This window comes from Gymnogyps californianus, chromosome 1 (genome assembly GCF_018139145.2).
Source record: "Gymnogyps californianus isolate 813 chromosome 1, ASM1813914v2, whole genome shotgun sequence".
Classification (NCBI taxonomy): domain Eukaryota; kingdom Metazoa; phylum Chordata; class Aves; order Accipitriformes; family Cathartidae; genus Gymnogyps; species Gymnogyps californianus.
The window spans coordinates 30,093,524-30,237,702 of NC_059471.1; the positions used below are offsets into that span (position 1 = coordinate 30,093,524).

Consider the following 144,179-nt stretch of genomic DNA (forward strand, 5'->3'; position numbering starts at 1 on the left):
ATATTTAAATCTTTCACAAGCGTTAAAAATGTGAAGCAAGACCAGCATTTCAGCCACCAAATGAGTAATACCTCTGAAGCAGACTCAACAAGAAGCTTGTGGGAATTTTTGTCTAGCATTATTTACTACTACAAATTACTTACCAGACCTAGCCTGTTCAGACTGCTGCGCTTGTTACACTAACAGAAAAAAAGCTAAATTCTGGGAGTCTTTTTTTGTTGTGGTGTACTGTCACTCACTTTCACTAACACAATACGAAAATGATGCCTGGGATTACAATAGCATGATGGAAACTTTCTACTATACTTCAGCGAACCTTAAGGGAAAACATGTACATATGCGCTACAGATATTATGTGCATTTCCAGGAACCTTGTCAAAATTGATCACATGAAAAAAACCAAGACAATTAGGAAGAAAAGTGCTTCATCAACTTCTTCCATTACTCATACCATAGGGCAGATGTAAGATCAAAACCAAACGGGTAATTTTCAAAAGCCTTTTGAAAATTTGGCTGGATTTCCTACCTTGTCACCTTCGTGAGCCACAGGGAGAATGAGCAGTCCACGATCTTTTGAGAAGAAAAACACCATCTAAAGTAGCGATGTGGTTCAGGATTAGGTCCAAACACTGAATCGTTTAATTCAAGAACAAACCACATTGTACTTTGCTTATGCATCTGCAAACAGAATAGGATATGATGAAACAGAAAACTCTCCTTGTGGTTTTGTGTATATCATCCTTGCCACTTTCACAATTAGAGGACATAGGCTACCATTAAAGTCAATTGCAAAGTTCCCATTGACTTCAGTAGATGTAAACCAGGCATTAATATTATGCTTTTCAGTTTTCTTGAGGTTTAAACACCTCATAAAATAAATTTACAGATGAACTAGTAAATGTACACTTACAAAGAAACCTCCTAAGGAGTCCCTGAAGCCATATTTTTAAATGCTGCTATTCATTCAGTTTATATCGGACAGATTAAGGGACTGACAAACAAGGATGCACAGAATAGCAATAAGAAATGCAGAAAATATATTCCAGAAATATAATTCCAAAAATATCATTTGACATATTTGACAAAACAGACTTAGAAGAGGGTTTTATATTATGCGACATATTTAACAAGCTCAGAAAACCCTATCTATTTATTTATCTGCCTATCCATTTCAGTGATCTGTAAATGAAACATGTACAGTATATGCAGCAAGTTTTTTTCCCAGGAACTCTTTCAAAACCACTCACATAAAAATGCAAGAAAAGCTAATTGAGAAAGAGAGAAAAAGTGAGGCAGGGGGAGACAGTCTAACCGATGAGAAGTCAGAAATACTACCATCCGGAACTGACATTTTCTTCTGCAGAGCTATGTGCCCATTGGGCATAATTTTTGATCTCACAGACTTTCCACATGTAAAACTCCAATTGACTTCAGTGCAAATGAATGAACTGCAGGATCTAATTAAGCCTGCTGAGGTTTGAAAAACAATCTCATATGCTGCCTGAACATTTCAATGAATTTCAGAGATTTTTGAGATAGTTTGCCTAATTCATTGCCAAATAATCATTTATAAATAATTATAAGTATAATGTGTAAATATAAATAGCAGGTAAACATTAGATGATAAACAGATATAAGGAACTAACAATTACCTAACCTGACTTGATGAAGGTTTTATTAAATGGAACGTCATACATGACATTACCAAAGAAAGAGTTGAGATTGATGGATGACATTTGCACAATCACCTTGTTCCGGATACTACTGGCACAAGCAGAAAGGCTCTTTTGGCAATTAATAACCACTTGGGAAACATCTGCCCATTAACACACAGGAGCACGGTAGAAGAGGCAAGGATACTGTCCAGCTCTCCAAAGCAGAATTCAACTACCTTAACCTGGAGACCTTGTTTTCTTTTTCTACCATGCCACGCTTCATTCAGAAAATACCTTGCACCTTCTCAACAAGTGAGCTAGAGTTCTGCAGTTACCATCTACCAATTCTCCTCAGTGCTGCTTCATCTCCAGAGCAGATCCGTGCTAGATATAGGGATGAAGCCATATGAGAAAAAACACAGTGCAATCACAAAACTAGAGTCAGTGTTTCAAAGCAAACATATGTTGGAAGCATACTGAGGCTGCAGAGATCATTCTGTTATTCTTAGTTTTAGGATACTTGTCCATGTAGCTTGAATATTATCTTAATTAGGTGTTTTGCATATACTTGTTTTTAAAAACAAACTAATAAAGACTGTTTCCACTATGTGCATCATACCCACAGAGACCCATCAACTCGGATGGTGCCTTCAGGCCCACACAGACTAACAGAGAAACGGACAGCAAAGAATCACAGAACTGTGGACTAACTTAGGTTGGGAAGGACCTCAGGAGGTCATGTCGTCCCACCCCCCCTGCTCAAAGCAGGACTAATTTCAACATTAGATGTGGTTGCTCAGGGCCCTGTTGAGGTTGACCGACTCTCTACGTGCATTCAGGCTAGTGGCAAAGAGAAACTATGCTGGAGGCTTGCCAACAGCACATGAACAATAAAATTTGGGAGCCCTGAGTTGCATTCCAGCTCAGGAGGGACAGGCTCCCTACTCTCAGTTCCACTGCGTAGCATCACTGCAACTCAAAGTAACGCCCAGGGACAATAATACTACAGGGGTTGCCTCTGGTTTGGCCTCTGGTGCACCCAGCTAGTGACTGCTCAGTCATTCTGTGAGGACGGTGTATGGAAAGTCTGATCACGGGAAGGAGCTGTGTGAGGCGGAGAAGATGAAATCTCTGGAAATATTTGCTGTTAGGCTTTAGTAAATCTCTGTGGAATATTTGGTAACTGTGTTTTTTTCCACGTCTTGAAACAGTCGACCAAATTTGAAAGGCTTTGTGAGGATGGCAAAAGGCACATACCTGATTCAAAGGCAGAGAAAGGTCTGTCTTTGCTCTAAAACCTTTTAAAATACAGATGTCATTTTTTTTTACATAAGCAGAAAAACATACTTTTTACTAGCCTTCCTCTTATAAAAGTTCAATCACTTTTCAATTCAAAAATTAAAAAAAAAACCACCAAAAAACCAACCTAGAGACTGACATTGGATAAAAATAAATTTAGCCTAAATACATTGTTTGGCAAAGCTCTGAAAAAAATGAAAACAGAATCTTATAACAGGAAGCACTAGGAAACCTTCATCATGGGCAGAGCTGCCTGTTCTGCCTGTAATATTGTTTGTTAAGTGCTTTGGAATCCTTAGAAGTGAACAGAACCACATAACTGAAGCTGCTGGACTGCATTTCTCTGCTCCCCATTTCTGCTGCAGTATCTTACTGTTAATTATTGTTATAAACCGCAGCTGGCTGGTGGGAGCACCAGTCAAGTATGTTTTCCTCTGGAACTAAACTCCAGGAAAAGAAAAAATTCTGAATATGCATTGCATCAGGATTAAAGACAAATTTTGAAGTTTGCTTCCAGAGAAAATGCTGGTGCATTCAAACCCTATTAACGTACAGGGGAGGGAGTGCCAAAGGACGAGAGCACTCCACAAATACAGCTGCCATTCCATGAAGTCAGAGCAAGCAGCTCCTTGCCCACAAGATGAGGTAAGTAAGGGATGTAGTGTAACAGCCCACATAACACAAACGGATCTTGCAGCTCTAACTATCTGGGCTGTGAGGCCCCAAAACTAACAATATTAAACATATCATATGTATAGCTTTTGTATTCAGCTTGGATTTTATTTGTGGATTTCATTTGACAGTTCTAAATCCTGATTTTTCAAAAGTTCTTTCTACCGTCGTTATTATTAAGGAGTTGTTTTTTTCTGAGCTTCCAGTACGCAACGTCACTAGCTGGTAAGGGATCACTGATGAACTCTCCATCCTGTCGCACTCAGCAGAAAGTTTGCTACTGATTTCAGAGGAGCAAGATTTTCACCCCACAGGAAATCAAGGTAAGTGGGAAATAATACTCATTTCATCCAATTAAATAGTAAAGCTCACACGTTTTCAGGATCTCAGTCCACAGACATTTCCTTTTTCTGTCAGAAAAATACAGTTGGGAGGATATGTAACATAAAGTACAAAAAAGGTGCTGTAACACAGAGGAGACAAGGGGGCCAAAGCTGTAAATTCCTTCCATCGACATGGTAATCTGTATTTGTAAAAGGCCAATATTGAGCAGGCAGTGAAAACAGAAACGCATAACCACATCACATCATTCCACTGCCAGAAACATTCATACTAATTTCCACCATCAAACACACAGTATGATTACTTAAAGGTTTTTTTAACCAATCCTACTTATAAAAACAAAATCCTCAAGATGGTATAACTTCACTTTTTCATATTCTGTAACATGAATATACATCAAATTGGCAACAATCTGTACCTTGTGTACAAGCCTCCTTCAGGGTCATTAACACGGAATCAACTCCTTGCAGTAAGTAAACACTTCTTTTTCTTGGTTTTTATGTTAAAAATGGAAAATTAATCTTGCAAGTCATTTTGAACCAGCAAAACAGGGTTGACAAAGCAAGCACTGTAGTCTGATATCTTTTATTAGGCCAACTTAGAGTTCAAAAATATGCAAGGCTCCTTGACCACACACAAGTTCATGTATGCAGAACTCCAGGCTGGACCCGTAAAATGTATTAAACTACTTGCTTTGTCACTACATATATAGAGAGAGTATATATGTATATAATGCATATGCATACACATTTGAAAGGCTTCAGAATAAACTGTTCATTGATACAGGTTTAAAATAACAACTCTGAAGGACTTCTGTGGGTTGGCATGTAATCTTGCTATATATCACTGGGTTTAATAAAGAAAATTTAGCAGCACACAAAACAAATCCTGCTTCTGATTTCTAATGAGGTCTAATTCCTATGAAAAAACTCATGACTCTTAGTAATAGTGTTAGCAACCATAGGTTCTTTGCTGCTAATAATAATAACAATGAGAATACCTGGCAAAGATATAGCACTTAGTTTCACATCAAGTGTTTTACAAGGAACAATACAGAGGGTCACTAACCTTGTAATAGCTATGACACTTCAGGATGCTTTATGCAGGTAAAACCCACTCTAAATGGATATGTCTCTTCTGCATAAGAATTCAAATGTTTCTAATGTTGCTATGTGTCCACAACAAGGTCTGTGCATAACCTGCACACCTCTGCTTTTCATCCCACAAGCATGTAAACAGATCACCACCCAGTTCTTCAGCGGCTCTCAGCCCACATGACAAGCCTTCCACCCGGGGAACAGAAGGGCTGGTTGTGGGAGCTACATACAAAGAACATATCGAAGAATTACAGTGGTGAAGGCAACCACTCTTCTTTCTTCTAGTTCTGGCACCTGTGAAACTCTTTCTGGGTGTTTCATTAGGAGCACAGTCACACCAGTAAATGTGAGCTATTCATTGGAACAAAGACCAAAGAATCAGTGTCCTTCAAGCCGTTGTGCTACCAGCACAACTACTGCTTCGTAAATGTGAGTATCAGTGATCGCATGGTGTCTCTACAGCCCTCAGCTACTGGAACTCTGCCAGCACATGCTGTGGTGGTACCTTGTGCTCTAGTTGTATATGCCTTGAGATGGGTTGGTGGATCTAATCTGATAACATCAAATGTGGCTCTGATAAAGTCTGCTAACTCATTTCGAATGAGTTTGAAATGGATGCTACGTCTTTTTAGATTTGATCCTGAACAACAAAGGCTGTTTGAGACCAAAGAGCATCACAGATTTGCAGAGAGCTTTGTCTGGCTAAGGCAGTACGTTCAAGAAGGATCAACATTTTGAACCTTCTATCGGTGAACTGGGTCATGGGAAAAAATATTGGAAAGTGGATATACTGATTAGTAAGAAATGTGAAACCACCTTTAGAATAAATTTAAGATGGGGCCTCAGTATTACCCTATGCACCTGAAAATAATGTGGAGCATTAGACATAAAAGCTAGAACTTTATTTATCCCTGAGCTGAGGTAATGGCTACTAAAAATGTGGATTTCATTGACAGATGATTTAGTGAACATGATGACAGACGCTCAAACATGGCTTGATTAAAGATAAAAGCAACATGTTTAAATCTCATGAGGAGGGATTTTTTCTTATTGATAGAGAATGTATGTCAAGACCTTTAGAAACCTGGGAACCACATAATGAGAAAATAACAAAGAATCAGCACTCATAAGTGTCTGGCTGAAGTTCCTACTAAATGGGCTTCGATAGATCATTTTTTCCTGACAACAAAGACACCAGAAGGACTGGCTGGATTGTAGCTCCTCACTGCAACCTACAATGAAAAATACTTCCTTTAGCCAAATGGAAAGCCAAGGAGAGGACTTTCTCCCTAGAAATATGATTTTTTGCACTTCTAGAGTGAATCTAGTCCAGAGATATCATCTGAGAACATCAATACATCAGGGGCAGAAGGAGGAGATGTAGATACAGCATCAGACAAAAATATTGGGACATTATGTTCCTTGAAGATGACAGTTTTATCAGTGACTGGGAAGATACTGAAGATCTAAAAACTAAAATTAGTTATGCTTTTGCTTCTGAGAGTTCAACCTCCACTGCCTGTTGCAGTGCCAGCTGCAATGCACTGGCTCAGTCAGCCTCAGTGTTTCGTGTCCTTTTCTTGTTTGGTATCAATGAGGGTAACTGAAAGGCTAGCTAAGAGCTGCCCTCCCTTTCTCTGTGGCAGTGACTGCTGCTACAGTACCGGACTTCTGGAAAGACTGGTCTTGGGTGCAGCTGATGACAGTGGGTGGCCTCAGCCCTCTCATTAACAGGACACTAGAGGAGAGAAACAGACACTTCTAACGTGGTTCTTCTCATCATAAAGGAAATGTCAAAAACAGGTCAGATGAATAATTCCCCAGAATTACCTACTCCTCTCCATTAACCATACACGTTACCTAAGGTGACATGCTTAGATACAAACATCCATATTGCAGACATCTACATTTAGATAAGAAGAATCCCACCCTAGACATCTGCATTTCAGAAGAGGAAAACATTTGTGCCTCATGGCACAGATGCACCTAGGAGGTGATATTATCATCACAGTCTTCCATATTACAAAGACTATCAATTTTGACTCCCAAGTCTTCTCTGGGCATTCACAATGAATGCCAAACTGCACATTTGGAAGGAATGTGGCCTATTTCTCAAGAGCAGAACATTGATTATGGCCACCATGTCATATTTCTTTCATATATGGCTTAATGCCTGGGAATGTCATAAAGCTGATCATTAAAAGAAATTGCACATATATTAACTACTATTTTATTTATTTGCCAACAAACACAGAGAAACACCTACCATAACAAAAAATATAGCAACTTTGAAGTACAGTAGTAACAAACTATCCCTAACTAATATGTCCAAGCAAACACTAGGGCTGATCTACTTCTCTGCCAAGGAACCAAAAGGTAGAGATTTGCGGAGTCTGGGGCTGCATTTCACCCTTGGACGGAGTCCTGTGCAGAGAAAGTATATGTTCTGTGATTTAACAGACTCAGAGAAAAATAAGCTTTTTATCTTGCTTTGTAACAAGATTCCTCCATAATATTTTCATAATTAAAAACTAGGAGTAGGCAGGTGAGAGGCAGAGCTGTTCCATGTGAACAAAGAGATGAGAAAGAAAGGCGTAATTGGGGCTCCTACTTCCAGTTCCTACTGCACAAGCTATAAAATTGCTGTAATGTCTTTCTCAGAGAGCTTTATTATGTTATTTCATACTGTCTTGCAAGCTAGAGTAGGCCTACAGACCTCCTTTGATATGTTTACACTGAATTAACATTAATTAATGATGAAGGGTACAATGAATGATCTGTTCAGCTGACCAAATGTAGATGTCTACATAAGAGTGAGCTGAATTGTCTCTAAGCTCCATTGATTGTATTGACTAGGTTGACTACAAAGGGCATTTAGACACCTAACTCACATGGGACACCTACATTTACCCCAAAGGTAAGCATCTAAAATCCGTCCCAGGCCTCACAACTCTCACTGGCAGATAGGTGAATATTCCAGACTAGCTCAGTAATGAACTAAACGATCTTAACAAAATGGAGAAATGGTCTGAAAACAATAGGAGGCAATTCTACTGAGACAAGAATAAAGCTCCATACTTAGGCAGCACATGAAGGATGGGGGATGATAGGCTAAGGAGCAGTTCTGAGAAAAAAACTGAATAAACTGAAGATTAATCAACAGTGTCATTTGGTTATGAAAAAAAGCAGTCATAATATGATGGGATGTACACCTGACAAGGCATATGAAGGAATCCTTCCATTCTGTTCAGCACGGGCTACATTGCATCCAGTTTTGGGCACTGCACATCAGGAAAGATGGAAAATAAAAGTAAACCTGCAACAATGGCTGGAGGTCAAGAAAAATAATTTATTCTCAAGCCATTTCAATTCAAGATCCAGAAGAGGTAGCAATGGGCTTAACTTGCAGCAAAAGAGACTCAGGTTACAGATCAGGCTTGTATATGTCAAAAAGGACAGTTTTCTAAAAATGATTAAACACTGCAGTGAACCACCTTGAGAGGTTCTGAAATCTCCATTCTTGGAGGTCTTGGAAAGCAGGTTAGTCAAATATCTGTTAAGGAGAACATCGGTATATTTAATTCTGCCTTGATCAGAGGGAAAGAGTAGATGACCTCAGACCTGCTCTAGCACTGCTTTCTATAATTCTGTGATAACAATCCATTTTAGAGATACAGAAGCAAAAGTATTACTTGCCTTTGACTACAACAGTGTGGCATATCCAGAATTAGGACACCCTGACTTATCTCATTCTTTTAAATAACACCAGCCAGTAATATTGATCTATTCTTAAGACAAAAAAATTCTCTTTTAAATAGCCACATTTTTTAAATAGATTATAGAATCATAGAAGAGTTTGGGTCAGAAGGGACCTTTAAAGACCATCTAGTCCAGCCCCCCTGCCATGGGCAGGGACTTCTTTTACTAGATCAGGTTGCTCAAAGCCCCATCCAACCTGACCTTGACCACTTCCAATGATGGGGCATCCACAACTTCTCTGGGCAACTTGTGCCAGTGTCTCACCACCCTCATTGTAAAAATTTTCTTCCTTATGTCCAATCTAAACCTACCCTCTTTCAGTTTAAAACCATTGCCCCTTCTCTTTGTCACTACAGTCTCTCTCCATCTGTCTCACAAGCCCCCTTTGTATATTGAACGGCCACAATAAGGTCTTCCCAGAGCCTTCTCTTCTTCGGGCTGAACAACCCCAACTCTCTCAGCCTTTCCTCATAGGAGAGGTGTTCCAGCCCCCGATCATTTTCATGGCCCTCCTCTGGACCCACTCCAACAGGTCTATGTCTGTCTTGTACTGGGGACCCCAGAACTGAAGGCATTACTCCAGGTGAGGTCTCACCAGAGTGGAGTAGAGGGGCAGAATCACCTCCCTCAACCTGCTGGCCACACTTCTTCTTATACAGCCCAGGATATGACTGGATTTCTGGGCTGCAAGCACACATTGCAAGCTCATGTCCAATTTTTCATCAACGAGTATCCCAAAGTCCTTCTCCACAGGGCTGCTCTTAATCCATTCATCCCCCAGTCTGTATTGATATTGGGGATTGCCCCGACCCAGGTGCAGGACCTGGCACTTGGCCTTGTTGAACTTCATGAGGTTTGCACGGGCCCACTCTTCAAGCCTGTCAAGGTCCCTATGGATGGCATCCCTTCCCTCTAGCGAATGAACTGCACCACTTAGCTTGGTGTCATCTGCAAACTTTCTGAGGGTGCGCTCGATCCCACTATGTCATTGATGAAGATATTAAATAGTATTGGTCCCAGTACGGACCCTTGAGGGACACCACTCATTACTCATTTCCACTTGGACATTGAGCATTGACTGTAACTCTTTGGACATGGCCCTCCAGCCAATTCCCTATCCATCTAACAGTCCATCCATCAAACCCTTATCTCTCCAATTTAAAGGTATGAATGTTGCAGGGGATTGTATCAAAGGACTTACAAAAGTCCAGGTAGATGACATCCGTAGCTCTTCCCTTGTCCACTGATGCAGTCACTCCATTGTACAAGGACATTAAATTAGTTAGGCACGATTTGCCCTTGGTGAAGCTATGTTGGCTATCTCTAATCACCTCCCCGTCTTCCATGTGTTTTGACATATCTTCCAGGAGGATCCGCTCCATGATCTTACAGGGCTGGAGGTGAAGCTGACTGGTTGATAGTTCCCAATATCCTCCTTTTTACCCTTTTTAAGAATGGGTGTGGTGTTTCCCTTTTCCAGTCACCAGGGACTTCACCTGACCGTCATGACTTTTCAAATATCATGGAGAGTGACTTGTCAACTACATCAGCCAGTTCCCTCAGGACTCTGGGATGCATCTTGTCAGGTCCCATAGACTTACGTATGTTCAGGTTCCTCAGGCGGTCTCGAACGTGATCTTCTCTTACAGTGGGAGGGATTTTGCTCCCCAAGTCCCTGCCTTGAAGTTCAGGGGCTTGAGAGATGTGGGAAGGGAGATTACCATTGAAAACTGAGCCAAAAAAATTGATGAGTACCTCAGCCATCTCCATGTCGTTTGTCACTAGTCTTCCTGTCTTATTTATCGGGGGGGGGGGGGGGGGGGGGCAGGGTACCACTTGCAAATTAAAAGAAGTGCATAACTACATTGTTGTTAACTCCACAAATACAAACTGGGAAATTTCATCATTTTAATGTATAAAAAGCAAACTCGCATTTACAGCCACATCAATTACTTAGCATAGTAAATATATTACATAGCAAATAGTGATACAAAACTGTGCATGCAATTTCATGCAGTATTTTTGTATCTTTTTAAGTTGCCTGTAAACTCCCTGAAACAAAGATACCAAAGAAAACTTGAAAGAATATAGCAGTATTATCTCTGTCATATGTAAAGATCACTTTCATTTTCTTCAGTGACTTCCCTGCAGAATAATGTTAACACAGACCCAGAAGTATGATCTCATTCTTTGACCTTTTCAAAACAGATGGGTTGGGGGATCACCATGAAAACTACAACTTCATAATCTTCTAACGTAACTGTTAAAACCATGTACCTTCTCAGAAACCATGCCAATCATTTGCACTGAATTAAGGCAATTTTCTGGCATTATATTTCAATGACCTTGTGCCCAGGGTCGAAAAAATACTTGTTCTACATGGCCCAAGCATATACTCACCACTTCTGTGGGGTCCTATGGCAATGCTACAGAGCCTTCCAGCAAAGCAATGTTCGGGAGGAGGAGAAGTATAAACATGGCAATCAACATTTTAAAGCCAAGTGTTCTTTTACATCTGTGTGGGCTTCACCTGCCTATGCTTCTTCCTTTCTGCAATGAATTATCATGTTACTGTTATCTGTTTCTTAAGAGTTTTTACCAAGTTTTAGAATTCATTTGAATTTCCCAATTCAGTTTCAGGACAGACATTCTTATCTGCATCACAGAACTCTGGGGGAAAAGTCTAGCATAAATGGTGTGTCTCATGCTCTGCATACTGCTGTAGTTGGATACATATGATGGCTCTTCTCTGTGCCTTGGGAAAACCCCCTTCAAAATTGTTGTTCAGCATGTTGGGCTTTTATATGCCAAGCCTAAAAGAGTAGTCACACATGCTACCAGACTTTAATATTTGTGACCTTATAAATTAACAAGGTCACCAGATCTGTCAGATTACAATAAAATTCCCATGCCATTTTTGGCTTCTATAATCCCTCAAGTAGCAATGTAGAAGCCAGTGGCTCTGGGACAGGCACTGTCTTCCGGAACTCCATCAGTGACACTCGCCATCCAGATCCACAGATACTGTAGTACAGACGGTTTAGCTCTGTTATCAGGTCAAAGACATGCTCAGGATTTGTCTAGACAAGGCACTTTGAGAAAATTAATCTGGATCAACCAAGTGAAGTGAACTACATGATACTGGATTTACACTCTGAATTAGTATCTGCAGAGATGTTTAATACTCTTTAGTAAATCTGTATTAGAAATCTATTGAGATTAACTTCCATGTCTCACAGATAAGAGCTTTTTGTGCTCTGTGACAGTGGCAGTTTCTTAATAGGAACTCCCTAATGCGAGTCATAAAGCCTTCCTCTTTCTTAAGATTTTTTCAGGGCTAGGAGAGTCTTCATCTAAATCTGCAGTTCTTAACCAGGCAACAAGAGGAATGATGGCAGTTACGAGAGAAGTGATATATCCAGCAGATTAGAAGCTTATGCTTATATTTTGGGTTATAATTGGTGGCATTTAGATATTGTACATTTAAATAGCGCCCTGCTGATATCAAGCTTTCCTAAAATTCAAATTAACAGTGCATTCCCGATGTGGAGATATTGCCCCTCTTCCCATAAGAATTAAGAGACCAGAAGTGATTTGTTATGCACCTGACACAAAAAGCAAGAAATGCATAACTTAACATTAGACATATAAAATACAAATGTCTACATCTGACCTGTCAGATCATGCTCTACACAAATGGGTATTTATGAGTGCAGCTCCTCTCTAAAACAGACTAGATGAATTATATACTCAAAGTACCTACTTCTCTCTTCTGAGACAGAAGTGTGATGTGACATGGTGTATGCTGTACACCTCTAAAGATAAATTATATTAATGTGTATCAAGTTTTCCCTAATATTTGTTTCATCTTGGCGTGCCCTGCTAAGGATGGTCAAGCTAATGACTGTAGGTTTCAGATCTCTGGCTGCATGTTGTATTTCCCCTGTCCCTCTGAAGGACATCTTCTGTGCATTTTCATTACATATCTGAATGAAAGTCATATTTTAATGGTTTATTTTTCTTTTGGTGTGTTCCAGAGATCCAACTGTTTTCGTTTTCTTTTGCTACAAATAGCATCTGAATGTCACTTGGCTCAAACACTAGTGTCTCAAGACACCATACTCACCTGTAGAAAAGACAGATGGAAAAAGGCTCTAGGGCGGTGCCTCACACCGGATTGCTCTAGCAGCCCCCCTGCCCAGCCTGTGACACCTCATTAACCCTGACAGATGTACTTCAGCTTGTGAACCCCACTCCTCCGGTTTGATTTCAGTCAGGTTGGTGCCTCCCCTCACAGGCAGTGCCTTCACTTGAGGCCACAGTTTGCAAACTGCTGCTCCAGGCCTCATAAAGGCTTGAATTCAGTGTATATAGTCTTTTCTGGATAAGACTAGGTGGTGACATACTAATCTAGTTTCCTTCTGCAACAGGGTAACAGATGGAAGAAGCAGGAGGTGTCACATCTTGACTGTTTTTGACACTGACATGTATTATTCTTCTACCTAAGACAGAGAAACACAGTTTAGAGGAAACTAGTATAGGATAAGTACAAACTGGCTGGGAAGTCATTCACTACAAGCATTTATCAATGGTTAGTTATTGAAATAGAAGGATGTATAGAGTGGGATTCCCCAGGAATCTGTGCTAAATTTGGGGCTTCTCAATATTTCCATTAACAACCTGAATGAGGGAAGATAAAATATGCTTATTCATTACTGCAGATAATCCCATGCTAATAGAGGCTGCCAGCTCACTGGAAGACAGGACTGAAATTCAGATTATCTTGACAAATTGGAGAAACAGTCTTAAAAATAGGTGGCAAATCAATAAGGACATATGCAAAGTCCTGCACTTTCACACTGCACAAATACAGGCTAGGCAAGAATTGGCAAGACAGCAGCCCCATAGAAAGGAGCTAGGGGAGCACAGCCAGGGTATAATCAACTGCGCTGCTGCAACAAAAATAAAAAAAAACCCAAACCCCATAGTGGGTGTCGTGGTTTAACCCCAGCTGGCAACTAAGCACCACACAGCCGCTCACTTAGTCCCCCCACCCAGTGGGATGGGGGAGAGAATCAAAAAAAAAAAAAAAAACTCATGGGCTGAGATAAAGACAGTTTAATAGGACAGAAAGGAAGAAAAATAATAATAATGAAAATAATAATAATAATAATAATTTTAAAATTACAATAATAATACTAAAAGAATTAGAATATACAAAACAAGTGATGCACAATGCAATTGCTCACCACCCGCCAACCGATGCCCAGTTAGTTCCTGAGCAGCAATCCGCCCCTCCCAGCCAACTCCCCCCAGTTTATATACTGGGCATGACATCATATGGTACGGAATAGCTCTTTGGCCAGTTTGGGTCAGCTGTCCTGGCTGTGTCCCCTCCCAGCTTCTTGTGCCCCTCCAGCCTTCTTGCTGGCTGGGCATGAGAAGCTGAAAAATCCTTGACTTAGTATAAACACTACTTAGCAACAACTAAAACCATCAGTGTGTTATCAACATTATTCTCCTACTAAATCCAAAACACTGCACTATACCAGCTACTAGGAAGAAAATTAACTCTATCCCAGCCGAAACCAGGACAGTGGGATACATAAAGAGCCTGTAGGAGACTTGAGTTGTTTGCTTCCTCATCAGCAGCAAGCTCTTAGCTGGAATACTGAGTCTAGTTTGAGATATGGCAAAAGAGAAACTAGACAGAGTTCAGAAAAGAGAGATAAGAATTTTCAGAGGTCAAAAAAAAATATGACACCTATGAAGAAAAAGCAAAAGGACTGGCATGGTTTAGTCTACAGACGACTACAGAAAACACGCCAAGAAAAGACTTCCAACATGAAGGATGCTTAAACACTGGCATAGATTGCATGAGGAGTGTGTGAAATCTCCATCCCTGGATGTCTTTAGGAACAGGCTAGACAAATGGAAAAGACAGAGGGATAGCAGGTCATCAGGACATAGGGAGAGGTTCAATGATCTCTGAGGTCCCTTCTAACACTATTTTCTAGCATACGGTCATTCTGCATCTTCTAAACTTTGTGTTGTGAATAGTTGTGTTTACAATAATTGTGCAAAGACCAGCATTTCTCATTCAGCATCCTTGGAGCTGAATGAACCTGAACTTTTTACTTGTTATAAATTCAGTAAGTCCGCTAGTTCTCAGAGTTCACTGCACTAAAGCTAAGGCAGTTAGACAGCCTGCTTTTATAATGCTTTCATTGAATAAATTTGCAAAGCTGCTACCTAGAGTCTACATTATTGCTCAGCACCACTTTGTTAATTTGGAATCCAGATCTGGTGACTGATTTAGGAAAACAGTTCAGCTAATCCCTAGTGAATAGAAATCCTCAGCCTAAGATTGTATGGCTCACCAGATTCCCACACGTGCAAATGCAGCAGCTGCCTTGCAAAGGGAAGTTAAAATATCAAGTACAAACTTTAGGGGGTTTTCACATGACATGCTTATTTTCCTTCCTCGGAGATGTAGGGCTCCAAAAGGAAGGAGTGGAGACAATCACAAACTTTCCCAGTAGATGACTTTTGTAGTAAGGTGGCAAGTGCACGTATGTTTTCTAGAAAGCTCTTTGAGGGCAGCAATTCTGGCAGGAGAACGTTCAGAGCTACTGTTAAAAAACCTAATTCTGCTAATTAGCCTTGTCTCGTTTCTTCAATCAGCCGATACAATTAGCATGCATACCCATGTAATATCAATAACCTGTGTATTTTAAACTATTTCCACATAATTGCCTTCTGCATGATAAAACACATTCAGGCAGAGTACTATGAATCATAATTCCTCATTGAGAGCTTCTGGGAAGGCATTCTTTGTTATGGGAAGGCCCCTGTGCAGATTGCTTCCTGCCTGATAGGAAGCCCTTGATTGACCCACAATCTGTTGAGCTTTGGGAGACCACACAAGGTCCATTTCTTCACTCAAACTTGGCATGAGGTGGGCAAGCAGCTGATCTTCCTGGGATGTTGAGATAGGCCAGTCGGTCAGACGTATATTATATACTGTACCTGCTCCTGCAGTAGTCATCTAAACTTAGAAATAAATGAATAAATGTAATGAAAATAACTACTTTAATTATGACAACAATGAAAAGTCATTTCTTCCTCAAAATGATTAAAAGACTTAATAACTGCTCTGAGATAAGTCCTTCTGAGCAGCACTGCATTAGTGAATGGTTCTAGTGCAGCTGAACCTAGTTTCTACCAAAGACTAGCACAAAACTTCCACCTACTCATACTTGTGAGAATATCCCTCAACTATGATTCTTTCTATTGTCGTCTTATCTACAGTATGAGTTTTGAGAGCGTTATGTAAGTTGCCCAGTTATATATTGATTTATGTATGACCCTGGATATCTCAGACGCATGCCTCCCTCTTCTCATTCTTGCTGTGCCCTCCCACCCCACTTTTTTTTACTTTCCCTCTCCCATAATTTCTTCCACTGTTTCTGGGATTTCTTCTTTTTCCTTCCAAATGAAGTTGTATGAGATTAACCTTGGAGGCTCTAAGTACATTTTCAACAGACTGATGCTTCTCCCCTGTTCTCAGGAACTAAGAGATTCACTTCTAAAATACTCTCACCTCCTGCCAATTATAAAATGGAGCTCAGATCTCTAACAGTGCAGTGCAGGACACCAGACCAGAACAGCTGAAATCCCTTCATTAGAAGCAGGATATTCTTGTCCAGGGTTACTTTCTAGTAAATGTACGTTTGCAGATGCAATGAGAGATCTTTGATATAAGAAAAAAATGAGGCTCAAAATCTAAAGCTACTCGGATACTTACCTCCTACTACCCACAAGAAATATTTAAACAGGAGTCAGATGCCCAAGGATCCCAGATGACATTTGGGGATCCAGGCCTATGGTCCCATCTGAGCTACCCAAGCACCAAATAATTCAAGATGCTCTCAGGTGGATGAGAGTCTCCTGTGGAAAACTTTGCCAAAGTTTCTGAACCAAATAAACTTCTGGGCAGTGAACTGGGTGTTGCTGGTCTGTTTCCTGAAATCTGTATCAGAGATAGCCAATGTGTACTAGAAACGGTTGTGTGTTACCTGTGGAAAGCAAGGGTCTATACAAAGATGTGTTGATTGTGTTAACTTAATTACAGTTTTTGTAGTGTCACATATAGTTGAGCCACTCACTTGAGCTGTAATAAAAGGCAAGCTGCATTTACTAAAATAAGGTAACTATTTTGTGATGAGTGAATACTTTCTGAATATCATTTTACACTGGCATGCTTTTAATAACTAACAAGACTTCCTTTTCATATAACATTTTATAATTTTTATCTGTCTTGCTTACATCCTTAGGCCATTGTGGCTATGACATGACTATCACATTTTATAAGCATGATACAACTCTCCATAATAACTGTAAGTCAGTATACAGAATTGCTATAATGAGTTAGATGGTTTCTGGACTCCCCAAAAATGATCTTACCCAAGTAAGCTTATAAACCAAGCAGGCAACATACAAATAAGAACAGGGTGTAACAGCTGATTAAAAAAATTTTTAAAAATACCTATTAAAGTGAAGAAATGCTAATCCTGAGGACACATTCTTCTGCTTTGGATGTTTTCCACAATACTCTTTTGTTTCTTTGTGGGGAAGAATGACTGCAATATAAGGAAAAAGAGACATAACTGGTACAGTACCTATAAGCTAGATGCTACGTATCCAGACTTCAGGGACCTAGCCTCTAAGGTAGGATATAAAGTCCCAAATCAAGTGCTTCAATTGCTATGATATAAGTGAGAAAATACGGACTCTCAGAAGAGTGACAAATACATAGTTGCCCATTAAGTCACGTAGAGTCAGGTGATACAACAGGCCAGGCATGTGAAGCTTCTGAAATCTCATTTCTCCCTAGAGTTTGCATACCTTGAAGCAACAACTCAAAACCAGTTTGAATTCTAGGCTGGAACCTAGGATTGTCCTTAAGCACTGAGCATTGCCAGTATGAGTGAGCACTTCAGCAGGAGCAGTACTATTACGTTTGCACATTGCAAATCTCTCCAGCCACAAACACATACATTTCATTACCCAAACTACTTTCATTTCTATCTATGCAGATGTACATTACAGATATTGAACAAAGTTTCTCCATACATTAGCCCTTTAGTACACTAATCATTTTGGTCACTCTTCCCTGAATTCCCTCTAGAGCACTTATTAATTTATGACTGAGAAGTGATATTAATTAATCTATTAAAATGAGGAAATATACATGCAGATGTATGCAGAGAAACTTTTTTTTCTCTGTTTACTCTTAATTTACATCTTGATGAGTCAAATCCCTGCTGTTACATTGCCAAGTCAAATAAAATTTCACCAGTGACTAAAGTTGTCCTGTGGGATTGTACAAAACACACATCTTTAATGAATTTGGTCCGCTAAATGCACATGGCCAAGAAAGAACTGCATTTTATATCTCTAAGCAAAAGTAATGAAGAAAACTTTTTTGAAAAGCCTGAAAAAAGGCTTTTCAGAGGAACTGGCATTTCAGAGTGCAAATAATTTTCAATTCTAATAGATGAGTATTGATATCTTTGATATAACTCCATATAACTGTATATAATAAGTCTAAATTACTCTCCTGGAACTGTTGTCCCACACTCACGGACACATAAGGTACTCCAGCAGCTTTCAGTTTGCTTGGGAGCTCTAAAAGGCCACGGCTGAGATGCAGCCATAACTCTACTTCTAAAAAATATTTTTTTTTAAAAGTTTATGGCAGTTTTTTGTCTTTTGCCCTTTAGTTTCCAGCTAAGGGGCCCGATTCTGGCACCACAAAAGAACGGGCAGAACGAGGTCTGTTAGTGGGAGCATTTCGGGTCGCCACCGAGCTGGAGGGGGAACCGCCGGCGGTGCCGCTCCGGGCGACCCGCATGGGCGGACCGGAGCCGGTGGCGCGGGGGGCGGCGGCCCGGCGTCTCCAGGAGGGGGAAAAAACAAAACAAAACACACCAAAAAACGAGGGAGGAAACCACAAGGTGTATTGGGTGCAGCTGTAGAGAAACCAGAAGGGGTTGATGTTACCAGCCGTCTTTTCGAGCTCTGGGCTAGATACTGATTTTCACATGGAAGAGATGCGGGATGCGCACACTCCTTGAACGCCGCAGGACGACAGCACGGCAGCCCCGTGTTACCGGAGAGCACGGAAAGAGGCGGCGGCTGGCTGTAAGGAGCCCGGGGCCAGCTCCCGCAGGCCAGCCCTTCCCCGCACGGACCTTCCGCAGCGGCCGCCCAGAGGGCGAGGCGGGCCGGGGCCGGGGCCGGGGCCGGGGCCGCGGCCGCGGGTGTCCCCGGTGCGCTCTCCGCTAGGAGCGGGGGAAACCGAGGCCAAGGCTCAGCCCCACCGCGGCCCGGCCCCAGGTGCGGCGGCGGTGCCGCAGGCAGCTCCCCCCTCCCTGCCTGCCCTCCCCTGCCCCGCCTGCCCCCGACCCGGCTCGGCTCCTCGCTCCTCCTGGCGCTGCCCTCTCCCAGCCTGCCCAGCACTGCCCCAGCTGTCCCAGCACCGCCCCGGCACAGTCCCAGCAGTCCCAGGATGTCCCAGTACTGTCCCAGACTGTGCCACGGTAGTCCCAGCCTGCCCCAGCTTTGTCCCAGCACAGTCCCAGCACCGTCCCAGGATGTCTCAGCACTATCTTAACTGTTTTCAGGACAGTCCCAGGCTGTCCCAGCACTGTCCCAGCATTGTCCTAGCACCGCCCCAACTGTCCCAGCACTGCCCGAGCACAGTCACAGACTGTCCCAGCGCCGTCCCAGACTTTCCCAGCAGAGTCGTAGACTGTCCCAGCATAGTACCAGCAGTGTCCCAGCACTGCCACTGCTCCTCCGCGGGTACCCATCTTCCTCCCACGCGTCCCCCGGGTCGCCTGAGGGCGAGGGTCGCCTCTCGTGTACCAGCCAGGCGGCACGAAACGGAGGGACTCGACGAATGCACCCCTCGGTGACAGTCCCAGGGCTACGGGAAGGGTTAATCGTGCCCCGGGACAGCTCATGGCCACTGCCACAGAGACGGGAAAAGGCGCCGGGGGCTCTGCCGATGGGACCCACAAGTTGCTTTGCAGCCCAGCTGTAGTGTGTGCAGAGTTACCGTGCGCAGGGAAACGCCAGCAACGCTTCAGCTCCCCCAGGAAAGTCCGAGCACGGACAAATCCGCAGCTCGGGGTGTCAAGTTTGCAGAAAATGGCCGAACAGAAATTTCTTTTGCATTTTCCTCCCGGAAAAAAAAAAAAAAATAAGCTGAACCCAGGAGATAAATGACTGTCTGGTGGTAAATACTGACCAGCAGCAGCAGCTGGAGACGAATCACCACACTGCCAGCATTTTAACTGCAGCGTTTAGAGGAGAGGAGGAGAAAAGCGAGATCTCCGGGCTGCCGCAACTGCCTGCACGCCCACTGGTTCCACCGGCTCGAGTGTCTGCGAGAAAAAGATAAGAGGCTGGTGCAGAGAAACAATTTAAAAAAAAACCAAACCACACACAACAAAACCAACAACTAAGAAGCACTAATGACTTGAAAGTAGTTGCAACCCTGCAGAACTGCTCGTCCCGGCTGGGGAGCGCAGCGCAGGTGGCAGCGGGTGGCGGTGGCGGTGCAGCGCCCGGCGGTGCCCGGTCCCTCTGCCCTGCACAGGGCGGCCAAGGGGGCACGGGGGGAGCGGGGAAAAACGAATACCGGCCGCGGGGGGACCCCCCTGCCGGGAGGCTCGCCCGCTGCCCCGCGGGGAAACCTGCGGGCAATGGAGACGGCGCCTCGGCGGGACCATGCACCACGGGACAGGCGGTGGTTACAGGAGGGCTCCCCCGCTCTCCAAGGGTGATGGAAAAGGAAAGTCAGAAATTCCCCCAAACACACAACGTTTTGGTTTCAGCGGAGCGGGATGGAAATGACTGTCATTAACTACCGGGTCCTGACAGTTTTTCTTGCTTTTCAGGGAGTCAGAAGTTACTTTTCGAGGTTGGTCTCATGATCGTTTCTGTCTTTACGTATTTCCAATACACCGGAAAGTTTCCATCTGAGCAGTTCGAACATTTTGCAGTAACTACTCATTTTCCCGGAAGCCAAAACTAGCCTGGGAAAGCAGATCTGCAGCGGGCTGCCAGCGGCTTTCCACCCCGCTTCGCCCGACCAAGAGCTGAGTGTAGACATGGCTTCAGTGCCAGGTCCCCCCTCCGGCACCCGGCCCCGCCACTGGTAACTGCCCTGGGAGCAGAATCGGGCCCCTCGGGAGCTCGTTATCTTCCTCGGACGAGTAAAGAACCGAGAAGCAGCAGCTACCTCAAGTCCAAAAGGCGGTTACATTTGAAAAAAACCACAGTTGTTGCTGCTTTTTTACAGCGATATTCCAGCTTTTCCCGACTCTCTGAACTTTTTTGCTTAATTGCACCGTTTGACCTGCTGCTAAAAGGAGGTGATTCTTCGCTTCTTTCTATATGTTAAATAACTCCTTATGTGCCGGGAGAAATAAAAGTACCAGCAGACACCCAAGGTGCCGAGTATTTGCATGTGGTATCTTCAACGACGAGATTTAAAATTGCTTTATTTAATTATGCCAAATAGGAAGATAACACAGCCGTCTCTAGCGCTCAAACTACCTGAATTTACACCCAGATCTACGCAAAGTTTGACAAGAGACGAAACCGGTAGCCCCGGTGCCACTGGGGCGGGAGAGGGACAGGGGGGGACACATAAAAATATGGGCTTGGGGACATCTCCGAGAAAAAGGGTGTCCGAAAACGGGACGCCGAGAAACCTGACATCGAGGGGATGAGCTAGATGTTGAGCCTGGCAAGAAAGCGAGCCGTCACACAGAGCTTTAGTTATTATCAGCCAAATCTTTGGACTGGGGAACGAAAAGGGGAGAGAAACTTAATATTTGCGGCTGGAGAGAAGTGAGCTCCCCGTGCCCCCGGCCCCGGTGCCCGGCAGCCCCTCTCCGGCCAGGGGCGGCTCGGGGGCCACGGGGAGCATTTCTGAAATGACACCCCCTGCTCCCGGCCACAGCTCTGAAATAATTAAAGTTAAAAAAAAATTAAGAAAAGATAAAAAGAAAAAGAAGAAGAAAAAAAAAACCGGAAAAGACACGTCGTCGCTGGGACACCGCTATCCAAACCCAGGTTACTGTATTTCCTTCGCGAAGGGTTGTCATTATTTGCTGTATATATCCTCCCGCCAGTCAATCGTGACGAGCACGTTTTAAAGCCTCCACTAATTTACACCGAACAAATTCCAGCTACGCTAGGAAAGAAAAAGAAAAGAAAAAAAAAAACCAAAACAAAACCAAAACCTCGACTCAATTAAAAATAACGATTTTGTTCTTGGACAGCTACCAGTTTTTTGCCCTTACCGTTCCGGGACTTTCATTTAACCTCGGTAACATCCTGAAAGGCTACAATCATTTTGCATACATTGCATCGTACCTTTTGAGTCCTGCAATACAGAGCAGTACCGAGCTGACCGCAGGCTGCCCAGATAGCTAGTTTGTTCGGTAAAAGAAACGTGATGAGGCGTACGGGGTTAATTAAATCTTGCAGAGATCCAGCTGGTACGAGCAAAAATCATCCAGTCTTTAACAACCTGGTCGCACACGCTGGATATAGACAACGGTGTCTGAAAAAATAATTACGAAATTACGCTGCTCTAGACACACCCAAAACAAGTTTCCAGACCGAAAAAAAAAAGCCCCAAAATCTCGGTAAAAGTGACTGGTGTTAACTGCGGCTGCTGATCCTTCAGCTTCGCTTTGACGCGCAGATCACGTCCATTCCCTCCACAGGTTTCCCAAAATCTCGCTTTTCGAGCCCATTCTGTGGGCTTGACCTCACGGAGAGCGATTTGGGGGAACGGAGGGGGCTCCGCCGCCCGCCCTCGACCCCCTGCGGGGCTGTCCAAGCCCTCCGGAGGCATTTGAGCGAGGGGCAGGGGGAGGTCGGCAGGTCCCGGGGCTGCCCCGCAGAGCCCGGGGGGGCTGCAGCACGGGGGAAGCCGCGGGGCTCCCGGAGAACTCCCAAGCAAATCGCCGAGGAAGAGAGCGGGATGCCGGAGTCGCTCCCGCTTCGCTGGAAGTGGAGACGCACCGTGTCAGCCCCGGCACAGCCAAAACCCTTCTCACCCCCTCCTCCCTCACGCCCCTCTCCTCCCCAGCTAGATCTGATTTTTCTTTTTTTTTTTCCCTTCCCTAAGCACAAATGCTTTATCCCCTGCCTTTGACGTTTGGGGCTTGTGGGCAAGGAGAGCTCTGAAGTGGCGGTTACCACCGCTCTCTTTCCGTGACACCACGGGGGAATTTTGGGGGTTCTTTGAAAAAAAATCAGGCAGGCGAAGGCGTTGACTTTATTCGGTGATGGCTGGCAGCACCCGCCTAGCGCGGAGCCGGAGGTGGCTGCGCGACCGTGGCTCATCCCCACGGTGAGGCAGCGGGGACGCCCCCCCCGTGTCCAGCTGCAAACCCATCTGGTAGGGGAACCGGGGCTTGGAGAGGTGCCATCTCCCCACCGAGAAACAACCTTTCCCCGACCCCTAAAACCAGAGCCGGCGTTTTCCTGCCCCCCTCCCTGCTTAGGGGCAACGGGGAGCTGCTTTCGATCGCTATCTCCAAATTTCGCTAGTTTCTTAAGAAGGGAGACTGAAATATCACTATTGCAGGAAACGCACAGCTGCTGAAAGTTGTTAGTAAAGAGCATCAAATCAACTCCCCACCACTGCCGTGAAAGTTTCTTTTTTTAAAAATAAAGGAGAGGAAATTGGATTTGATTTCTCCGTCCCATTTTGAAGTGCGGTGAGTTGCCGTACTTGGCCCATAAAATCCTAAAAGTTTGCAAAAAACTATCAGTGATAATAATACCAAAAGCAGCGCCCGGAGCGGTGTGCAAACCCGGTAAACGCCTGACCGGGAAATCCAGGCGTTTGGAGCTGACTTTTGTCGTTTCAGTTTGCCTGCTGATGTCAACGGCGTGTCGATAAATAAGAAGTGAGAATTGAGGGGGAGCGGCGGGGGGCAAGGGAGAGGCAGCAAGCGCTTCTTTCCAAAAGGCGGAGTTTTTTGAGGTCATTTCATCTCGACTCCTTCGTCATTTTGAATATAAAAGAAAGCTGACTGGCTGATTTTCCCAGTCCCTCGCCCGGCTGGGGTGATGCGGTAACTTCGCGCACAGATTACTTTAATCAAGATGTTAAAACATTCTTGGTTCTTCCCCTGATGCCGACCGTGCGTTTAATAAAAGGTCGGTGTAACTGTCCGAGCTCGCTGCAAACTGGATTAAACTATGAGTCTGGAGAATGTGGACATTTGGAGCTTAATCGTTGCTACTTTTATGTTACATTACAGAAGGAATATGGAAAGCTGTTTGGTAAGCTTTTGATAGGAACTTCAGAGTTTCCTTGTCTATCTTAAGAGCAAAGCAGTGTGCAACACGTAGTAACTTTTCCCTATAAGGCATCTATTGCCCGGTGCAGGGAACAATCGGTATCCCTTCGGAAAACAAAGTACAGCTCTTAAAAACTTGGAAAAAAACCCTTGTCCTCCGCTTAAATTATCTTTCCTCCTCACAAACCAGCCGGTAAACCACCACCGAAGCAGGCACACTGCTCTGTCCGCAAACATGCAAAAAAAAGAAAAAACCAACCCAAAACGCGGAGGCATTCCTGACGGCAGAAGTGAAACCGTCTCGATCTAGGCGAGTTTATTTGTAAACCCGGGAAGCAGCGAGCCCGGGGGGGAGGCGGGAAGGCGGGGGGGGGGGGGGGGGCGGCGGCTCCGCCCGCGGGGTGCGGGGTGGCGGCGGGAGCGCGGAGGGACCCGCCGGGGCTGGGGCTGCAGCTGCTGGCTGCTGACTCAGAAACGCAATGTAGGTCATAACGAGTTTCCTTAAGTTACCTAAGTTCGAACAATTCAGCTTTTCTTTAGAGACTTCCAAAGTGCTGTTGCAACATTTCTGAACGCCGTGGCTTTCGCCGAAGTTCAGCCCCCGGCTCTGAGCCATCGGGCTGCGGCGAAGCGGGCAGCGCTCGGGGCAGGCATGCCCGCTCTTTGGTACTCGCACGTTGCACCTCTCGCTTTTATCTTCCCTCGCCCATCTCCATCACAACGCTACTTCTTTTTTTTTTTTTTTTTAATCTTTTGTCTCAGAGGCGTGTTTCAAGGGGGGAGAAAAAACAAAAAATTGTGCCAGCGCGTCACACTCCCATTTTCTGCTAAATTTTCAGAGAAGAAGCAAGCGAATTGCCTACCTACTCTCTATTCAGTTCAGTTCTTTCCAGGAAGGCTTATTCACGGTTCACAGTTTGGATCTATTCTTTATTACCACTATTTAGTACTTTCCACCACCAGTCAATTTTTACACCATCAGTTAAAGTGCTATTAAAAGAGTTCACTTTTGCCACGGGTTTTGTACGCAAAAGACGATCCGTCTTTTGAGTGACACTGAACACTGTCCGTCTTCGAACTACGCAATATTCGTTATTTTCTTTTTTTTTTCCTTCTTTATTCTTTTTTTTCTTTCTTTTTTTTTTTTAACCATAGCAGAGCAGGAAAAGAGTAGCCGCAGTCCCCACGGAGAGCTCACGGAGGATGAGCAAGCGTCGTGTTCTGTCGCAAGAGCAGCGAAGTGGGACGGAGACCTCGCTGCGAAGCACAAAGTTGTAGAGGCGAGGAAAGCCCGGGATCAGGGGACGCTTCAAGAAAGGAACCACACTAACGGATTTTATTTTATTCACTCGGAGCTCTCCCCAACCATTACCTGCGCTCCCCGCTCCCCAGCGTCCCGCCGCAGCAAGCAGGGGCCGTGCGTGGGCTGGGGCGGGGCGGGAGGGGGAGATTTCCGAGGGACTCGCACTCTCCCCCAGAAAATCATCATCGGGAAGGCATCCGTTGTCACGAAGCGTAACTAAGAGGGGAAATCATCCGCCCATAGCTTTCACGAAAGCAAGGAGCGGGGAAAAAAATCCAAACCTCGCCCGGTCCGACGGCTGTATTTCTGCTGGGCGCACGCATCGCCCGCGTGTCCATCACGGGTGTTTTTAGGGCGATCACACAACCGGTGTCACGGTCACGCACGCCTCCAGCCTTCCTCCTTCCCTCCAGCTCCTAACCCCGCAGTGACACCCCGCCGGCCTTGGTGCTAGCAAGCGAGGATTTCCCGTCTAAACATAGAAGGTTTTGCCAACGGAGCAGGAGTCCCGTGAATGTTTCCCCGAGCAGCAGCACCAGCAGCTCCACGGAGCCCCGAGGCCGGAGCCGGGAGCGCCCGGCAGGCTCGGGCAAGCCCGGTCCCGGCCTCCGCCCGCCCGGGGCACGGCGGCTCTGCCTCCCGGGGCGGGAGGGGCGAGCCCTCGCTCTCGGGAAAAAAAAAAACAAAACAACCAAAACACAAACCAAAAAACAAACCCAAAAAAACCCGAGTTGAAAGCAAGAAAAAAAAAAAAAGACGCTTTTGTGTTTTTCTTTTGGAGGCTTGCTACCCTGCGCCGTCCCCGCCGGTGGAAAGCTCCCCCCGTCCCGCAGCACCCGAGGGCGGTGGCCGGGGTGACCGTGGGCGCTCAGGACGGAGAGGGAAACGGGGGGTGGGCAAAGCTCGGCACCCGTTTGGGAACACGTTCCCCAGCCTTGGCGGCGGTGGAAGGCCCTCCTCTGGTGTTTGCAGTTTTCTTTGTTTACATTCAGTTTAGAAACATTGGCCTTCGGCCAGAAAAGCGCCGGTTCCTCCCCCCCACCCCCCATTCCTTCTCGGGTGGTGGAGGAGAAGAGACTTCTAACTTCCACGACCCCCGGGTTTTAAAATGTTTTCCCTTCGGCTTCCCGAATTAACCCTTCGGCCACTTCGGAAAGAAAAGGGGGTTGGACGGTGCGTGCACCTGCCCTCGGAACTCCCAACCGAGGGGTCGCAACAGGTTCTACCGGGGGATGGAGGTGGAGGATACCGGCGAGGCGAGGAGCGACGAACCGAGCGGCGGGGGGCCCCCCGCCGCTCGGTTCGTCGCTCCTCGCCTCGCCGCCCGCGGGGCGGTGCTGTGCGGCGGCAGCCGGGCGGGGAAGCAGCGCGGTTCGCCGCCGCCGCCGCCGCACCGCCCGGTTCCCCCTCCCCGTGTGCTCGGGGCGGCTGCGGCGGCGGGTGGGGAGAGCGCTGAGGTCGCTTGTATGCGCCGGGCTTGTATGTGTCCCCCCTCCCGCCCCGCCCCTCCACCCCGATATCTTCCACCACCACCCCTCGGCGAGGAGTAAGTGCCACCGCTCCGCCTTCTCCTTTTCGCAATGTTGACGCAATCTATAAATAGTGGAACAAAAGGACCAACTTCCTCGCAGCTTTGCTGAAACTGCACAAAAAAGGCAACCGGGGGGGGGGGACACACACGGTTATTCTTTATTTTTCTCCGGTTAAAAGGCGAATCCTCCCTCCTCCCCCCTCCCCCCTCCCCCGCTACTGGAAGATTATTTATATTTTTTTTTCCTCGCTGTCTCCTATGCCGGCAACGTCCTGCGAGTGGCTATTTTGCATTTGCACCGAGAGAAGGGCTTCCCCCCCCCCCTCCTCTTCTGACAGTAAGTGCCATTTAGCTACTGCCTTTTCTACGGGCGGGGGGGGGGGGGTGGTGCCTGCTCGCCTACCTGCCTGCTGCCCCAGAGAGCGGGCAGGGGGGACCAGGCGCTCCGGGGACAGGGGGGGTTTGAAGGCGCTTAGTGCAGTGGGGGGGGGGGGGGCAGCGCCACGGAGCGAGCGGGGATGCGCGCACGGGGGACGGGGCGTGGGGGACCCGCGGACTTGGGCGGGGGGTGGAACCGGTGAAATAAGGTGATCGGGAGAGGGGACGGTTGCCGCTGCCCGCCGAACAAAAGCTGACGCTGATATTAAACGGGCTTTTGTTAGGGGGAAGTGTGTGTGTGTGTGCCTGTGTGTGTACGCGGCGGGGGGGGGGACACGACACCCCGCCCGCAGCAAGTTGCCGTGCGGCGGAGGGCACCTTAGGCTTGTTTACCGCTCGGCGCGGCGCTCACCGGCGTGTTTACCCTGCACACACGACGCGGGGCTCCCCCACCCCCCTCCCCAACCTCTTCCCTCCTCCGCGCCCCGGTGCGGGGGGGGAGGGGGGGAGGGAATGATGAGCGGAGCGGGGTTTAAAGGGGGGGGTGCACGGTCAGGAGATGCGGATACGATCACGCGTAAAACACCAACACACACACACACACACACACCCCCCCCTTTGCCAGTCGGATCGGTGCAAGCGCAGGCAGTTACTGGCCGGAGGGAGAATTACATCATCCCCTGCTCCAGTGATGCTACCTTTCGTGCCGCTACCATGCGCGCAGGGAAACAAGCGGGGGCGCGCCTCCCCCCCCCCCCCCCCGGCTCGGGCGCAAGCCCGAGCCGGGGGGGGGGGGGGAGGCGCGCCCCCGCGTCACTCACACACACACACACGCCCGCCCGAGTGTTTACAGCACTCACACAGGCGTATTGTGACGTCGCCTGAGTGACAGCCCGCCGCGCCAACGGGGGGGGGGCGCGGCCCCCGACGCCAAGGCAGAACACGGGCGCCCCGCCCGCCTTTCCCCCCAGCCCTCACCCCCCCGTGCGCTGGGGGGGGGGGGGGGGAGGGGAGCCGAACCCAAGACTAAATACTTCAAAAGTTCAATCAAACTTATACGCTCCAGTACTAGGGTGGTTTACATGATGCCGATTAATTTGCGTTTATGACGTGTTATGACGTTTTAAGCGCCCACTAAACGCTCGAGGAGCGATTTCTTGTGAGAGGCGAGGTGTATTTGTAAGCGTGGGATGCCTGTGAAGTGAAACCGCTGCCTCAAGTCTTGCGCACCCCCCCGGGAGGCAAGGTGGGACGCGAGGGGCCGGTCTCCTGCCCGAGAACATGCTCCTGACAGGGTTCGGCACAGGGAAGGCGTGAGCGTAGAAGCTGTCATATCGATGGCCTCGAACACTTAATTGTCCAGAGTGGACAACAAAAAGCTGGGTTTTTTGGTTTTGGTTTTTGATATTTTTTTTTTAAATGGGAAATAGATTTAAGCACCGAGGACAAAATCTAAATTTCACACATTGTATGCTTTCCTCCGTGTTACGAGTGTAATGTCATAGGGTTAGAAACTTGTTGCAATATGCTGCTGGGGGGGAAAAAGTGGGTGGTTTTTACTCAGTCTGTGAAAATATTGGAGTAGTACTTACCCACTGCAAAGTCAATAAATCCGTATCACACTAAAAACAACAAAAAGTGTTTTACAAACTGATACTTGTCGAGAATTGTTTGCCAGAATGCAGCAGTGTAAAATTATTACTAAACCATCAGCATTTACTCACTGCAAAATTCAAGTAACCGTGAACCCCTCTTTAGTAGTACACACAGTTTTTAATGTGTTAATGGTTTGGGTTTCTTCAAAGTGTATTACTTTTTGAAGTCTGGGTGTTTCTATTTGTGCAGAAAATAGACTGAGAAGCTTTGAGCTCCTACTGTTACAAAAGTTAAAAGGAAACAAAGTTGAGCTGCTAAGTCGGCAGTCTGGAATGAGTCAATAGTATCTCCTTTGTCCTGCTAGCCTTCTCTGCTGTGGTGTATCTTTGCTCTATTTCCTCTGCACAAGCAAATGAGCATTTCTACCCTCAGTATATTTAATAGTTAGACTTTATAGATCTCCTGGCTTCTAAATATTCTGACCTACCAGTAAAATTTCAAATGCATCTGCCTTTCCAGGCTGTATACAACAATCATGATACTGTCAATGACAGTACGCTCACTTCTTTAACCACATAGATACTTACACATTTTCCATTATCTATAATTAATGGGGCAAATTATTCTTGCTTCGTTGTAGTAAGCCTTCATAAGGGAACAAATATGCCTTTTTAAGGTATTCCATCATCTCTTGTTTTTAAAAAAAAAAACAAAAAAAAAACCCAAAAAGATTGGGACGGAGACACGAAGGAGATGTAAATAACTCCCCTCCCCTTTACTTGGGGATTCCCTGGGAGTCTCAGAGGGCAAGGAGGTAACATAGCTGGCTTTTACAACAGGATCACAGGTCCTGACACAGGGTCACAGAGAATCTATGCTTGGCTAGCCCTGTGCTCCAGTTTTCTTTAGCTGGTAGCTAGTCCCTTGAGGGATCAATGTCAACTTAAGCATGCTAACTTCTACAAGCAATGGGTTGGCCAGTGACCGAGAGCTGTAACTGGCTCCTGGAGGGCTCCCTAGTTCTGCTGCACTTGGAGCTCGAGTGCTGCTGCCAGGCTGCTTCTACGGCTCTGGAGCTTGTCACAGAAAGAAATCAAAGTGGCAACAGTATAAAGCGAACCCCAACACTGTCAGTTTTCTGAAAACAAAAGGTGGGTAGAAATACTAGGTGGATTGGAAAAGTAGCCTGGGTAGGGACGTGGCTTATAGACTGAGGCACAGAAACTGGAGCCCACTCCCATCACAGTGAGCTAAGTTCCTGTGTACCTCAAACCCACTTTGCTCGCAAATTCTGGCCTTGGGATTGGTATTAATCGTTCTGCAGATGTGTCACACTCCCAGAGATGATAAGCAAATGTCAATTCAATATCCCACATGTAAAGGTATTACTGTTCAGCAAATAAGATATGAGCATACTTTCTCTGTATTACATATACATCTTAAATTAATCCATTAAGGAATACATATATGAATATGCATACACACATACGTATCTCCTCACATTAATAGCCCCTTCTAGTTTAACTATCAAAAAGCATTGGAGAGTAGAGTTGGGTTACTAGAGTACAAAGAAAAGTGAAACTGTATTAACTCACTGGGAGGTTGAAACCTGTATTTCAATTTATGCAGGATGTAGTTTTTACTTAATTTTATGTTACAATACAAAGGCTTTTTAGGTCTGCAAGATCAAGATAATATTTTTTTTGTTTTATAAAAATAAGGCTTATTTATTATTATCTAAGTCTGCTTTTCTTTTGATTACCTCAATTACATAAATGAGTAACTTAGCATATGATTATCTGAATGACCATTCCTTTCCCTTTTCACACTTGAAAAAGATTATCAGTCAACTTCTGCTGTAGTATTGTATCTGTGACCACTCTGATTGTACCATTTGGTGTCTGATAGTTTTTAATTTTTTTTAATGTAATTCTGTACTTCACCCCCCAGTTCTTTTAAAAAACGCAGCCTCATAATTCCTAATGATAACAAGCAGTTTTCTCTGGTGACCATAAAGGCCTATGCTATGAATTTCTACACCTTTCGTTTAAAACTAAACACATTTCTATCTTTTCAGTTGTAAAGGGTGTTACTAACTTACATTTGGAAATTTGACTAGATACAGACAGCATAGTCTTCCTGGTTCTGCAAGCAGGCAGTTCCAGTGTTTCAGCTTTTGCACAGTAGCACTTTAACAAGCAGCAGCCATGCATAACTAACAAGACTGCAAGTCCAGTTACTGCTTTTTAGAAGCCTGTACCCAGCTCTTAAGTTATCCGAAATGTCCATTTTATATTGTTGCAGCCATATGACAAAACTATTAACAGCAGGAAAGTGCAGTAGTTATTCACAGTGGGTAAGATACAGGGGGAGAAAAAAAGTTTTAAAAAATGGAGCCTGAGGCACAGGAAGAAAGCAGCACAGTTCCAGCTATCCTTTTATAGTAACTGGTGTTTTATGGAAAGTGGCAAAGAAAAGAAAACTCTCTCTTCCTTCCAGCAGCTAGCCAGTGATGGCATGACCCTTCTAACTGAAGACTGATAGCATTCTTGGAGAAATCTTTATGCAGGTTTCATTTCTAGTATCTGGAAATGAGAAGAATTGTTTTCCTCAGTTCCTTCTCTTGAATCTACTTCTGGATTCTGAGTCTTATCCTCTGCTATATTGATGGATGTCTAATAGAACAGTTTTCAAGTTTGGCATTAATGCTTCATAAAAAGTAATATATTTTCCAGAATATTTTAAAGTACTGTAGTAGTTTTCATGAATATTTTCTACATGTACAGTTAACATTCTGAATACTACATATGTATAGAAGATATTAGCTAATCAGGGCATTACTTTAAAATGTGTACATAATGTGTACACAAGATACACCTAGCACAGACTAAAAAAGTGCTCTCAGCATGGATTACAGCTGCAAATAAATCTTTTGGAAAAGATGAATGGAAATTAGGAAATCAGTAATAGTTCATCAGATGAGAAATATGCCCTTTAGACTGCACGAAGAAGTAAAAAATAAATATACCAAAAAATAGGCAACACTAGCTGGCAAAACGATATCAAAACCACTGTACTTTTTCAGGACTCTTAGTATCCTTGTTTCTGGCTGAATGTGTATGTGCATGAACATCCTTTCTTATAAAATAATAAATTTCACAAAGATTCCACTGTATGACAGTGTACTGATTGGCTGTCATAACTACTGACCAAATATTAATTTTGGTAGTCTTTCCAAGTTAATCTATGAACTACTATATCTGGATAACTTTTAAATCCCTACCCACAAGTGAAACTCCAACAAACTGATTTCCTGACTTGCACATTGTCTATCCTTGTTTGTAAAGATTTGTTTAGTAATTTACTTTAGTTCATCAATTTTACTTTTATTAGTTGGTTAGAGAAATCTCAGTCTCTTTCAATTTGGAGTTTATTTCATTTTAGTTTTACAACACTAAACAGTGCAATAAACACTACAGACTAACTAGAAGGAGCTCCACATTAGTGCAATCACTTCAGTTTCGTAACTCCTACAGATTTTTATCCCTTACAAGCAATGATTTACATACCAGTGAGGGAAAATGAAAATGAGGGGGAAGCTCATTATAAGCCTGTAAGTATACTTAGTTTCTCCTAACACGAACTAGATTAAACCTGGCCTATGTCACAAGAACTGTGAAGGGTGAGAGCAAAGGATCCTTTCTCATAACGGTCATGCACAATTAATGCTCTCTTCAATCAACAGAGAAAACCAGACCCAAAATGGGAAGGAGGATCTGGGCTACTATTCTTTCACCTTCGCTCCCCACCCCCACCCTTTGAGCTGTAAAGAAAGGATCAGGTTGCACTATTTTAAAAGCTGGTGCAGTACGCACACTTCCTCAGTATATTGGAGAGCACTGGGAGAAAATCTCAGAGCTCCCTGCAGGAGTGCATACTGCTTCACAACATCCTTTACTCAGGACTGTGACTTATCAACAGAGCTGAGCCTTCAATTAAGTGATGAAAACTTCCCCTGTAAACGTACGGTATTTTTAGGGACGTATACAAATAAGAATATTATTGAACTAACTCACCTTTGACACATGGTTTTGAAAGCTTCATGCTTGACGCAAGTCATAAAAAACAAACTATCACAATAGCTCAGCACTACAGGTAAAGTAGACCTGCAAACAAATGAAAAAAGAAATTAAGCGACTTAGCATAATTTCTTGAACACACTTAAATAAACTGGATTAACACATTAAAGAATATAATTGCTCTCTCTTTCATCCCACCATCTGACCGCAGATCGCTAGTTACCGTTCCTACAGACATTTAGAGTTAAATCATACAGCTGATGTTAAATCTATATCGAGGAGGAAGATGAATGGTGTTCTGGCCAAGGTTTGGAATGGGAGTTCAAATGAGGGCCTCAATCCTATCCCCGACTCGGAATTTCACCAATGGCTTTTTGATTCTAAGATAGGGACAAGTAAAACTGTCCTACCTCTCTCTGAATCTAAGAGACAAAATAATGCTTACAGGATGTCCCAAGGCTACATATACTAAGGTTATAAAAAGTCTAAAATAACCTAAGATCTGAAATAAGTGTTTAGCAACATTTTGTTTACCTGTGTATTTGTCTTTTCAAAATATAAAAGTCATAGTTCCAGAGCCAAGGTGTCTAGTTAGCAGTGCCTACTGAATGTCAAAAAGCTAATCCAGCTAGGAAGATCTCCCTCAAAAGAGTTCTCATGCTGTATCATATCTCCACATAAAAGAACCAAAAATTACGGTGATTGAAATCCTCACCAGTCTTCCACATTCTTCGCATTAGATATGAAGACCTGACTGGGAAAGGGCACTAAAAGCCTCATATCTCACCCAGGGAAGGATCCTTCTGCAGGAATTGTGGAAGGAAGCCGTAAGCCTCCTCCTGTTGGAACAGGGGAAGTTTTGGGTGCAGTGCGAGAGTCTGCACAAAGCACTGCATAGATGCTGGGCTGTGAGTCAGTGGCACTCAGAGGCTAGAAGAGCTGTATCATTATAGTATCATCTGTCAAGCGGCCCAACAGTGAGAAGGTATAAATGCTGTTTAATCTTGCCTCAGCCACTTCTACCTCAGCTCTGTGAGTTTTAAAAGGAACAAAATCTCATTCCAGGCTTAAAAAAAGGTTGAGGTCTATAGATAAAAAGCTGTATATTAGATCTAGGTATTACTATTGTAGTTGTTAATAATACATTATTTCAACATACAGACTGGCAGACATTTCATTTGAAAGCAAGAATTAAAATAATGACAGGTTGTGTTGTATGACAACAAATTTACAAGTAGTAGCAAAACTGTCCTTTTCTCATGCATAAGATTCATCACTCTAGAGGGAGAGCCTGTTGGAAATATGCAAGAGGCTCATGAAAATGGAGGGAAAGATAAGAAAAGGAGTTTAATGGAAGATGCTGAGTTGGATGACTGAAATCTTCATCAAATAAGAAAGCAGTATCCTATTTACTTTCTGATGCTGTGTAAATGAATGAATCAAAGCCCACACATTCTCTTGCAAATCATGTCACAAGGATTCTACCTCTCTATGCCCCTGAGGTCATGAGCGACCATGTACTGACCCCTGACAGAATCCTGCCACCTTTTCTTCAATACAGCAAGCATACACCTCTCTAACCACTTGAGCCCATATGAATGCTATACATTGCATGCTGCCTCCCCTTCCTTTTTTGTAATTTTAGCAATCCATACCCCTCAAAAAAATTTCCTATCATCTTCTATGTCTCTCTACAGCCTTTCTTGCACTGAGAAGTCTCTCGATACTTAAGCAGATGTGTTAAGGTATAAGGAAAAACATAAAAACATAAGATTATTTCAGAGAGAAACTCGGTAGCTTTCCAGAAAAAGGAATACTTTATTTCAGAGAAAATAAAATCTTTTTCAACTGAATGAGGCTCATGTTTATATTATCACTAAAACTTTTGCCGAAAGGGGAGGAAACAGTAACTGTAGACAGTAGTTCAAAAGGACGTTCTGTTACAGTACAGACCAGAAAATTCATGTTCTGACAGTGTATAAAATATATAATCAATGCTGAACTTCTGCATATGCCTTAAATACCAAGCTGTGAGTGTGGACTACTCTTTAATGTGTCCAACAGCCTTAATGCTGAAACCTATACAAGGAGATAATTAATACAATAGCATTCATCAAGCACAAAACTGAGATATTCTTTCATTGAAACTTCTCCAGCTCTAACAAAGACACCATTCAAAAAAAAAAGGCATTTCAAAGACCACTGTAGATGCGGGACATAGACTGATTCTTGAGTTAAAGACAGACATCCGCTAGCCAAAAGGAATAACTCGAACAAAGGAGAGACTTTCAAGTTTCAGACTTTCAAGTTTGAGACCTCTAGTTTGAACTTATCTACGTTTTCACACATCAGTAAGTTCAGTGGAGTTAGAAATATCCAGTGTGTGTAATGAAAACAATCTCTATCAGTGGATACAGCACGAACATGATAACATATGTTTTCCAAGCCTAAAGCAATTGTCAAGTAATTACTATTTGTCAAGGCAACACACTTGATAGTCAGGGTCATCTAACCCTAGGTCATCTCCTTCTACCTTATTCTGAGGCAGGTCTCAGTAACGCAGCTGCCCAGCTTTCTTTAATTTGCTCTGAATGTAAGTTGCAGACGCAGGTTTCTCTTGCTACACGCAGCGAGAAAGCCGAGGGAGGCAGAGGCGGTGGCGAGGGGTGCAGTTACTGCACCATGATGGCTCATGTAAGCAACAGCTGCTGGGGTTTTGTTCCAAGACGAAGGAGGGCCCGCGCAGGTCAGAGGGGACTCCTGGACAACTGATTATTAACCAGGGCTTTCTAAAGCACTTGCAAGGCCCATATTGTGTTTGTTTAGGACCCAGAACTACAAGTGCATGTTATCAGCAGATTGGGTGGATTGGTTTGTGTCTCCGAGTTAAACTACCAATTGTAGCTACCTTTTAAAACAGAAAAGAGAAAGGCCTTGTCTTACGCAGTCTATTTTGGTCCAGTTTTACATTTGCATTTACATTTACATTTTTTTTTTCCATTTTAAAGGCCCTTATTCAACTAAATACACCCTCTTTACAAAATATGATTCTTTTTGCTATCCAGATTGTTATTTCATGCCTGTACAATTTTTATTTAATCATCTATATAACTAACCTCTGATTCTTAATTTTTACATTTTATGATAGAAAATTTAATGGCTTTTCTTTACCACATGATTCTATCTTCCAATTATAATTTGTAAACTGTGTGTAGATGGAAAATGGAATTCAATTAAAATGTAGCAAAAGAGCGCTCCATTTTTTATCAGTTTAATTAAATAACCATAGATGTACATAACATGTAAGAAAAAAAATTATCAGAACATACTGCACTGAAAACTGATTTATTCAACAAGGACTAATCACTGCTAGTTGGTGAACTTAAGTGTTTGTTTCTGGTCAGCACGACCTTCAAGACTTTAGAACTAGTACATCTCATCCTCTTACGGTTTTCATTCATGGACCTGATGAGAAAAAATGAAATTGCCTGCTTTTTCATCTCCCAGTGGATTTTTCAATTTTGAACATACTAGTCATTAATATAAAGTGGATGAGTACATTAAAAGAGGAAAAAAAAAAGCTATCAGAAGCAGGTTCAGCATTCTGTAGGTTATAGTTCCAACTGCTCTGCCAGTGACTTCCACCCCTTCAGTGGTTTGACTTTCTCTAAACTTTGGCATCAAAAACCGTGTAGCATAGTATTTTTATTGTGTTATTTTAAAATACTATAGTAAATTTAACTTTAATACCGGCTGCCCTACTTCCATACTTAAATTTTAAGTGGTCTTGTTAAAAAAGAAATATTTAATTTAAATAAAGCATACATGTAGAGCTCATTAAACATATTAATCATTCCAGGAGGCCACACAAGTAATAGAAAATGTGGATTCCTTCCTTTCTGATTTATCAGCCATTTATGCGATAGTATGTTCAAAACAGAATGGGTTCCTACTGTGCCTGCTGGTGTACATACAAAGTTAAAGAGACAGAGCCCTGGCACAGAGGTTTGCCTTCATTTGCTCAACACCTGAGGTGTTAAAAGTAAAAAGCCAAACAGGAGAGGCTTTTTTTTTTTTTTTTAACTGGCTGTTCTGGTGCAGATTTACCAGCAGCAGGAGGCAGGGGGTGAAAGGATGCTATGAAGGGCTGTAGATCCTCCCCTGTTCCTCCATCCCTTCCTATTCCCCTCCTCTTGAGCTCTAGCTGCGTTCACCTATGCCTATCTACTGAAAATTGGAAGGACTTTAAGCTAACCAGGGAACTGAACATAAGCATTGACCACCTTAATCTCTGCTAAATATAGAGACTTCCCATTGAATTTCCTTGTCCTTCCTAAGTGACTTAGGAGGATAAACCTGCTATCAGGACAACTCCCCGAGTTGAAAGGAAGAGAAGGAAAGTTACTTCTGAGAATGTCTAAAGGTTGTGATCCTGACTTGCTGAATTTTGGAACATGACTTATAGACTTTGCACTAAAGATCTGTGGATTTGATTTATTCACTTAACAAGGATCAGAATGAAATTCCTCCTCCCAAATTACTGTGATGGAAACAACCCTATCCCATGGATTTTCTATTAATTTTCTTGCTCTCTTCTTTGGCGGGCTCAAAGATTTCCTCTCTGTAGTAGAAAGAATCTGAAGGCCAGCATAAGGAACAAGAAAAGTCACTACTCAAAATTACAATGGTAGCAACAAGTTTCTAAAGAGATAAAGATGAATAAAGTTTGGTTTAGGTAAGGGCATGATTAAGCGAGGAAAAAGAGGTGAGGTAGAGGCATTTCATTAACATATGTCATAAAATCTTTGAAATACCACAGACTATGTAGTTAGCAAAGCTGACAGTGCCGTAAAAGCAACGAGAATGACTGACTAAGGTTGGCTCTAGTTGGTTGAATTTAAAGAGGGGAAGGTCCTGAAAGTATTTGTTTCATTTTTGCAAAGACTGTGAGCACGCCAAGATTCATAAAACCTTATTTTAAGAATACAAGAGAGGTCAGACTGGTTCAGGCCAGGCACACACTTGGCCCATGTACCTATCTCCAACAGCACGCATAAGCCAATTCTTACCCAAGTACTCTCTCAGAGAACAGCAGGACCAGGACAAGCACATTTAATAACGTCCATGGGTTCCAGCATCCAACCTTGTTTTAGCTCAGGGGGTTTCCTGAGCCTGATGTGGTTTGTCTAGTCAGTGACCTTCACTAGATCTCTCTTCCAAGGTCTTGTGCAGTCTCTCCTTAGATCCATGTGAACTTCTTTCATCCGTACTGTCTTTAGGCAAAGAATGTCATGAATATATTACCCATGAACATATAAACCAATAAAATTTATTGTATTATTTGCTTTGAACCTGCCTACTGCCAGCTTCATCTGATACACCCTCATTTTTTTTATTGATAGAGAAGGTGAAAAGTTGATCCCTGTCCATCCTTTTTATGTGTGATTTTAAAACATTTATTGCTGTTTTGAAGTGTTAGAAGGGTGCTGTAATTAAAGGCTCTGAAGAAGAGTCCATTGCCCCTGTGCTGGAAATCTATTTCTTCTTAGCTCTGCCAATCAACCACCAGTTTGCCTGCTATCTGTGGCAGATGCTGAAGCTGCTATTGCACAGAAGTCCTTCCAAGATCCTGGGGAACTGGAAGCTTAGATGAGCACATTCTGAGAGAGCCATTCTTTCCCACTGTTAGGGAAGATGCATTAGAGGAAAAGATGCAGTCATGCATATTGTGCTCTTAAAACCCTGCTGGTCTTTCTGCAAGCAGAATCTAAAAGAATAGTAGGGAGTGGAAATGAAGAGAAGAAAATTTGCCAATCCACAGAAATCAGCCCCATTCTAAGAAAATTACTTGCTAAGAACTAAAGCTCAAGGAATCCATGTAAACTACTAAAAACTGAAGTAGAAAACTGAGGATAAAGTAGTTCAAGCTTCCCCTAAAGGAGGAGGGCATTGTTTCTAGAGTTTGGCAGTAGACCTTAAGTGGGCACAGTTAACATCATAATTAAAACAGCAGAAGCTTGTGAGAGTTTCCTATTATTTCAGTAGGAGATTCATAACTCATGCAGTATACTCCCCTGTTCCCTGCTATGTGTTTTACAAGGCACAGGAATATTTCTCAAGCAGACAGGAAAGCCCAGTTTCTATTAGTAAAAAATTATACGGATAGGTAAGACAGGTCTCCATTCTTAGGTAAAAATATAAACAAAGGCCTTTCAGAAATCTTACTACAAGGTAAGGTATATTGTATCCATGTATCTACTATTGAAGTAGAAGAGGTTAAGGGAGACTGACGATGCTAGGATACTCAAACAGAAAGTCTTTTCATTTAGGTTTGTGAGTAACTCTAGTTAAAGTGACTCTATTAGACACAAAATGATCTGCACTGTTGCAAAATAGTTTCTGTCAGCAGATTTCCCTAGGCAATGCCCAGTCTATCAGCTATAATCATACTGGGTTTGGCTGCAGGATCTGATTATCATTTCGGAAGAGTATGTTCGGCTAAGCAGGTAAAGAGACTGTACTGAAAGCTTCGCAAGACAAAAAGACAGGTGAAAAAAAAAAGGCATACAAAACCCATGTTACTAAACAGGTAAACAAAACATTTTTTCAGGAGCTCTCAGCATCCCTCTAGTTAGAACAGGACATCTATTCGTGTCTGTTATGAACAAGCGCACGTTTAGGAGTCCCCGTTTGAAAAAAGGTAACTCTGGAAGACAGGTCATTGCTGTTGACTCCCTGCTGCAATGGTTAGATATGCTGAAGGTTAGAAAGGCTCAGAGCCTCTAACGTTACCAACTCTACCACCAAATGTTGCCTGGTTCTGACTGGCTTAATTCAGAGCCATGTGTCACATAAAAGTTCCTGAAGATGGTCCTGCCCCTCACTGGCTTGTTGACAAAATGTATAATTAATTATCACATTGACTATCGGCACTTGTTTGGTAAGTCCCTGAAAAACAAAACCAAATGTACTTTTTGTTCAAGGCAGAGGGTCCTGACTCTGAGATATTTATATGGAGACAAAGCATCCCCCGAGCATTGCAGAGATTCTGAATGTGAGCAAATCCCTATCTCTGAATAGACCTGACTGTCACCCAGACCCTTGGTACACTAAGGTATGAAGACGACACTGTACTGAGTATTGTTTGTTCAAAATTTAATGAGGAGAGGACTTCTTTGTGTACCATAGACATTTGATGTGGCATGTACCAGGTAGTTGCAAGGCTGTGGTTTCAGTCAACTTTGTGCACAATGTAGATAAAGTACAGAATGTTTTGTGAGAGGCTATAAATGCTGAGATGTTTTCACTGATCGTAAAAGACGACCTAGAAGCTGATTTAATTGACCTGTTACTGTCTAGGATCTCTCCTCTGGGAAGTAAAAAGCTCTTGATAATATGATATATAACAGCAAAACCATAACCAAGTGTTTCAAATCAATGTTGCTGTTTTTCTAAGTCTGAGAACTATTGATCATATAGTTTTAGACCTGTGTGAACTGAATCAATCATCTGTTGTGGTACTACACTTCAGTCCTTTATCTTCTGAGACAGGCTGTGATGACGGCTGCTTTTTCTGTGAGGAGGCAGGGGGAACACAAAACCAACAGAAAATTCCTGCTTGGTTCACAAGAAAGACTGAAGGGTAGCACTCTGTAATGTAGTCCAGTGTTCCTATGAGGAATCTAATGTCTTTTCTCTGCTGCATGGACCCCTATGTAAAAAGAGACATCTTGCAAGCTGGCAGTTCAAAATCCCTGAGGATTAGTGATTGGTTAGGAGATTACAGATACTACTCCAGTCTGAATTTGAAATAGCAAATGAAAGTGCTGAGGCACTGATGGTTGACACTGACCTGCTAGCCCCCTCACCCTTTCTGTAAAGTTGTAGATACAGAAGGCTCTGTCACTGATTTGTAATGGTACATTTGCTTCTGCAGTCAGTCGTAGAAGGGAATCTATTTCTGGTGTTTATTGTTTCTAATAAGCCGGATAGCTTGTTAGAGAATAAGAGAGAGAAAAGCCACAATACCAACAAGTCACTCAGCACTATGTACAACATGGTACTGAAAACACAAAGACAATCACTACTCTTGGGGCTATAAATAAGCCCCGATAAGGCACTCAACACAAAGCCAGTCACTATCAAGGTCCCTGTAGGCAGCATGCAAGTAATAAAATAGGTCTTTTCAGGCCCTGGACTTTAAAATACATGAACCAAAGACACACCATATTGCTGATGAATCTTTTACCCCTTGCTATAAGTGCTACAAGTGCATGGGCAGCAACTTGTGCTGGGAATCACGCTCCTCTTGCCTCCGTCAGATTTCCCGGTCAATACAAGTGGACCCTGGTAATGGCTATGTCCCAGAAGCTCAGAATCACAGCTTTTAGGACACTGAATAAAAGACACTGTCTTAAATCATAACTATAGCTTTACTTGTGGAATTTAGAAATAAAATGATTTCTGTTCAAGGGAAGTCTTCTCCCTCCCTCCCCTGCTGTCTGTTTCCTTTTGGAAAAAGGAAATGTTACTATGGGACATGTTGCTCTCTGAAGAATCACACTAGGGAAAATCTTAAACCCCAGTAAATTATGGCTCCTTTATCTATATATAAAGAGATATATCTAGTATGTGAATTCAAACTGTATTTTGCTAATGGTCATAAAGAAACTTAATTTACTGCATGAAATTAATTATACTATTACATATAAATTTAAATGAATCACACAGTACATCTGCTGCATTATTTCCATCTTTGTGGTATGATGGAAACAATGAAATCATGAATGTTTGTACTCACGTTGCTATTTAATGCCCTGAGGATAGTGGACACGAGGGTGCTTCAAGTAGTAGTCTGCTGATACCATCTAATGGACTCATCTAATTGTCCAAATAATCTGTCCCTGCACTCATGGGGCACATACACACCAACAATGAAATCCATCTACACAACCACTCAAAGAAGCAGCCAAAAGCATCCCAGATGAGTTAACTCTCTGTGCTTTGGCCAACTTAGATGGAAAACTGGGCTATACAAATTAACACACACACAAACTGCATTAGGAAGCAACCAGCTCTTTATACTGTTACTGTACTTCACGATATTAGTCTGGAGAGCCCAAAACTACATATAAATACACTTTCTAGTACTCCAGAGAAAATATTTTCTTAATTCTGACATTTTCTTATTTATTTCTCAAAATTGGCCAAAAAACTTCCACACTCTTAAATGCTAACACTCTTACTTTCCAACCTATATCCAGCCATAGGATTGTCTTTCTGAAGTATAGTTTCTACTACTTTGTCCAGTCTAGTTGCAGTTAAGTAAGGGGATTACCAGCACTTTAAAACATTATTAAATCTGCTAAAATAGAGCAACTCAGAATAACTGCACACCATGTTTTCCCAATTCTATCTCCAATTTTACATTCTCCTGCCAACTTAAATAAATATTATATCATTCCAGTTTCCTTGTATACGGTTGTTTACCTCACTTAATCAAACTGCATATATTCTTTTTCTTTCTAACCACCCTTTAATTATTCTTACTGTTTCTGAATGTCCTTATTTAATCTGTAAGTAATATTTTCAAAATTATTACATGACAAATTCATTGGTACCTTTGAAAACGGGGGTTAGATCCTTCTATATTGTTAGCTCTATATTTTTCTGAGTATCATACTATCCAAAATAGACACAGGCACCTTGCTGGGGGTTGATTTCTGTAGTAGCTGCATTGGGTCTCTGAAGATATGCAGGAAAACTAAATTTCTCATCATAATAAATCCCCTCTTGTTAAGTAAATATTTTCTTTAGTCAGCAAAAATTATTTTTAAACTATTCCATAAAATACTAAATGGGAAAGCTGAAAATATAGTTTGCATTTTGTAACTTCAAACTGTAAATATAAATGTGAATGTTCAATTACAAAAATTATTAATGTACACATTGAAAAGCAAGTTCTATGAAGTAAAACCAGACAACCTTATATTCCAACTGTAAGTAAAAGAAGCCTTAGTAGTTTTTTCATTTTTCTCAATTTGTTCAACTCATTAAGGCATCTCACAATTTAGAACCATTATTCTCTCTTCACAAAACATCTTGGATCATAAGCTACTTTGACTTTCATGAGAAGTCAAGTCACTCAACTTTCAGAGGCCTTTTTAAAGCAGTATTTCCCTTCTATCCAGGAATTATATTTTCCCATCCTTGTAAAAAAGTGTGAGTTAAACATCCTAAAGTTATTTGCTAGACATGTTCCTTCAAAAGCTTCTCTGACCTATACTGTTTTTCTTCTATATAAACTGTATTAACATAAAGGTGCACTGGTATGTGATTCATGTTCTTGAATAATTCTATTCAAGTTGACAACAATCTTTCTCCAGATTGGCTTGTATTATAAAGATTTTAAGGCTTTGGTGGTCTCTTTCTAAGTTAATTCTCAAATAGCATAAGTAGATGTCTCCTACTTAAAAAAAAAAAAAAACCATAAACCAAAGCCAGGTAAATCTAGATGATTCAAGTGCAGTATTAAACAGAAAAGTTATACTGGAACGCCTTGGCTCTATATCAAGATAATAAGACAGAGTGGGCTACAAAAGTGAAGGGGTGCTACTTCTCTTACTTAGATCTTCCTCTCTGGGAGGTTAACTGAGTGAAAGCCACTTGATTCTCTGTACACTATTCACATTTTTAATACGGCTGCTTCTAATAATTGAAACATTTCTAACACAATTTGAGGGAAGAAGGTGCAATAAAATGTCCATTTGCAAATGTTCACAGCCTTTCCTGTCGCAGACCCAATACAAGAAAAACCACTGGAAGATAAACACTTTAATTTGAAGACTTTAATTATTGTTTGATATGAACACGTAAGTCCTTAAGCAGCTGACAGATTAGCACAGTAATAAATATAAACGGTTTCCTCATCATCCTTCGAAGTGAATTTCTTAGAAAGAACAGACATGCTAGCCAGTATTCTGAATAGACTGAATTCTGTCAGTATTCCGAATAGGCAAATAATCTTCATTCCTTCAATATCCTTGCTCTCTTATGTTACATACTTTATGCTCTAACAAAAGCATATACACGAATGATTCACATTATAATCAAGGTCATGAATGTTGGTAACATGAACCATACATATTCTTTAATGTTGTTTTTGAGTACAGGAAAATAAAATATCTTGAGGTTTGGAGCAGAAATACAAGTGATACTTTCTAATATCACTAATTTCACTTTAGGGTTCCATTATCACAGCATAGATACTAGGTTGCATTTTTATTACTAACAGGCTTTACTTATCACAGTAAAAATAGGCTGTTAACCACAGAAAGTAAAATTCATCATCAAAGTTCTGGTTTTGTTTAGGAATCAGACTTTTTCAGACATTCTGTCAAATAATATACTCTACTTATCTATATGTGACTTAAAAGATACTACATGTCTTTTGAATGCCAAATATTTCCCTGTAATATCTACAAAGCTATACATACCTGAAGAGCATGTGCTAGATAGAATTAGAAGCCAAGGAAAAAGGGTATTGACAATGCTGAAACCAGCTTCCTGCCCGGAGGATCAAGTAGTGTAAGCAGAGTAATAGTACTGCTTGCATGAACAGGTAAAATGCTTTATCCTTATCGACGATCTGTAAATAGAAATTATATGTATATGAACTTTAAAATAAATGAAAATTAAAATATAGAAAGGCATACAAAATACAAGAATACACCTATTGACAAAAAAATGATACCTGCATTTTTGATGCTTTATCATGTGTTCAGACTATCCAATTTCATCTCTACGTTCCAAATTTATTTTTCAAATTACTTCTTAATATTCCAGGTTATTTATTGAGTGGAGCCAACAATTATGAAAGAAGATAGATGTAAGAGCATTGTGATGACAGAAACTTTTTGTCTAATCTGTTCTAAATTGCCAGTGAGGAAGATGCTCCAGCATCGCCAGATAGCCTGGTTCCAGTCTTTAACTGTCCTTGTACTTAGAAGGATTTTCCAAATATGTAGCCTGTTCTTCTTCACTGTAAATTAAGATAATTTTTTCTTGTCCTTCCACAGCTGGGTACAAAAGACAATTGATGACCGTCTTCTTCACAATAATCTTCAGATGTCAGATTATTTTCCCCAGTCTTCTCTTCTCTAGACTAAACAAATACAACTCTTTTGAAATGTGCCTTATAAATCTTGCTTTCCAAAAACTTTTTCACTCATCTGCTCTCCTATGAATTCACCTTTACCTGGAAATCGAAATAATTTTCCTTTTCCAGACTTTATTTTAACACAGAGATGATACAAAAATTTTATTCACTGACTTTTATTCTGGCCATTTTGCATGAGTGTTCTTTGATTTTGCTTCATCTGTAAAACTAGGTAGTATCAATGTTATTTAGAATTTTGTGGTACTCTAGAGCAGTAGGCCCCACAGACCCTTGAAACAAAATACATCTGTCCATCTCTTCAGTAACTTTTTTGGAAATCAGTAATGACACTTAATTTTCTTTGAATGTAGAATAAGTCACTTGTCCTTATTTTTTTTCTTTTCTTCAAACTGGATAAAACAGGGACTTTGTATACCTTCTACTTAGTAATACTGTAACTTTTATTTTTACATTTAACAGCTAAAACAAGAATTATAATATTCTTAATAAATAAGCAGACAGATAGATGGATGGACAGGCAGGCATAAATCTAGTTGTCTTTGAGAATCAAGCATAACAGAAGGAAGATTTGACTCAAAGCCTGTATCTCTATTGTCTCAAGATAGATATAGTTGAAGTACACTATGGAGTCTCTTTTTGATGATTACACGATTATTAGTTCGTGGTAAAAGTATGTCAGGTTCTGCATTGTTTTCAATGAGTTTTGTCTGAATAAAGCAGAAATATTCTGGACCAAGAAAAGTAAAACAAAGGATGTAAGATAATAACAGATCAAAGAAGTGCTCTAAATGCTGCAGTGGCTGGTTGTCTTCATGCTTATTTCCAGATGCCTGCCTTTAGAGAATCTAGTCTCTTTACGTTTTTTAACCAGAGATAGTTTATCCCAGGAATCTCCAAATTATTTCCTTGGAAAGAAGAAAAAAAAAAAGAAGTGAAAAACTGGGCAGCGGTTTACAACATCTAGCCCAGATTTTCTGCTTCTTTGCTCTACTTCACTTGCACAGACTATGCAACTATACCACAGTCACATATGAAAGTTCTTCTAAGAAGTGGTTTCTATGGTTTGGTTTTGCTTTTTAATATTCATATAGTTTATTCATAGGGTACTTTCATAATGAATTCCTGAAATTCAGTAGTTGTTCTTTGTAATCTAGTTAATCTATCCATCTGCAAATCATCCAAATCTCATGATACCAAGGTGTGCTCTCAATATACTAAATGAGTAAATAGGCTTAAGGGCTCCCAGCAGCATTACACTCCTGCCCAGAGCCACCCATTCCCCATCTCTGGAAAAGCCTTTTTACAATTCCTCTACCCATCAGCCAAAATTCTGATGTAGTCATCTCCTCCTTGCCGTACTCCAACTTAGCTTCCAGCAGCTGCTAAAAACTATGTCCCCCCACTTCCTCGGGAAACATAGAGAGGCAAACCCGCAACAAGGCGTTATTTAAGCAGGAGTGATGCACACAGAATGTATTAGCAATGAAGAGAGAAGCCGTTTATGAACACTTCTCTAGCAGACTGTCGTAAATGCACTATCTGCCATAACATTTTTCAGAATCTCTTTTCATAGAAGTCTTAAAATGACTTTTTTCCTCAAAACAGGAACTACCAGTTCCAGCAGTTCAGACATTAGGTTTAGAATATGTAATGTATTCAGAGAGAAGTGGACAACTTCAAATATTTTGTTTGGTTGGTTCATGCCACTTTCTAAAACTATGCTCAAGGGGATCATAGTATGATAATTTTATATAAGGCATTTGCATTTCAAAATTACAAGGTTATTATAAGAAAGAACACTTTCTTTTCAGCTATGTATGTAATATATGTGACAGATTTGCTTTATGTTTTTCTCCATCTATGTGTATATAATTCTACTTTCTTATATTTTTCATTGATATTCTCCTGCTTTTTGTATTGTAGTTTCTATTATTTGCAAGAATGTATTTCTATTATTTGCAAGAACATAACTCTACTGAAACCAAAGCAAGCCAAAGGTACAGAATCGTACATTCATACTACAGAAGCAATTTTTCCCAACGTAGTTCCCCACTGTGTTGCACACATGGTTGATGGCAATACAGTAAAGCCAGAATAGCCAGTTAGTTCCTCCAGAAAGGCTGCCTGCATTTCTGCAGGACTGCTTCTCCAAATACTTAATCTACAAGCAAATTTATTGCTTAATAGTTGTTATGATGGTCTATTTGCTTCCCAGTGTTCCATTAAGAATCATTTCCTATTAAGAATTGTTTCCAAACACCTACTCCCAACCTTCTTTCTCAACTTCTGGCCATTTTCCTTTGATCTATAAGATCCTAAAATTTTGCCCAATTTATTTATTTCATTTATATCCTTTATGTCCTCAGTACTCACCAGAGGAGGTGACCCCCTTTCAGAATCTGCATACAGTTTTTATTTGAGCAGTTTATTTCCTCTCTTTACCTCTGAGTAACCTGAAAGACACTATTCAACTGAATGCTAACGCATCATGTTCCAACATTGTCTGACTTGCCACATTTTCCCTTCCCTTTTTACTTTCTGTCTTCAGACCTAAGCAGTTAATCCCCGGTCACAAAGTAGTCTATGAATGTAATTTTGTTTCCCCTTTTTGTGCATCCTGCACATCATTTTCTACAACCTGTAAAATTAGAAATGATCATGAAAATAACTGGTGACTTCACTAGGTCAAAATATGACCTGGAACCTAATAGTAATTACATCACATACTGGAAAAATGTCCAAGTAATACAGAGATTATGTTAATCCCAAGATATTATTGCATATCCCTTTTTGACATCTGTATAAATATTCAGTAAAGCACTTATCCCATCATGTGCATGATGAGGTCACTATTTTATATTGAAGTGTGCCCACTTCAGCATCAGGTCCTTCTCAAAAGTCTCAGAATAAAACACCATAAGCAAATGCATTATATTTCAGGCTTTTGTCCTACAAGGAGGTCCACATAGGTAGGATCTAAACTGTATTTTAATAATGAACTAAATCTGTTTACCCAAATGGTCATATACTGACTTCTTTATTGTAAACTTGCTTATTTTGAAAAGAATATTCACTCATCTAACTAGCTTTCCAGTTTCCATTTGAAAATACTTCCACATCAGATAAGTACTGTTTTGTGTTTTATTGTCCTCCTCTGACTTTCTTAATTTACCGATTTTTCAGATTTTCTACGCTTTCTTTCCTTTTAATTAAGTCACACACTACGTCCAAATTTATACATTCATTGATATTTCTGTTCAAGAAACAGTAGTCTGAAAGATACCTATAGATTATTGGTTTTCATGCCATTGCGATTTTAATTTAGAGCAGGCTAGTCCAGTCGTAATTATTGCCGACTGGATGTAGTTCATAAGGTTACATCTGTGTTACTGAGCTAAACAGGGCCCAGGCACATGCTTGAGCTCTACCATGTGATAATCCATGCCACTTAACTGTTAGCATGCTCTTTGGTATGCTTTTGGCCCAGGCCAACAAGCACTCAGGTAAGACACAGCAAGATTTGGGGAACAGCATGGCTTAGGGACTGTCCTTAGTAGGCAGTATGAACGAGGCCACCCTGCTTCAGGAGAGCAGATGGGTTAGTCATGCGAATGTGAGCTGTAACTTACTACCAACTCTTGACAGGGCTGTGGTCCATTTTGTTTTCTAGTACAGACGTCATCTAAGAAATTAAATGCAGCTGAAAATTGGTAGAGAGTAGGTGTACCTTCTTATGCTCCCATTACCAAACCTGTGCAAAGGATGAGAGCTGTTGGGCATGGAAGATGGATAGACCAGCGTTAGGCTAACTGTGACTTCCCCTCAGCAGGCGTATTCTCAGCCTGTGAGTAGGAATGGATCTTGGCTACCTTGTGCTACCTCCAGTGGGCAGAACAGGGGTACAGAATCTGGACCCCTTCACATTTTCAGATGCTTTTCTATATTTTCAACTATCATTTTTGCTTGCTGTCTCTTCAACTATATTTTCAAATAAATGATCTGATTTGTAGACAGTGGTCTCAGATTTCCTTTTATTCAGTATTACTCTATTGGAAAAGGAAAATTAAAAGTTGAAGAAATTTGGAAAAAATCTGCTTTCTAGTGTTTCTTTAAAAGTTTCACATATTTTCAGATTATATTAGCAAAACTCTACTACCTAAGCGGATAATTAGGCTTTCTCAGACAGCATCACACGATCCGAGCTTTCTTTCCGTGTTATTTTATCTTTGCATGATGGCAAGCTTAAAGTTCCCATTTCCAGTTCCGTTTTCTTTTCTCCTACTTTATACTTCACTAAACATTTACTTACAGCGGAATCTTGCTCTTATTCTATTGCAATGTTATTGCTGAACCAGCTTTCTGCTATTATTTTTCAAACTCTTTACATTTCTGTCAGTGATTTTCACAATATGTTTACCCTTTTTCTGGTCTCTTTATTAAACCAGAAGTATTGTACATTCACAAGGTCTTCATTTTAGATCTAGTATCTTTTTTTTTTCCTGACCACTATTAGATCCAAGACTGAATTAACTCTCATTACTTCTTCCAGTTGTTTTAAGTACTATACAAAAATATCGTCCTGTAGCCTATTTTGAAACATTTCTTGCATGTAACTCAAATTCCTCTTTTACAGCTTTTCACACACTTATTTTCATATACATAGCAATATGTGTGTATAATATACATATAATATGTGTGTATATATATATCATAATTGCAGAGATCCTCATAATCCTAGCGAAAGTCAAATGAAACAAACCTTCAACACAATCTTCATGGATTTTGCATCTTCCATTTTCATTTGTGAAATTATTTCTGTCTGCCAGCCACGTGAATTGCAGGATCTGCAAGCAGGGTGGTTGTTTTATAAATTATGCTTCCCTCACCTTATCTTCCTTATATAGCAACAGATAGTTATATTCTATTTATGTCTTAGCCAGACTTGTTTGTAATGCCATCAAAGAACATTTCATGGAATTCGTGGTGGTACTGCACCTCTCAAGACCACATGTACCTAAGCTGTGTTTATGAACAGAAAGACCTAATTCTTCATGATTATTCCCTGCAGGACTTTATAGATGAAGTATGTTTTCACATCTCAATGTAGCAATATTCACTCAACTTTATTCTCCTCTTGCAAGTGTTTCCCTCTGGTTACACTTATTCTTTTGCTGAAAAATCTTTCCTGTTTTGTATTTCTAGCTATGCTTTCCTCACTGTTCTTCATATATTACAAAGATAGACATTTTAACTTGGTTGTTTTAACTGAGACCTTATCACTCCAAAATGGCAAATCAAAATACATACATAAACTTGAGTGTAAAAATAATTTTATCTTCAAACTACAACTCTAATTTTTAGATCAGTAGTAGTATTAAACAAGCAATAGTTTTGTAACTTAACAAGCAATATCAACACAGTATTCTCAAAACCAAAGTAATTTTCTAAAACTGCTAATTCAAGTCAGTTTGATGTACTTCCTTCTAACAATAATATGCCATTGTTAGAATTGTATTATTTCTCATGATGAGTAAGACCTTATTCCATAACTACTCTACTGTAAAATGAATACAAATATTAAGTAAGGGACTATTTCAGGATTTGCATTGTATTATATAGTTAATAGAACAGACAAATCTTCAGTAAGCAGTGGTGACTTAACTTTATGCATGCCAATTTATATCATTTGAGGATATACCCCAGAAAATCCTAACAGGTTTTACATAGTTTTTAACATTCTTTCTTTCTTTTTCTATGAATAATTTTCATATGGTTCATTTTTACAAAATTAGTTACAGTTGATTCATTCTAACAAAAAACTTACTGCTACTACTGTACAACACAAAAACTCACTGCTACTACTGCACAACACAAAAACTCATCATCAGTGTAACTGTTTTAGAGATTCCAAATCTCCTCTGCTTTCTAATCCTTGTCTGTAACGTCATCCTCATGCTCAGTAAATAAATCTGGTAAAGAAGGTGCTTTTTTAATGGGCTCAAAATTATGCAAAGTCCTGCTTATAACTACACTAGCTAAAAACTTTTAGGCACCATAAATTACATTCTCAGCCACACCTCCAAGCATTTTCTAGTCAGTTGCTATTATTACTGTTATTGCAAATTACTGTAAGTATCAGAAGAGGTTTCAGAATCATATTTTACACATCTAAACCAAAAAGTTCTGAACTTCACTATTTCTGTTTTATCATGTACTTGGCATTCCTTTTATTGCAATCCAAAGAATTCAGATTATCTAAAGAACATTTAGTATAGATAATGAAATATGTAGGTATCTATCCCTCAGAAAACATTGATTTTTATTTATTATTTCTGCTATAACAAAGCATGATTTGCAAAAATTCTCCTGATTTTATGGATGTACATCTTTTAGTTGTCTTTTTTTTTTTTAAACTTTAACTGCTTATATTACTATCAATACAAAGCACTCTTTCCATTAGCATTTCTCTTTATCTGCAAATAAAATCTGAAAACTTTTGCCACACCATTTATGAATGCAGCATGTTTGCTTTCATTCAGATGCTCTTTTTAAGTTAGCATTCCTATACTGAAGAAGTACCATAAGTCTATATTTTTACAGGAATGTTTATCACTGTCCATAATTATTATTCCATTGATGTAGGAGGCAAGGTACTTTGATCCTATGAAGGCACATGTGTCATAAAAAACTTAAAATGCTGTCACTGAATTTTTATGTTTCTCATCTGGTTTACTGAAAGTCCTAAAATAGCAGATCCATCCAGTGTTTAGAAGTAAATATATTCTTGAATATATATGATCATGCTTAAGGCAGTATTTTAGGCAAATGGATGCATACATGAGAGAAAAATGGATCAGTATTGAACCAAAAGAGTTAGGAGAGTCCAGTGCAGAAAGGAACAGGAAACTTAGTTTAACAGAAGGAACAAAAAAAGGGAGAAGACAGAGAACTCAAGAGAAGGAGAGATCTTTAATAGGTATAAATTGAGAAAATGTTACCATAGGGAGGAAGAAAATAATTTCACCTTTGAGTAAGTCAGACTTTACCAGTACCCAACATTTTAAATCTCTCCCACTTTTTGCAAGTGAGCCATGTAGGACTCAGTTTTTAAAATAAAGACTAATGCTATATTTTGTTAAATTTAAATGTCTTTAATATGGATTTTATATTCTTCACATTTGATTTTACATTTCTACAAACATCTTTAAATTACAAGTACACTAGGAAACCAGCACATTTTATATGAAGGCAGAAGAACAATACTTCTTGACTATTCAAAACCACAAAAAAATTCACGAGTGCCATATTCTTCTTTTTCTATGTCTTCACTACAGTACTATCTCTCACAGAAAATACTGGTATCAGCATCAAAGGAAAGGGTCAGCAATCTTCCACATCAGAAGTTAGGACAATACTCTCAACATGGAAGGCAGGATGGTCAGAGAGGTAGCAAGTGAAAAGCTTCAGAAGAAACAGTAGCTAAAAAGAGTCAGGAAAAAGAAAAAAAAAAAAGGGAACTATAAGATAACAAGATCGAAAAGGACAGGAAAAAACAAAATACACAGGAAATAGCAACAGTAACAATTCTGCTTATTCATTTTAGAAACAGTACAAGAAGAACACTGACAGAAAAGGTGAGGAATAAGGCAGCCATTCTTAAAAAGAAAGAGGTCTACAGAAAAGACCTAGTATGGTATGAAATGCTCAGTTATTCCTCTCTTAAGGTGACAGGCCACTCAACTTTTAGTTTGAGCTAGTCAGTTCAAAGCAGGATTCCTGTGAAGTCAGTAGACTGAAACGGGCACCTCCAGAGGGCGATTCATCCCATCCTAAGGTCTGAATCTTAGACTCTGAATCACATACTTGAAATGTAATCGATTTTGTGAAGTTCACTAGGTATTTGTGAACCTAGCAGCATATCTTTAAGCTGATTACTTATGGATAACAACATTTGGATTAAAAAAATATGAGAAACAGCATATTTTCAACTTCCTTTGCTCTGAACAAAGAAAATTTACAGTGACTTTCACTGCACAGAACATGTAATAGGTTTGCGCTGCATAATATTTTTTTATTACTGAACATCACTCATGTTGACTATACTGAGCACAAAAATGAAGTCTGACCCAAAGAAAAGAAAGTTTGCTTTTCTATTAGGACTAGTTATGTACTATTGGGGCTTTAAGTTTATCTCCTGTAAGTAAAAATCAAAGCTTGACATCCCTGGGATTCTATATTCCCAACATTAAGACCTGATTCAGGAAATATCACATTTAACTTATACTTAAAATGACACTGCTGATATTTCAGTAATTTGTTACTAAATACAGTAAATACTGTTGTGAAAAAATGCTGAAATCCTATGTCATGGTCATGGACACTTACATTATAATGGTTATTTTAAAGGAACTGTAATTAAATACAGCACTGTACCAGCTGCTAAGAAGAGAGTTAACTCTGTCCCAGCCGAAACCAGGACGCACCTTCACTAGCTTGCCAGCCCAGATGCAAAACCAAGACTCTGCTCTTACAGAACTGCAGTACCAAAGCATAAATAACCAGAGAAGAGGATGGCAAAGGGAACTTTCCTCCTGAGCACTGATCTGGGGGCTGGAATACACACCAAAGGGATGGTTCACAGTCTGCACTTTCTTATTAGTACGGAAAGTCCGAGAGACATAATCCTGGGACTGTTCAATTCATACCTCATTGGAGACCTATCCATACCATGGTCTTCCATTAATGACTATTTCAGAACACAGTCATCCTGATACTGCCTACTACATGAGGACAACACAGAGTTGTCACTTACAATGCAATCAAAAAGACATCTTTAAAATCTGAATATTGGTCCACTAGAAATGTGATTTTGCACTGAAGAATTTATATGATCTAAACAATTCTAGAGTCCTGTAACATAAAATAGTGTAACACTAATGCAAAACAATGTAACAGTAAGGGCTACTTATAAAATACAGCATGAAGTCTCTTATTTAGAACTTCTGAAAGTTGTATCTGCATTTAATTTCATTTTCCTTTTAGAATGAACATAAAGAGTACAGCTATGTCAGTTTTTCAGTATTCGTATCTTCACTGGGTGCCCTCAAAAACTGCTACCCAGTGATGCAAACACTGCACAGGAAAGGGAACCCTATCACACAGCAATTTATAGCACAATTCTTATGCAGACCTATCTCTCTATCAGCAGAAATTAATACACTACCTTCCAAAAAGTAGATGTTATCACTCCAAAATTATTTGTGAACTGGCACCATAAGGCCACTGTGCCACCCATTGTCACTCTTCCTGTCCCTAGTCAGCAATGGGGCAGTTTTAGAGGGGATGCTACTCTGCTGTACATCAGCTCAGGGCTCAGTTACACTAAAGTATTGCTCAGGTGGACATTTTATGCATACCACCAACTGAATATAAGAAAACGGAGGCTCCCTATCTCTGTATTTAAAAATAAACAAGTTTTTAGCATGGTAATTCATGAAGACCAGGCATAGTCACTATGCAAATATTAGTTAATTGCTCAGTTTAAAAAGTGCATAATTTCCCTCAACATTTACTCTGCTATAATACCACATATACTCCTGGGAATCGTGCTGTAACTGAGCACATATATGAACAAATTACTGAATTAAACTTTTTTTGCCAATTTCCTAATTTATTTTATTTTATTGCAGCTTATGGATGAAATCCACACACTGATGTCTAACCTGTAATGAAAGCCAATGTAAGTAATCCATTGTTCTACAGCTACATTTGGTTATGAATTAATTGACTTTGCCTAGTCCTGTTGGATAACAATTAATTAGCAGTTTCAATTTTCAAATTCAGCATTATTACAATTAGGTTTTGCACACAAATTTTGCCACTCTTAAGTGTCATTGCCTGCCCGCCTGCCTGTGCCCTGCCCAAAGTGCTAGTGACTAGAATTAACAACAGAAATATATATAAAAAACTGGCTTTGATTTTTTGATGTCTAATAGAGTTTTTTTAAGAGCTAACTTAGGAAGACAGAACATTGGGGCAGTCATCATTTTCTAGTAGGATAACGCATTTTGTGACTCAGGTTGGCTCTGAAAGTCAATTTAAAGCCTTCCTTAGAAGCAACCGTGCTAAAGCAAAAATGCACAGAGAGTAAAGTGCAGCTCAGCACAGCAGTTAGTCAGAAAGCTGAAGTCTCAATCTGTTTTCCATGCGAGCATAAAGCATAACATGCCTGAGCACTAAATACAAAATATTAGTGTAAATACTTACCTGACTCCTCCCTTTTCACCCTATTATTTCTCCTATGCTCATTACATTGTTTTCCGTCTTTCCCTTCCTTCTGTAAAGGAAAATAATTTCCTCCTCTCCATTTCAGTTTCTTCCTTTCACATTTGCTTTTTCCTACTCACCTGCACAATTTCTGAAATTCCAAAATTTAAAAGGGCTATGGATCCAATCCTGGGGTGAAATACCAAGTCCTGAAAGCTTTTAGCATGGCTGAAGATCAATGACTCAAAATGTAAGTGTTTGTGTTCTCTCATTTCCAACAAAGATATAAAATCACCAGAATAAGGTTTAGCAATGAAAATCTATTTAGATAACTGTAATCTTAGAATGACATCACCATTCTGTGAAGAGCTCTGCTCATACAGCAAAACATAACGATTTTTACTGATTTGAAACTATATTATCTCTGATACCTTATTTTTATGCTTAGCTGTTATGAGAAGTGCATGTCCACTTCTCTCCTTTAGTAGCCATTTTAAATGATGCACTGAATGCTTCAACAAATGAAATGATTCATGTCTTTAAATACTTTATAACCAGCTTATGAAAAGATATTTAGGAGATAAAAATAGCTAGAGTTAAGACTAGCATATTGTACACAAACGTAAATATTTTTTCTCCTGTAGCAATTTATAAACAACATTTATTACCTGTATCCGTGACATACATTTTTAGATGCCAGCTCTTCTAAACACAAAATCCATCTTTACAAGATTTTTTTCAAGTAACTGAATAGCCATTATATCAAATGTTGTTTCACACATAGTATCAACATTTGATGTTTCACTGACATGATAACAGAAAGTCAGCTCAGTATAAGTTACTTTGTAGAGGATAGTGCCAAAACTTCAAGGTGTTACCTCCCCGTAATCATGAACTCCTACAGTCTTTAAAGATAAAATGACATATGACAAGCAACAAGAGTAGAGCCAATTTTTAGGGACCAACATTGACTAACTAAAAGAGTGATCTCTATATCCACTATAAAAATCTGCCCAAGAAAGAAACACCAAAATAGTTTTCTGTCAAAATGTACCCTCTAAAAAAAAAAAAAAAGTATGCTTTATTTTATTATTGTTATGGTGATCTTGCTACCTAACCTGTTTGTACTGTCAGGTGCTGAAAGGCTTATTAATTAATTACTGAATTTGAAACTTTTACAGAAATCATGCTTCTGGCTAGCTAAGTTTAGTCATAGACATAAGTATGCAACCATATATTAAAAAGGTAAACTGTTAAATAAAAGCTTAAGACTTATGAAAAGGTCTGTGCCAAAACCCCCCCGCATTTAAAAAAACCCTGGCATTTAGGGGGATGCCTTAAGACATCAGCTTTCAATCTTTCTGCAGACTCTCTAGTCTTCGTGAACAACTTCTAAGGGATCTGCAAAATAATAATTAAGAAAAGCAACCATCCTGTCAGTAAGCTTCAACTTATCACCAGTAGGTGCAGTCATCCACTGGATTAATTAATGTATTTATTTTTAGGAAGGTCATAGATCACAGAAAAATGCAAATCAAAGGGACCAGGCTTTAGAAATCTGAGATTTTTTTCTGCTGTTTAGTAAGACAAACATTATCTAAAAAATCATAATTCTTCATGTGGAAAAAAATCATCACATTCTAATGAGCACTACATGAAGAGGGGAAAAAGAACAAAAGAATTAATCTATGATCAGCAGATGTCAAATGATAGGACTTGTCCCACTTGGAGAAGATGCAAACTGTATGTTAGAAAGGAGAGGCGTTATTACTTTGCACCTAGCACTTCCACAGCATCTCATCTGAGTCCCTTTTTACTTGGCACTGGTGAGCCCACACCTCAAATACTGTGTTCAGTGTCAGGTCCCTCACTACAAGAAAGACATTGAGGTGCTGGAGCGCATCCAAAGAAGAGCAATGAAGCTGGTGAAGGGTCTAGAGCACAAGTCTTATGAGGAGTGGCTGAGGGAACTGGGGTTGTTTAGCCTGGAGAAAAGGAGGCTGAGGGGGGACCTTATTGCTCTCTACAACTACCTGAAAGGAGGTGGGTGTCGGTCTCTTCTCCCAAGTAACAAGCGATAGGACGAGAGGAAACAGCCTCAAGTTGCGCCAGGGGAGGTTTAGATTGGATATTAGGAAAAATTTCTTCACCAAAAGGGTTGTCAAGCACTGGAACAGGCTGCCCAGGGTATTTAAAAGACAGGTAGATGTGGCGCTTAGGGACATGGTTTAGTGGTGGACTTGGTAGTGTTAGGTTTACAGTTCAACTCGATGATCTTAAGGGTCTTTTCCAACCTAAATGATTCTATGATTCTATTCTATGATTCATTTGTCTGTCTGCACCTGCAGTGCAGAACCCCATAGGCAGGAGGCAGAAGAAAGTATAGTGGGACAGAAGAGAACCTTTAGACGGGAGGGATTTGTGGGACCATTTGTACCTTTGTGTATAACTGTTCCTGGAGTAAGCAGGAAAGTGGGTTTTCCACTTAAAAGGGTCATGTGCAGGAACTGGAGAAGAAGCTGGGGTTCCAGAAGACACAGGGAAGGGCGTAGCTAGGGCAAGTGTGGAGTGAGCTAGATTCAGATAGAGAGCTGTAGCCATGTTCTGTGGTAAAGTGACTTCCAACTGACCCCAATATATTTATCCAACTGTGATCTCTCCAACTCTCACAGAAACCCTGTTCTGATCCCTATTCCAAATTCTTCGTTCACATACACTCATCCTCAGTCCTACCCATACACCCCATCACTGCTTCTGTACCCATATGCCTTGCCTAGACTCATGAATCTCTCTCTCCTGTCACTCACAGATGACACCAGGAAATAACCTTTTTCCACACTACAGCAGAATTCATTCTCTCCTCCTTTACATGTTCCTTTCTGATACAAGGCAAAGATTCCCCTTGATCTCATATTCAGCTAGTAGCTTAAGCCTGAGCAAAGACAACTTCAGAATCATGTAAGTTAGCAACAGGTATTGAGCAAGATAATACAAAAACATGCACAACCCCCCTCATTTTCCATATATGTATCAAAACACATGAGTAAGAAATATGGAACAAAAAAAGGTTACACAGAGCATGCTCGCCTGCCAACTTTCTTTAGTTCCTTTTAGAACACTATTGTCAGTAACGTTTTTTTCCAGTATTTTGTTTAAATTTCATAAAATACACTACAGTAATTTTAGATTAGACAACTGATTTCTTCAGGATAAACATATTTACACCATTTGAATAAGGCTTATAATTTGGCATTTCTCAAATTCGACACCACCATAATTCCTAACATAAAGATGCGCAGTATGTTGGAAAAGACAACATCTCTACAAGTTACTTATGGATGTGCCTGTATGGTACTCAGGACACTGGGAAGTAACCTATGTCAAGGGCAGCTAAAAGCACTGACAAGACAAATACTTTATGATTCTGAAAAATTTTCAGTAGGAAAAAAAAAAAGTAATGAGAGACCTGATATGAGGACAAAGATTTTTACAATGTAGAATTACCATTCAGGGAGCTGACATAAATTAAAAAAAGTTGGTCAAATAGAATTTGGAATTTTTTAAAAGTAATAAAGAGATATTGTAATAACACATGCTAATACTTGAAGGAAAGTTTATGTCTGTTAATAATGACAGAACAGAAAATTTTAAAATCTGTGGCAATATGAAACCAGGTATTAATTCAAAGACGGACATATATTTTAATCTAGTGGAGTTGACAAGTTTAATCTTTGTCTGATGAGGACCCAAGACTTGAAAAATTATACTCACTTCTCAGAAAACTAAATCTACTAGTCATGAGTATATATGAAAAGTAGAGGTAGTGAAGACTTCTAGTGATAATCAAGGACAACGCAATGATTAAGAACCCCACAATTCTGCTACTGGGGAGGGCGTGGTGGGGACAGAAGGGTTAATGCTACCAGACTGCTCTTCCTGGCTCCTTTCTGGGAACCTCTCACTGTTGCTTCTAGTGGAGATGCAAGCAACCTATCCAAAGCTGAGAAAGTGAGGAGTGCTGTCTACCTTTTCAAACACTCCAGAACAGTGGTTCCCATATTTTTGGAACAACAGATCGTTACCAGCCCTTAACATTTTTCAAAAACCACCACACACCCATCTGATCAAACTTTTAATTGGAAACACTATTTAAAACACTGTTAACTATGGTTTAGCCAAACAGCTGTTCAACTTACCATAGCCTTGTAGTCCACCAGGGGTTTGTGGACCACAGCTTGGAAACCATTCCAGCTGTTTCAAAGGTACAATGATGTCTTCTACTCCATCCCTCCCTCCAGACCTTCTGGTTGCTGTGTGACACATTTCTGCTTCTTTATCTGATTTCCCCTGGGATTAATTTTAGGGCTTGCTACTGCTTTTAGCTTTCTGAAGTAGCAGCAAACTGGCATTCTCCATTGCCCACAGGTTTGTAAACAACAGAAGTAGAACTGATCTGCCCATCCATAATATTGCTACTGCCAGATAAAGGAACAAACAGAAGGAGAGGATAAAAAAATATCTGCAGATTTAGGAAAATGGGACCAGTTTACATTTGATTCATGTTTGAAAATTTATCATCAATCAATGAGGACTACAAACTTTTATTTACAGAAAAACTATAATTCTGCACAGGTTGGATTTTGGCCACAGCTGGTTCAGGACAAGTGGAGTTTTCAAGACCAGTAAACAGTTGGGTTTTGTGCACTTGAAAAGATGTATCCGCAAAACTATGGCAGATAAAACTGGTGCTAAGCAGCCTTTTGCCATCTTAAATGACCTAAATTAAACAAAATAGTGACCAAAGGCCCCTTGTTCTTCTATTATGAGAAACAGGGAGTTATAGTCCCCTATTAAACACTTCCATATATTCATGGGTTTAGAGACCTTTCTCACATTACCTACTCCTTAGTCAACATTCTTCCAAACTGAGGAATCCTGATCTATTTACTGTCCCTGCAGAAGAGATATATCATACCTCTTAGTCATCCTTTTCAGTATCATATACAGTTCTCATCAATGCTCAAAATTGACCAGCATGCCAGTGCCACTTCTCTGTTTCAAATACCATTTTGCCACTTTTTGCTAGCATCAACTCCATCCAGAATGATTTTAGGAAATTAGCAGGAGCTGGTAAAAATCCATGCAAACACCAGTAAGACGGCTTGAGAGCCCTGGCTTCGCACAGCAGCAAGATACTACCTATCAGTTTATCGGTGATATTCCACCCCTGTGACAGGCAGGAATTCCAGGATCAAAACCTGTACGTTAAGCTCGTCAGGGCTGTGAAACCCTGAGAAATAGGGAGGAAGAATCTTCTCTTCAACTTGCAGCCCCTGCTGTGGTTAGAAAGAACAGCTACAAGTCCCTGCCTTCCTGAGTGGCAGGACTGGTCACAGCCTGCTGAGCTCACAGCTTACGGGGTGATGGCTGCTGTAGTCCAATAGCCACTGCCTCTCTCTGCTGACAGATATGGCTGAACAGCGGGGTCAGTGATATCTGGCCTCTGTGACAGCCATGGCTCCTGGATCACCACAGGTCCTGCTGTGAGATCCTTCTGCAACTCTTCAGGGTCAACATTAGGTCTGACTCCAACTGAATATTTTCCTTTCATCATCTGCAATCTTTATCACTGCACTTTTTCAGACCATTTAGGAACAGGTGGACCAGCAGAGGTGCCAGTACAAATCTTTGTCAGATGGCATTGTTAAAACTGCCTATTAGTTGCCATACTGTTCCTTATCTTGTAACCCTTTACTAATCCACAAAGAATTTTAAGTAAAACTCAATACTTCATTTTGTTAACAGTCTTTGGTTACGGAGCTTTTTTAAAACTTTTGGGTCACCCTTTCCTGTGTATCTGTTGACTCCTTCAAATAACTAGCAGAGCTCTAAGACAAAACTACCTTGTACAAAAGCCAATATGATGGTTGCCTATTACACCTATACATGTTCTATTAATTATATTCTTTATCACATTCACTGGCATTTTGTCTGTCATGGTAGTCAGACTTATTAGTCCACTAGTCCACGATCATCCCTAGAGCCCTTGTTAAAACTAGTGTCACATTTGTTACTTTCCATTCCTCTGTTATCAAGGCTAATTTAAGTGATAGATTATACAATGGAGTTCATGGCTTACCAATTTAATTTCTGAATTTCTCTAGGACTACTGAATGAACAATGTGCTATCTGACAATCTGTTAATGTTTATTCAATCAATTTGTTAAAAAATCTTTTATTGATATTTCGAATCTGAAATATTCCCTATGAAGAACAACTTTTATGTGGGGATGTCCCTAATCTCCCTGTAATAAACCTTGCCAATACAAAGAGTTCATTTGTTTCTTTCTGTGATGGCTTTATCTTTAAATATTCTCTTTATCCACAATTATCTATTGAACTCACCTCCCTACTAGCAAAATTTACACTTGAAAAAAAATGGGGTTTGGCTTTTAGGATTTTAGCCTGTTGCATTTCAAAATCTTTTTGTTCTGCCTTATAATAGGTCTACATTTAACTTGCCAGAATTGTGCTTTCTGCTTTGCTTGCTTGGATTTCACTTTTTGAAAAACCTCTATTTATTTCCAGTAACTTCCTTTACTGTTCAATTGTGTTGGACAATTCTTATTCAATTGGGTTAGCATCAGAAAGCAAACTCCCCATGTCTCTTTTAATATTTATTTAAACTGTATCTTCATTTGCATGCAATTCTTTTTTAAACAATACTGGACTTCTTTTTATTTTAATCTTCTTCTCTCCTACAAGTATGAGAAACTTGAGTATGACATGAGATATCACTACTGAATGGCTCTTTTATAGTCACTTCTTGTGTGCTAATCTAGACTAAATCAAGGGCTGTCCCCCCTCTTCTGGATTCTCTAGCTGGTTTGCTCAAAAAGTAGTTCTTGACAATACCTAAAAATACAGCCTGTGCATGATGGCCTAATGCAGCCTAATGTTAAGTTTATCCAGTCTATATATAGATAACTGAGAACTCTTCTTATGATCAAGCTTTCGGGTTGTATAGCCTCTCCAGTCTCCCACAGTATTTCACAGTCACTGTCTCCATCCCATCAACTAGTCCAAAGCTCTTACTAGACTTCCCCTTTTCAGATACAGAACCATTTGTAATTATGTTTTGTGGTTTATTCTGATAAAATTAACTTATTTGACTATATTTTCTTTGGTATATACAGTGCCATTTGTCTGCATAGTCCAATCTACCATCTCTGTATCAGCTAGGCACTAAACATTCTATCATCTGTGTATAATCTATACACTGACATTTCAGTGTCCCTTTGAAAGAAAGAAAAGGGATACATGCAGATTCACTTCCAGAAAGAGGGTGACATACCTGGGGAATTCCTGATGGAATTCATGCTTACCACTCTTCTGAAGAATCATTACCTTCAAGGCACAATGGAAATGGAGCACTACGAGATGATAGCAATGTACCAAGATACCAAATCAAAACTAGTGTAGGTTCCTTCTCAACAGAGATCAGATGTGAAAAAGGACTGACCAACAGTATGGCTGAAACAACTGCTTGTGGTTATTCAAAATTTCTGTACCAAGAGATGCTGTGTCAGGAAGGGAATACACTAAGGAGCAGAAGGACGCTATGGAAGTATAAAAAGTCCTTTAACCTTTTGCACACACTGCACCACTTCTCATTATGCTGGGCCATGAATAAACACACAACAAAAAGCAGATGTGCTTGAATTCTACATAAAGTGACAACAGAGAAATTATGGCAGAGTACAAATGCAATGACACAGTACTACTGTGATAAGCATTGGCATTAATATACCTGCAATATAACTGTTGTCTAGTTGGATTGTTTTAAGCTTCACAGTACATAAAACTTTTAAGAAGATATTTAAAGGAAGATAGTGAACAGTTCTGTTTATGAAGAAGTCAACCAATACATGAGAGGCAGCTGAGGAGAAAATACCCAGTGTGGTCTGAAAATTTAACGACTGAATGATGGAAGCTGGCATCATATGTTGATCAAAACCAGAGTCAACCTCTTGATACCAAAGGAGAGGTATCAGGTAGAAGTAGTGTTGATGGGCCTTGAAAATAAAGACAGATAGCTTATCTTTATTGCTTTAAAGTGAAGGAGGAAATTGAAAATACCAAAGGAGTAAGTTTGGAAACTGATATTTACAGTAGAGTAGCACTTTGACTAGATAACGAGCATGGCAAGTCTGCATTTGTCAAGGCAAAAAAAAGATTTTCTAATAAAGACATGATCCATGAAAAACCTGGATGAAAAATATAATCATTTGACAGAGAAGAAAGACCATCCTTAAAAGGCTGGAGAAAGATTCCCAAAACTCAGATTTAGCCTAGATTTGATGACTTAAAACACACGACAGCATGATGGTGTCATTCATAGAGGATGCAGAGAGGTTTTGTGAGGGCCTCAACCTAAATATGAAAAAAACTGCTAACAAAAGACCAATAGTTGTAACTGGTAATAAAGAACTGAGTCCACTACTGAAGAAAATTTTCATGCATTAGATCTGCTTAGGAGTGGAAAAGAAGATGGGAGGAGGTATATGAAACACAAAAACCATTGTTTTTCCTATAAATACTGTGAAATGAGAAAATTCTTTCATGTCACATTTATTAGTAACTTATTACAGCTATCTGTGCTACCATGTTTTGACTTTCAAGGGCTGAAGAAAAACAATGTTCGTGACATTATAATATGATGGGTGCCTCATTCGACATAAACAAAAACATGCTACATCCAGCTCAAAGACAGGACAGTCACGACACAAGCCAAGCGCAAACAGCAGCAGAGAAAAAGATCTCACAACTTGAACTTACAACAACTGAATGTTCAGGCATACTCCTTTGCTCTTCCTTCTTAGTGCACAGAACCAGGGCTATCCCCTCAGTTTGCCACTAAAGGAAACTTACTCTCTGTTGCTGTAGTTCGGTATTCCAGCTCTTGAAGTATTCCCAAGCCCACACAATGTGTAGCTGTGTAGCAAATGCCCACTCCCTACATTCCACAACATCAACTCCTTCTCTTGATATCTGCTTTCTTGCTGTTCTCCTAGTTTCAGTCATTTACGGCATCACAGCATGGGTTAAACCAAAGAAACAATCAGATCAGGTGCTCAGCAATGGGGGTTAGCAGCAGTGAGTAGTGGAGAGCTGGTTACAGCAGGAGACAATTCAGAGTTCCTTTTCTTCCAAATAATATTTGTAGCAGCACTACCGCAGGCAGAACAGAGCTGTGCCCCCACACTTATCTCCCTCAAAGTACTGGGAAGTTGCCATCACAGGAAGGAGAAGCAGTCACACCTAGGTGATCTGCCTCTTGGTGGTGATGAGTGAAAAAATTGGATACTTACGAAACCTCCAGGGGATTCCTCATACCCCACTAGCATGTCACTTTCCTCCCTTTTCTCCTCTGAAACTAGATCTCTTCTGAGGCACTTCTTTTGATCTGATTTGGGGCGGGGCAGGGTGGGCACAGCTAGAGGGCCGTGTTTGGGGGTTTTTGCAATCACCTAATTTCCCTCTCCTTTTCTTTCTTTTACCCAACTTAGTGCAAGTAAGAATAAATATGGCCCATAGGATTAAAAGGTGAAAACAGTAAACCATTAGGTCTAAACATTTTAAAAACAAAAGATGCTGATCAAGACTTCTTTATGCAAAATGAAACATCCAATGTTCTCAAATCTTGATTTCGTTTCATATTGAAAAATCTCAATTTCATTTTATATTGCAAAATCTCAAAAGAATCACTGTTAAGTTTTTAAACTAGAACTTTGAAAATTCCCATCCTGTAACGAACATAACAAAATTGTGTTTTGAGCTCTGTTGAAGATGATACATTTCAAAATCATTAAGTTCTCTGAACAAGAAATTATGGCTTCTGCTTAGCACTCATTGTAGTTTAGCATACATAACCCATTGTCCTCTGTTCTGAGTTGTAACTGTCATCTTGAATCCCCAGTTTATACAGGTAATTCACAACTAGTCACTGAGTCTTCTTCAAAGCCCATATACTCCCCTCCAACAGAAAAAAAAATCTAGAGAAAAACACTGAAAGTTTTAAACTTAATTCTATCATATATTCAGTGCAATGAGAAATACCAGGAGCTATGCATTTAGTTCTCTTTCAGGCATATTTTTGCCATCCATTTTCTGGTTTTTGGTTTTGTTTGTTGTTGGTTTTTTTTTTTTAATTGAACTCTCTAGTCTGCTTTTGATCTGAGTCTATGATTTCTTCTTTGGTCTTGCTCTTTCTTCAAATTACTTTCATTTCATGCTGCTCTTGTGCCAAGCAAAAAAAAATAATCCTGTCCTTCTTAATCTTTACTCACCAATTATTATCCGTGTCCTTGCTCCATGGGAAAGAATCTCTAATTGTCCTTACATACAACTCCTCTAGACCTTCACAGCCCCTTAATAATTATTCACAAATTCAATAACATTTCCAGTTCTCCCATTTTTCAGATACTAAGACCCCATTGAAAACATTCTTGTATTTGAATACCGGAAAGGAAATACGGCACCATAAAAAAGGGCATGGAGTTTATAATACCCCTTTTGTTATACAGGGAAAACACCTACGTGTAGTTTTTGCTCATTTGTATATAAAAATAGGAGTCATAGCAATGACTGTACCCATAGCTACAGGAAAAGAACTTCCTCCTTAATCCAAGCATAGATATTTATAGTTATTTTGGGTGAATCCAGTGACATATGATATGGGTAATTATTATTGATTAAGCACAAAGTACTTAGGTACAATAAAATATGTAGTTCCTGCCTAAGACTATAGCTAATCAGCATGCATGATCAAATTCACTCATAATGCCAGCTCAGTTTAGTTTAATTTAACCAAGTTACATTGACACAAGAGTAAGTGTATATTTATTAACATTTCAATGTTCAACTCAGCAAGACAATTATGTTAGTGAATCAGTTTGCAATATCTACACAAATATTGGTGGTATAAACAGTTTTTATAGATCTATAAATTTCAGAAAGTTCATGGGTGAAAATACGGAGCAAGTCAGAGATAGACTATTCTGAAAATAAAGAAAACAAACAAATTAAAACTCCCTACCTAATAGCAGTACGGAAGGACTCCAGGTTCACATGGCGAATTACCCAAGAATAATGAAATCCTTAATGGATATATTGTATATATTTTCTAAAAAGAACTGAAGTCAATTGACATAAGTCAAACCTCTTGATTCACCTTTTTATCATTATTAGTTTGTCAACATCAGTAAAGACTAACTATTGAAAAATTCAATCATTTCAGTGTACTTACAGCTGAATTTTCTCATCATGTGACCAACTATCCACAAAGCCTCAGTGCCATTAAGAAGTTTTGAGGAATATATTATTTGGTACTGCCAAAAAAACATAATTAAAAGAATGCATGTAAATGATATTAATTTTCTAATTGAAATGTTTTATGATTATTTCATGTCTAAAGTACATTTGGGGGAAAAGCAGGACTTACATTATCCCAAAAGGCAGGTTCCAGCACAATCAATGATACACTGACAGAATTCACAGTAAGGAGTCACAGTAGGGTCCTGATCTTGCAACTGAACTTTCACAAAAAGAACCCTGCACTATTGCAGAATCTCCTTAATTTCAATAGGGCCCTACCCACACATAATCAATTACAGAGTCCGGGGGAGTAACAACAGCGAGAACAGAACCTGTTCCTCCACACACCTGTAAAAATATCGGGATAAAAAAACATAAAATTAGTAACATGCAGCAAAACCTACTGATAGCCTGTTTTATTACAGCATTTAGCACATAATAAAGGAGTTCCATACATCTTTAAGCTGCATATTATTTATAGGAATTTTTAGCTCCTTCTTTAAAGAATGTTGGCTTAAAATTGCTTATGGATTTTACATGTAGTGACAGCACATTATGGGACCTTTTACTGATATGTATTTGAAATATAAATTTTAAATTATTATTTTCTAAAAATTAATTATCCTAGTTTCTTTGGTCTATGATGCAAGTCACTTTTTAGTGCTTAAGCCTTCTTAAAATCTGTCCCACAACACCCATTTTGGGGACACAGCACAGGCCTGTGAATTTACTGAGGTCTTCATGATCGTGAAAGTATCTGACCACATATAGCAGCATCCAGGACCAAGGTCTTCAAAAATACATGATAAAAAGTAGTTTAATATTAGTCATTTTTAGACTAAGAAGGGTCAGCTTTTTTAAACAAAAAATCCTTATAAAAATCAACTATAATTAATTATTTGCTAAGTTTAAGCTCTTAGTGAACACCATTTAAAACACAGGAAGCACACAATGTAATGTTAAACAAGAATATACCACCACTTTGCTGTTCACGCAAAACTTAACACTCATGATTTGACCTTACTGTTCTTATTAAAAACACATCTATGTTGATCTTTAAAAGGAAAATACTATAAGTTACAATGGTTTTATATATTATAAACCATTTAAAAACAGGTTAGCCATAGGTTCCATGAAATAATATTTAACTGGTGACACTATGCAAGAGTACTGGTGATAAAGGTTATAAGAACAACCACTAGATCCTAGAAACATGCAGAAGACATTTCTTCATTCCTTTAGTACAGATAGCATTAGGGAACAATGACATTTTTCTAAAAAAAAAGCTGGGACCAAATGAAAGGATTTGAGAATCTAACAGAAGAACCAAAAGTTCCATATAAATGGAATGCAGTCTTTTTTTTTTTTTTTTTGTAATGACCAGTTGTTCTTTTACTGGCTTTGACTTCGTGAAACAACAGACATGAAAATAAGCAGAAAATGGAGAAGAGTATCACAGTTTTTCGTTCCTTGCTGCCAGGTTTGATGGTTTTCAACTGGGCAGGAGGACAAACAAAAAATTTTAAAATACACATTTCAGACTTCATGACAAGTTTCAAGGCAGTTGTCTTACAATATTGAATTGAAAGTGTTTCTTCTCATGTTACTGCTTTTAAATTTTATGTTTCATATGCATGACTCCTAGGCTTCTGTTATTCTGAGAAATTCAACTGTTTCTAAAGAACAGTGCTACAGTGCTAAGTTCTGTTTAAAAAGTGTTATAAGATATCTTGACCCCTGTCTAACATTACACAGAAAATTTAAAAATATCAGACAACTGCCAAGTTAGTGCTGCCTACCTGAGCCTGCAAAGTGAGTGAACCAGTACCTCTGGCAAGTGTAATCTGCCCATTTCTCACTGACTGAGAAGAATGGACAGACCATACCTTTCAGGACAATTGTGGTGCCCATAATCATGCAGCTATTGATTTAGCATTTCCCAGGTTGCAATGCAATGTGATAACTTGATGCAGCCAGATCCTAATATTGTTTTCTGTCCCTGTGCCTAGCTCCACATCTTTCTTCACAAAGGAAGTTAATTGGAATACAATGCATGTTTCCTGCACTGCTCCAAGAGTGTAGGTTGTAGGATGGGTCAGGGACACATAGCTGCAGTCTAAATTATAGTCAGTTTCTGGGGAGAGCTGAAAACACAGTTTTACAATTTTGACAGCCTAAGGAATAGCTCAGAGCTGACATCCAAACAGTCAAAGAAACAAAATACTGAAGCTGTCTCAACAGTTCCCTTCTCTGACGTGGACAGGAAAAACATGCATCTAATCCAGGTATAGAAACTACCATAAAATGGAATGATTCACAAGTGGTTTGGGAAACTAGAAGGCCCTGGCAAAAATAAGGTTTTTTTCATGACTAGCAGAAGTAATGAAGTCTAGTTACCTATCAGCATGCTTGTACGTGCCACCAACACACTTGTGCAGTAATCCCAGGTTGACACTACCCTGGCTGGCTTCCCACTCTGGCTTCCCATTCCCTTCTAAACAGATTTCCCTAAATTCCTGCAGAAAACATCAGCTTCTGACTTCTAGGAGAACAAGAGGCAGCTCACATTGTGGCTAGGTCTGAGCTACACGTACGTTGACTGGCAGACCAATCAAGCATGCTGACTGGCAAGTCAACAGGTTGAACAGAACAGAAAATCTCTGAGTCCATGCTGCAGCTTTTTCTACCCTGGAGGCACTAATTTGAGTCCTTTCTCTACTCCCAGCTGCTAAGTTTCACTCAAACTGTAGAAACTTGACTTTGTGACCTCTATCTCTATATTAAATGCAGCTGAAACTAAGCGGTGGATTCAAAAGTTATTAGGAGACAACACAATCCTATATATCTTGTTTTGTTCACAAACTGGGCATGAAAACACTGTAGCATAATCACTGTGAAAATAACTAATGAATTTTATGTCACTTACTGTTTTCATTCAGGAGTTACACCACAAACTCAGCTATAACAGAACACAGATTTTTACGTGGTGATGGCATAAATGAATCCAGAGAATGTAGAGACTGTTTCAATAAAACTGGCTTTGTTTTGCCACTGTGAACAGGGCCCTAAATATATGTCGCTTCATAAAGGTGAAAATTTAACAGAAATAAAATTTTATATATATTTTTTGAACTTACCAAGACTGTAGTTGACTGCCCTTTATGGAGATCCCTGCTTCTCTTCCAATTCCATGCTGTCTCTCCTAAGGCTTAAGAGAAGTTCAGTGATACATAGCTCAATAAAAGAACAGTGACATTAAGTCTAATGAATCTATTCAGTATACCTGGACTTTTCTTTTGTGGGGTTTTTGGTTGGGTTGTTGTTTTGGTGGTTTGGTTTTTTTTTTTTCCAGAATAAGCATAGTGATTTTTAAAGAATCACCTTAAAATCCTGATCCTACTGCCTGGATCCAGATCCTGATATCCCAATTTAGGGAATAACTTTTAATAATATGCAAGTCCCAGTTCTCTTTTTTATAAATGGCATCCACAGTGCTCTGCTTACCCTTTCTATTGATCTAGCACTAAATTTTAACCTGTGTGTTTCTCACCAAAAAAGGCATAGTTGAAATCAGACGGTTTTATTTGTTGTTGGATTCCAGGAACAGATGAAAGAAGGAAAGAAACTGAAAAAATATAATGACCTCTCCAAAACTCCAGTAAAAAGAAGAGAGACAAAGAATAGTCAGTGTGGAAAAGTTAATAGAAAACTGGACATTAGAGGAAAGGTTAGCAGGAAACAATGGGTATAAGAAGAGTCAGGGAAGTAAAAGTGATTTAACCAAAAGGGGGATGGAATAAAAGAAACAAAATTATCTTCTTAGCAGAGCAATGAGAATGGGCTTTTCAAAACTGTTTGACATGGGCCTATCTCTTCTTCTATTGAAGTAAAAGAACTACATCAATTCAAAAAAATGCTTCAGGAAAACCTTTAAGCCACTTAACTTGAACCATTTAACTTTAAGCATATGGAGTATCTAAACTCTGTTCAGCTAAGCAACTAAAGAAGTGCTTAAATTTGAAAATAAATTTAAATCATCTTGTAATCATTCACTATGTCTGTAGCATCAAGCACGCATTCAAATCTGAGCCCCAACTCCCTACCCTGCTAACATGCAGATTCACACCTTGGTGCTAGCCTGGATCCAGCCTATTGGTTATCAGATAGGCAAAGTCAAGTACAAGACACAAGGGACTAATGTGGATTCAAACTCTTCTCTCAAAAGCCATACTCATGCAAGTATCGTGACTTAAGTACAAGATTGTTTGATGAAGCAGAATGTAAACAGTTAAGTGCTTAAAGTTAATGCAAGAATCGGGTCTTAAAAAGAAAACTAAAGAAAAAGTAGCTGAGAAAGAAAAAAGAAACAGATTGTTGAATCTGTATTAAAAATAACTGACCTCTGGGTTATATCTCAATGCACTCTGCCTGAAAACTACTGCTGCTTTCTGGCTTAAGTATTAAATCTTATTTTTAAGACACGAAATGGTAAATAACCCTGGCAAAGGTTAAATTAGTTCAGTGGTTGATAACAGTACTAAAGTAATTCTTAACACAGGGTATAGTTCAGCTGTTGGTATAAAGGGCTCACCATCTCTCCTGCCTACTTAAACACACTTGCACTTCCAAACCTAATTTGGTAAATAGCTGGGTGAAGGTTAATATCCTGTATTCCAATCTCTATGGTAACAACCATAGAGATAGGAGAAAATGTGGAAATTATAAGCCGCTAGTAGGGTTCTGTCCCTTTTACCCCTTACTCTACAATACAGTTACTAAAGGAAAACAGAAATTGAGCCACTTTTTGAGACACCAAAAAACATCTGGGGCATCTCTCAGCATCCTGTGAACTTCTGATCATTGTGATCTGTCTCCTGAACTATGGATCATTCTGTGCACCATTATTTTAAGCTGTCACCTATCTAAATGACCAGGAAGCCAATATCAACACTCAACAACTATATTCTTACACACATAACCCCCTGCTACCAATATTCCATCCTTTATCTATAGCTGTAAAAAGGAAATTCCCTTTTTTTAAGATATATGCTTAATAAATCCATACATATAAGAATCATTATGTAATGAAGGTAGGGCACTATAGTAAGATTAAAGACCTGATTAAGGCAGTGAGTTAGAGACAGAATTAGTTCCTTTATAGATTCAGTCACATTTTCATAAAATGGTTAAATAAAATAATGTTTTGTTCTTCTCAGGAGGATTACGAGCATTACTAAAATTTTATAAATGTTTTGAAGCTCAGATTTCAAAATTTCACAGAAATTGGGAAACTAGAGAAGCAAATGAACAACTTACATCAAGCTGTCTTAAAAGAAATAAATTGAACAGCATAAAAGCAAACAAATAAGTACTAGCTAAAGCATTTCTAGATCCCTCACTCCCACATCCATTTCAGTAGCATTTCATTTAAATGCAGGCATACATATCTGCAAAGTTTAAGCTTCAATCTTTCAAACAATTCCACATATCTGAACTTCACTCTTCTAAGTAGTGCTACTGATAAAATTACTCATATGAACAGTTAAGCACATGCACAGGACTAAGGCTAAAGCAAGTAATAAAGAAATTAGCTAATGAATTCAGTGTATCACTAATTATTTTGGAAAAGTCAAGGACAGCTAAGAAGATAGCAAAGCTTGAGAAATTAACAGCCGAAATACTGCGGGAGGGGGAGAAATTAGGTTATGGTCCCAGCAATTACCCTACAAAAATCTAACTTCAATAGCTATTAAATAACAGAATCAATGCTAGGAAGAAAAAAAAAAATAGAGCATCCCCTTAATAACTTAATAGTCAGGAGAACCACACTATTTTCTCACCATTTGATGAGTCCTCTTCAGTTCAAGGCTGAAGTTCATGGGTGCTGTGGAGAAGATCACTTGGCAACTGCTCTGCTGTAATTAATCCATGAATAAAGAATGGGCTTCAGTTTTCAGATACCAAGCCAGCACTTTTCACAACCATTAAATCCACAAAAATATTAAAACATTTAGAAGTTACAGTTACGCCGTTTTAGCAAAACTTTACCATGGAATCTAAGTTTAATAACAAATCTTTCTTAAATCCTCAGGGATATGTTCATTATTATGAGTCAGGCCTATAGCTATGTTAGAGTCAATATTATAAGATCTGAATGAAATATAGTAAGTCCAACCTTTCGACCACACCATTAGTCTTTATGCTACATTGAGCATTTTAGAGGCTGAAAAAAAACCTAAATTGAAAGTTGGCTATTGAAAAATCAGGAGGTAGTCTACAGTAAAAAAAAATGCTAGTTTTTTTCTTTTTCATCTGGAAGTTTATAGGAAATCTAATAAAGTAGATGCAAGTCCTAAGCCAGCACATGCTTCTTACAGTCCTTACTGCCTACAGAAGCATCGCTAGATCAGGTCTATACTGGCAAATTCAGAACTCTGTTTTCACTGTACGATAGTAAATGCTGTCCACTTCAGTCCTTTCTAGATTACAACCTCTATCATTGCTAGCAGACTGAAATTGCAAAAGTAATGAATTCCAAATCCTGTATTTGTCAGAGTAAATCAGAGACTGAATGGCTACAGAAGGAAGTAGAAAACTCATACATGAAAGAGGATGTTCAACTACAGTTACTAGGTTATTAAACTGAAACTTTAAACTTCAACTGCTATCAAATTTGCAGAAGAGGTCTGAAGGGAGGCTTAGATGAATCTATAACAGCAATCTAGAAGGCTGGACGAGCATCAGGGGCAAGGCAGGGCTCAAATTAGAAAAATAAATAGAAAAAAATTTGGAATTCCCACTGGCTGTATGTCCATATGCCATACAAACACAGAATACCAAAATAATATGTAGATGTGCAATTATTGAAAAGATTATTATAATTACTACATGTGGGTGTATCTTGGTGCCCTCCAACTGGTCTAACTTACCTAGGAACTGGACCAGATGAAGGTAAGGGAATAACATGCAAGTACCCAGGCAAGCCAAAGAATCTAACTAAAAAGTTACACGGTAATGACACAATGCCAGTTTTCATTACAACAAATTCCTCTAATCCTCATAGTTGTAAAATAAATCTTAGAAACACACAGCAAGGTAATTTGTAAAGTAATGCATGCCTGAGTCAGCAGACAGCCTCCAGCTTTCTAATCATCCCTGACTAGCTATGAGCTTCTGTGCCATTTTGGCAGATAAGTACCTTGCTTTGGTTTTGCCACTTGTCAACTGGACCTAGGCAATTCAGTATATCCAAGCACAAAGTCTGCTGCATATAGGAAACTCCAAGTACAGCAAGCTGGGGGGATGTCTTCTCAGCAATGTGGGTTATTATAAGTCCCTCTCTTCCACTCTATATTGATTTTCTCTAGAATTTTAAATTACAAATTCAGGGTCTCAAGATCTTCCAGGGCCTCAGTCCAGGATTCCTAAAAAAATGCCTACTAGGTCTCTATAGACTGGATCCAGTTGGCAACAGTTTCCCTCTTCTGACCTAAGAGAACTGGTGCAACAAGGGGGAAAAGCTATCATTTCTAGAGACAGAACTTTCTCGGGGCTGGTGCATGAAGTCAAGTCTATGAAATGAATGTGCCTAGGAGCTAAGGGCCATCAGAAACCTAACTGCATTTTACTTGAAGAACAAAACACATTAGTTTGACCTTGCCTCACTAACATAAATACATAACACGTATATGGAAGAAAAGACAGATAAAATAAACTGAAAACATTCAACTGCACATGCTCCTTCCCCTGGCAACAAGAGAACAGATAACATGACAAATGCTGGTCATGTCCCTTATTACAGTATGAGGAGATTCTCTGACAATATAATGACACTCTCTGAGAAGAAGAATCTATAACAGAGGACAGGCACTATTAGAAGGTGTTCAGATAGTGTTGTAATGAGAACTGTATGAGGAAAGGAGTCCATTATAGAAACTGCAGCTTAACCTCATATTTGCTACTACAGCAGATAAGACTTCTACCATTCTGATGACCCCAAGTTGTTGGGAATGGAAATTCGATCTAAAGAATTGACATCACTTTTGGTGAGGCTCAAAATCCCCTTCTCTCCCTTCTGTCCTCAGCTGTGTTCCTGCTGTGACTTTTTGGCTTCACTAGTCACTGAGGAAACAAACTGATGATCCTCTCCCAGATGCCACAGCCAGAGAATGCAATACCCACCTCATATTACATGGATTTTTACACTATAGCAATTGCTTTTCTCACTTGTTCTGATACTCAGTTAAATATTTACCCATTTGGATCCTTAATTATAATTGTGCATTATTTAACTTAAGAGACATGAATGGAAGATGTAAATCAAGACTATTACATTAAGTTTATGTTTCATGCAGTCCTAAGTAATACTGAGAATGATGATTGTGTAATATCACTATTAGCTTCTTAAGTCCGAAATACAAGAGCATAATAATGAAGAGAACTACTCAGTGTGCTTACACATAATAATATACATTTCAGTCTGTACAGGATTGGGGCCTATGTGCATTAAGTATGGAATCTGAGAGCAAGTATTAGATATTAGGGGATGTAAAAATTTCACTTTCATTAAAAATCTTAATGGAACCTTAGGAATGACATCTGAAAGGACAACAGTGTGATTCATATAAGAGAATACCATGTCCTGTTAAACAGAAAGACATACTATCTTCTATATCTTATTCTTATATTACAGTTGGAAAAATGGGTGAAAAATAGTAACTAGAATTATTTTAGGGCAAAACTATACATAATCTAAGTACAGAGAAGTGGTATCAGCAACATCATAATTTTATATTTTTCTTTACTGTTTTTATTGCTATTTCTACTGCAAAGTCCTCTTTTCACAGGCACATAACCTTCAGAAAAAAAAACAGAAGACATTTACTATCATTCTTTTCAGTTGAAAGGCACACTTTTTGAAAATTTCACTCACGGTAATTTTAATAAAATAAGAGCAAAAATGTAAATACACTGCAAATCATTTATATTTCCTCCTTTTTAACATAAAGGTTTTACAAACTGAAGTTTTTTCATCTGTCTAATTTTTACTGAAAACTTGGTTTAAAAAATTAGGAATCAGTTTCTTTAGCAATACGAAACTTCAAATCCGAGGAAAACATACTAACATAAATGCATAATATTAGCTATGTGATTACTTACATGTTGCCTTGCACTACTTTTTCACTAAGGAGTCCAGAATTACATATTTTCTGAGTAGCAGTAGTTTTCGTAGCCATGATGGTCTAAGCTTTTTGAGCCCAAAAGCTTGCTGTTTTCAACTGTGTCAGTTGGTTAAAAAAAAAAAAAAAAGAGAAATTACCTCTCTCTTCAAAACTTGTTCTGCTTATATTTTTGTCAGTGCAGCTCTAGAAGGGAGCAGTGGAATCATGAGGAGCATTAGGCCCTGAGCCTGCTAACGTTCGTCTGCAAGTAGTCCAACTGAGTTTAAGAGGACTAGCTCACAGACGTGAAGGGAAGATTTTGAAAGTCAGTGGGAACAGAGCTCCCAAACTCTCATTATGTACTTTTGAAAATCTTCCCCAAAGTCATGGGAACAACAGCTTGCAGGTCTGAGGCCTCTGCTTTCAACTGCTTTCCTTTCCCTTTTTAAAAGCGTATCAGATAAAAAAACCACTGAGGTCAAAAATCCTGAGGAGCCGCTCGCAGTGATGCGTTGGGTCTCTCTACAAAGGCAGGGGTCCGCACAGCCGGAGGAGAGCTCACAGGAAAGAATCCTTCAGCAGTCAAAAGTCAAGTGCAGACTAGTGGTTCGGGCGGCACTGTAGCCTGCCTTCCCTCCGTGGCTTTCAGCAGCTCGCAACCTCCATCTCGGTTTCCCCATCTGTGAAATGGGGATAGGAGCACTAACCCAACTATCAGGTACCTTATGATCAGTCACAACTTGGGGCGGGGGCCGGGGGGGGGGTGCGGCGTGAAAATGAAAGTTCACGTTTTCCCCTGAGCATTGCGAGCAGCCGAGGCGGGAGCGCTCTCAGAGTTGAACCTCGCTCCGTCAAGTTCCTCGGAGAGATATTTTTTTTCAAATGACCAGCGTACAGCACTCCGGGCCCAATCTGCCCTGAGATGCGCCCACACAGCACCGCTCAGCTTCGCTCCGCCAGAGGCTGTTCGCAAGCCCGGGCGGGGGCGGGGAGGGGTGGGGGGTTGGGGGGGGGGGGGGTCGCCGGGCCGCCGCCGCCGCGGCGGGCGGGAGCCGGGCCGCTGCCGCGGAGCCGGTGCGGCGGAGCGCGTGAGGCGGCGGGAGGGGGGAGGGGGAGCGGCGGCTGCCAGGGCGGGATCGGGCCCGCGGGCTGCCTCCGCGCGATGTGGGCAAGCGCCGAGCGCTTCAAACCCTCCGGCTTCGGTGGGGTGCGCGGCGGCGGGGGGGGGTGGGGGGGTGGTACGCTGCAACCTGAGCGCTGCGGGAGCCGCGGGGGTCCTCGGAGGCGCGGGGGGGGGGGGGAACGGGGGGGGGGGGAGGCGCTCTTCATATTTTCCTCAGGTCCTCTGGCGCACATCCCCCTCCCCCGCCGGCTTCCTTTCCCTACCTTCCCAAAACGCGCTGCCCCCCCCCCCCCCCCCGGCGCCTTTACCTTGACAAGTCCGCGGGGCCGACGGAGGTCTCGCTCCCCCTCTCTCTCTCTCTCCCACACACATCTCTAACGCGCCACCTCTCCCCCACGGGCCGGGACTCCGGGTGACATTTCTCTCTCCCTCTCTCTCTCTCTCCCCCCCCCCAACCCCCTCCTCCTCCCCCCTCCCCATTAGTGGCGGTTGGGTTGGTAGCGCGGGAGCGCGCGCTAGCGGGGAGGGCGTGGAGCGCGCGCTGGCTGCGAGCGGGGGGGGGGGGGGGGAGGTGGGGGGGAGGGGCGGCATTGACAGCGAGCGCCGTGTCCGTAGCGCTGCCTCAGCCCGAGCGGCTCTCCCCCCGCGCGCCCCCCCCCTCCCTTCCCGGCATGCCCCAGGGCAGCGGGGCTGGCTCTAACGAATTTGAATGAAGAGCCCTGCTCTTTCGGCGCCATTTTCGAGTGATGCCCGATCGCATCGCTGCCGCGGGGGAGCCGCGGCTCGCGGGGCCGCCCGCCGCCGCGCCGGCTGCCGCCAAAAGTCCTCTCCCTCCCTGTCCGCCCCCTCTCCTCTCCCCCTCGCCGCCGCCGTGCTTCGGAGCGGGTGCCGCCACCGGCATAGGCGGTAAGAGCCGGAGGGACCGGGCGCGGCTGGGGCAGAGGGAACTGGGCGGGCGGGGGAAGCCCGTCTTCGGAAAACGGGGGCAACCTGTACCCCGCCGCCGCCCGCCGCCGGGAAAAGTCGCCTCAGGAGCCCGGCGGGCACCGGGCGGGAGGCTCCCGGAGGCGGCGGCAGGTCTCGCCGCTGGCTCCTGGGCGGATCTGTCACTCGCTTCCCTCAGCCTCAGAGGGTGGGAGCGGGCGGGAACGGCTGCCTCCTCCGGCAGGTAGCCCCGCTTCCCCGGGGCGGCGGCGGCGGCGGGCAGCATCTCGCCCAGGCGGGGATCCCGGGAGCCCCGCTTACACCCCCGGCGGCCCGCCCCGGGGACAGCGGCGCGGAGGCGGGCGGGAGGAGCTCGGGGCGGGCGGGAGGCGCGGGACAGCCGGAGCGGAGGGTCGCGCCGCGGCCCCGGTGTGCGCCCCGCTCTCCCGTGACATGACATGACAGGCTTTCCTCTGATCTCCCCCCCCGCGGATCCCTCCCTCCCGCCTCTCCGCCGTGGAAATTTCGGGGCAGCGCTCGGGACACGGCGGCTCCTGCTTCCCGGCTCTGCAGCAGCAGCCAGGATGACTTCCCCACTTATATGCACATCTCCCTTTCTCGTCACCCCCCCCCCCCCCCGCCTCCTCCTTCCTCTCTCCCCGTGTTTTCGTAACCCGGATTAATGCCCCTTCGCTCTTTCTCTTCCCCCTCCCTTCTTCTCCCCCCCCCCCCCCCCAATAAGAGGGCAACCTTCGCTTTTTTTCTCCGTTTGTTTCCTTTCCATGTTAGCAGATTAACTTCTCCGTTTAAGCGCTTTCTCCACCTCCCACTTAAGCGCTTAATTTTCCGTGTCACGATATCGGAGCCGCCTTTAGCAGAAACCTGGGTGACGGTTATGCTGCCACATGCTATCACATTTATCATCTCTGTCCCTTTGGGTATTAACGAAGGACCAAAGTGCTGTTCATCGCGTATTGCACAGGGCTATTTTTTCCCCCTCTTAGCGTTAAAACGCGAGTTTCCTTCCTGAACTGGAGGGGGGAAACATAATCCGAGGCCATTTGAATCGTGCCAGCTATTTGTAGGTGTTTTTCCTCTCCTCCCACACACCCCAAAAACGAGTAAATACCCTCCCCATAGATAGCCCAGCCTAATACTGTGATCAGAGCTGGCCATTCACCTCCTCTTCTCCGCCTACAAAATTCTCTGTCTCTGTCACCCGGGTCGCTATTTGTCATTGGCTTAGCTATTTTTTGGTGGCTGTTTCTATGTCATTTCTCGGTGGCCAGCAGCGCTCGGTCTCTCGTAGCTGTATAAGCGCGATCGTGCTTATTGTGATAGGCGCCGAAATCGCTCTCGCAGTCTATCCGCTGAGCGATTCCCCCGCCGCACACACATAATATGTGACACGGTGCCTTTTCCTCCACGACGCCGTTTAACCCTCTCGGGGCTGGGTTTGGCGTGGGCGCTCGCGTTTCGGAATTGCGCACACACACACACACACACGCACAAGATATCTTTTTTTGTTGCGGCAGTTCCTCGGTGGGAGCGCAGGCAGGGATAACACCGTGCAGCGGGGTAGGGAGCTCCATAGCAGCGCGGTAAGCTCAGGCGCTGGCAGGCCAGCGGGCTCCTTCCCAGCTACAATTTCTAGCGTTACTTTTTATTCCTCTTCCTACTTCCCTCTTCACTTTCGGCCGCCCGACCGTTTTTTGTTTGGTCTTGGGTTTTTCGGGGTTTTTTTTGTTTGTTTTGTTTGTTTGTTTGTTTTTTTTTCCGGAGGCAGGAAGGCATATGGATATTTTCCCTGATGCCGTGTAATCGGCGGGCGCTCGGGGCTGCCGTCGAGCTGGCGGGCGCGCAGGATGCGCAGCGAATGCAGCATCGGGCCCCCGTTAAGGCGCCCGTTCAGCAGAGACTGGACCGGCTGCTGCCCCCCCTGGTTGCCTGCGAGGACGCGGTGCTGGGGCTGGGAGGTTGGACCGGGTCACAGCCTTTCCCCGCTCCTCTCCCACCCCCCCCCCACCCCCCCCCCCACCCCACCCCCCCTGCACATCCCTCCGCGGCGTTCAAAGCCAGAACCGGCCGCCTTGCGCTTAGCACCCTCGCCACCGAAAATAACGAGTTAACCGAAGAACGTAGGAGGGACGTAGAGAAGAGTTGGGGTGCAGAAGTGCTGTACAAAAGATTTCTGTGTACATGGCTGAGAGCGTGTAGTCTTAAAGTGAAATGCAAAACTTAGCGTTTCCAGCATGGCAACTGGATTGTGATTCAAGGTATTTTCTGTGTAACGCAGAAATACAATAGTTCAAGGAGGTTTTTCTGCCTCGAATCCTTAGTTTCCCTGGATTCTTTTAATCCAGTACACAAATTACACTTTTTCAGTCCTTTTTTCCTGGGAATAGCTGCTTCGTTTGTCTCCACAATTTATACCTTTATGCCCTGATAGCTAGAAAATTCAGTTTAATCTCTGAAATTGCGATACTAGTAGGATCCTATTGGAATTTAGCACTTATTTCTTTAGATTTGCATCATCACTTTCAGAGTGTTTTCAGAAACGTTTTTAACAGTTAGTATGGGAATGTGCACAAAGCTGTTTCATTGTAGCTGTGTATACTTCGAAATATCAGGATTTGAAGAGATTTACACTATTCAACAGTGGCAGTGCACTCATAGACACTGACTTTCACTTTCAAGGAAATAACTGTCCTGACTCATAGCTAATTTAGAAAAAAAAAAAAATCTATAATTCAGTATTGTACAGGTGCGTATGCATTTTTCCCACTATTCAACAGTCATGTTCAATAGCATGCAATTTATACCTATTTTTCATTTTAATTAAAATCTGTGCTTAGCACATATTTGACTACAGAAAACAACTATTCTTTTCAGCTTTTTATTTCTCAGCTGCACCATTCCCATATTTTACAATTACATAAAGGTGGGTGTGGCTAAAATGAAAGCAGTAAGCAATCTAATATCAATATATAGTGTATGTTAAGTAGGTTTTCCTTTCTTATATTTGATGTACTCCTTATTTTGAGGTATTTGGGGGAAAAAAATCATGTAGCTTAAATAGACCCTTGTAGAACTGCTTGCATTTTTCACCTTAGTTAAAATGTCAAACATTAACTGGGATTACTTGGCCCTGGAAAAGTTACATTCGGAGGAAATATCAAATGAACTTAAAGATCTAAACATATAGATTTCTATTATATCGATAAGTGAAAGTTAAAGTTCTGTGCTTAATAGAATATTGCTTAGGTATACCATGTAGCATGGTGTGTGTATATTTTTTTAATTTTTTTTTTTTTTAATTTGTTTCTTTTCAGTCTAATCCTTTATCTTGATTCTTGGGAAAAAGATCCAAATAAGCTTCAGTTGGGGGTTTTTTTGTTGTTTGTTTGGTTGGGTTTTTTTTAAGCCCACTAAGTTGTACTGAAAGTTTCCAAGAGGTACCCTTTCATTTTATAGATATAAATCTGCTGAAGCTTGGAGTAACTCTGAGATTTTTAATTTTCAGAAATAACAGTAATTTGAAAGTGTGACTATATATCTATGTGACTTTTTCATGTGTTAGAGTAGTATTACATAGGAAGCTTATTGTAGTAACATTTTAAAGGCAGACTGTATATACGATAACAAGGTGTCATGGGGTTCTTTTTCTGTTTGGTTGGGTTTTTTGCTTAGCTTCTGGAATTCTGAACTTCTTACTATTCCATCCAAAATGTAATGTCATGGAAGGAATTTTGCTGCTAAATTGTAGTCTTTATTTCCTTAATTATCCTTATGAGTAATAAGTCAGATTCTGTAGTGAAGTACAAGTGGAACTACATACACCCTACCTGTCTATGTACACCCTGCCTGTGAACACTGTAAAGAAGGTGCACATCTCATCCATCTTGAATGTCAAAAGCCATCCTAACAGGTGTATCAACGCTTTTCTGTAACACTTTTACATATGTACAAGCATATGACCTTTCTTTACATAAAAAGTAGCCATGTAACAGTTAGCATTTCTTTTATAGGACCTTACTGGTTTTTGTTATTTGCATTGGGAAGCAATTAACTACTGAATATATAAGGGCGAACTGAGAAGCTTATCACTATATTCTACGAATATGCTGCAGGTATTCTGTTTTGTAGATACAGTCATCCACACACACCCAAAGGCTCATTGCAAGTCATTCCAGTAATTTACATTCATTACAAACTGTCAAAGGTGGAGCGCATCTTGGACTAGTTCTGTCTGTCTGTGAAAGAAATAGGGAATGAAATTGTAGGCTTTTGTGTACAAACAGAAAAATATTTTTATGATAAAGTTTTTAAAATAAAAATAACTTTATGTACACCAATAAGTGTTCTCCACAGATTTTAATTTTTTTTTAACATACATATATTATTACAGGTTCTAAACACTTAACATCTAACACTGGAACCCAATCTTAAAAATTATGATCTTTTCTATTATCAGTAATACTTGGAAAATGTTGTTTGAACAGGCTGCCCAAATTACTCTTGTACATAGTCCTCTGTGACTCTTCTCACAGCCATCTATTTTTTTAATAGAACTAGTAATGTATTTTAAAGATAGAAGAAAAAATTTATATGCCCCACAAATACAAAGGGGACATCAGACAGAGTGGAGATGTGTAGCCACAGATTTTCGGTAACTTTTTTTTACTCAGTAAAAATGTTGCTTTGCAATTTTATTTTTGTTTTGTGCATTATTGGCAGGAGTTACGTAGAATTTTTAGGTAACTGATGTGTTAATACATAACAAGCTAGATAAGTTAGGTTTCAAAAGTAATCTCTTTATTGAAAAATATCTTCATTTTGGATACTGAACAATTTCAGAAATTGTTAGAATGAGCTAGGTATAAAAATTTCTGCCCATGTTTAATAGGGTGTAAGGCAATGTCTGTACTGATTTTTTTTTTTTAACCCTTTATTGTAAGTTTTTAAAACACTCCAATTCTAATCAAGAAACTTAGGACTATATCTAGTCACTAGACAGTTGATAGTACCACAACTGAGGAGTAGTTTTGATCTTAGCTTCGTATGTTGTGTGAGAACTCCAGCAGGCTTGCATGAATATTAGAGGGTAGCAGAACTTGAGCTCTAGTGCAGCTAACACTTAAAGTTTGGCAATTTTTTACTTTAATATTTGCATCTAATAATATTTTAGTGTATCATTAGAAAAAATAGGTTCTTTTTACAGAGAATACTAAGTTTTATAACTTTATATAATTCTAAACACTTTTCCATATCTCGGTAATGAACAGTTGCTAGTGTATAAGGATGACCTCACACACACACATGTTTATTACCACATACACACAAGAGTAGAAAATGTAAATTACGTACATTTAGCTTTTATTTTGTTAAAAGTTTCTTGAGATGTCTTCTAAAACTGAAGACAATATTGTTATATTGCTCAAAACTGAAAAATAGCAGTGACTTTCAGTGATCGTTATTAGTGTCTAAAGGAAACCACTGTTAGAAATAGGACCCCCCCCACCCCGTGACTATTTAGTTTGTTTTCAGACGCTGCAATGAGTGTATCCACAGTAAATAGATTATTAATAAACTTTTCAAGATTGAATCTAGTTGCAACTAATTATTTTATTTAGCATGAACTAAAATTCACTTGAAGATTTGGTCTGAGAAAAAGATAATTACACATCGAATAGGGCTTAAGCTTGTATTTTCATTTTAAATGGCTTTATGTAAGTCCAGTTTCAGTATTATCTTTAAGTATGTTAAATCTCAATATAAGCATGGGAGGGGAATTTTCAGAAGAACTTTTGTGTTTCTGGTTTAAGAACAGAAAGTTTTTTTGAAAAGGTGAAATAGAAGATGTGTGGAATACATGAAAATAAAGACAAATTCCTTTTTCTTGTTAAAGCAGGGTGCTTATTATAGTTCCATAGCTGTGAGGGGGGTTTTAGTATTTTCTGGAATACACTTAAAGAATAAAGAACAAATTTATAGAAATATTTGTAAACAGGTGACCTGATCTAGCCATCTGCTACTCATTTATTAGGCATAGGATGTGTCTTGTCATGGTATCTACAGTGAAAAAGTCAAAATAAAGTAAAAATAAATTGAAGAATTTGGCTGTGTGAATGCATTGTTTCCTCCAGTAGACATTTGACCATAGTTACTACCTCTATGAAGTTATACTTTGTTCTTACCTGATCATGGCTAATTACTCTCATGGCTTTTTTTTTTTTTTTAAGTTTTAAAATTTTATTTCATCTCTCAGAGTGTTATATGACTGTAATATTTCCATTATATGTTTTAAAGTAGCTGATATTTGTAGGCTACATTTTAATAAAGGCAATAATGGTACTGCCTTGAAGAGCAAAAAAAATTAAAGGTCCTTAAAGAAAAACACTGGAAGTTAAATACTTAGCAGTCAATAGCATATTTTAGGAAATATGACAGTAGTAATCACATCCATTAAGTAGTTTATACTTACCTGTTTGCTTGTTTGAGGGTGGAGGGAGAGATTGGGGGTAGGAAGGAGGGAGAACACCACCACCCACCCCACCCCCCCTCTTTTTTTTTTCTTCCTCTTACTTTCATCTTAAAATGCTGTGGGAAGAATGAAAGCAGAAACATGCTAATCTGATTTGTTTCAGGAGGCTTCTGATAATAAAGAGGCATATCACAGGTGTTCCTAATCAAGTCAGTTTGGTTAAAAAAAAATAAGTATTTTTAAAATTAGGATTTCCTGTAACATAGACAATGCAAGGGTCAAGCCGATGACCTACATCTATGTTTGGGGATCAACCATGAAACTGTGGGTGTTGGAAATATGTTATAATACATGACATTTTTATTGCAGGTTTCGACCTTTCAATAGAGAGCTGATTTTGGAGAACGGCTGTGATTGAAAAAGTCTCTCTGGAAGGTTGATGGAGTATGAGCATGGTATATATTATATTAACATTTCTCTTATTGCATATGTTCTTTATTTTTAAAAATGTATACAGTAGTATAACTTATTCACATTATTCAAAATAGGCCGGTTTTGCTGGGTTTGTTCAAGATTTTTTTATTTGTTAAAATAATTGTTCTTTACACTCTTCTGTAAAATTATAAAAGACTAAGTAAAAGTATTCACACAAGCTGTGCTCAGAATGAAATGAAGTGGCCAAAAATATGTATAAAAAGCTGAGTTTGCAGCAGCTTTGATCATTGGAGTTATATGATTTCTCCATATAGTGTTGTTCTCATATTCTTGTCTTGGGAATTACTCCAACTAAAATGTTGCTAATCCAAAAACAAAGTATGGATGATATAGTGTTTATTTTTAAATAACTTTATTTTTTTGTTGGGAGGGTGTGTTAAAACAGAATAGAGAGCTAGCTGAGTGCATTTCAATGTACTGTGCAAAATTTGTTTTTAAAGGCAGTAATAAACTAGCTACCTAACATCAAAGAAGCAGAAAACAGGAAAAAATGGTCTTCAGAGCCTTCCACCTGTACCAGAATAGTCAGAAATTTTATTTATTTTATCTATTTGTTGGTAAATAGATATTATATAGTAAAACAGTGAACATTTAAGAATAATTAATATGGACTATGCTACACTCATATTGCAAGTCCTGCTTTACACTAAAAGTACTAATTTGGCTGAAACTGAGAAATCCATTCAGAGTAATCATAACCTATCTACTTGTATATGAATAATCTTAACTAACCATTTACATAAACAATTGAAATTAAAATAGTAACTGCTCTTGGATTGAGTAAATTTGTTTAAATACTAAATGGAGTAGTAAAAACTGTAAGACTTTATCTTCAGCAAAATATATTACAGTACAACAAACTTTATGAACATGTCGTGACTTTAGCAATTCCAGCTTTCAGCTGGAATCCAGTTTTTATCCTTAATCAAATCTGTCTGTCTTCAAGAGCACGTTTTTTTTGTAGGAAGTAATTGTACCATAAAATAAGAGAAGTTTTAAAAAACAAAAATTTAGATTATCCCAGTAACTGCTAATTTATACCAAGCAAATACAGTGAGGTGTAAATTTCATATTTCCTCATTGTTGTAACTAATGGCTAGTGTAACTGAAGAATTGCTGGCTTTTACCAATAATACACCTCCTGTTATGAAGTATTTGAGGCAGACATGTTCTGAATCTATTTTTCATATAATACTATGATTTTAGGGTAGTTAAGACCTCCTACAGAAAATTATCAGTTGAGAAACAGAACTTTGAATACAGAAAGTATAGGAAGTGAAACATAACTGTATAAGCTTTGCAGTTTGTGATTAGTGAGTAGGTAATTCTTTAATTTTTAATCTTTTCTTTCTTTCTGTGATTAAAAATCACAGTGAAAGTATTTTTATTAATGCTGTAACAGTGTTTGGGTAACATGCCTAATATGCTCCCAAATAAATAAATATTTCACAGTCTGTTCAGAAACTCTGCTCTAAATGTACTACATTTCTGGTTGTTTTTTGTTGGTGGGGTTTTTTCTTTTTTTTTCCTTCTAGTTCTCTTAGGAATATAAGGATTTCACAGAACACTTCTTTGAATTTGTTCATTCTTTTTCTTTTTTTTCCTGTACAAAAGCAATTACATTCTTGTTAATGAAAATCAGGATTATATTGCAAGGCAAAGGTATCTAAGGCTCCCTTGTGACATATTTAAAAGGTGAAAGTTTGATGGAGTGTTCCTTGGTCTGACACAAGTTCAGGGTATTTCTCATATATTTTTTTTCTGAATAAGAATCTGGTTTCTGGTTCACAACTTAAATCAAAGGGATTTTAAATTTAGGGCCTAATCCTGCAAACTTTTAAATACACAAGTAGTCCTAATGACTCACTACCATGAATAAGGATTTGCAGAATCATGTTCTCATTAGATGCAAACTTTATTTCCTTTAATGAATAAAAGATATTAAGGTATTTTGAACTTTGAGACAAGTCTAAATAATTTTTATGAAGTCCAAAGAGTTTTGCAGTAATGCAGTAATTGAGTCTTACTCATTTACAAGCTCAAATATCTTTCAAGAGTGCTGCAGTTGTCAGTTATCATTAGAATCCACTTTCTAAGTGTTGGTTGGCTCTAGAACATTTTTATGCTGAAATTTGGCCCCCCCTTTTTTTTTTCCTAGAACTGTTTTGTATTTGGTAGTCAGCATGGCTGTTTTATAACCCAAAGAGTAGGTGAAACTTTCAAGAGAGATGTGGTGTGTGTTTGTTTTATTTTCTTACTCTTAGCCTCTGCTATTGTTCTTATTTAGCAAAACTACCATTTATTTTGTTGGAAGTTGAGCCTTAAATAAGGGCTGCAGTGCTGGCCCCTTAAAAATTGTTGGTGTGGCTATTGCAAATTGTATGCTTGACTTCATAAACTGTTTTGCAATATCTAATTGTAATGAAGCTGAAAAGATAAAAATGTACAGACTTCTTTGCTGAAGTGCTTCTCGTGTAACTTTTCATGGCCACTTTTACTGTTCGTACTATAGGTATACACTTGAGGCTCTACAGACCTTATTGACTGAATCATAATTTGAAAGCTGACAATGCATGCTTATTGCTCATCTGAAAGAACTGTTGCAGATTACTTTGTCAACTCATCTATGCTTTCTTTAAGGACTTCTCTTGCTTTTCAAAGGCAACATAAATTATTTTCCTGAAAGAGATATGTAGCTATAAATGCAACCCATGCCTAGTTATTACAACACATGTAAAATCAGCCATTGTTTGAAACCCTATGATATCTTAGGCATGGCTGGTTTAAGTTTTGAAATCTGAAACAACTGAATTTTCTGGATTTTGTTAGTTTAAACTAGATCCAGCCCTAACATTATTTTAAAATGGAGTTTGTCTATACTATTAGATTTAAATAGACATTAACTTTTTTTATTAGATTAGGCATTTAATGAAACATGTATATAGGAGGGATTTAAGACTGGTATACTTACACCTCATTTTTCCTTGTCTGTTGATAAAATGGTCTTGCAAGGCAATAGGAAAAGAAAAACAAATGACATACAAATTCTTTAGGAAAAATAGTTCAAACATGCTAATTGGGATGTTTAAATGCTTATTCTTCTCACTCAAATGCAAATATATGAAAGTAAGGTATTGCCCCTTTTTGTTATTTGTTATTTTATTTATTTATTTATTTATTTCAACAAAAACCTAAGTAGAAATTTATGTAAACCCATACATTTAAGCTGTGGGTGGGGGAATGAGAAATGTAATCAGAGTTCTTAAATGTTCAACTACTGTATTGATGGCTTGTTAATCCACCTTGGTTTAGACTGCTGCTCACACCCTAACATGAAAAAGGGCATGTATGAAGATGCAATTGCTAATTGAGTAGTGTGTTTGAATAAACCACTGTTTCTAGCTTTGTTAATTTTGAATTTATTTTAAATACATGGATATTCACAGTAAATTTTTTTCTAAGTTTGTTGCAGGCAGGATTTTTTTTTTTCAGAGAACAAGTTTTTTCTGTTACATTATTCTAAATTTTTACAGCAATATTTTGAGAGAATTAGTGCTTTTTAGCAAAATATACTAAGGTAATATATTTAAAGCAAGAAATCAGCAATATCTATTTTTTTTAATTTGTGCAGAACTTAAAAATCTTAGTGATGTGCAAATATCTCTAAAATATTTACACTTTTCCATTAACCCACTAAATTTTAAGAGCTTGCTTTTTACTTCCTGTGAGTGTCCTATGGTTTTTTTGTTTTGTTTTGTGGGTTTTGTTGGGGTTTTTTAAGCCTTCAGGCCAAAGATTTTAATAATTTTATCTATCAACTTCTTAGTTGATATGAAGTGTGTTGGTTTTTTTTTTATAATTCCCCCTCTCCCCACAGAAGGAAATGGATTTAAGTATTAATATGAAAGTTAACATAAACATTTTGAAAGTATTGTAATTATGAACATGATTATGATCTTCCCAACTTTAACTGAGAATTTCCTACTTCAAAATAGATATAGCATAATACAAGTCACTTTTAGATTTAGACAGGCCTTCCAGTGGGTCTAGTGGATCTGATAAATCAAAACATTTGCTTTAGAATTTCTGTATTCTTTTGGAGTAAAATTTTCTCTTGGTAGAATGGGTAGATACTGTGGTCTTAAGTGTGTTATCGCTTTAGTAATTCTGAAAACACTTTGCTTCCTCCTGTTACAAGCTAGTCCATATTTTAGTCAAGATCAAGAATTAGAAAAGGAGGATGCTCCATCTGTTGTGAAACGTTGTAATGGCTCTTATGAGGAAGTCTATCTCTAAATCAAAATATATATTCAAAAGTCTATTGCAGAACAGAGTTCTCTGATTGTCACACTTATGTCAGTATCTTGCACAGGCAAAAAAAACTCCTTATCAAAAAGAATGGTTATGTACTGGTTACCCTGTCCCCACGCTTCCCTGGAAAGATTTTTTCCAGGTTCTCAGGAGAAGGGAGAATGATGCTTTTAATGCCAAGCACAGGAGTTATACAAGCAGCAGTCAAACGTGTATTTTTCTTCATCTGTTTTATCACCCAACTCTAACAATATGTTTCACTTCTCGGGCAGAGTAAGTATTAGTTAGGGATTGTAGTTCTGTATGACCAGAGTATTTTTTTAAACAAAGGGTCATATGCTCATCTTTAATGCTATGTATGTGGAAATCCATAGCCTGTATGATATGCAAGGGTTACTAATATGTTCTCCATGCTTCTTGGAGTAAATTCATGGCTTCTCTAATCAATTCAAGAGTAGACAAAATATGATATGAAATAAACTCACAGGAAAATGCTTGCACTTTTCTTTCTGGAATTACCAGGTTTAAAATCTGGATCTTCATTTGCATGGTGCCTGTTTTGCATCCAGGTTTAGACTGTAACTAGAAGACTCGAATTAGCGGTGAGAGAATAATTCCTTCCAGGGTATTAGTACTGCTACACTGTGTTCTGTTGCTACACCAGCAACTCTTCAATTTTCATTAAGGTTTTGATCCCAGCTATGTCACTGTAATTACAGTGAATTTAGCTGTGAATACTAAGTGTTTGTTAGAGAAATTGATTTTTTTGTGAAACTGCATAAGAAATGAACGGAAACGTAAAATACAAGAATGTTCATAAGTTATCTCTTAAATTTATTGTCCTTTTTTTTTTTTTGGCTACTTAGACATATAGATTTTTTCTTGCATTTTTGGTGTGTAACACTTAATTTGTCAACCTCACAGTCTTCTGACCTGAAAATGATCATTTGAAATGCTGTTCAAATTTTTTTGTTTGTTTTATTTTTAGATTAATTAACTTATGTTGCTGACCCACTTCCATTATGTAAAAACCTGAACAGAATTTGTCATTGAGGTAGGAATTCATGAAGGCTAACACTAGAGGGCAATTCAAAGCAGCAGCTTACCCCAGAACAGTTACGGGTGCCTGTGGCCCTGTGTTGAAGAAGAGGGAGCCTATGGAGACTTTCCCAGGGTCTCCCCCAGGCAAAAGCTGGTCTTTGTGATTGTCCTCCTAAATCACTTATTTAACTCACTTTTCATATCCTTGAGTGCTCCACTGAATGAGGAGGAAGTTAAGTCAGTTCTTACGCTTTGCTAAATTACAAATTAAGAAACATCTTCCACGGTGTCTTACCTCAGTCACTCTTGCCACTGTCAAAAAAGGCATAACTTATTCAGTGGTGTTTCTTGTTTGTTTGTTTTTAATTTGCTCTCGTGCTACATTGAACCATTTGTCTGAAAGATACTGGGGTTTGGGAGGTAAGGTAATATTACATTGAAACTTAAATGCCTTTTGTTAAGTATCAAGGAAAATGGAATATATGGTGAGTAAAATACATTCTTACAAATTTCTTACAAAATACTGCAACGTTATGCAAATTAATAAGACAGTATAAATAATTCATTTCATTAAAAAAGCCCAAAAAACCAAACCACACCACAAACAGGATAAGGCATCAGACAGGTACTTTGTGTCCGTAATTTTATCAAGGAAAATATATCGAATGTAAAAAAAAAAATTTAGTTGAAATAAGATGAGCAATCAGGTGCTGTATTTTATATTTAACTGAGGAGGAGAAATCATCTGTGTATATTGTGCACAATTTAAACAATTTATATAACAGTGTATTACATAATAAATTACAGTTTTCACAGTTGCGATGTTCATTATAGATTTAGAGAACATCCTGAATGCTTGTAAATAATAACCTGTAATGCAAATGGTGATGTCATGGTTCTTGAAAAGCACTCAAGAATTCTTATTTTAGCAATGCAAATTCTCTCATTATATTGAAATGTATGCACCCAGCCATGTAAATGCTTGTGCCACAGTACAAATTTCAACACAAGGGCATTTTGTAAGTGTGTATGTGTTTATACCTATCTCTCTATCTAATTTTATATACATATATATCATATATTATTATATATTTTATGTGTACTTATATATGAAAAAGCTAAGATTAAAATGGCATGATCATTCCAACACTGTACCAGTTTTTCAACTACTATTATCTTTGTATTCTTTTGCACAACTTACTGTAAATGTCTAAAACTTATTCTTGCTTTAACGGCTCTCAAGGTTTTTTTTATAAAGAATACTTAACTTACAATCAGTCTGGCAGCGCCACAAATCAATAGAAATACTACAATGCATTGTTACAGTAAACATTTACACCTGTTTTCTGCAGGTCTGATCAGCAACTCCAGTGCAGTTTGAAAATATGTAATCTGCTGGCAATGATGTGCCCAACCTTAATTGGTGCTGGAGCCTTTGGAAGAGAGATTGTGTCATCAGACAGTATATAGTCCAACAATGACTGACCTTGATGAATCTGTGAAAGAAGAAAATAGTTTTCTCACGTCTTAATTTGCAAAATGCACAAAAGAAAAAAAAATGGAACGTGTGGAATTTAACCCACTGAAGTTGTTAAGATTCTCTGAGTTTAAGGGGAGGTTTTTGGTTTTGTTGCACGGGGGGGGGGGTGGGGGGGTGAAGGGGGTGGGGTGTTGAGGAATTACTTGATAATCATGCACTGTGATAAAGATCACACACCTGAACTCTTGATTTTGAGAATGTGAATATTTGTACCAAATCTAGCTGAATACTCAAGTGCTTAAACCAAGCATACATGTAAGCTTTTAAGGAACTGAATCCTTAAGTCTTTTGCAGGTAAGACGCTACCAATTTAAGAATAAGCATTTTCATGCCAACGTGACTCTTGTCTCCTTTTTTTTTCCTTTTACCAGCTTGATTTTTGGCCTTAAATCAAAGAGAGAAGTTCTGTCGTTAAGTTAACATTAAGGCTGTCTTCAGAATTTTGTTTATTTGAACAAAGCAAGAACAAATGTGTAAGTACCAGCAATGTGCAGACCAATATTGCAATATTGGTCTGTTCTATCTTTAAGCAGGTGGTTTCATGTGGCAGGCTGGAAGAAAGACTCTTTTTCTTCCCAGCTTTTGACAAAAAGATGACGCATATGACTCAGAATTAGAAGGGGAAATCTGCCAGTTTGCATCAGTTCCTTAACTTGTGGGCTGCTATGCACCACAAGGAAAATCAGTATACTCGTACCAGTGCTTCTTGAGAGATGAGAAATAATCATTTCCTTCAGAAAGAGTAGGATGATTGGAGTAGGCCTTTCATATGTTACACTAGGCTTTTCCTATAATAAGGTATTTTTCAATTGTATTAAATTTTTTGGAAGGAAAAAAACAAATAATGTTCTTAAATGCTACATTTAATGTTTAAAGTAGGAATCAGACATATTATAGCTTAATGCAGAGTAAAAGCAAAGGAATCTGCTTCCTTTTGAAAACATAAAACTTCTGTTTTGCTGGCACTGAAACTCAAAAACCATTGTAGATCTCCACAGTTGAAAGGTAAGGTTTTTTAATATTTTTTTTAACCTAATTCCACATATCTGAATCTCCAGTTCCAGCTTTTAAGTAAGTTAGTAGGACTGACAAAAAATTAAATATAGTAACTTTGAGGGCAGAAGCCATCTGTTTTGAAGGGAAAAATAATTACTTGAAGTAAGGAAGATCTGATTTTCAAAATGTCATGCTTTAGACCTGCTAAAAAAGATAATGCACAACTTAGTGATAATTCTGATTCTTTCATAATTTGGGCTTGGGTTATGCTGGAGAGAGACTTCTTGCAATACTGATATTTTCTCAAAGAATGCACTGTCAACTAGCCTTTTATTTAAAAAAAAAGTAAAATGCTAATTGTTCAGAGATTGTCTTTTTGATTGGTGGATATTTACTAGACAGTTTGCTAGGGCTGAGAGTACAATTTTGATTTTTTTTTTTTTTGACTACTAGTGTGCTTTAGGTATTGGATTATAAATCTTTTTCTTTTTCTTAATATATTAACTTCTAGTTAATTCAGCATGGTTTTACTTTAAGCTTGTTAGTGAAATATTGAAAATCTAGCTTAATATAAAGCCATAAGAGGCACTCAGCATCCTTATCTTTTTTCTTTTTTTTTTTTTTCCCAGTGGATAAAGTTCCTTTCATTTGGCAAAACTATTGTTGTTTTGAAAAAGCATATCCAAAGTGAAGTTCATTTTCTAGCTGGAAAAATCTGTGTCAGCCTTAAGCACCATTTTATTTTGCATTAGCTCAGTTCTGTGAGTAGTGGGTCTCACTGATGGGGAAGTGGGGAACCAACCCATAAACGTTTTTGAAAGGGAGTATATGCATCTGTGTGTTAGATGGTATCTATGAATATTTCACAGAGGAGTGGGGGGAAGATTAAAACAGCCTTCTGAGTTGCTGCTTCTGCATATTTCCTCAGCTACCATTGAATAAGCAATAATCTAAGTAGATAATATGACTAGGAATCTGCACCCCAAAGGTGTTAAGGACACTTGAAACCTCTGCTAAAGTGACTAATTAAATAATGAAGTTGTAGAAATACAGCTAAGGATTGGAAAAGTTATAGCAATTACTAGGAGGTGTTCCTCTGCTGTTAACTAGTGGATTCCCTTAACAGTTGAGTTGATTTCTTCTAACAGTTCAGTCTCACCTTTCATAAGTCATAGAGTTGTCTGGCATTTTATAGAATTCATGTAGGGATGATGTCAAGAAAAAGACAAATTTACTGTCTGAGCCAGAAGGCAGGCTTACAAAAAGCAACTTCTTTCAGGACACGAAAAGCTCTTTGTTCTGTGGCCTTGGTCTTTTTGTGCTTTGACCCTTATTTTATAGCATTGTCACTCTGACCCTAAATCTTTGGAAGCAGACATGCAGCAAATTTAGCCCTTTACAAGTGGGGTTGCATTCTGAGCTATGGGCCTGGTTTTTGTCTTTGGGCATTATAGTTCCATACAGTGCAGATGTAACAAAATCAAAACTTAAGATTTGTGGGTTTGTGTAGTGCAAGTAGTATTATTTATGTATCAGGCCGATTTTTTTTATATATTGCTGTCCTATGATTTATTATTATTTACCAATTTCAGATAAGATAGCAATTAGGAAGGTGGTCTGGTTAACACTGACTAATGTGTTTTCCACTTTCCCAGCAGTACTTTGGAAACTGATCCTGTGTACAGGCCACCAGGGTTCCTGCAAAATGCTACTTGAGAATTAAGTATTCTGTTGAGGACAAGAAATGCTTTGCTGTACATTATAGAGTTAGAAGATTTAAACAGCAATACCTGCATTGCTTGCTTTCCTAAAAAACTGGGTGCCAGCTTAAGAGAGCACAACATTTTACACTAGGCCTGTGACTGCTTCCTGGGCTAAATGAGCAAGTCTTCCGAGTATGTAATAAAACTAACTTTTTTTTTTTCAGTTCTTTAAGAAAGCTAGAAATGAATGAAAAGGACAGAAAACTAATAGTTAGCTGATATGTTTTAAATATTTTTTGCTTTTTTTGGAAGAATCTAATATATTTAAGAGGAGAACCCGTTTCCCTATCTTAATAACTTTCTGTTATATAACTGGCTTGTATTGTATGGGTATTGTTATTTGGAGAAGGACTGTTCCATTTTCTCTTTTACCCGCAGTGATTCTATATACTTCAGGTTTTGTAAACTTGAACTATAATGATAGGATAACCTTTTCTGAAGGTAGTAGTGTAATAATCTAAGGATATGTTTATTGGAGAACTTGAAAAATTTTTTTTTTTTTTAAATCTGAAAAGGTGTTATGAAATTTTTTAAAAATACTACTATAGAAACTGAAGTTGTATTTTAAAACAGACCTGGCTTTCTTTTTGGTAGATCCACTAGACTGAGTATGAGTATTTTTTGTGATAAAACTGGGGGGAAAGGAACATTTTAATGACCACTATAATGAAATAAAAAACTTACTTCGTAGAACTTAGAAAATAGCTTCTTCATTTTTCTTAATTTTGTACGTGTCCTTTCAAGCAGAAAGAATACTGGTACAGATTGAAAGTGTTCACACAGTTTTCTTCCTGTGTGCGTGCCAAAGGGAAGACAGATTTTTAAAAATTGTGCAAGCTATACCAGTGCAATCAAGAGGGATCTGGAAAGCTTTTCTGAAATACAACTTTTACAAACTCTGTTAGAACCCAGAGCTTGTTATACTTTACAAGTTCCCTGTAAAGTATTTCATATAACAGTCTAGTTAATGCATCAACATCTGACAAAACACTCTTTAGAAGCTGGGAAAAGAGGTGGGAGGAGTTAGTCTTACTCAATTTTATTTTTAAGCTAGAGTTGATACTAAAATATACTGATAATATACTAAAATATATATTGATAATATTTGTATGCTATATCAGCTTCCCTTAGTTCTGCCTTTTTAGCTAGCAAGCTATAAAAACTTTGACATCCTGTACTTGTTCAAGTCAGAACTGACTACCTTTTAGTTTCTTGCCTTCCACATAAATCCACTGCATTTTGGTTGCTATTCATCGCTCCAACAGAAGCATCAATATTGCAGTACCAAATAACTGTCTTCACTTTGGTTTGTTTTCGTGACTGCAATGGGAGGGGGGGAAAAAGTGCACCTCAAACAAATGAATATGTGAGTCAAGCTAGTATAAGCAGTGGTTGGAGTGCTGAGATGAAGTAAAAAGGATGTAAAACTGAATTTGATGCTGAAAGACCATAACTGCACTTCCAAGTTTCCAGGTATTTTTATACTTCTGAATTTCTTAATGGTTTTACTTCCTGGTTTTTATTTTTAGCTGGCTTTGTTGTTTTATGTTTATCTTATGCAGTAGTTCTCCAGCTAGTCTAAATATGTTTGTTCATGATCCTTGGAAAGATGGCTGGACACATGATATAGATTCTCCAAATTTAGTAACAGTAGATTTCAGTAATCAGCAGGTATCTGCTTAACTTTCATTATTAATATTTTACAGTGCAAACAACTTCTGTAGTTCCCCCAGTCTTTTGCCATGGTTATATGGGGAAAATTGTTGACATGATTGGGAAATAGTTAACAGACAATCCCTTTTTTGTCAAAGTTTGTATGCTCGACCTTACCCATAATTTACAACCAAAACTCCAGATTGGTGCTAGTTATCTCTGTTCAAATAGTCATCTTTGTGTTCAGAAAATTATCCAAAGCATTAATTGTGACTTTTTAACACAAATTTTAATAGTATTAGAAATATTCAACCTCTTGGTAAAAGGTATGGGAAGATGTATTATACATGGAGAGGGTGTATAAGCTCGATCCTGAACGACTGCTCCTTTTTGAGGTAAAGTGGGGCTAATTTATTGCTGGATTACAGACATTTAATAAAAAAAAAACCAAAAAAACAAAGCCAAAACACCAACCTAGTACAGAATTGCTAGGTTAGAGACAGATTGGTTTTTAGAACTGCAGTCTTAAACATGAGTTCAAAATCTTACTGTTACTTCAGGAGAATAGCAGTTAAGTTGTATAGTTTATTCTTAGTTCTTCCTCTATGACCACAAAGTAGCCTCAATTAAGTTGAGTGAATTAACTGAATATCATAGGTTATATCTGAACTAAATAATAATGCAATAGTAGCCAAAAGTACACTGATACCTTTAAAGTAATACTTTGAAATATTTCAGTTGAATCTTTTCTCCTTTTTTTAAATATATACATATCACTTTTAAAGGCTGCTGACCCTAAGAATTAGGGGGAAAGAGGGTTCCTTAATAAAAGCAACCAGAAGGCAGGAGTAAAAGAATATACTTCTAAATGTAAGTTTTAAGAATGAGCAAGAGTTATAAATTCCAGTGTGTTTGCAATATAAATATTACAGTGTTGAGTAAGCATATGACAAAAATAAAGTGAAACTACTGTTGTTTAAACTGGTGGTGGCGGGGGGGAAGTAAACAGTGTATTATCAAGATACAGCTACATACACGTTTAGATCTTATAATTTTGCTGTTTGAGAATAGAAGTGTTTAGATTTCTTAATAGTGAAGTGAGATTATCTCTAATTCTGTCTTTTGCCCAGATTAATTTAGTAAAAAAAAAAAAAAATTTATGTATTTACAGCAAGAGTTGAACTGTCAGTGCGTTTATTCATGTTGAATGGTGTAGTAGTGGCACTGAACTGTGAGCTCTGAGAGCTTTGCAAATTCACCAGCAGTTGTCAAAAAAACTATCACTGCAAAATGTCCTGTCTACCATATGAGTAAGTTGTTCTCTTCATGGAATGCACAGAACAGGACACGCTTGTCAAAACGGCCCCACTTCATACTGTACCATCTGAGTGCAAACCCTGTCTTGTTTCTAGTTTAAACTAAGAAGCTAAACTGGGAAAACTGAGATATGGAGGTGTACTCTCTGATGTCTGTGCTATGGGGGAGAGTAGCACGGGTGGACAAATAATGTAATGCTTTAGACTGTGGAACACTAAGAGTCTTTCAGTGTCTTTCAGATTTCTAATTTCAAACTGAAATAAGGTTGGGAAGGGGTCACGATGAACAGTGAAGCAATAGCCGTGCTTTCACAGTGGATCTGTGTGCTTGCGTTACTTACTCATTAATGCAAAGCAAATGAAATATGGTTGTGTGCAAATGGTGTATAACACTATCAGTGAGGAAGGTGTTTTGGCCAAGAAATATCAAGAGAGTGCTTTTATTGTATGAGCAAAAGGCACAAGGTAAATGTTTAATGTTATGTCATGTTCTTAGGCATCTGAGACAATATACAGTGTTTAATAGAAAGGCCTTGATATGTTTTACTCCAAGTCACTGAACTGTCAGATTGCTGACTAGTGGTACCTTTTTGGATACAATATGTTATATAGAATTTAAGGAGCTGCTTAGTAGTTATAGTAGCCAGAAATTCACTTGTAGCTGGTTTTCATGGGGTCAGAAAGAGATTGAGTTGGGCTTGATGTTGTCATAAACTCTTAACCATAAACAAATAAAAACTGAACATGATATTTTATATTAGGCTTGGTCTTTGATAAATCAACTAAGAAATACTGAAATCAAGGAAAGGCTCCTTCCTTGATTGGGAACACCCCAATCGCAAAAACACACACTTTTTTTTTTTTTTCTTTTTTTTAAACAGTTTAATTATTTTTTTCTAACAGCATTCCTGACTTCTGTGTATGTGTAGAGAGCCTGCTTCTGTGGAATTTCAGTTCTGCATCTTCAGAATCCTTCCTTCCATCTTCCTCAGCAGAGCTCTTGCTTTCAGGGGCTTGGGGGGGATCTAATGGAGCTGCCTGCATACATGATTCCCTTTTATTGAGGTCTCCTCTGTCTGTCTCTCACCCACAGACCCTCATCTTAAGATGCAAGGATAGAGATAGGAGAAGCACTCTTGATAGCATGACTATATTAGCTTTATGACCAAAACATAGAGGTACAAAGCGTTGTGCAGACACTCGTGGATTTCAGTAGATTTCTGGCTTGGCTATCAGTACACTTTTTATCTTACTCATCTTTCATCCTTTTCCTGTTCTTCAACCCTTTCTCTCACATACAGTGTCTTCAATTTTATGTGAAAACTTGCTTATTCTCCTTACAGATAAAATATATTTTTAATAGCAACGTAGAAAATATACAGTTGTGTTGCGTTTGATTTTTTTTTTGTTTGGTTTGTTTTGGGGCATTTTTAGTAGTAAATTAAAAAAAAAAACAAACAAAAAAAACCCCAGCACAATCCTGTAATGCATGTGAGGTTTTGCGTTCATGTTTTGGGTGGGTGGGGGGAATTACCTGCAAGTTATCTTTCTGATGTACTTACTGTAGAAAATAGCATAATAGTTCTGCCAAGTCTTCGTTTCATGGTGTGTGTAGTTTAATTTTAGAGATATTTACTTATGCAACAGAAAAAAACTCCATGCTTAAGCTAGAAGCTAAAAACAACTAGGCAATTGAAACAACAGTATCTAGTTAAACACACATAGTTTACAAATGAGGAATTTGGCCTGAACGTACAAATGAGAAATGTACTTGCAAAGGTATTAAATGTTGCAGCTGTCTTATTTAAATAATTTCCTTTCAATCTGTTAAGGTAAATCTACAAGTAAGAAGCAGTATTTTCTCTTGCTGGAGAATGTCTTTCATATTCTTTTCCCAGGAAAGTTTAATTAAATCTCTTACTGCTGGCTAGCATTTTTGCTTGCATCTATCTCTATCTTTGCCTTCCACATTATGTATATATGGTGAAGATTTTTCTTTACCTCTTCCTCTCTTGGATTATGCCTAGCACAGTTTTTTCAGGGGGGAGACCAACTGTCACAGCATACCTTTACAGTTAGGTTTATTTTGACTTTGCATTCAGGTTTTACTTCACCAAGGTACTGGGTAAGTTGTGCCTATATAATCTAGTTTGTCTATTTTAGCTGTCCGATTTAAAAAACAAACAAGCGTAGGTAGTAAGAGGGGGGGAAAACGTGTAAATATAGTTGTGCATGTATAAAATATACCAGAAATGGCACTTTTATACAGTTCCTAAAGTAGCATTTGTACCTAGATAGCTATATAAAAACCTCAGTGTTGCTGCAGCTACCTATAAACTTAACGCTGGCAAATCTCGCTTTAATTGGCACATTTGTAGCAACAGACCCTTCTAGCAGAGGTCGTCCTGCTGTATTACTGTAGGAGAAAAATAGGAAGGGAGAAAAGGAAAACTCACCAAACTTTCCTCGTTTGTGGCCTGCCAAACTTTTTTGTGCTTACAGATAGCCCTGTTAATTTACAGAAGTTGTTTTATTATGGACTGACTAGAAGGCCCATTACAATGGAATACTTGCATCTGTGCTGTGTAAGTAGCTTTTATCTTAATAATTTGGTATAAAAACATTAAAGCATGATTCATGTTATCTAGGGAACCAGTAAAAGTACTGTACACACTTAAAATGCTGGCATACTTTAGTATAAGAAAAGGATATCGGCAGGGATGTGAACTCCGAGTCTCTTGCCTACCTCTTCAAGTAAAGTAGCATGGTCATTCTAGGCTGGGGGCAAATGAACTGCTGCTCCTAATAACAGATGTTACTGTTCTTCCTAACAATCTGTTGTGTGGTTTTTTTAATATATTTTTTTCCCTGAAATGGATTAAGAAGCACTTGTAAATCTGTCTGCCCAAAAATTGTGGCAAGGGTAACCTGCAGAGGTAACAAACAGCTTGAGGATTGATACAGTACTTGACAGAAGCTTATTTTGAAATTAGCTTTTATTCTCTTATATATGAAAGTTGTTTTTTTCACATCAGAGGTTTCCAGATGACCAAAAGTTAGATCAGAAGATAACCCAGACTTTTTTGTTTTGAAGTAAACACCTGCATGATCTTTAGTTCCTCTAATCAGACACACAATTGTCAAGTTCCTGGTTCATGTCCCATTAAGGTATTATGCACAGTTGAAGTCTGTTATGAAGTCTAGAGCTTCACTGTAAATAAACAGTCAGCTTGGCAATGGACAAATGTTTTATAAACATTTTGTAGTTTATTAATACAGCTGATGTCAGTACATGAAAACTAACGTTCAATAAGAAAATTCTGCATTCAGCTTTCAGCGTATGTTTCTATTTCCTTGAACTGTGGTAGACACCTTGGCATAACGTAGCAGCACATAATGGTTTGTGGGTTTTGAAAAGGTGCAGGCCATATTGTGCTGCCTCAAAAATACAAGGATTTCATCATCCTGAAGAGAAATATCACTTATGAATTAGTCAATCTTGTGATGCTGATGTCTGTCATACTTTAGCAGCACGTAAATATTGGTGTTGAGACTGTAAATATCTCCAGTATTAACTGTGCTGCTGAAGTAAGGCTAGCCACTTCTGCATGTGAGTCATGAAAAAAGACGTTTCCTGTATTTCCTGATGCCTTTTTGTTGTTATATGTTGATTGTTTATGAACACTTTCTTGGCTTTTGTTTGTATTTTCATCTATTCAGAAACAATATTTAGGACCTCATAGTATCTGATGGTAAATATAGAATAGACATATATAGCTTTGAATGCTTTGGTTTACATGAAAGCTGAATTCATTAAAGGAGCCATCTCAAGCTACACCTGTCTAACAATGCTTTGGTAAGTGTGTTCGTTTATATATATATTAAAAAAATTATTAAAATGGTGTTACTTTAAATGTCAGTGTTTCTTTATTAAAACTCTTAAAACTGTGTGTTCATTTTTACAGCATTTTCTTAATGAATGAAACTGGGAAGTGTTTTGTCATGTTTTTAGCAAAGTGAGCACATAAAGCAAAAGTGTCTTCCAAAATTTTTAACAAATTTAAAAAATTTATTAAACACTTCATTCCTTAAATCACTATGTCTATAGACAGGTAACAATGTTATGGTTAGAAGTCTAAACTGTGTATCTGACTGTGAATTTACTAATTTTTTTCTCATCTTCCACTAAGGTGTTTCTTTTGCAGGGGAATCTTTCATTGAGATGATTGAAATCGCTGCAGTGAGAATGGAAATTACTTGGGCTCCTTTCCTTTTAAAAGCTGCATGCAAGAACTGTGTGGTGAGTCAAATGTAGACTAATGGTTATGTAAATGTCACTAATTTTAGATACAGTCAAGATCTGAAAGTGTGTTTCCTTTTAAGATTTTATTTTCTTCACTATCATGACTCAGTATCACTTGCTAATCTCATTTTATTAGCTCTGTTATATTTTACCATTACAATACACATGCCTTCAAATAAGCGCTCACAGATTCAAGTTGATGTTTTAACATCAATATAGATGTTTTAAAAGGAGAAAAAAAGCTTACCTGCACTGGGGATTTGTTTTGACTTCAGGTTTCACAGGCCTGCTACTGGTGCAGTTGCACAGGTACAAACATGACGTAGATGAATATGAATCCAAGTTGTTATAATTCATAAATCTGCATTATTTGACCATATAGAATTTCAGCATGGTGTATGTGCTGGTAAAAATCATGCTTTTCTTGTCTGCCCCTGCTATGGATTTGAACTGGTGAAATTACTGATGGCTAAAATTTCCAATTTAGTTCAGACTTGAGCAGTTCTCAATAGTAAAGCTATGCGTATTAGATACCCTACAGCTTTTCATAAAGAAAACACTTCTGTGTGTACGTTTACCTACTACAGGTCTCTTAAGATATGTGGCCAAAATGAGGTGGACTACTCAGAAAAAATATGCTATCTGGCTCAAAGTTGGATAGCTTTCTCACTGAGGCTTCTTTAAGCAGCACTATGTTATATTTGCTTATCTGTAACTGCTTAATACTAAAGACCTGCACATACATTTCAGCCATTTGAAAACTTAGAAATGCTTGGAAAGACCAGACTCTGTGGGTTATAAAAGAAAAAGACATTATTCTTCCATTATTCCCCTCCCTTTAAATGTCACTGATTTTTGTTAGCACACTGCAGTGTGGTGCTTGCAGAGGACCGTCCATCCTGTTACTCTTGTAGATCCAGTATTTTAATGTATCTAGGCTTTTTCTCCAGGACTTCTGTGAGTAGATGTGAATCTAAAGAGATGATCAGGGAGACTTGAGAGCATGCAACAAGTAAGTCTGTTTGCATGGCTTTGTCAAAGTCCAGTGGCCAAACCATTTGTTCCTGAGTACTTCACTGTGCCAGTGCAGGCCTTCATGTGAATAGTGAAACAGACTGCTTCCTTCTGGTTCACCATGCAAACCCCTATAACTGGCACAAGGCAGGGGATGGCAGGGAGTGGGAAGAAGCTGAAGAGGAAAGGTTGGACTGCCTTGTTTGGTGACCCTAGCAGCTTATAACAGTTTAGTGACGTGATGAAAATACAATTTGAGCATTTGCAGAACCAGAGCTCAACTGAGCAACCAAAGTTCCCGTCTGGATTAAGAAAATGACTTCAAGTACTTATGAAGGCCTACTCAAATTATTCAGTTCCTAAACCTTTGAAAAGGATGTCATATTTCTCGCATGGTTCACAGTTGCCTTAAATAATACTAGCAATTGTATTTTCCAGAGGTTTACCTCCACGGGTGGTGCCATGGCCTGTGGCTGAATGGAACTCCCTCTGCATTGCAGCTCTGGGGTCCTAAGGATTGTGCCTGATGTAAGAAAGGAAGGCTCGCTGGTTTCAGCTCAGGTGCTTATTTTCTGATAGGCTTAGGAACTGTACGGGAAAAAGACGCTTAATTTGTATAAAAGGGAAAGAAAAGATAGGCCTCCTTGAAAATAAACTGAGACTAGTAACTGCATAGGAGTGAAGACAACTAGTGAGAGGAGCATGTCTAAAAATCTAATGTTGAAAGGTTGGAGCTGAGAACTGATAGGGGAAGGACAGATCTGATGAACTGGAAAATTGGAAGGATTGGGACAGGTTGGGCAAAGATTTGGGGTTTTTGTTTGTTTCTTGAAATTGGAAGAAGCAGGAGCCTGACATAAGGGATCTGGCCTGAGGCAAAGAAAATGAGTCAGGGTTGGGGAAAGGGGCTTGCACACCTCAGATCATTCCTAACATTCACTAGAGCGCTCTGCACTTCAAATGCAGAAGGGAATGCAGACTGTTAAGTACTAGCTTTTGCTGTCATCTGTGAAATCACTGTAAATTTCATCCCCCTCATCGTATTCCACACAGAAGAGGGCAACTTTATTAGTGCTCTCAGCTACTTCATGAATTTTGGTCCTGAAAAGGAATCCCAAAATAACAGAGTAGTTGAGGTTGGAAGGGACCTCTGGAGATGATCTAGTCCAAGCAGGGTCAGGTAGAGCAGTTTTTTTAGGGCTGTGTTCAGTCAGGTTTTGAATATCTGCAACCTGTCCTGTTCAGATAGAATTTCCTGCATTTCATTTTGTGCCTGTTGCCTCCTGTCCTGTCACTGGACACAACTGAGAAGAGCCTGGCTTACATCTTTAGTCTCCCTTACCCCCATCAGCAGGCATTTATAAACTTTGATAAGATCACACACACAGAAGCCTTTTCTTCTCCAGGCTGGAGTCCCAGCTCTCTCAGCCTTTCTTCATATGAAAGATGCTTCAGTTCTCTCATCATCTTTGTGGAAGTAAATAAAATGTTTCAAGTAATATGGGAATTGGAACTCAAAGGGGGAAATGCTTTTGGGGGGGGGAAAACCAAAACACAACCTAATAATTTAACTGTAAAAAGAACATAAAGATCACAAAATGAAACATTAAGAAGTTAGATAACTCCTGCTTTAAGATTCTGCAATCTTCATTTGCCCCCTTGTGTTAGGGTACTATGAAGCAATCTTCATGATCATACAGAATATTTGATCTAATGATAGGATTGGCCTGGTGTGGTGCTGAGCCAGGGAAGATGTTTGTGGGCTGTGCAAGCAAGAAGCCTGATGCTGCTGTAGGTGCTGCAGAAATTGGTAGAAAATTCTGTAGGCAATGGAACCAAAGACTGCAAGTAGAGGAAACCATGTCTTCATGGTTATGTCAAATGAGAATTCCTAAGAATTGGACATGATGTTTATTTTTCTGCCTTTATTCTTATATGATGCTAAACAAGTTACCAGGCCCTTGTTTTTGTAGTACTTATATTCCTCATTTCAGAGGTGTCCGGCTTAACACCCTCATGTCTGATCGAAACACTGGCTGTTCACATTTGCAGCTGAGCTTCTTAGGAGTTGTCATTTGAATTAAAATACTATGTAATGTTATGTCTGTTGACAGTCTCCTATCTTCTTAAACAGGGTACCTCAAACTGTTGCATACTACTATAGTTTCTACACCTTCATGTCACATTTAAAATAGGGGTAATAGACACTTATCTTGAAGGGCTGCTGGTTTTTTGTTTGTTTAAAAAAAAAAAAACCCACACTTTTGTTTAGTAGCTGTACTACAGTAATGCATTTCCTCATGGAATTTTCTATTGCATTTATTAATTCTGATCTCGGAGGAAGAGGTGAGTATTGTGCATCTTTTAAAGACCAGATCTGCAATCAACTTCCCTTGTTATCAGCTCAAGCTGAGAAACCGAGTTTCCATGTTGTTGATTCATGGTCTATTCATCCAGTCCCATGAACTTCAAAATACTCTGATTTGTGTCCTATTTTGCATATATAGCTATTATTATTAAACACTTGTTCAACCCATTTTTGGAGTGAGTAACACCTTCAATATTCTGCAAAATCTTTTATACACTAAAGGTAATGTTTGAACTTAAGCATATTTTACAATAAATTTACCTGTAAAGATCTATGTTGCAGAAAGAATGAACTAGTTAAATTGTAACACTTAATTTCTTATGTACAGTGGTAAACAGTGCATCTTTAAAAATGTAAAGTGACTTACAGCTATGTATTTAGGACTTTTACAGGCCATTGTTCTTCAAATTTCAAAAGCAGTACTTTTCTTGGTACTGCATATGGCACACTTTACTGAGTGAGAGTGGTTCTGTACTTGATATTCAGATATAGACATCTGAAAATGTTTCAGCTTTTCCCTTAATCATGGTATCTTGTTAAGTATTGGGGGAAGTCGCTCCTGATCAGGTAGCAATAGTAGCAGTAACGATTGAAATTTGGAACGTTTAGACTCTCTTTATGTTTTTCATCACCACCTCCTGTCATAGAAGTCACAAGAAATGATTGATAGAAATATATCTGAAGTGGTAAGCTACTATTTTACCACAGTTTAACTTGAAGCAGAGCAGCAATTCTTCATTTAAAACAACAAAAAAAAAGTTTAAAACTTATTTGAAGGAAAACTTATGTCTGAGATATATGTGAATCTCCTTTCTAAGGTGGCAGTTGTATATCAGAAGAAAATGTTTAACTATAAACAGAAATAAGAAAAAATTATGGAGAAAATGCAGTGGCATGAGTGACATTGTTCATCTTTCTGTGAGGGGGCTAATATCACTGGGGTATTACTTTTTTCACTCTAAATTAAACAGTTTATTTCTGTTGGAAGTTATTTAATGGCTCTCAGGTACAACAACTCTTATTTTTTCCAAATTTGATTCACTTACAATAGCTCTGTGTTAATAAATCAAATGAAGTTTATCTAATATTGCTTCCGTCTCTTAATTTGAAATTTGAACCCTATGTTCAAAAGTTATGAAATTAACAAATTAATTATAGCAGCATTTATCCAGTTTGAATCTTCAATCTTAAGTATACAGTGCTGAGTAGCTAGAGGCTGACTTACATTATTCCCATCTCTCAACAGAAGCTAAGTATCTGTAATGTTTTCTTCTGCTGTTTATAGCCATAGGAGACAGCCATGGATAGAGAGTTTCACATTTCCCTATGGTTTTTGCAGGGCAAGCATGTGGCTTTATTACCTATAAAGGAACCTTCTGTCTGCAGCTTTTACACTTTTAAGTGGTTTTAAAAGTAAAACATTTTGGAATCTCTCACAAAATACTCCAAAAATACTTAAGTATTATAAAATTTGAACTATATCAGGCATAAATTATAGAATATAAAGTCTCAAATGTATACATTTTTAATATTTTATTGAAATAAAAGCAAAGGAAAAGCTTCAGGGATTATATTATTGGACTAGCTAGAACAGTCAACAAGAATATATGACTATGGTTCTACAGCCCTGTGATTCTCAAGCCAGACAAGTTTGGGACTGACAGAGTCTTCCTGTTTCCTTCAATATTAGCCTGGCTCTGAGATTTCCATGGTGGTTTCACTGAGTGACTTTGCGTTAGTTTTTGGTAAGCTCGGCCAGCTGAATGCGCTTGCTGTGTGAGCAACAGTGCTGGCACCAAGGAAAAGTTCTCTCCACTCTTGAGAATAGCAGTCCAATATTAAAGTTAATTTCCATTTCTTAAACCAGTGTAAGGAATATTCAGGGCCTTATTCCTCCTTTCTTGATACTCCTACAGACAGACTTTGCCTATCTGCTCTTTAAATCAGTATCAAAGGGGCTAACAACATCTTGGTCTACCTCTTTCCTTCTACGGAAGATTGGTATCTCCATATGAAACTAAGACAAAATTGCTCATATAGATGTAGCTTCTTAGCATATGGAAACAGCTGTGACACACCTTTCCTGTCATCAAGACAATGTGAAAGTCTCCCTCTTCCAATAAGCAATATCTGTTATTTTCAGACATATCAATAAATATAAACTATATTATCCATCTATGTATAATGAAACTTCAGACACAAAAATAAGAAGTTTCCAGTAGTATCAGACAAAGATGAGAAAGAGCTCTACTGTTTTGGAGGTATGAAATCTGTTAAATGACCTGTGCGACAATCAGTTTTAGGAAGCGTGCGTGGATGGTAGGTTCTACAGTCAGAAAAAGGATTTCACTGCAGATTCGATAACATCATGTAGCCAGACAGCCCCCTGTTGGTTGTATTGTTGTGGAGGTTCCAGAAATGATTCGTGCTTGAATTCAGCAATTCATTGCACTCAACAAGCTATTTTTTTCATTCCCATATCACAAATAGAGAAAATGGGGGGAAAAATTGTGTGCACTTGTAAAAATTACCTTTGGATCAAGTTTTATCCCTGTTGTGTATAAGATAAATGTCAAAGCTTGGTTAAATAGAGTATCTGCACTCAGTTTCTTAATGTCTTTATAGAAGCTTATTTTTAAAGAGCTGCAGTGAAAATGTAGAACAGTGCCTTGTCCTTGTGATCAAAACTTAAGACTAGCGTATTTTAATATCACATTTACAGCCTGGCTAATGCAAAGTATTTAGATAAACTTCTGTCAAGAATGCAGGTAATAGATTTTAAAACATGAAAGTTTGTAAGCTAGCAGTGAACTAGCCAGATATAGGTTCCAGCCTTATTTAATGACTGGGACTCTTGCAGGCATGTCTATGAGAGCTTCTGCTATTTAACAAGGTACAGTTCTACCAAGAGGCCTGGAATTTTTTATTCACGTTTGCTTTGCTTTAATCTGTTCTTTTGTATGTGCCTTAAGTTGCTACCAATGCAACTAGCTGCTTACTTCCAGTTTGTGTTTTCCCGTGTGCTAAGAAACCAAAAACCTTGTTCTTCAAAAGAAATAAGTGTCTAAAATGTTGGACAATTGAAGGACACGTATTAAGTATTTTGGCTTTTTAAGTGTTTGTAAAGGGAACCTAAAATCTGCCTTGTAATGGTCACTGTATACCCATGTGGTGATGGAATGCTGTAGGTACTGTATGAATGTATGCAAGCAGTTATTGTCTAGAATCTGATGACTTATCTGTGCTTAAAAGGCACTGTTTGTGGTGGAAATGGGTGATCCATGGAAAGTTTACAGGAAGAACTCTGTCTCAGAGGCCCTGGATCTTCTGCTCTGAGATAAACAATACAGAGGTGATCTCTTTCTGCATCAGGTATGGCCTAGGTTATAAAAGCTCATCTTCATTTGAAGAATTGGATTTGTAGCTAAAAATCCATAGCTGTAATAGTACTAGAGAAACTGATGTGAGAATTAACCTGCTACTGCAACACAGAACAGAAGACTAGCATGATGCCGAGAAAGCCAGAGTGCTGAAGGACTCTTTTTCTTTCTCCCCTTTGGTACACATTAAAAACTCGATCGTAATCAGATATCTTAGAACAGTTGGCAAAAAGAACAGAGGGAAAGGATACATGCTGTGATTGAAGAGGGGGAATGGGAAAGATAGGGACAGACCAAAGACTGCTTAAAAATTGTCATGACTTGCTAAAATCCATCAGAAGAGTTCAAGAAACTGGCTGAAGCAATCTTGAGGCGAGGGGACTCTTCCATGAAACAGAAAACCTGGGTTTCAGAAGCCCGAGGGGATTCAAGTTCACATCTCCTGCTTCCGAAAAAGTGCCCGGTGGAAGTTGCCCACAGATGTTCCCCATCTTTCTTGTTAAATCAAGGATATGTGTAAAAAAGAATAGAAGTCACAAAACAGTTTTGTTCAAAGGTTGTTGGCAGTGATAACTATTACTGTTAGCAGATGAAAGCAAGCTGCAGGTAGGATTTCAAAGGGTAGTGGAATTTGCTTTTATTGGACTAACTGCACAGTTCCTTGCAAGTTCCATATTCTTTTCCTAAGATGTTTCCTGAAGTAACAGTAAAATGAGCATACAATAAATATAAGTACCCATTAAAGCTCGCTAAAGGAATACCTTATGTTTCCAGTAGATGAACATGGAGATAACTGAATATTTGTGAATTGTATCACAGACCTCTATTATGCCAAAGTTCCGTTTTTTATTGCTAAAGAGAGCACCAGTAAAGGTGGCTTTGAACTGCTTTATGCTCCTACTTTCTCTAAAGCTGCTGAAGAGGGAAAGCAGGGAGCAACTAGCAACGTTAGAGAACTTCATGGCTGTTCAGCAACCAGCAAGAGGATTCACCTCTTCCCTCCTTCAATCTACCCTCAAACTATTTTCTTTTTTCTACGTTTGAAGAGGCTTTTTGAGTTTTTTTGACAGGAGGGTTTACAATTTCCCTCACAAATCAGTGGCATTGATAAGGGCCTGTTCTGGGTTGAAGAAGATTCAAATAACTTACCCTGATCAGAAAAATTACAACATTTTTCCTCTTCTGAGGAGTGGTTACTTACTCCATTTCCAAATTAGGATTAAACTTTAGGACTTCCTCACAGTTCTTGGAGTATCTGTAATTTTGCTCAAGCAATTCTAGTAGCTTAGAACATACAGGTTACTTGCAGAGCTGTGATATTGTGATCCCATTATTTTATGCTTATTCAGGCATAAAGTAAGTAGCCTGAGAAAGGCACTACCTTACGCTATGAAAGTATCTCAGTTTCCTCTAAAACCGCACCTTTTTCTCTTTAGCTATGAGCAGTTGTCCAGAGCAGTGGATGTTTTTAATGGTAATTGACAAATTCTTAACTGTATCCCTATTTTTTCACATTTATTTCAGAGTTCGTTTAAAAATAGCACCTGGTCCTGGTGATTTATAGTGTTTGAATTTCTCAGGCTGCCAGCAGGCTCTTCCTTTAAGACGTCTAGGCCTGGTGAAACTACTCTGATTCCCCATAAAGCATGTCCTTGGGATAGGAATTTCTCTGTCACCCTCTATATTAAAACCAAATAATTTATATTGAGCTTCTTTGCCTTTGCCAATTTCTTTCATCTTCCTCTTGGTACTACATGGACAAAACAAAAAAAACCTCCTGGATTCTAATATCTTTAAGAATACTTGGAATTCTTCTCCGTGTGTGTGTTTGTGCATTGGTACGCAGGCACTGCACGCAGCCATCGACACCTGTGTGTCTGATACTCTTGTATGGGAGAATGTTGGAGAACGTTGTTCAGCAGCACCTGTGAAAGCAATGGCTGTGTGTCTTTGTGCAAGAGCAGTGTTAATCCTGCCACCCCCTCATTTGTCAGACTGCTGGTGGCTACGAATAGAGCTTTTCATTAGCCAGTGATATACCAGGTAGTCTTATTATTCACTAATTTATACTTACATTAACACTTAAATAGCTATTAAGATTGGGTTTAGTTCTAGAAACTGTAGGATTTCTGTTGGGGTTTTTTTTGTTCGAGAAACTGCTTTAGCCTGGGAGGAATTCCAGATCAGTGCATACTCCATGAATGAGCACGACCTCCCTAGCATTCAGACATTTACTGTATAATGCAGTGGTGACATTAAAGACTATCCGCATAAGATACATTTTACTTGGCTTGATGAGCATCGCGTGAATCTTCTAAGAAGGCTGAGCAAGCAAAACATCTTGCCTCAAGATGTCACAAGTGATACAGGCACCTGGCCTCTGATTCTAGTTTGCCTGAGCAGAAACACTGAGAAAGACCAGAACTCTTTTGCTGTTCCCACTTCTTGCCCTAGGCTGTCAGCAAGTCTCCTAACATGGGTAGACCTTGATTAGAGGGTGACAAGAGACAGAACATTTGCAAAACAGATCCTGATTTTCTCCTACATAAATTCTTCTGAAGTTAAACGTAGCTCAAACCTGGGAATGCCAGGCTGTCCAATGATGCAGAGTTGGAATTACCTTGGATATTTCATGGTACGTGGTCTGCAGTTCTGGGATCCCTCAGCAGCCATGATGCTAGAGCAGAAGTTATCAGTAACAATGACACCAAAATTAATTTTGGCAAGGTCGAATCACCTTTGGATCCTTCAGCTGCAAGCAGACAGAGCAATTGTATTGGGTCTGGCTGAGATGGAGTTAGTCTTCCTCATGGCAGCCCTCATAGTGCTGTGCTCTGTATCGGTAGCTAGAAAGGTGTTGATAACACACCAGTGGTTTGGCTACTGCTGAGCAGTGCTCACGCAGCATCAAGGCTGTCTCTCCAACATTCCCCCCTTCACCAGCAGGCTGGGGCTGGGCAAGATCTTGGGAGGGGACGTAGTCAGGACAGCTGACCCAAACTGACCAAAGGGATATTCCGTACCATAAGATGTCTACTCAGCAATAAAAGCTAAGAGAAAGGGCGGGGGCAGAAGGCATTCGTTATTTACGTTTGTCTTCCAGAGCAGCTGCTATGTGTACTGAAGCCCTGCTTCCCAGGAAGCGGCTGGACATGGCCTGCTGATGGGAAGTAGGGAACAAATCCTTTGTTTTCTTTTGCTTCCATGCACGGCCTTGGCTTTTGCTTTATTAAACTGCCTTTATCTTGACCCACGAGTTTTTTCCATCTTTTTTACTCCCCCCCTGTCCTGCTGAGGAGCGGAGTGATGGAGTGGCTTGGTGGGCACCTGGCGTCCAGCAAAGGTCAACCCACCACAGTAATCCAGCACCCCACTGTCAAATCAGGCTCAGAATCGCCCCTTAGCCTCCATGGATGTCCAGCCTTCGGTATTGATTCAACCATTCTCTACTCTGGTGGTACTGAGAGAGCATTTTCTGTAAGTTTCCAGCATCCTGTAGGACTAGTTCCATAGAAAATGTTCCTGTGCTTAGTTAGAACCAGAAGAGGACTGAAAGGTTCTTCTGTAAGGTTCTCTTTAGCTGGACATCCTACGCTAGGTAGAGAGGTCAGGTGTGGTTCACACTAGGGTAGCTTATAGAGATGGGAACTTCCTGCATTTTTCAGCATCTCTATATTCTCATTAACATTTCTCAAACGCCAAGGGTCCTCGAGGTGCCATCCAGACCTTCAACTTCAGCCTTCAATGAAAGCCTGTTGTTGCTATGTCACCAGCTGTCATAGTAGCATCCGTGTCCACATTTCATTCTCTGTTTCTCACCACAAGGCAGCTCCTGACTTGTTGCCTGCATCCAACGAGTACAAAGCCTTCAAAGATCCTATTGGCAGGACAGTTTTACTAAATGCCATCAGACTAGAACATTGTCTCAGGACAGCCTTCTCTGGAAGGAAAGCTGCCTCCAGTAACAGCAAAAATTGATACCAAAAGAACCCACTTCCTTATGTGTACCAGTTCACCGGCTTCTTTCATCAACGTGGCAGAGTGTCTGACTGTTTGATCTGGAACATTTGGGATGTTTTTAAAGTTCTACCTTTTCCTTTCAACCACTGAAGTGGTTTTATAACAGGTTAGTGCCTACCAGCCATCACAGAGACAGACTTGCATATTCTATTTTAGTCACTCATTGACTCCATTCTGTCCCAGGGCGTTTTAATGAGAGCACGTGAGATCATTAGTAACATCACTTCTTTTCCTACGGAAAAGAGATCCCACTTTATCTTTTAAAAAGGGAGGGGGAAAGGTGGTAATGACTCAATTCCAGTACAGTGTTTGCTTTGGCTATCCCAGATCTCGAGAGATGTGAATACATACATCTGAAAGATCAGATACGGAGTAATGTTTTCAGCTAGCAGTTTTTCATTACCAGGTTAAAATGCCCTGCTCTGAGCTTTCGGAACAGTTATTTCCACATTGTTATCCACCCAGCCTGAAGGAGCTGTGTGGTCTTTGTAGCAGGAGCCATTGCCTCCACTAGAAGACCTGCGTGCTTGTCACCACTTGTTTCAGAAGAACAGAAATCCACATATTCATATCCTGAACAGTCCGGACATGATCTCCTAAGAACTGTCATTAGATCCTCCACTCATGGCTATATCTTGGTGCTGGGGGTAGACAGGAAGTCAGTAGAGATCCCTCCACAGAATATAGATGATGAAGACCATAGCAGACTGATGTTCCATTAGCCTTGTACGACTTCACGTGATGTTCAGCTTTTCTATTCAATCTCAAAGCCTACCTCAGAAGTTCAGCGAGAGCATGGGTCAGGCTTTCAATAGCTAAGCACAAGAGACTGCTACAGCACAGCTTATAAGGGCAAGCTATAGCCAACGGAGCAGTCGCGCAAGTGTTCCTGTGCCTGTTAGCGCATTTTCCAGCCAAGTTCTGCAGAGAATCTCTGAAATGAAAGCTGAGTCTAGCAAAAAGATGATCTTTTGCCCATCCTTTTCCACAAGTATCCGTAGAGATTTCGGGACTGCATATGAACACCAGTGAACTCTGGATTGCACTATCACACTTCAATTGTCAAAGAAAACTCTTATTCAATAACAGCAGAAAACGTCGTTAGCCTAACCAAAGATGGGTGAAGGATCTCAGTTGCATCAGGGGCCATGCAGTTCCAATTTTTCATTTACATTCTTGACATGACCATATTAATCATTAAGCCGTTAATGTGTTCCAGGGATCCACAGTTTACTGAGCCATCTTCAGAAGATAATGTTTTGAACAATCATAGGTAACAAAGGAAAATTATATGGCTTAAGGATCAATTTGCAAGTGGGGAAACCATAACGTAAACCAGTCTGTTCCAGAAGATACATTTCCAGTTTATGGAAAATCAGGAACTTACTAATACGGTTACTGCTCACCATACTGCAACTGGAATTGAAACAAAGGCCACCAACAGCACGTATCCAGCAAGTATCCAGGAGGCTTATAACCCCAGCGCTGCCAGAGCAGTGCTGGTATTCTGATCTTCAGAGTTTGTCTATTTGGCCACCAAAAGCTTAACTTCTGTTTCCAGAGGTGAGGTATTGACATAATTAACCCATCTTATGTCTGGATCCTGCAGTGTTTCACTTCACAGCACAGATGCAGAAATGACCTCCGAGAGAGAAATTCTGTTCTTTGGGTATGCAAACTATTGATGTAAGATGTTCTGCAGATCCACTTACCTAACACACTAGAAAAAAAATAAAACATCCCTATGGTCTCATGAATGTTTAAGTTTCCCATCGAAGTAATTCTGTGCCTTTTCCACATTCCTTTAGCAGCTATCACCCACCCATTCATTCACCCCTATAAGATCTGCTTTTCCTTGTTTGGTGGCGTTGAAATTTCTGACAGCTCTGTTAACTGTCCTCCCTTCAATACAATAAGTTGTGTCTCTTTGGTCCCACAAAGGCAGTGACTCTTTCCAACCCAATTTTATTCCTTAACTCCCTCTCTGTAATGGGAAAGAAGTGAGTTTGCCGCCTTCTGTGGATCTCTGCCTGCCCTTATCACATAGCCTCTTCCTCTGTTCCACCAGCAACCAGGCTGAGGAGCAAGCTGAAGACATAGTAAAAAACCGCAAAGATTAAAGGACAGAAGGATCAGCATGCCTTCTGTTTATTGTTGAATACAACATTGTAAATAAAACGGTATGTCAGCAATTATTTTATTACTCAGTTTAGTTATCACTGGGGAACAAAAACAAAAACCATGGACCAGTCTTTTCAGAAGACCCTCAATGAAAGCTACAAACTGCCTTTGAAATTCAAAGAAAACTGAGCTCCTGACTCCAAAGTACTAGTAAAACCCGAGACTTGATGTTTCCAATCTATTGCCTTCTTTTCCAATGGAGAATCAGGATGGAACGATGTTGCAACATTTAATTCTTCACAGTTTCAGCAAGCACTCAGCTGACTGGTGTAGCAGAAACTTGCTTAGAAAGCAAAGCCCCAAATTCATTCTCTACAGCAGACTTTGTACAAATTACTGTTTCCAACCTTTAGGGCTACATTCATCATCCTTCTGACCAGAAAGAAGCCACCAATTATTGAACCATTGCATTAGAATGGAAATGGAGTAGAACTGGAGGAAGGATTCCTGGAAAAATTTACACATCGGATCACACTTCAGGGGGTTATTTCAGCAGAAACTACACGATGGTCTAGAAGACTGACATTCCCTTTTTTTTTTTAATAGAAGTCAGATTTATTTGTATTTTATACGATGACTAGTGATTTACATCCCACCCACCCATTTGAGAATATTCAGGGCTCCAGGCATATCTCCAGCCGGTTCCAGACTATTCAAATCATTGTTGGTCCATCCATTTACTAGTCACAACAAGGGTTTCTGTGACTAATTATGGCCTGACTGCAGCAGGAGAGGCAGCTTCAAAGAATGGGAATCTTCAGACGCACTAGCAGTTCCCTTGGTTCCCAAATTCTTTATTTATGTGGATTACATTGAGTTGACAGATTTAACTGGGCTGTTGAAGATATGGTCAAAGAAGCAGAGTAACTCCCTTCCCTTTTATTGTGTTCTGAAGACACAACAGTCATACGCATCTGTCACTAGAGAGAGGAAGTTCTCCATCACTGGACTTCATTTGGGCTTTTATACGCTGCTTCAGTAGCATCTGGGAATAGATCAATATAATATTTGGTAGGGAGTTGTATTTCCTCGTGATCCGTTGTAAATCTTTTATTGTAGATACTCCCACTGTTTATTGTTGAAAATCAATAAAAATAAACCTTGTAAAGTTAAAGCCTGGCAATGGTTCAGCACAAATCAGAGAGAAGGAGTAAGAGGCAATGAGTCTCCCTCCCCCTCTTGGATAGCTCCCAGCTTGTTTCCCAATGAATATTCAATAACACTTTCCAGCAATCTGGAAATAAAAAATTAAAAAAAAAATTAAATTATTCAAAGTTATGAACGCTTCGTTGTGCTCTCAAACAGGACTTCTGATCCACTTTGGTGGCTTTCTGGTACTGAATTCAGCCGTGGATCAAAACGAAGTATTGCCCAGATGGTGTGTTGGATATACCTTAGACTTAGCCCCTCCAGAGACAGACAAAAGCACATCAGCCTTGCTCAGCTCAGATTAAAGGAGTTATTTTTGAGCATTGGAAAACTGGAGACCAGCCAAAATAGGTAAAAAAGTGGGAACAGCCCAACGTGGAGAAAAGTTGCTCCAAAGTCAGAACAGAAGTTACTACCCCTGTTGGCAAGCCTGTAGAAGCAGGGCAGGATGCCATGACTCCAGCAGCATTATTTTGCCCTATGGCTATTGATTCCTCATATGCTGCATCTTAGGGTGGAGTCTTCTACTATTTCCATGAGATTCAATTATGCAGGGAAGTGAAAAATGGTTTGGAACTATTTAGTAAAGGGGAAAACTTCCTCGTACTATGGCCAGCGTTGAGAGATCAGTCTTTTTTAGTCTAAACATGGTATCAATTGCAATAGCTTTATTTAAACATCTATTCTTAACCAATTATACAATCTTATGAGCACTGACTGCAGAACCTATAAGAATGCAGCGACTGCGCTTCCTAGAAGAACAAAAACCCTCATGAAGTGGTCATCAGTCAATCAATCATCAATCAGTACCCAAAGAACAGGAAGGTATTTCACGTCAGACTCTCTCCTTCCTGGTATTAGCAGATTACTGAACAATTCAGGTGGTAAATAAATGACACGTCCCCAGAAGAGATAGGAAGGACATAAAAGAACTTCCCAGTGTGTGAAGAAGCAGACAAAAAGTTGCTTAAAAGCACAAAAATGTAACCAATCACTACGAAAGGAAGTCAAGACGGTGCAAGAACAGGGGGATGGAAAAAGTGTGATGTCTCTGTCCTGTTGGGCTATCCAGCAGGCCGCACAAGACTGTATTGGTAAAGCCCTTGACAGTCTTGAATATAGAAATACAGGATGAAATCCAACTATAAAGGAGGGAAAAGTGATTAAAATAAGAAAGAAAATACAAGACAAATGAGGTGGTGTCTTTCTGAATCATCTGCCTTTTGCAAATCCAGCAAGCTATCACCTCTTTTTAGATGATCTACTTCTGCCATGTAAGCTGCAGTCTGTGTAGGACAGAATGACAGTGTTATCTTACTCTTTAGTTTCCCTTCCCTCTAGTGATCTTACTGTTCTGGCAGTCCGCTTGTGTGTTAAAAAGCAGAAGAGAGCTCACTGCTCGCGGTAAGTGAGCGAGAGGGCTGCCCCCCAGCACTACGGCAGTCAGTTTCTAGCATCTCAGGCAGTGGAACAGTTTGCACATTTTTGCTGAATCCAAGGAAGAACAAGAAGGCAAATACAGCAGTAAGTTTACTGAAATCAGCAAATTTTGCACCTTCCCAGGAAAAAGGAATTCTCTTGAGAAAGTTGGCAATGACTTGAAGAAGTGGATCATGTCAGGGATCACAAATTCCAACTTCATTGGAAAAAATGTCTAAATGTTTCAAAATCCTATTCCTATTTAATCAAAAATAGAGCTAGATGTGAGCAATCAGAGCTCCTGGTACTGTCGTATGTAAAGGCATGACCAAGTCGCCTACAATACGCTTCTAGTCCAGCAGAGATCGTGTTGTGAGATCCTAGAGTTGACTTGCCTGCCAAGATTTGGGTGAAAGTACTCAGTTTAACACATAATCTGGTTTTGACCAGAAGGCTTTTAAAAAAATCACTCAGACTCGTAGCTAATCTGGGCTCCCATCAGCCAAATTTACTTCTACTTGCACAGCCGTTATCTTCTGTGGAAATGCACCAGTGTGAACTACTCTGCTGATGATACACCCACTGCACAGTCTGCTCTCTGCTGCATCCCCGCCTGTTTGGGACCTCAGAAGGGAAGGCGCAGTAAAAATATTGGCCACTACTTCTTCTAAATAACTGCCTCGGTGCCTGCAGGATACGCTGCATACCACTCCAAAGAGGGCACAGAAAAATTGCCGTCCTGGTTCAGCAACACTTTACAGTAACATAAATAATCTTGCAAGGTGGAGGGCAGCAGCTACCCAGGCCGGCTGAAGATCCTCCTAGTAAATTGATGCTATTTTTGTATTCATTTGTCTGCAAACGAACATACTTTCACCCCTTCCTCCGTGATTACTGCCATTTAGTTGTAGCTTGAAGCTACAACACCTGTAGCTCTACCATCACTGCTTCCACTTTCTGTATAACAAAATCCAGGCAGGTGTTTTCCTGCTTAATACCAAATTATCTTCAATTAAAAGTCATGGTTGTCCGACTGGTCTCAGTCAGACACTTTCAACAAATTTCTATCAGGTTATTGACACACACACACGCTCTTAAACTTATTTAAGCAACTATCAGCTAAAAAAACAAAATGAAAGCATTCCAATGTGTCCAATGTATTGGACACTATCCAATACAACCTCATTAACCACCACCCACCTTCCCATCCTTTGATATAATACACAGATATCATTCCCTTAGTCTATGGACCACCCCTGTAAAATGTCCATAAAATGTCCACAAATGTCCACAAAATGTCCGCTGAGTTCATTTAGTCCATGACTTTGGGCTCCATCTGTTCGGTGGTCACTCGGGACAGGAGAGGTGGTGTGTTGTGTGGAGTTACTGGGCACCAAAGCCAGCTCAGGTCGGGTCACTGCTGTACTTGGCGCTGCTTCTTGTAAGATTTGTCCTCCACTGGTTTGGGTGGTTCCTGCTATAGTAATTCCTGTAACATGCAACTCAAATCATGGGTTACAACGATTTAAAGGTATTTCCATTACAATCTCCACCCCTGGTCCCTTTGGGCCAGGTTATAGGGTTTAACTTTGCAATGAACTCCTCCCCTTGCTTCTAGCCTGGCGAGCAACAAGGGGTTCCTGCTATAGTAATTTCCATAACATGCAACTCAAATCCTGTGTTACAACACTTCAAAGGTATTTCCATTACAATCTCCACCCCTGGTCCCTTTGGACCAGACCATCGGGTTTAACATTGCAATGAACTCCTCCCCTTGCCCCTGCTCCGGCTTGGACTTATCCACAGACTGCAGTCCCTTAGGGGCGTACCTGCTCCAAGTGGAGCCTCATCTATGGGCCACAGTCTCTCCAGGGGTATACCTGCTGTGGCATAGACTTATCCACAGCCACAGTCGCTTTGAGGTGCACCTGTTCCAGCGTGGCCTTCTCCATGGGCCGCAATGGCTTCAGAGATATACCTGCTCCAGCGTGGCCTTACCCACAGCCACAGTGCCTTCAGAAGTAAACCTGCTCCAACATGGCCTTCCCCCTGGCTGCAGTTCCTCCAGGGGTATACCTGCTCTGTCGTGGGCTTATCCATGGCCATACGCTTTGAGGTGCTCCAGCATGACCTCCTGCACAGCCACTGATGCTTCAAGGTGTACCTGCTGCAGCATGGACTTATCCACAGCCACAGATGTTTCGAGGTGTACCTTCTCCAGCGTGGACTTATCCTTGGGCCACAATCCCTTCAGAGGTATATCTGCTGCAGCACAGACATAACCACGGCCACAGACGCTTTGAGATGTACCTGCTCTGGCATGGGCTTATCCATGGCCACGGACACTTTGGGGTGTCCTGCTCCCATGTGGACTCATCCACAGGTCACAGTCCCTTTGACTCGAGTTCACACTGGAGTTCCAGCTTGTCCAGTACAGCAGCACAGAAACAGCAGCGATGCCCTGGCCGTCTGCCAGCCCAGGCTCATCGCCATTGCTGTTATCAAAATGTTCCCAGGCACAGCAGAGCAAGATGATCAGCAGCACAGCAGCACAGCAAGCAGCGAAAGCAAAAAGCAACCATTAATGAGCACTAGACTCTAATATACAGTAAAGCAAGCAAGCCCCATGGCAAGCACAGGAGCCCGTCAGTTAATAGCTAAACAGCAATAACAGCTACAAATTCGATCTAGCACATTTCAATCAAATCTGTCGTTATCTCAAACCCTTTGAGCCCCATGTCAGGTGCTAAAAAGGACTGTCGTGGTTTAACCCCAGCCAGCAACTAAGCCCCACACAGCTGCTTGCTTACTCCCCCCTGGTGGGATGGGGGAGAGAATCAGAAGACTAAAAGTGAGAAAACTCGTGGGTTGAGATAAAGACAGTTTAATAGGTGAAGCAAAAACCATGCACGCAAGCAAAGCAAAACAAGGAATTCATTCACCACTTCCCATCGGCAGGCAGGTGTTCAGCCATCTCCAGGGAAGCAGGGCTCCATCACGCGTAACAGTTACTTGGGAAGACAAACGCCATCACTCCGAACGTCCCCCCTTTCCTTCTTCTTCTCCCAGCTTTATATGCTGAGCATGATGTCATATGGTCTGGAATATCCCTTTGGTCAGTTGGGGTCAGCTGTCCCAGCTGTGTCCCCTCACAGCTTCTTGTGCACCCCCAGCCTACTCGCTGGTGGGGCGGTGTGAGAAGCAGCAAAGGCTTGACTCTGTGTAAGCACTGCTGGGCAATAACGAAAACATCCCTGTGTTATCAACACTGTTTCCAGCACAAATCCAAAACATAGCCCCATACTAGCTACTATGAAGAAAATTAACTCTATCCCAGCCAAAACCAGCACAGTGGGAAAGGGAGCCCAGGTGAGATTATCCAGCACCCTGTCCAACTGCATGTTGAAAACCTCCAGCGATGCGGACTCTACCACATCACTGGGGAGGTTGTTCCAGTGAATGATGGTTCCCACTGTAAAAAATGTCTTACATCAAGATGAATATGAACATATTGACATTATTGACAAAAAAAATCCCATTTGAACTGAAAGCATCCACTCTTACATTCCTGTATTGGGTTTGCACGGCAAGGTTTTGGTAGTGGGGGGGAGGGGAGCTACAGGGGTGGCGTCTGTGAGAAGCTGCTAGAAGCTTCCCCTATGTCCGATAGAACCAATGCCAGCCGGCTCCAAGACGGACCCGCTGCTGGCCAAGGCTGAGCCCATCAGCGACGGTGGTAGCGCCTCTGGGATAACATAGTTAAGAAGGGGGGCGGGAAACTGCTATGCAAGAGCAACTGCAGCCGGAGAGAGGAGTGAGAACATGTGAGAGGAACAACTCTGCAGACACCAAGGTCAGTGAAGAAGGAGGGGGAGGAGGTGCTCCAGGCACCGGAGCAGAGATTCCCCTGCAGCCCGTGGGGAAGACCACGGTGAGGCAGGCTGTGCCCCTGCAGCCCGTGGAGGTTAACGGTGGAGCAGATATCCACCTGCAGCCCGTGGAGGACCCCACACCAGAGCAGGTGGATGCAGCCGAAGGAGGCTGTGACCCTGTGGGAAGCCTGTGCTGGAGCAGGCTCCTGGCAGGACCTGTGGACCCATGGAGGGAGAGAGGAGCCCACGCTGGAGCAGGTTTGCTGGCAGGGCTTGTGACCCTGTGGGGGACCCACGCTGGAGCAGTCTGTTCCTGAAGGACTGCACCCCGTGGATGGGACCCACACTGGAGCAGTTCGTGAAGAACTACAGCCTGTGGGAAGGACTCGTGTTGGAGAAGTCTGTGGAGGACTGTCTCCTGTGGGAGGGACCCCACGCTGGAGCAGGGGAAGAGTGTGAGGAGTCCTCCCCCTGAGGAGAAAGGAGTGGCAGAGACAATGTGTGACAAACTGACTGCAACCCCCATTCCCCATCCCCCTGTGCTGCTCGGCAGAAGGAGGTAGAGAAAATTGGGAGTAAAGTTAAGCCTGGGAAGAAGGGAGAGGGGTGGGGGGATGGCATTTTTAAGATTTGGTTTTATTTCTCATTATCCTACTCTGATTTGACTGGTAATAAATTAAATTAATTTTTTTCCCCAAGTCGAGTCTGTTTTGCCCGTGATGGTAATTGCTGAGTGATCTCCCTGTCCTTATCTCGACCTGTGAGCCTTTTGTTATATTTTCCCTCCCCTGTCCAGCTGAGGAGGGGAGTGACAGAGCAGCTTTGGTGGGCACCTGACGTCCAGCCAGGGTCAACCCACCACCGTTCCTCAACATTTATTGCATTATATAACCTGCAAGCAGCTTAGGAGAGGTAGTCCCGTAATCACGTTATTCTCAACCCAGGAAGCTCTAGAACAAGCAAAGAGGACCTCATTGTTGCCGCTGAACTTCTGAACTTGTGTCAAGCTAAAATGCACTACAGTGGCAGCAAAAGAAAAGAGATGTCCGATAGTGGCACCACCAGTCTGGGAAGATCCATTTCACTGAAACTCTCAAGGGCAAGAAACAGACGGTGATTCCCACCACCCACCCCCATTTTTACGTGCTGCAAATACAGCAATAAATTCACATTTTAAAGCTAATGAAAAGCCAGATGTAATTAGTCAGCCAAGAAAGCCCAAACCAGCTCTACTTGGCTGTAACTTTGGAAAGATGGTGTTTTATCAACAACAAAAGTCAGACTCAAATAATGAATCCTTGACGTTATTGCTATCTTCTTTCCCTGCCCTGAAGGGAGGACAAAAGATTCTTAATTTATAAGGCCTCATTAACTTACCTCTCCTGGTACCTGAGCTAATTTTGGCATCTTTACAAAGCACTGTACAGGGCTAACGTTCCCAAGGCTTTTAAAGCCACTTCTGCCAAGCCTTCCTCCTAAATATGTTTTGCACTTAACAAGCGTTAAGAAATCCTTCGTACTATGTCGTTTAAAATTGTACTAACTCTTCCATCTGAAGGACTTTTTATCACATTGTCATTCTTTTTATAGTTAGAGCTCTAAAAATGAACTGACCCTTTGTTCACAAAGACCTTTATCATTTAATTCTCAGCACTGAAGAGCAGCTTAATGCCTTCGGAGTGGGAGGAGAGGACAGAGGAGTATTCTGCAAGAGACAGTAACGCGTTATTCTATAGGCACTAGCGGTGGCTTCACAAAGCCACTTTCTCACGTCTGGAGCCACCCAGCAATACAACCTGGGATGTCCCCGTTACGTTGCTTTCAGCGAATTGCAAGAGAATCAGTGTACGTGTATCTTTTGACAGCGGAAGCAATGTTCAGTCGTTGAGGTTTGCATTCCTCCTCCAGCCACTCCTCCAAGCTGTTGGGATGACAGTTGTGTCAAGCTGCTATTTCTTCATGTATTATCATGTATTTAAAATCTACTTACAGATTAGCACAGAACATAAAAACAATTCTCTAGAAGGAATGGCTGATTTTTTGCGAGTCCTAATATAAATTTTAGCCACAGAGAAAAACAAAAACAACCCTTGAAAATGCTGGTATCTGGTCCACAAAACCAGTATTGAATCTGTGGCTCTTTTATTTAGAATTGAAGAGGGTGGAGCGGTAAAAGGCAGGAAAGCAATTTTTTTTTTCCAAACAGTTGAAAAAAAAAATTGTTTGTTACTTCCCTCAATAGTTGCAGTTTCAAACAAGCCAACAAAAAAAGGCCACAAGTGCTGACACACCCCTCTTCCACCTTCAAAAGATGAAAGGAAAAGCCTTTATTTCCCTTTCTGCACTTGGCTTCTCTTTGCCTGTGCTACCCCGGAGCTCCCTGGGGTCTGGTTCACCGTGACGGTAAGGCCTGCTGGCCTCTGCATCCTTTCAAAACTGTAGCATTCAACTTTTTCTTCACCGGAGACGGTCCTGGTGCTTATGAGGCGAAATCCATCTCTGAGTAAAGTGTCAAGCAGCAGGCCTAGCACATTAGTACCGTTAATCAGCTTTCTATTATCAGGCTTTATGGAAACATACCTAAAATAAGAAAAAAGCAGTTACAACACACTTCAATTACTTCTTTGAAGGATGGCATCAGTTTTTTTTTAAAACAAACCAGGTCCTCAGACGGTGCAGGTCAGCACAGTTGCACCGGTTTACAGCAACCAAGGTTCCGGATATTTTTTTCCTCCTTTGAGGACAATTTCACTCTTTCCCTCATTATAAGAACAGTAATTCTCAGTTCATCCAGTTACATGTTGGGGAAGAAGCACTTCTCTTTCACCCCCACACCAAAACTTACTTTCTTAAGAAATAGCTGTGATGATAACCTCTGTCTCATTTCATTTCATGGAGGGGAGGTGAATGGCATGCTGTATATAATGCTGCAAGAGTTTTTCAGGTAAGAGTAAATGATGGAAAGGACAGTGAAGTCCCATTCCCCCCAACAGCACCACTCTTCGTTACATGGGATCTCTCTCTACAAACAGTGACATTTATTGCAAAGTTACCTTGTACAGCAGGTCTTGTGGCAACAAGTATGAAAATCATTTTCACATTGCCTCCAATGATTTTACTTGATATAAAGTACAGTTTAAGGATCTATCCAGACATTTCGAGGAACAGAAGTCAGGTAAAAATACTGTTACAAAATACATAAGCTGACAGGGGTGAAACTGTTCCACAGTTCACAGGAAAGTACACCAAACATTCATGGAAAGCACAAAAAAGGCAAAAGAGTCCATGTCACCACAAAGACTAAGTTGATAGAAATTCAACAGGCAACATCATCAAACCCGACTTGTTTCATTACTCAAAATAAGCTTTTCTATTGATCTGCAGAGGAAAATTTTTACCAAGTCTGAAGAAATAAAGGAAAGAATCAGGAATATTTTCCCCACTATTTAAGTTGCCATAACCTACTCAACCAATTGTTAGTCCATTAAAATTAGTAATACATTATAAAGTTAAGGTTTGGCACATAAATATATGTTGCTTTGCAAATGCAAACTAGTTTTTCTTCTACTTGCTTAGCTAAAGCAAGCTAGAAGAAAGATAAACTTTATTCATTTTTTTTTTTAAATAATCAAAAGACTGCTGTGTTGATTCATATATTCAGATAGAATAACCCTTTTGGAAATATTTCAATAAAATTTCCATAAAATTCCAGATGTTCTAACAGCCACAGAGGACAAATTAGGTTACATTTTCTTATACAGTAAGAATGTGTCTCCATACAATAGAGACATCCAGCAAAAGCTTGTTTAAAAAATGTAAGTTGTCATCAGAATACGATACTGCTATCAGAAAAATCACTGATATACAGTAATCTTAATAAAAACAGAACCTGGCTCTGAATTCAAAGAAAACCCACTGTGTAGCATATAGTTAATAATCTACTCCTTCTCCCTCCCCCAATAAAGGGCTCTACAAAAGCTTTCCAGTCCCTGAATTGCTATCTTAGTTCCACTGGTGTTTTTAACCCTGTTTAGCCATTCTCTTTTTCCTCTTTTCCACATGAAAGTCTTTTGGACCATGAGCTAGTGGAGATTTTAGGCTTCCCCAGTACTTCACTCCTTATTTAGTTTGTTTCCTTTGCTTCATTTTACTCTGTGTTTTTCAACTCCTCTAGAAGGTCATTGATGCCGTGAAATTCTAAAGCCTGGGAGAGCGAGTGAGGAGGAAAGGGCAGAGAGAAAGACCCAACGGAACTCAAAAACAAACATCGAGAACAGTATTTTAGAAAGCTGAAGAACAGGCAAACCAGTGTAACAGAAATTAAACTGGGTATTTCAGAACTAGAAAAAGATAACATTAAGCTAGCAGAAAGAAGGAAACATATTTCTTTTCTCTCAGACAGCCGTCCGACAGTTTCTTTAAAATGAGCTTTGCTAGCACGCAGCGCGTACTTCACGAACTAGAAGTCACGAAGACACTTCCATAATGAGAAGTCACACTAGGGAGAGTACCTGGCCACAAACTGGTCACCAGCAGAGTAGTCAGTACCACACTGAAAAACCATGTCGTGATGAGAAGGTCTTTCCAAAGGAAGTGGAACGAGTGGTTTCTGAGAAGGAAAAGGGCTGTTCCAGCTCTGTCCTGACTGCTGCCCTGTAAACACAGTGATCTGTTCAGCTAGTGTCTCAACAGTGGTACTGCAGGAACCAAAGATCCGGAAAAAGGCCTGCATCTCTTGGAGAGAAAAACGCACTTCCAAGATCTCCAGCCTCGGCTTCAGCAAATGTTCCTGGCTCAGGAGGTCAGCCAGAGGGTAGAGCCCATAGAATTCTGCTTCTCTCTGCAGCCTCTGATAGTCTGAGAAATCAGTAGGTAAGGAGACCTGGAGAGTCCTCAAGAATTCCATGATGTAACTAAACAAAGTTCCATCTCTGTCCACAAAAAACTCTCCATTCACCAGTTTAAATTCCCGGTTATCATTGTTCAACATCCGTGCTAGCCTGGACTCAGGGAACTGCTGCAAGGTGGAAGCCCGGGTTACAAATCTCACACCTCCCACGCTCAGAACGACCACCTCTTGATTACTCATCGCTATCTCAGCCACTCAAGAATTGCAACTCTCTGATCGACGTGTTTGTGACTTGATCTTTCCTAAACTGCAAGGCATCTGCAGCTGCAAGAACCATTCAGTGCTTTTAGCAAGTGTTTGGAGGGAGGTGTGGAGCAGCGACAGGATTCCCAGGCAACAAAGATGTAAATATCATGTACAATAGTTTTGTTTGCAGGGTTTGGTTGCTTGGAAACTTTGATTCTTGGAATTTAATGTTTTATTTTTGAAATGAACAGCTTGCAAGGACTACTGGAAGGCAGTGAATTGACTGTCACAACTTATTAAACCTTGAGAGAGGCCAACAAATATCCTCAAAGTATGGCATGCATTACATTTGTTTCCCGGTAATGTCAACTAAATATTTTCATTCTATATATTGCTGTTCATAGGACCACTGGAAAAAGAGGTTAGATGTGCTTCAAGCAATATATTTCAGTAGTGTATGCTCTTAAGGAAGGGCACTTCAGAGAACTCAAGCTTACAGTTCACTTTAAATCACTGTTATCCTGCAGCCAAGTCAATACACTCAGAAAATTCAATTAAGTCCTGAAACAAGGTACACGAAAATACAGTAACAGCAGAAGAGCCTATATATGTTCCAATGCTAAAGCACTTCCAAACACCAACAACATCCATACTCCTGTCGCGTTACGCACTCTGCTCCAACGAATCATCCCGTCATTCTTCCTGGCTTTTGGAATTACAATCTGGAGAGACAGAGAGGGACAGGAGAGAAACTGCTCTACCTGCCACCTTTGCAGAGCTAGAGAGCAAGCTGCCTTCCTGTGGCTGACCCGTGCGTGCCTTGCACTGCACTGAACTGTTTACATCAAGGCCACTTTTTAAGAAAGCGTGGCTTCAGAGAAATATGGATCTAACAAGACACCTCAGTTACCCCAACAATTTGATGTTGGAAAAGTAAACTGCAAAGCATGTACTATCTGCAAAGTACGTACTATCTTGCAGCTTGTTCTCCTCTTATCAACCTCAACTGATTTCTCTTGACCCCTAGAATTTATGCTTGCCCTGAAGATATATTTTTTGTACAGAACATGTAAACAATAACCAATATCTACAGTAATCTGAATGCACAGGATAATTACAACATTTGGTTATACAAAAAAATACATATACCTATTTCAGTGAGAAGTAACATCCTCAGATACAAAGTGGTTCCAGCATGTGAATGATGCACTCTGTATTTTGCAGTGGAAGGGCAATCCTCAACAAGCCTCTCAGTACAGCGCTCTTCTCAATCACAACTGTTCTTCCTCTTTCCAAACCACCTCCCAGTCAGAAAAAATTTTTTTTAAACTATGACCTTTTAGGAAGTGACACTTTTTATCTTATTCTACAATTACATTAACATTAAACTAACTACACAGTTTGGCCCTATATTTTGGTAAGAAAAATGATTTACAGTGAATAATATTCACATAATCACCACTGAAAGAAGAATCCAGAAACCATGTGTTTTGCAAAGCTCCATTTCATCTTCCAGTTTATCAGTGCTCAAACTATGTGAACAGTATGAATGTTTTGGAAACATTTTGAATCTTTGAATGTTTTCACCGGAAGTCTTAAAAAACCAATTAATTTTAAGAAGTTCTATGTTTTCTTCACCAGATCCCTCTTAGTTCTTATATTTCAGCAAGGACTTCACAACAGTTTATATTTGCACACAAACTGTGCAACATTATCCAGTACAACCAACGTATAGTTTTTACACTTTTCTCTTAGAAGTGAAGCTCCATCTGTCATCTGTTCCCAGTAAAAGACTGCATGGTCTGCTATCTCCACTGTATCTGCCAAATAGGACAAGCTAATTGTAAAGAATTGAGATTTCCAGCACTGGAGATTGTCAACGACTGACTCCACAAAGGACATTCTGGTGACAGCAAGAATAAGCAAGCAAATAAGAGAGTTCACTATAAATCTGCGCGACAAGACCGAGGGAATCTTGAATTTAAGAGTGTTGTTTTCCTGAGGCAAGGAAAGTTTGTCCACATCAACTAGTTTTATTCCATTCCACTGGCTGGTATCAAAACTCTTAATTGTAGGGCTGATGTCCACACTGGAACAAGGTAAAGGGGTTTCTTTGAGCACCTTGATTTTTTCCCTGAACTCCTGCATCTGTTGCAGAAATATAATGGGTTCAGACACATCTTTGAAGGCCTCTGCGATGTTAAAAGCCATCCGTTGCTCTTGCAGAATTGTGTTCAGTTTATTGATTTCCGGATCATAGGCCTGCATCACTGCAAGCTTCAGGGTCTCAAAGTCAGAGAGAATCTCATTTCGTTTCTGCTCCAGCGTGTGCTGCAGCTTCTCAAAGAACTCCTTCACTTTGTCAGAATCTTTGGTCAGCATCTGCAGAGCTTTCCTCTTACTGGTTTCTAAGGTATCCAGCCGTGAGAGGGCATCTCCACAACGCCAAGTTTCAAAGCCCTGAAACAGGGTTTCAAAAGCCCGCTTCTCCTGGGAATAAGCTTCTTCAATAGAACAGAAAACATGCTTTGTATGGTCACCACGGGTGGCACAAACCCCACAGATCAGCTGCATGTCTGTCCGGCAAAAAATGTTAAGGGGTTGCCCGCTGTGCACTTTGCACACAGGCATTTTTGGAGTTACTTTGATTTTGTTATACTTCTCCACGATACCTTTCAGGGAATAGTTGACTTGCAAGCTGTTGACTCCAGTAACGGGAGTTTCCTTCCTGCACGTGGGGCACTTGAAAGGGGACGGCCTCCAAAGCACATTCCGCACGTTTCCCTCAAGAATTCCTTCCAGACACTTTCTGCAGAAATTGTGTGAACAGGGCAAGACACGAGGATCATCAAACAGGCTACAGCAAATGGGACAGGTGAGATCTTCCTCTAGGAGCTCCATCATATCCTAGGAAAGAGAAGAAAGATGGTAACAGAACTTATAAAATTTATTTCTCCTCCAGGGAAACCATGCAAAAACCGATCTCCATCTGAGACACGGCTCAGTGAGAAAAGGATCTACTTTCTTCTCCAGTATCCTTAAGACAGAGCCTCAGCTGGGTTTTTGCAGCCAGTCCAGTTAGCTGTGGTACCTGGCCACCAGATGGCAGGCACAAGAACGGCTCAGTGTTCAGGCAGAACCATTTTTGGACTCTCAATTAGAAATGCTGAAAAACAAGGCTTGTGAAACCCAGCAAGGACTCTGAATGAAAATAACTCATGTACTCATAATAACAGTTCAAGACTTCCATCTGTCCTCACTGATGCAATATGCAGAAACTGGATTTTCACAAAAAATACCCAGCTGACACGCCCTGCTAAGATCTGATTACTCTCTACTTGCTCAACTCATCCAAAGCTTACAGTTTCAAACCCCATGCACCACTACTGTAAGAAGGCAATATTAAAGGTGACTGAAAAAGCCCAGCTACAGAATTTCTTCAGCTACAGAATACGTGATGTGGCTCTTTGCTCTGCCTGCAAAGCTGAACGTAAGTCACCACTCACTTAAAAAGTTAGCTTTTCTCTTGCTCCTGCAATATTTTTAAATAACCAAGTGAACGTGTTATTGTTGAGCTATTCAGCACAAAGTTAAAATACTTCAAAGGACAGCTGCCCATAATCCTTCACAATTCATCATGAAACAAAACTGTTAACCATTTTTACTCATCTGCAATCTCTATTTCCAATTCCATTCTTACAGCATTCATGCCTCAGCAATTTCTTTCTGTGGACAAGACCTACAGGAAGAGGATTTATCCTGTAATCCTTTCCACTGGAAAGTCTCAGTGAAGGGACCCAGCGCACTACCCTCCCAGTGACTCTAATCAAAGCCAAGTTCTCAGATGCAGACACCTTATAACTTACAGCATGCTCTAAGAAAACAAATAGCTAATAAAGACCAAAATGGGTGACAGTTTATATCAGCCAAAACTCTCAAACACTTAGTTTTGAGCTATAATTAGAAAGATGCTTCCCTTGTATAAATTCCTTCCATATTCTACAATATGTATTCATAGACGTATGGAATAAAATTCCTTTTATTAATTAAAAGATGTATCACAAAAAAGAGCATCAAAGCACTGCTGTGACAGCAAGGCATATCAATGAGCTCTTTTAATTAGTTTTGATATTATTACTAAGGTTTCTGTCCCCTCAAAGAAATATAAAGTGGAAAACGTGGGAGCCAAGACGAGAGCTGCAAGGGAAGATCCATGCTGCACAGGACAAGAAGAGCAATAAAATCAATACCACTGATCCAAGGAAAGCAAAGATCACTACAGGGGAGAAAGGCGAGGTCAATTCTGAGTTTCTTTCACAAGAGGACCGATACAGTCCCAGCGAGACTTCTCAGTAAAAGCCATTCTTGAGAGGTGTAAGCAAACCTCCCATCCTTTTCCAGTGACGAGGAGGAGGGGTATTCTCTGTGCTTGTTTGAATAAGGAGAGTTTTAAAAAGTTGCCAGTTTTTCTACTCAGCTCGAGGACTAAGGTCATCAGGCAGAAGAAGCCACCATTACAGCTAGGGACAAAGCCCCAGAGAAAAGGTCTAATGACTCCATTTACCACCTAAGGTTTCCTATAAGACCACAGATCCCATTCAGAAATTTCATTTTCTGTGAGAAGAAAGTGATTTTGAAGCACCTCTCAATGCTCGAACAGGCAACGTTTCTCTTCTGTCCTCTTCCTACTGCTAAAAAGAATGGGATGACGGGAAGACGATGATTTTGCCCCTCTACTCTTGGGTCTTCCTCTTTATGAATAGCGCTCTCTTTCCAACTTGTACTCACAGCTTTTAGCCACGGTAGCAGCACAAAGATCAGATTTGCTCATGTGTTAAGAGGATAATAACTACAAAACTAAAATGACAGTTCTCCATCTTTTAGTAAATGGAAATTCACAGTGCAGAAAATATTTGCTCTGGTCCGTCTCCTTTACCAGGGAGGATTTTACTTCTTAGTTAGGGAGCTGGAAAAGCAGCTTTGCATGCCTGACAGTGAGGACTGCAAACCACTGCAGAAAATGCTTACAACAACACGTTCCACCAAAATTGCAGGACAAACATTGAAGACTTTCATGCTCCTAAAAATAAAAAAAACATACACAAAAAGGTTTCATGATCCAAATAAAACTGTCCTGTTGCATTCCAACCCCACTTATCCAATTAAATAATTATGCTTTATAAATAAAACTGAATTTCAAAACCATTATATGACATCATTAAAAACCTCGGATTTTAAAAAAAGAAATGGGCAAGTCTACAAGCTTTTTTCTTCCCCTCTTACAACACCAGTAACCAAACCAAAAATACTGAAAACTAGTATGACTGGTTGCAACAGCTGAACTTCTGTCTTCTTTACGACATTAATTTCAGAGAGTAAGTTGCCTGTGGATTGAAACGTCCCTTTGTATTAGCAACTTGGTATTTGTGTGAGGAACTACAGCAACATTTCAACTTCTCCATTGGGAATTTCTCCGTGTAACTTCTGATCCAGGTTTGGATGGCCCTGGAATTCCCCACTTGTAGAATACAGACCAAAAGGCGCAGTGGTTTCTTCCTTCACCTGAGCTACATAAACTCTCTGGGTACAAACCCAGCAGATGTCACCCATCAGAAAGAGCAACTTGCACAGTTTTATCATTAGGAAGAAGAATGGCAAAACAAATCAAACCATAAACGCAACAACAACCACAGTAGCTTCTTCCCACGCTCCAGAGAGAAATTCATTTAGCATGCTTCTCAGCACAGAAGTTGGGTTTATCAGCCAGCAGCAGGCTGGAAGCAAAACCAAAATTTCACCAAGCTTCTAACAAAACAAAAAGATAGTTCTTGAATTACACGTCTCCTGCAATGCCATGTAAGTATTCTAAATAAAACGTGACTGAGTCAGGCTGCATTTCCACAAGCAGCTAGTCAGGAGAGGTCTTGTGTCCCTTCCTTCAGAAGGACCCCGGTCCTTGTCAGGACCTCCTACAAGCAATTTCAACAGCCTTCTGTCAGACTGGTGTGTTGAATCAGCCCAAAAAAGGGTCCCACGCAGATAAGGCAGGAGGAGGGGAGATGGGAGCTCCTCCTTCCAGCAGCGATCTTAACTCTGCTCACCCCATCGAGAGGAACAGCAACCTAATGGAGGGTCAGTAGAGACATTTTAACATGGAACAATTGACCTCCAGGTGCAGCAGGTATCGAGGCGGCCAAAAAGAGCTGAAGAAAGTGGCCATGCTTTAAACCTGTTATTTCACGACCAAAGATTTTTCCAGAAGTACCAGGTAGATCCAACACGTTCAGCCTTCAGAAAGCTAGAAAGGCCTGAAGAAATAAGCAATTCCGGTTCAGTGCAGTTACATCCCCATGAATACCGTTTCATCGACACGGTTTGACAATCCGCCGAGCGCAGGACGCAGGAACAGCGCCAACGCAGGCTCCTGCCCTCGCCTCCTTGTCCCTCTGCCCAGGCAGCAGTTCCCTCACTGCTTCTGGTTACAACCCCCCTCCTGCCAGGGGGTATCCCCGACACCCGCCTAAACCTTGGCATTCCTGCCGGGCCCGGCCCTGCTCCCCAGCCGCCGGCCATGGTCTCCCCGGCGGTCACAGGCGCTCCGTCGGGCACCGCTGCTCGGGGGAGGGCGGCCCTGGGAGTCAGCCTGCGCCCCGCAAAGAATAAACCGGCAGCGGGGCTTATGCGGGAGGAGGGCTGCGAGCGAAACCAACGGCAACGGCCGCGGCGGCAGCGTCCCCCCGGCGGCCGGGAGCAGCCCGCCGCGCCGCCGCCTCACAATGCCGCGCGGCCTTCACTCGCCCAACCGGGCCTGCCCTCCTGTCGCCGGCGCCGCCGGTGCCCCCGGCGCCCGGGCCCGGCCCGGCCCGCCACCGGCCCCCGCTACTCACCATGCCGGGCCGGGGCTCTCGGAGAAGCCGGGGTGAGGCGGAGGGAGCGGCCGCCCACACGGCGCGGCGCCGCGGCCGGCCCCAGCCGCCGCCCCCCTCCCGGGCCCGAGGCTGCCGGCCGCCGCTCCCGTCCCCCCGCCGCCCGGCCCGGCCCGGCCCGGCGCGGCCCGGCGCCCCCCTCTCACCTCGGCCAGCCGCGGCGGCGCGGTCAGCGGCAGCGAGCGATGCCGAGCGCGGCCATCCGCCGGCTGCCGCGCCGCACGCCCCTCCTCGCCGCGCCCCGCCGCCGCCGCTCGGCCCAGGAGGGGCGGGCAGGCCCCGGCGCCGGCCCTGGCCTCGGCCCGCAGAAGCGATCGGCCGGGAGCTGCTGCCCGCCGTCCCGGACGGGGTGCGCCCACTCACCTTGGCCGGCGGCCGCCGATCCGGCCCCGCGGCAGGAGCTGTTGCGGCTCTTCCTCCTCCGCTTGCCTGTGAGGCGCAAGGAAAGCCCCCGAGGCTGCCAGGAGAGCGGAACGGGCGGCCTCGCAGCCAGGCGGTGGATGCCGCTTGTCTAAGCCGGTGGCCGAGGTCTGGAGCCCAGGCAGGCTGCCTGTTCCTCCGCCGAGGTATTTACGGGTTTCTGTTGTTTATTAACTCCGCTAAATTAGACTTCAGGCTGCAGCTTGCAGGCGCGCGTTGTACAGCCTAACAAGGAGTGCTGCTGGTGGCAATCCCGCTGAGCATCTTCCACCTCCTGAAAGCACTTTTTAAAATAACATAATTTTAGCCAGATATCCTTATGTGCTTTGTAAAAGGATGGAGACGCATTCCTATTTGCTTTAACGCACTGGCTGTACCATTTCTTACTGGTCAATCTTTTGGAGAGTAACACGGCCTGTCAAACATACGCAGGTCTCCTGCTGTAACACTGACTAGTCCCGGGGAGACGGAGCAGGAGGGGGGATCCCACGTCTGCCTGGGAGGACCCTGGAGTTACAGGACTATGAAACTGTGGCTGGAAGTGCTGAGACTGCGGAGAACCTTTGTGATTTGTATCTTTTTTGCAGTCCTTCTGTTAGTTCTCAGTCAACGCAACAGGTCTCACATCAAAGCCAAACTGAACATACTTTCGAGTTAGACTTAGTGAAACACTACATCACAAGCTGTTCCAAAATGCACGTACTCTGCCTCCTGCATCCCTGTCACTCCCCTACTCTTCACTCACCCACTGCAGTCATGTCACTCATTGGCACGGGGAGACTATGCACGTTCAGGACTACCCACACAAGTAACGTCACAGGCTAGACCGTATTTCTATCAAACGAAGCTCCCCCACGCATCTGACATCTTTCTTCCGATTGTTTAGGATTCTGGATTTTAAAAGCCATTCAATAACACGCCAAGGCTGTGATTCCCCAGTTTACTGCAGCCAGAAGAGGAAGAGCTCTCTTCTTCCTCACCTTCCCTCCTGCTGCCTCCACCTGAGCTGGCCTGCCCCCTCAGCTGGACTCAACAGGAACAGTTTAACCAAGGACAAGTATTTTTGAAAATCCCCTTCAGAGTGCTCACACACTTGGGCATTTCATCCACTATCTATGGGAGAAGGGTCCCAGAAGGTAGAGTTGCTACACAAAAGCAACAAAGACTTTTAGGTGCACTTCAACGTCCTGCTTGTTCGTCTTAATTGTCCGGCATCTTCTTTGCTGTTTATTAAAAACAAGTAATTCCAGGTAGTTTCTGAAAAGTGATAGCTTAATGCATTCCTCAGCTACCCAAATTGTGTTCAAGTGATATCCCAATGCTTGCACATTTACATTTTCCAAGTTCCCCTTGTCTACACTTTCCCAACAGCCATTTTTACATCAAGAATGTCCTGATTCTACTCCTCTTCAATTTTATGGTTAAAGATAGCAACAACAATGTGGCATTTTAGATTCCTCACTCATTGTTAAGTTCATATACTTCTCGTATAACTTTTTTCCTGATACATTTTTAGAGTACATTTTATTCTCCATTAATTCTTTGGGCTGGTCCTACTCTGTGTCCTTATAAATGAAGAAGGAGCTGTATGGGCATAAGAGTGAACGCCTGCCTGCCTGGGATATCTCCTTTTCATTAGGACCATCTGAAAATGCTCTTGTCCCTCCTCGCCTGGGCTTTCTTCTGTCAAAGATGAAAGCTTAAATTTCTGGGCAAACACAGCACGGGATTTCTGTGCCTGGGGCACAGAGACAGTGCCCAGCCAGCACCGTACTTAAGTATACCATGGCTGTCCTGAGCGTGATCAAGTATAATTTGGGCATTTTATGACTTGTATCTGACTGATAGAGTTGCACACGACCAACTGTTTTGCGCACATGTAAGTCCATCTTTCTGTACTCTTTTTAACTCTTCGTTGTTGATAGAGGTTTTTCAATGGCCATTTGCGTATGAGCTTGCACTCCCGCATCTGAGAGCACAGAGCGTCTTCCCGAAGGAGCACCAGAGCAACATCAGAGAAAAGTTCTGGCTGATGGAAAAGTGCATTAGTAGATCAGTGGCAATATTTCCCTATCTAATAAGGAAACAAACCTAAGGGAAATCTAGGCTCAAAGGAGAGGCGCGGCTTGAAGGGAAGTGTTAGGATAAATGTCACTTACCCATGGGAGGGTTGAAAATACAGGGGTAGGAGTCTGGAAGGAATTAGAAAATAGTGGCAACTTCCAGCTTTCTGAGACAAACACCATGTTTGTTGTAAGACAAAGGGATAGCGCCTGTTGTCATCTTTAAATTACAGAGAGAACCCAGATTGTGGCTCTTCTACCAAGCATTATGACCCAAGATTTCTGAGACTGAAGCTGTATGCTGTGGTTCAGTTAGCGAGCTCAGAGCTGACTGCTACTGCCCTCCTCCTCTGCACCAGCTCTGCCAGCCTCGGCAGATGCTTTACCGAGCTGACTGAACCTGCTAAGCCAGCAGAACGCTATTCCCTTTTCTTTGCCAGGGTGAGTTTTCTGCTGATTCAACGAGTTAAACAGTTCAGTGCAAGATTAGACAATCACCAGGTCTAACATCAGAGGAGTGACGAAAAGAGGAACACGATTTTCCCCCTTCTCTGGAAGCAAGCCATTAATGTAACTCAAGCTGTAACAGGTAATTTTACCCTGAGAGGTAGATTCATGGGGGGTTAAGCCAAGCCGAGACTCTGCTACTGGCAGAAGAGATAATTCCATCCTTTTCCCTTCCCTTAGTCATGCTTTCCTGATGCCTCCTCTCCGCTGGCTCTGACATTCATGCGGCCACATGTTAGGCTAGATCCGCTTGCCAACAGAGCTGAAAGCTAATCCAGTTTAAAAAAAAAAAATAAATTTTTTTCAGCAGGATCAATTTTGGCAGCCAGCTGATCCCGCAGCCGAACAAACACCCATGCCAGGATGAGCCAGCGAGAGGGCCTGTTTCGGTGGCAGCCTGCACACACGTCAGCATAAACCAGAAGTGCCCCACAGGCCATAATTTCACAAATGCTTCCAGCCAGCTATTGCCGGTGCTGCTGCCAAAAGTAACACAGCCTTGCCCTTCGGCCACACCAGCTGCTCATTCCGGGCCCCAGGCACCCCCTGTGCTGTGCTGGAGAAGATGTCTAACACAAAACTGATTGATAAATGTACCTGGAGTTAAAAGCGGCGCCTTTTTTTTTTTTTTTTAAACCAGGTTTGCATTCCCCATCAGTAAGGCTTCTCTGAAGCCATGCTACCAAAGACCTGTCAGATTGTAATTGTCTCCTAGGGTGAAACACCAAGGAAAAGAGGTGAGTTGAGGGCATTTTCCAGTCTTATCCTTGGCTGCAAGTCTGCCTTTTACTTCCCGCTGAAGGAGGTTAAGGCTTCATGTCCCGTTGCAGAGGTGTCAGAGCACACACAGAGTACACTCTGGCGTCAGAACAGTGACTTCTTGAAGCACGCTGCTTTATTCAGCTGTGCTGCTGTCAGCATACCCTCAACTGGAGAGAGACAATCTGAGATGTATGATGTAGTCGCTGTGGGGACCTAAATACGGAAATAAATCTGCAAGAGCTTTGATGCTGATAGCAGCTCAGTAAGAAGACGCTGTAAGATAACACAAATAAAGAAACTATTCAAAACAGCTCTGTGTATCGAACACCTTACTCATGTATAAACGTTTCACAGCTATATTGTATCTGACTACATTTCTTTTCAACAGACGCATCTGGACTATATTAAACACTCCAAACGAGGGATCAGAGAAAGCAGTTTCTTGTTATTGTTCCATAAAAGCTACTTTTAATATGCATTGTAGAAATACCAGGCATTAAAAATCCATGAAGGATCATCAGCGATTGAAATGATCGACTGGTGTTTTGAGGTCTGAACTTCAGAGACTGCCTTGATATCTGCAGAGTCTCCGATGACTATTTTAGCAGTACTGAAAAGCTCTGTAGTTTTACATACAGAACTTTGACCCACACAGTTAACTAATATTCAGCACTTTGCCAGATTTTCCTGTGAAGGGGGGGGGGGAGGGAATCGATGATGAATTCAGTTATCTCCTTAGCGTAATCCTATTTATTTACAAAGAATGTACAGCCACGTCCCATTTCCTTGCACGCAGAGGAAGCAAATGGGAGGGAGTACTGTGCGGCAGTCCAAGTTTGCTGCTCTAGCCAGGATGCTTGCCCAGAAGAAGCTGTCCCTTGGCTTTTTCTCAGGGCCATGCACCACTGCTTCTCCCACTGTCTGCTGGCTCTCGCGTGGTGTTTCCGGTCCCGGACATGCACACAGGCAAACACAGCTGCAACCAATCTGTGCTCTTGCTGCCGCGTTCGCAAGCAGTCCCTAGAGAAATCTCTCTGACTTTCCCCAAATTAGTGCTTGCTCATACGAGTTAGCTCATCTTAGCGCTTGGCCATGTAGCCCTGTGCCGTGGGCAGCGGTTTCTAGTTTTTAGCTCTCTTACGCCATAAAAGAACTTGATTGCTCCTTCCTGAACAAAGCATGGCCAGTGTGCCTGTCAGTTTTAATAAGGTTTGTGATTGCCTATAGATCAAAGCTCGGCTCTGGTGGATTTTGCTTATATTGCATAAAGAGGAAAGGAGAAGTGACCTCCAAAGTAAATAGAACAACGAGGAACAAAATTAATTTTCATATACAATTTCTTCTATGATTTGGCAAGCGTCAGATTAACTGTATAAAACAGAAGACTTCCTACAGAATGTTAATCCTCACAAGAACACATTATAATGAAGATTTCAAAAGTACAAGCACAACCTGTTTTTCATCTGAGACCTTGTCTGTATCATCTTCCAAACCACAGGCCTGACCCTGGGAGTGGAAGGACTGCTTTCAGTAAACAAACCTTGATTTTCCAGTCCTGCACCATCATTTACTTCTGTGCAAGTTGCATGGAGACGCTACTAAATCCATTCCAGCATGTTTAATAACTACTTTTTTCATTGGTTTTCACAGGTGTAAATGCCTCCACAAAGCTTGTGGCAGCAGAGAAGCAAGTCCCAGTGGTTTTTACTAGCAGGGCGAAGAGGAATTATTTTTCTGAGAACTGATCAGTCATGTTGTATTACATGCTGTAACAACGGGAGAGAGTTCCCCTCTCTCCTACAAATTTGGTGGTATCAGGGAACCTTTCTGAAACATGCTGGTCTGCAGCCAGTAGATCTACTTTGCAGGACTAATGAGAGACAGTTGTATTTTGTGAATGAAGCTCTGAGCTAGAGAACAAAACAAGTCAATGACCATAATTTTCTTTCAGCAGGACCTCCAAATATGCCTGCATTTGTGAAATGGATGGGACCGGTCATTTTCCTGTTCTTCTAACATGGTTCCCAGACAAAATGTCTCTGCTGCTACTGTTCAAGGAAATAAAGTTAAAACCCTGTGAGCAACAAACATGTTTAGGCATGCTGAGCATAATTTTGCTTCCAGTGTGGGAGGGTCCTAAATACTTGGCCTCCCCAGTGAAAGAAATGCACATTCAAGAAAGGCAGAAGCTGAATTAACCCTTCATTACCAAGCACAATTATAGCTCTAAATATTGGAGCCCAGATCTTCATTTCTGTGGGGCAGTTCTTTGTGCACTGTAAAAATTTTGGTGTTCAAATATGCTTTAAACAGGCTGACAGGCACATTTACAAATACAGTACTATCCTGCTGGAACTGCTCAACTTATCCTCCAAGAAAGGCATACAAATAAGCCGTGTTTCTTACCAGCTGACCAGCTGACTTTTGCCTTACTTCCAGTGGACCAATGTTATTATCTGCTTGATTTTGTCCGGCGCTGGAGCCTTCACTCAGGGCATGCGTACATCTTCGCCGCTGTTCCTGCACAACCCATTGTGACACTGAGCTGTCACCAGCCGCTGTCACGGTGCTCAGCAGCAGGGCTCTGTGCCTGGAGGGAGACAGGACGGGCGCAGGGATGAGAGCTGCACTGACCTTGGTCCCTGGAGGCTTCCTGCCCACCGAGCACATAGGCACTGGAGTCAATGGGCTCCAAAGCAGCACCGGCAACTTTTCCAAGCTGTGGCACACACTTTACCCCACCAGTGCTGCAGTCTGCTGGCTTGTAAAACCAGCCTCTCAAGTTAAGAAAGTAGTGGAGCAGGAAACCGGCAGGAAGGCACAGCCAGCCACTGCTCCCCAAAGCCCCATCCCCTTGAGTCCAACTGATTTAGCAATGCTGACTTCATGTGGCAAGACGCGTTTGTGTTCCCCAGTGCTCATTTTGGGGAAGAAAGGACTTACTGGGGCACAGAGAAAAAAGCGGGATGGGGAGTCATTTGGAGGTTGAGTCTCTTTCTAAGTTTGTTTTTTTTTTAAACTATATTAACATTTGTCATTCAGCATTTACTGTAACAAACCCGCAGTGTGTGACAGACAATAAAAATCCCGCAGTGACTTAAATGGGACTAATTATGTGAACAACAAGCTACCAATGAGAATCATGATGCCCTCCATACGAAATAAATAAACATCAGTTTCCACCTAATATTTACTTCTTAGAAGTTCAAGACTAATCCCATTTGGCATATTTTAAGGAAGTGAGCTCTTGACCCCCAATGTTTATGGGCTGTAACAGTAAGTCCAATAAAAGAAAGGAAGCATATTTTAAAGCTGCTCTTAAAATCAGACTGGTTTTAGGCACAATTTTGAGAAAGACAGCATTCCACCTCATGTTTCAAGTAAAGGGGTGAGTGTGACTGATACAGCCCATCCAGACTAATAAGATATTCCTTGCTATGAAGATTTCTTTTAACAAGGGTTTTTGAATATCCGCTTAACCCCCTACCCCCCCAAGACAGATAACGTACCACATGGGTTACATTAGTTGCATCATGTTATATATTGTAATAAAATGTTAAGGGAGCTTTCTAGGTGAAATGCCACAAAATAAGACACCAGCTGAAAATCATGAGAAACAACAATTTCATCCCAAATTGGTTTGGAGATAAATAAGCCTTTAAATATAAGTATTTAAGTTATCTGCTGTCTGCAAAACATTCTAGATCAGCAGTTCATGGCACAACATTTATTGGATATTTTTCTGTAGATAAATAAAAATGTGAAGTAGGTACAGGTGGGCTTCTATAGCCATGTTATCACTATTTACTGTATTTGTTGGAGCCCGGTTTGTGGCCCCTGTTCTGGATGCTGCGTGCTGTAGGGACAGGTCTAGGGCTTTTGCTAAAGAAACACTTGTGTAACCCAAAGGCCACAAGTCAAGCTACAGCTTTTTAAATTACGTGGCATTCTGCCTCTATGAAAGGGACACAAAGCTGATCCCAAAGTGTGCTTTGCAAAAAAATGGTAAGTGCAATGATAGCATGCTGGCTTTTCACTGGAGCAGTCTTTACAGTTGAGTTCAACTGGTCCTGAGTAAATCAGGAAAAACACTCTACCAAAGCTTTTGAACAGATGAGAAAGTACTCTAGAAGCAAACGGGACCCAAAAAGTTCAGAGTTGAGACTCACTAGCCAGACAGGTCTGGAAGATGAGGAGAAAGGGCAACCCATAGGGAGCAAACACCACGGAGGCAGGCGGAGAGACCCTGGGCGGGAGAGGCAGCCGGCCCCCGCCGGACCTGGCTGCGCCAACCTTTCGCTTCAAGGAGTCCTGTCTCTTTTGACTTTTCCAAGAAAGAATTAAAAAAAAGAAGGGGGGGATGGGGAGAAGGGAAGAAGATAAATGGAGTTCTTGTTACTTAGAGCCAGGAATAACTGACCAGTAAATTTCCACGAAGGAGTCCCTTCCCACATGGCCCAGCACTGTGAAGCTCGTTGACGTGATACCTACCATCTGCCCATCACCATCAGTGTCCTCTTTTATAGATATATATAAAAATTGTCCTTTATATATATACATGTAAGTATAAATTGTCCTTTAGGTGGCCGCGTGCTGAGGCTGCGCGCTGCCAGCCGAGCGCACCGCCGCCTCACGCCACCGCCGCATTCAGACACGGTTCCTCAGCTGTGGAGGAGAAGGAGCAGGTTTCCGGCTGCACTCGTTTTAATTTAAATTTTCACTTCCTGAGGAAAAGATGGGGTTTTAATGGGATTTTTTTTAAACCGTACTCGATTTCACGACACCCCCGGGCTGAACGGCGCCCGCCATGTCCCGCCGCCTCCCGCCATGTCGCGGCGGGGCGGGGCCGGGGCGGGCAGCGGGGAAGGGACACCCGCCCGCTCCGCCGCGCGGCGCCACCTCCCGCCCGCCAGGGGGCGTTGCGCCCGCCTGCCCGCCCCGCTGGCCGCTGTTGCGTCTGCGCGGCGCGGCGGGGTCCGGCCAGTCATGGCCGCCTCCGTGTTCTGCTGCTTCTCCTGGTGCAGGGATGGCGGCGCCGGCCACATCCCGCTGAAGGAGATGCCGGCGGTGCATCTCGACACGCAGCGCATGGGTAAGCGGGACGGGCCCGGGCCTCCCCTCTCCCCCGCCGCGAGCCGCCTGTGACGGGCCGGCGCCGGGGCCGGGGGGCGGCGGGCGGACGCCTCCCCGGTGGAGAGGCCGCAGGCCCGGCCGCCGGGGCGCGGCAGGGGGTAAACCTGGGAGGCGGGGCGGGTGGCCGGGGCTGCGTGTCCCCGGGACGCTGTCGGCGGGAAGCTTGAACGCGGAGCTGGCGGGGGTGTCGGGTTGTTCTAATACGGTGTAACCGTACCGGCCCGAGGGGGAATGCGCGGCTGCCCTTAAAGTTTATCCTCTCTCCTGTCAGGGAAGCGCGCTGGGAAGGTCGCTTTTTGGCTACTTCTTTAGAAGGATTTGGCAGCTTTCAGGAAGAAAAAAAAGCTCACTTTGGTTTAAATTCAGTTGAAGCTCATCAGCAGAATGAGTATGTGGGGGTGTGGCTCAGTCTCAGAGGGGATGTCTGAGGGGGGAAGGCTGCCTGACGGGGGCTGAAGGTCTTGGTCAAGTTAGGCAAAGGATGGTGGTTCAGAGCAGAGGGGGAGAGTTACGGCAATGAAGACGCAGAAGGAGCTAAGCCATACGGAGTCTTGTCCATACCGCTCTTTAAGCATCATCCTTAGGATGAGCTATCCACAAAACCATGCCCAGGCTTTGTTGAGAAGTGATCTGGGTCAGCTGCAGCAGAGCCGGTGAAAGAGCTAGGAGAAAAGCAGTGTGGCCAATCCAGGGTCCAGTGCTCAAGCGCAATTATTAGCCTGTTTTTGTTCCGTTGTATCAGTGGACCTTGACTGTCTCCCATGTTCTTGACCGTGACAATAACGCCTAAAGATTAAGTCTTCCACTGGAGAAGGAAAACTTAGCAGAGGATTTTTTCTCTCTGTATTGGCAGGCATGTTTCTAATAAAAGGATTTTTTCAGAGAATAATTAAACACCTTGTAATTCCATCAAACATTTCTACCCAACATGCCTTTCCTTCTCTTTGCAGAATTTTTTTCTACAGTATATAGGGACAGGGTAGAGGGCTTTGGTCTCACAGTGAACCCTTTCTGACTAAATTGTAAGTTATGCTTCTGATGTGGCTGAGCAAAGGTTGTAATCAGCATGGTGCCATAAAACCCAGTAGGTGAAATTGGAGCAGTGTATAGATTTTAAATAAATAAACCCTAGTTGAAAGATGAACTAGCCTGTAAACAGCCTTCCTTTGCTTACTTCAAAGCGTGGCCCATCATCATAATTCTCACAGACTAATGAAGGTCTTACTTGGGGCAGAAAGAAGAAAAACTTTTCTCAATGTTTAGGGCTTTTAAGGGCTGCTTCCAGACTTCTAAAAATGTTTTGAAGTTTTGCGGGTTTTTTTCTTCTTGCAGGAACAGATGTCGTTATTGTTAAAAATGGCAGAAGAATATGTGGCACAGGAGGCTGCTTAGCCAATGCACCTTTGCATCAGAACAAGAGCTATTTTGAGTTTAAAATCCAGTCCACAGGTTAGTCAGCAAAAATGTACAACTTTAAACTTGGAAGGTATGTCAGATTGCCTGCTGGTGGTCATATCTCAAATACTGAGCACATGCATCTTTCTAATTGCGTCCTTGAACTTGTGAACATTGGAAAGTTTTATAAGTTGTCATTGTGTAAAGGAAATTTTTTTTTTTAATTGTGGTTCTGAAATATTTAAAAGAATGGTAAGTTCATTACTAAAGGAGTGCAAATACTAAAACACCATATTGTTTTGTATGCTGTTATATGCATGTTTTTCAGTTAGCATATTTTAGAAATGTTTTTTGGTAAATAAATGCTTGTGACCGCATAAAACACTGTAGCTATGAAGTTGTTTTTTTTTTAACTAGTGCAGTTTATCCAGCA

General features: G+C 40.9%; 3 protein-coding genes and 4 long non-coding RNA genes across 9 annotated transcripts in view; 3 read left to right on the top strand and 4 right to left on the bottom strand.

Moving 5' to 3' along the window:
- Nucleotides 1-12,084: 12,084 nt before the first annotated feature.
- On the bottom strand, nt 12,085-20,207 carry LOC127024539 (uncharacterized). Its single transcript, XR_007767567.1, has 3 exons — nt 20,142-20,207; nt 17,373-17,466; nt 12,085-13,326 (listed from the first exon to the last, which is right to left on the bottom strand). It is a non-coding gene; the product is annotated as an uncharacterized LOC127024539 (long non-coding RNA).
- Nucleotides 20,208-27,272: 7,065 nt separating this feature from the next.
- LOC127029307 (uncharacterized) lies at nt 27,273-69,949 on the top strand. 2 transcript variants are annotated; one of them, XR_007768175.1, is made up of 3 exons: nt 27,273-27,396; nt 54,980-55,029; nt 69,872-69,949. It is a non-coding gene; the product is annotated as an uncharacterized LOC127029307 (long non-coding RNA). The 2 variants fall into 2 exon arrangements; XR_007768176.1 differs by lacking the exon at nt 27,273-27,396 and adding an exon at nt 40,127-40,226.
- A 5-nt stretch (nt 69,950-69,954) lies between these two features.
- LOC127029306 (uncharacterized) lies at nt 69,955-76,204 on the bottom strand. The gene is made up of 3 exons (XR_007768174.1): nt 76,092-76,204; nt 72,773-72,847; nt 69,955-70,140 (listed from the first exon to the last, which is right to left on the bottom strand). It is a non-coding gene; the product is annotated as an uncharacterized LOC127029306 (long non-coding RNA).
- Nucleotides 76,205-78,004: 1,800 nt separating this feature from the next.
- On the top strand, nt 78,005-92,082 carry LOC127029305 (uncharacterized). The gene is made up of 3 exons (XR_007768173.1): nt 78,005-78,122; nt 84,994-85,079; nt 91,824-92,082. It is a non-coding gene; the product is annotated as an uncharacterized LOC127029305 (long non-coding RNA).
- A 31,590-nt stretch (nt 92,083-123,672) lies between these two features.
- On the bottom strand, nt 123,673-127,522 carry KCNRG (potassium channel regulator). Its single transcript, XM_050914868.1, has 2 exons — nt 125,957-127,522; nt 123,673-124,025 (listed from the first exon to the last, which is right to left on the bottom strand). The coding sequence occupies exons 1-2, from the start codon at nt 126,532-126,534 to the stop codon at nt 123,773-123,775; spliced, it is 831 nt and encodes a 276-aa protein (XP_050770825.1). The 5' UTR covers nt 126,535-127,522; the 3' UTR covers nt 123,673-123,772.
- Nucleotides 127,514-129,441, bottom strand: TRIM13 (tripartite motif containing 13). The gene has a single exon (XM_050914867.1). It carries the CDS (start codon nt 129,439-129,441, stop codon nt 128,215-128,217), a length of 1,227 nt encoding a protein of 408 aa, XP_050770824.1. The 3' UTR covers nt 127,514-128,214.
- A 12,763-nt stretch (nt 129,442-142,204) lies between these two features.
- SPRYD7 (SPRY domain containing 7) overlaps nt 142,205-144,179 on the top strand; it is an 11,228-nt gene continuing 9,253 nt past the window's right edge. Inside the window, exons 1-2 of one of the 2 annotated variants that reach the window (XM_050902636.1) lie at nt 142,205-142,310; nt 143,684-143,800. In XM_050902636.1, the coding sequence (XP_050758593.1) occupies nt 142,205-142,310; nt 143,684-143,800 (223 nt within the window). The remainder of the gene's footprint in view (nt 142,311-143,683; nt 143,801-144,179) is intronic. The other variant, XM_050902644.1, reaches the window with a different exon arrangement.

What these genes read in the sequence shown, in the direction of transcription:
- KCNRG (XM_050914868.1), bottom strand. Translation starts at nt 126,534, where the DNA reads ATGAGTAATCAAGAGGTGGTCGTTCTGAGCGTGGGAGGTGTGAGATTT. An exon ending in GGTGACCAGTTTGTGGCCAG is followed by an intron (nt 124,026 to 125,956) that starts GTACTCTCCCTA and finishes TTCTTATTTTAG; the next exon opens with GTATGTTTCCATAAAGCCTG.
- TRIM13 (XM_050914867.1), bottom strand. Translation starts at nt 129,441, where the DNA reads ATGGAGCTCCTAGAGGAAGATCTCACCTGTCCCATTTGCTGTAGCCTG.